We start from the raw sequence: 118,882 nt of genomic DNA on the forward strand, positions 1-118,882 counted from the left end.
CCCAGCTGTGCCCACAGTTAAAATGCCAGGGCGCCGCCGAACGGAGGGGGGGGGGGGATGAGCGGGGCTTCCATCCCCCGCATCACTGGACCCTGGGACAGGTAAGTGTCCGATTATTAAAAGTCGGTAGCTGCAGACTTTTAATTTTTAATTTTATTTTTTTAAGCGGAACTCCGCTTTAATTTAAAGTGGATCTTAGGTCATGTTTTCATCTTTCCCTTCTATTAAAAGGGTTGTAAAGGTTTTCATTTTTTTTTTTTAAATGACAAACATGTCACACTTACCTCCACTTCGCAGTTCGTTTTGCACAGAGTGGCCCCCGATCCTCGTCTTCTGGGGTCCCTCGGTGGTTGTCTCGGCTCCTCCCCTGCAAGAGCTGACCCCCCCCCCCCCTCTCCCAAGGGGGTTAGCTTGCAGGCGCGCTCCCGTGTGATACAGTCGGTGGTCGTAGCCACCGATTGTATAACTCGGCCCCGCCCCTCCCGCCGGCGTGCCGCGTCATTGATTTGAGTGCCAGCAGCGGGAGCCAATGGCTGCGTTGCTATCAATCATCCAATGAAGAGCCCACAGGAGCTGGGGGGGGGGGGGGGGGAAAGCAACGCGGGCTCGCGCCCACGGAGATTCGGGGGTCAGGTAAGTAAAGCGGGGGGCTCTGGGGGGGGGCCGGAGAGTGCAAGGTGATTTTTTTCACCTTAATGCATAGGATGCATTAAAGCGGAGCGCCACCTTAAAAAAAAAAAAAAATTGTAAAAAACCAGCAGCTACAAATACTGCAGCTGCTGACTTTTAATAAATGGACACTCACCTGTCCCAGGGTCCAGCGATGTCGGCGGCAGAAGACGAGCAACCGCTTGTCTCTCTGCTGCCCCCCGCCGCCATCCTCTGTGAGGGACTCAGGAAGTGAAGCGTTGCGGCTTCACTGCCCCGGTTCCCTACTGCGCATGCGCGAGTCGCGCCGCGCATCTTCACTGGTCCCCGTTGTGTTCTGGGAACTGTGAGTTTCCCAGAACACAACAGGGTGGGGGGGTGGATGTATCTGCGGATATTCTGCGGCTATCTATGCCCGGAAGTGGGTGCTGATACCTGTATTATATAGGTATCTGCACCCCCCTCTCCCCTGAAAGGGGAAAATTGTGGCACCAAAGGGAGGGGGGGGGAATCCGATGAGCGGAATTTCCACTTTAGGGTGGAGCTCCGCTTTAAAGCGGAGCTCCACCCTAAAATGGACCTTCCGCTCATTGGAATCCCCCCCCCCTCCGGCGCCACAATTGGCACCTTTCAGGGGGGAGGGGGGTGCAGGTACCTGTACAGTACAGGTATCTGCACCCACTTCCGGCGTAGATTCTGCAGAAGGTACGCCCCTTTCCGCAGAATCCACGCCCCTTTTCGAAAGTCCCCCGCTGCCTGCTGGGAAACGCACGGATCCCAGAGACAGCGGGGACCATCCTTATTGCGCAGCGCAACTCGCGCATGCGCAGTAGGGAACCGGGAAATGAAGCCGAAAGGCTCCACTTCCTGATTCCCATACCTAAGATGGCGGCGGCAGCACCCGAGAGACGATCGAGAGATCGGCTTCGGGTGCCGACATCGCGGGCGCGCTGGGCGGGTAAGTGTCACTATTTTAAAAGTCAGCAGCTGCAGTATTTGTAGCTGCTGGCTTTTAAAAAAAAAAAAAAAACGGCGGACTCCCGCTTTAAGGTGAAAAAAACATGACAACCCCTAAAAAAAAAAAAAAAAAAAAAATAAAATGTTTTACTATCCAAATCCCTTATACAGCCCACTTCCTGTTTCTTGTCTGGTAAAAAGCCTAGGCTTATGACATCACGCACAGCTCTCTCTCACTCTCTCTCTCTCTCTCACTTCTGTGAGAGTTTTCCCCAGGAAGGGATGAGTCATAAGAGGGCCAATGAGAGCTGCAGGGCTGGAGATGTGTGTCTGCGTAAATCCAGGAAGCGAACAGGGCAGCAGCTTTAGCTGCCCACAGTTAAAATGGCTGCAGCCAGACTCAGCGGATGGGAGATTGCTGCAGCACATTTGGCAAGTACAGAATCGCAGTGTATATAAAATAATATGCAAAGTGGTTGGGGGGGGGGGGGGGGGGAAGCTTCAGAATGGCAAAGAAGTTTTTTTTTTTTTTTATTGCAAATTATGTCAGTAGATTGCAGTTCCTCTTTAAAAATTTACAAGGGTGGAGTTGTGGAGGGCACGTGTTTCCTCCAGCTGCAGAGATTTACAATAAAGTTCAGTAAAAAAAAAAAAAAAAAGTGGAGTGGAGGTCACATGCTTGCTGTCATCGCACTCTGCAGCCACACCCCCCCTTGTTATTTATGGGTGATACGATACACTGTTGCAACACACAAACATTTCCTTTTTTTTTTTTTTTTTCAACTTTATTAAAATGTCTTTTAGCTCTACGCACAACAATGTGTTGTAATGCGGTGTAATGTGTCACAATCACTTGGTAAAAACACAACCTGCTTTTTTTGTTTGTTTTTCGTTCGTTGCTCACCAACGTGCTCACTTGGAGTGTGAACAGAAATAATAGGACAAATGTGTCGGAACTGGGCTGGAAAATGATGTCCATCATAGCTAAATAGGGCTGGTGTGAACGAGCCATAAGGCAAGACTGAAAGCTAAATATATGTATATTTACACATATATATAATATACAGCTATAACAGCTTCAACTCTTCTGGGAAGGCCGTCCACAAGGTTTAGGAGATGTGTCTATGGGAATGTTTGACCATTCTTCCAGAAGCGCACTTGTGAGGTCAGGCACTGATGTTGGACGAGAAGTCCTGGCTCGCAGTCTCCGCTCTAATTTATGCCAAAGGTGTTCTATAGAGGTTGAGGTCAGGACTCTGTGCAGGCCAGTCAAGTTCCTCCACCCCAAACTCGCTCATCCATGTCTTTATGGACCTTGGTTTGTGCACTGGTGCGCAGTCATGTTGGAACAGGTCCCCCGTCCCCAAACTGTTCCCACAAAGTTGGGATCATGAAATTGTCTGAAATGTCTTGGTATGCTGACGCCTTAAGAGGTCCCTTCACTGGAACTAAGAGGGCCAAGCCCAACTCCCGAAAAACAACCCCACACCATAATTCCCCCTCCACCAAATGATTTGACTCCAGGCCAGACATTCTCATCCAACATCAGTGCCTGACCTCACAAATGTGCTTCTGGAAGAATGGTCAAACATTCCCATAGACCAGTGTTTCTCAAATCCAGTCCTCAGCCCCCCCAACAGGTCATGTTTTCAGGTTTTCCATTATTTTGCACAGGTGATTTGATCAGTTTCACTGCCTTAGCAATTACCACAGCCGTTTCATCTGAGGGAAATCCTGAAAACATGACCTGTTGGGGGGCCTGAGGACTGGATTTGAGAAACACTGCCATAGACACATCTCCTAAACCTTGTGGACGGCCTTCCCAGAAGAGTTGAAGCTGTTATAGCTGCAAAGGGTGGGCCAACTCAATATTGAACCCTACGGACTAAGACTGGGATGCCATTAAAGTTCATGTGCGTGTAAAGGCAGGTGTCCCAATACTTTTGGTAATATAGTGTGTATGTATGTATGTGTGTGTGTATATGTTTATATATATATATATACACTGAGCAAAATTATAAATGCAGCACTTTTGTGTTTGCCCCCATTAATCATGAGCTGAACTCAAAGATCTATGACTTTTTCTATGTATACAACAGGCCGATTTCTCTCAAATATTGTTCACAAGTCTGTCTAAATCTATGTTGGTGAGCACTCCTCCTTTGCCGAGATAATCCATCCACCTCACAGGTGTAGCATATCAAGATGCTGATTAGACAGCATGATTATTGCACAGGTGTGCCTTAGGCTGGCCACAATAAAAGGCCGCTCTAAAGCCTCGTACACACGATCGAACATTCCGCAGGCAAAACGTCAGACTTTTGTCCGACGGTCGTTGGCCAGGAACTTGTCTTGCATACAAACGGCAAGGAATTGTCGGCCAACAAACACGAGCCGATAAAGAGGAAGTTCAATTGTCAGGCTCTACCCTTTGGGCTGCTTCTGCTAATCTCGTGTTAGTAGAAGTTTGGCGAGTGTTGAGTCGCGCTTTTCATTTTGCGCTTTTCGTTTAGTTTCTGAACGGCCGTTCGTCAACCAGACATGTTGCGGAATCGGAGGAGATAACGGTGTTATTTATTATTGGCCTTGGAGTTATTGCTTTGACCCAAATCCAGTCCAGGAACAGGAGGAGGAGGATTTCTTGGACCAAAAATTGGTTGCTTTATTCGTGGTTGCTATATTATTTATTATTTTTAATCGTGACCAATTATGTCATATGCCTTTGCTGCGGGAGCTCCAGGAGAATAATCCAGAAGATTTTTGGAATTATCTCCGGATGACGGACCCCCTGCTTTCACTAACTCTTGGCATTGCTGACCCCCTATATTAAGAAGCAGGACACATGCATATGAGGCTTTTATTTTATTTTTTGGTTGAATAATAATGATTTGATTTGGTATATTTTCTATATTTTTGGATGCATTGAATGCACTTTTTGGTTCAGTTCTATTGTCTATTTTTTTTTATTTTTTTTTGTAATGCACAATAAAAAAAATTGTGGAGAATAATACTCGGCTATGTGTTTTACCTCAAATGACAGTTTGGGAGTCGGCAGTTACATTTTAAAAAATACAACGTAAAATTAACAGGGGACACCGACATAGTTGTATCTTTTGATCTTAAAAACTACAGGATAATGGCGATTTGGTAACTTACCCAAATAAAAAAAAAAGCATAATAATATTATTCTTGATATCACTAGAAAAAAAAAGCCTTTGAAAATTAGATTGCAATAACTCCATCAGTATCAGCCAATCAGCTTCATTATTATCCCATTAACCACTTCCCGCCCACGGCCGTCATATGACGTCCTGGACTTTCAGTGGGAATATCTGAATGATGCCAGCAGCCACAGGCATCATTCAGATATCATTGTTTTTAGCCGGCGATTCTGTGCACCATAAGAATGATCATAGCGGCAGTTCCACCGCATGATCGTTCTTACAGGCGAGGGGAGGGGACAACCCCCCCTTCCGCCGCCATCCAGTGCTTCTCCGGGCTCTCCCGTGCCATTGGGGACTTGGAGAAAGAATCGTCCGGTGCCAGATGATGGCGATAGAGATTTCCGGTAACCGGATGGTCACCAGTCATCTCTATGACCGTCGGAGGCCCGGGTGCGACGTTATGCCGTCACGCCCGGGTTCCCGGAAGTAAACAAAGCCGCGATGGGTCGGTGAATTTTTTTTTTCACGATCTCATGCTTTCCAGCCTGGAGGAGAGATGTGGGGTCTTATTGACCTCCCATCTCTCCATAAAGAGGACCTGTAATGAATGATTCCTATTACAAGAGATGTTTACATTCCTTGTAATAGGAATAAAAGTGAATAATAAAAAAAAAAAAAGTTGTAAAAATAAAGTAAAATGTAAAATAAAATAAAAAATTTTAGTTTTTTAAAATGTCCCTCCCCCCGGTAGCTCGCGCTCAGAAGCGAACGCACACGTTAGTCCCGCCCACATATGTAAACGCCATTCAAACTACACATGTGAGGTAATCGCCACGTGCGCTAGAGCGCGTGCAACAATTCTAGCTCTAGACCTCCTCTGTAACTCTCAATATGTAGCCTGTAAAAAAATTTAAAGCGTCGCCTATGGAGATTTTTAAGTACTGAAGTTTGGCGTCATTCCACGAGTGTGCGCAATTTTAAAGCGTGACATCTATTTACTCGGCGTAACATCATCTTTCACATTATAGAAAAAAATTGGTCTAACTTTACTGTTTTGTTATTTTTTAAATCATGAAACGTTTTTTTTTTTTGTTTTTTTAAATGCGTTTGAAAAATTGTTTCGCAAATACTGTGCGAGATAAAAAGTTGCAATGGCCGCCATTTTATTCCCTAGGGCAGTGATGGCGAACCTTGGCACCCCAGATGTTTTAGAACTACATTTCCCATGATGCTCATGCACTCTGCATTGTAGCTGAGCATCATGGGAAATGTAGTTCCAAAACATCTGGGGTGCCAAGGTTCGCCATCACTGGCCTAGGGTGTCTTCTAAAATATATATATATATTATATATATAAAACGTTTGGGGGTTGTGAGTTATTTTCTAGCAAACAAATTATGATTTTTACGTTCAGGAGAGGAGTGCCAGAATAGGGCCGGTATTGAAGTGGTTAAAGAAGAAGAGAATTGTGCGCTGCATTTCCAGATTTCATAATTTGCAGCGCCACGAATGTTACTCCTCCATTACGAGCGCTAGTTGACAAGACCGACCGCTTCCGGCTCGTCCTTGATTCCGAGCAATGCGTGTTTTGTACTTTGGACTTTTGTCCGACGGACTTGTGCACACACACGCTGGGAAAATCCGACAACAGACATTTGTCCGTGGAAAATTTTAAAGCCTGCCGTCCAACATTTGTCCGCGGAAAATCCCACAATTGTCCAATGGAGCGTACAAACGGTGGGATTTTCCAACAACAGCCTGTCATCACACAATTCCCATCGGAAAATCCGATCGTGTGTATGCGGCTTAAGACCCCTTTCACACTGGGGCGCTTTACAGATGTTATAGCACTAAAAATAGCCCCTGTAAAGCGACTCTCCTCTCACTCCAGTGTGAAAGCCGGAGGTCGCCACCTGACAGCAGTTCATCTTCGTAACCGACTCGATTGGGCAAACGCTCACATTTGATGGCATCTGGCACGTTGGAGAGGTGTTTTCTTCACGGATGAATCACGTTTTTTACTGTACAGGGCCGATGGCAGACAGCGCATATGGCGTCGTGTGTGTGAGAGGTTTGCTGATGTCAACTAGACATGTGCAATTCGTTTAGTTCCCAATTCGTTTTTAGTTTTTTACGAAATTTGACAAATTCGTTCATTACGAAATTTCTGAAATTTTGAATTTTAGGAAATTGGGAAAATTCGAAATTTCGGAAATTGGAAATTCGAATTCTAAAGTTTGGAAATTCGACGTTTTCGGAAACTCGAAAATTAAAAATCAGGAATATTCGAAAATTTCATAAATTTGTAAAATCCAAAAATAAGAATGAAAATTCAAAAGAAATGAAAATTCGAAAAAACTAAAATCTGAAATAATAACTAACTAATAATAAATATTATATATTATAGGGGATTGGAATTTCCTTTCAGATTTGGCTGTTAGTGAATGTAACGAGTACGAATTTATCCGAAGTTACGAATTATCTGAAATAACGAATGCCGTATCTAAACGAATTAGAACGTAATGATCTAATAATAATAAATAATAATAATAATAAAACCTTTTTATTATTATTTATTATTAGCATTAATTTGTTCAGCTGCGGCATTAATTATTTCGGATAATTTGTAACTTCAGATAAATTTGTATTCGTTACTTTCACAAACAGCCAAATTTGAAAGGAAATTCCAGTACCTATAATTTAATAGTTAGTTATTATTTCGAATTTTACTGATTTTCTTTCTTTCGGATGTTAGAATTTTTTAAATTTCCGATTTTTTTAATTCTTAAATTTGAAATCCGAATTTTCGGATTTCCAAAAAAAAAAAAAAAAGCAAAAACAAGAATGAAACGAAAACAAACACATTTTTTTTTTTTCAGTGCACATGTCTAATGTCAACGTTGTGGATGGAGTGGCCTATGGTGGCGGAGAGGGGAGGGGTTATGGTATGGGCAGGCGTATGCTATGGACAACGAACACAGGCGCATTTTACTGATGGCATTTTGAATGCACGGAGATACTGTGACGAGATCCTGAGGCCCATTGTTGTGCCATTCCTCCACCACCGTCCCCTCATGTTGCAGCATGATAATGCACGGCCCCGTGGTGCAAGGATCTGTACACAATTCCTGGAAGCGGAAAACATCCCAGTTCTTGCATGGCCAGCATGCTCCCCCGGACATGTCACCCACTGAGCATGTTTGGGACGCTTAGGATCGGCGTATACGATCGGCGTGTTCCAGTTCCTGCTAATATCCAGCAACCTCGAACAGCCATTGGGGAGGAATGGACCAACATTCCACAATCAACAACCTGATCAACTCTATGTGAATTAGATGTGCTGCACTGCATGGGGCAAATATGGTGGTCACACCACCAGATATTGACTGGTTTTCGGACCCCCCAAACCCCCCCAATACAGTAAAACTGCACATTTTAGATTGGCCTTTTATTGAAGCACATCTGTGCAATAATCATCCTGTCTAATCAGCATCTGGATGTGCCACACCTGTGAGGTGGATGGATTATCTCGACAAACGAGAAGTGCTCACCAACACAGATTTAGACAGATTAGTGAAGAATGTTTTAGAGAAATCGGCCTTTGTGTAAATAGAAAAACTTTGAGTTTAGCTCATGATAAATGGGGGCAAACACAAAAGTGTTGCGTTTATAATTTTGCTCAGGACATTTCCACTTGTGGATTGGAGATGTATCGAGTACAGCAGGTGGATTCCCGTCTGCCCATCTTTTGATCGCGTGGACTGGGACCCCGTTTCGTGAGGCTGCTGATGCTGCTCCAATGCGAAAGAATGTCCAAGAAAATGACCAAGGTCCTGGCCTAATTTGCTCAAAAGGAACCTGACGTGACTAATGAACTGGTTGCTGCCTGGGGTACTAATCGGGAACGGTAGTAATGGGCTGTCCTGCGAGGGATCAAACATATGGGCCAAAAATTGATCTAGGATGGACACGGGGCACCAGGCTTTGAGAGTTTGGAAAGGTTTGATGTCAACCCCTGGACCGGACTATTGTGTTTTGGACACCCTGAGGAGCAAGATGAAGTAAGTCTGATGGCGTGTGAGGTGGCGTCTACGTAACACTTTACAACTGGGATGGTGACAGTATTCACTGGGGTGTAAGAAGCTGTAGAAAGCCAGGTAGATGGCTGCTTGAACTACCAGGCTGAATTTAGCCAAAGGGGAATGTGACAGGATGAAAGACACGTCTCGGAATATGGCGCTGGTGACGGGTAGCCGTTTGATACTGATTTGGGGTCATTGCCTGTGAATACCACACAACATGGTCTTGACCATATGGGCGGCAAACAAGACGGTTTGTTAGGATCTCATAAGGGGATGAAATACTGGATGTCAGCTGAGTAGAGTCTAAGGTATTGTGTGACAATGCCAACTGTGTGTGGTGGCATAATATGAAGACCAGGATGTGATGGAGAACTCTTGGTATTGCTCTGGGGTTTGAGGCTAGTAACCTGACATAGAACCTCTAGGCTGCCCGGTAGGCCTTCAGGGTGTTGTGAGATAGTGAAAGATTAATAAGGCAGGTAGCGTCGTGAAAGTGTTGTTTGAATCCGATGTTAGCTACGACCAGTGTGGGATAAGAGACATGGTCAGGTCGGTTCCAGGTTCCTGCAAAATAACGAAGCAAAGTTAACGGGTAGTGCGTCGGCCAGATTATTGCGTTTGTCTGGGATGTGGACGCATAGGACGTTAGATTGGTGCTGTTGGGATAGTGGCACCAGCCTGCGCAGGAAGGCCACGGTGGCAGGCTACTAGGACCTCCTTTATTCATAATACTGGCTGTGGCTTGGTTGTCTGTGGCGAACGTCACTGTTTGTCCTGCCCAGTTGTTGCACCAGACTTGAGCTGCTGCGACAATGGGGTAGAGGTCGAACAAAGAGGAGGACTAACTGAACCCAGGAATCAAGAGGATTTCTGACGGCCATGGCCCTATAAACCCAATTTGGCCAAAAATTGAGGCGAGGACCTGTGGAGGCTGTGGTGACCATGACTACCTGAGATGAAGAGAGAGATGCTGAGGAAATACACATTGGCATGCCATTCCAATTTGTGAGAAATTTGACTCCCATGGGCAGATCTGCTATAGCTGGCACATCTTAATTTAAGGATTTAGTCAGGGTCTTTACCTGGAAGAGAAACACTAAAAGATGGGAGGTAAAAGATCCCCATGAGTCTGGCTGCTGCCTTGACTGAAAATGAGCGGTGATAGTCAAAGGATGGGCACCCTGCGTACTTGTGACCTAGATCCAATGCTGCATGCAGATACGGGTCCAATTCTACCCTCCTGTTGGGGTTGCTCTGCCTAGCATGTCTGACTGTCCCCAAGGCCCGCACAAACTCTGTGACAGTGAGCTTGCGATTAAGTAAAGGGTCTCTGGCCTTCAGGATGACGGAGACATCTCCCCGCGAATATGACTTGTTCTAGGCCAAGTTGTGTACTGCTATGAGGAGGGATGCTAAGTTAACGTTGTTGTCATCCAAGATGTCCTCCTAGATGCCCTGCTAGGACAAGGTGTGCAGGGAAGACGATGGTGCAGAAGTTGGGTGTATCTGTAAGTGAAGGTACAGGAATGACGGTGGTGACTGGAGCTGGTAGGGGCACGGCTGGGCGTACCTCCAGGGCTGTCACTCTGCTTGGACTTCGGCGACTGCTGTTGACAGTGTGGTTACCCAGGAGTGCAGCTGAGTAGTCGCAAAGAAGATAGACTGAAGTGGTGCCTGGAAGGGCTGCCACTGGCGGTGGGAACAGTAGCCTAAAGGCTTGGTTTCCTGGCTGCGGCAGGGTAGGATTTACTCCTGCGACACCGTTCTGCTATGAGTTTTTTTTTTTTTAATTGGTCCAAGCTCTTGTGAGACTGTAAACCGCCGCTTGCTGAGCCTGTAAAGGGTGATGGCAGGGCTGAGGCAAAGTCCTCACTGTCTGCCTGCGACATGGCGTCAACTAAAAGCAAGTGGGGGGTGCGTATGTTTGAGGTAAGTTGCAAAGGTAGGAGGGGATAGTTGCGGTGGGTAGATACGATAAAAGGTAGAAGGAAACAAGAAGAATAGGACAAGGAACGACAGCCATAGTGACAGTTGGTTTGTGCTCGAGCGCTGTTGACTTTAGAAAACTCAAAAGAATGCGTGACAACCGAGGTGAGCCAGGAGGTGACTGGCTAGGTAACCGATAGCTCGGGTGTCAGTCTGTGCTCGGCACAGACTAATGAACCAGAGCGCCCCAGGGCGGACTGGGGTGGGTAGCTGAAGTCTGGTATACTTAGTAGGAATGTTGCGATCTGTAGTTAATTGACGTGGGTTCGGTCTACTAATGCTTGCACTGCCAGCAAGTATGGAGATTAGGCGACCTTGTCTGCGTATTGAAGGCTTGTGCTTCGAAAACAGGGTGAAGTGCACAGAAGTATGTGACGCCTCAGGAGCAGGTCAAATTCTGTATGTGAAGTAAAAATATGTAGTGAAAGAGTGTTTAAGAGAAAGGGGGAATCCCATTGAACTAAACACCTGACTTTATGCACTAGTTGTGAAGTCGACTGGTTGGGGTCGAGAACTGAGTTGACCGAGAGCCTGTAGTAAGGTGACATGAGAATTTCGTTTTGACAAGGGGGATTGCGAAGAGCTCTTTGGGGCAAAGCTGGCCCCCTGGTGAAGATGCAAGCCCTCGACAATGGTTTTTTTTTTTTTTTTTTGGGAGATACTGTCCAAACCTGGTGCAGGGTGGACTAACTGGTGTTCTAACTGGCCTAAAAAGGGGAAAGCGACAGAGAAAATGATGAGCAGCCGTGTTGCTACTGGAGACGATGAGTGGCAGTTTGAGCCACTTGCTGAAATGCTTGCAGCGATTGCAAGGAAGCGGCCTTATTTGAATTATGAGGTGAGAATGAATGAATGAATGAATGAATGGATGAATGAAGTGAGCAGCTGTGTTGCTACTGGAGATGAGTGGCCGTATTAAGCTATAGCAGAGATGCTTGCAGCGATTGCAAGAAAGCAGCTTTATTTGAATCTATAAATTAAATTATAATTGTGTAGGAATGAGGAGGGCAGCCGTGTTGCTACTGGAGATGAGTGGCCGTATTTGAGCCATTGCATTGATGCTTTCAGCGATTGCAAGGAGCTTTGTTGAAAGGCGAAAGAAAAGGTTATAGAGGAAATGTGATTATGTAGGAATGACCGTGCGCAACACTGAGCAAATTGGTGGAGAGAATTGTGTATGATCATGTATGGATAGACTGAGAAAGTCAAACGTAAGTACTGCTGAATTCGTACAGTCGATGTGACTAGTTTGAACTGGGTTATAGCTATGGAATAGTCTGCGAAAGATTTGACTCATTTGAGTCGGAGATGCAACAGGATTCGGCTTGGTTGTTAGAGTTGCGTTTGGCAAGGACTGGAATCGTTGCGCCGATGCTGCGACTTAGACTCAAATCCTCCGTAGATGCGACTGAAAGGCTCATATATGGGATCCGACCGTATCGCTGAGGATATGGCTGGGTTCGGATTGATTGAATTGGGATGGTGGTTGAAGGGGCTGGTGATTGCCAATGATCCGAAACATAAAAGCGAAGTTGCGACTAGATTCGAATCGGCCGTAGATGCGAAGCGACTACAGGGCTCGTATGACAGATCTGCCCGTATTGCCGATGATATGGCCGGGTTTGAATCGACTAAATGGTGATGGTGGTTTGAAGGGGCTTGTGATTGCCGAGGATCCGAAACATAGAAGCGAAGTTGCGACTAGATTCGAATCGGCCGTAGATGCGAAGCGACTACAGGGCTCGTATGACAGATCTGCCCGTATTGCCGATGATATGGCCGGGTTTGAATCGACTAAATGGTGATGGTGGTTTGAAGGGGCTTGTGATTGCCAAGGATCCGAAACATAGAAGCGAAGTTGCGACTAGATTCGAATCGGCCATAGATGTGAGGTGACTACGGGGCTCGTATGACAGATCTGACCGTATTGCAGATGATATGGCTGGGTTCGAATCAACTAAATGGTGATGGCGGTTGAAGGGGCTTTGTGATTGTCAAGGATCCGAAAACATAGAAGCGAAGTTGCGACTAGATTCGAATCGGCCGTAGACGCGAGGTGAGTAAGGGGCTTGAATGTCGGATTTGACCGCATCGCCGTGAAGTGAACGGCTCGAGTAAACCCGCGTTGGGTAGAAAGCATGAAATACATGAAAGATGACATAGAAAGACTTACGGTGGCGTAAGTGCGACTTTTTGCAAAACGAACATGATAACGAACATGATAACGTAAATACTAGAGTTTAGAGGAGCGGTAACAACAAAGTCCTACCTGCAACAGCGAGTGTGTAGCGGTCCGAGCGTGGGACAATCGATGAAGATATACGACCGATCTCAAAGGTACAACTGCGTGGACACGCAGTGAGTTGGCAGAGTCAGCCTGCGCAATGCATTTGACACGAATCAGCTTAAAAAATGTATGAGATGAATCTGATATAAATTGGCAAGTAAGGAGAATCTGATACGAATTGGCTGTAGAGTGTATGCCATTCCTTACTGTGAAACCGAACACACATCAACCACCCATCCCCCCAGGCTAGTTAAGTGCAGGAAAGACATCAGGTGGGTTTAATTACACCCCAATCAGCCACAGAAACCCATACAAACAATACCTGTTTATCTCAAAAAAGGATGAGAACAGTGAATCTTATAACTAGTGAAGCCTATGGCGAGTGATATTGGAGAACGACCGACAGCGACTCGGAGGCTTGGATCTATGAATGAATCGTATGTTTGGTAGAAGGAATTTATGAATGTACTATGCCTGTGCCGAAAGATGTCGGGACATAAGTGTCAATAACTCAGAGGTAGGTTTTGCGAAAGGGGTGCAGGATAGTAAGCATGATAAGCCGCAATTTTGCACATGATATGAAAAGATTCGGATACTACTATCTGCGACCATGAGCGGGAACCGCCGACGAAGACCACGAATGAAGAAGCTGAAGTGCACCTGCGATTGGACGCACAGATAGTCGACCGTGCGGGAGCTGAGGAGAGTCGGCCCCTTGATGTGCAGTACCTTGCACTGGAACCGACACAGACCTTTGTGGGTGGTCTGATTATATACCCTCCGGGCTCCTCCCATAATTATGGGCCACTATACTGGCCCTCTTATATATATAGAATTTTGATTGATCAAAAAAAATGTATCGATTAATCGAGGAATTAATCTTTAATTTCCACAGCCCTAATATATATATATGTGTGTGTATGTATGTATGTGTATATCTATATCTATATATATATATATATATATATATATATATATATATATATCTATATCTATATCTATATCTATATATATATATATATCTATATATATATATATATTAGGGCTGTAGAAATTAAAGATTAATTCCTTGATTAATCGATACATTTTTTCGATCAATCAAAATTATAATATATATATATATATATATCTATATATATTCTCTCTCTCTATCTATATATCTATATATATCTATCTCACTATATTGACAAAAGTATTGGGACGCCTGCCTTTACACACACATGAACTTTAAGGCCCGGTTCACACTTGTGCGATACCAGACATCGCATGTAATTCGCAGCGCCACTGCTGTTCACATTACATGCGATGTCTGTGCGGGTGCCATATCAGCCATACAGATAGCATAGCTGATATCGCACCGCATTCGGTCCAAACACGCAGTGGACCCTTTTTTCTGTTCGGACCAGAATTGGATCGCATGTGTGTTCACACACATGCGATACGATTCATGTCCGAACTGTCAGTTCGCAGTGCGATACACAAGCTGAAATGGGGGTGTCGTTAACATATAGTAAGATTCGCAGGGTTCTCACATCGCACAAGTGTGAACCGGGCCTAACTATGTTTTGTTTTTTGTTTTTTTATGTTCATGTTTAAACAGAAGGCCTAATAATAAATATTAACAATATTTATATAATATAATGATAATAACAATATTTATATAATATAGTGATAATAAATAATAACAATATTTATATAATATAATGATAATAAATAATAACAATATTTATATAATATAATGATAATAAATAATAATAACAGCCATGCCTATTGGTTTTAAGATTTTATTTGGTTGTTGTAGAATAAAAAAAAAAATGACAAATATAAAAAACAAATATGGGGTGACTTATATGCTAAAAAATGAAAAACAACAAAAAAAGAGTAAACAGCGTCTGGAGCATGGAGCTTTGGCAGTTCTCGGAGCAGAGGCATTGCAAAGAGTAATACTGAGTATCATCGATATCGGCGTATTGCTTCTAGACATCTTGTGGGGGGGGGGCCTCGGCGTGACATGTGCTCATTGGATGTGATTTATGAAGAAGGATTCAAGCACCAACCAATCAGATGTTTTTAAATAACCAGTGATAGGGAAAAAAAAAAACAGCGGTGCCACTACTCAACAACCAATCAGAGCCCTCATCCATTTTCAGCGGCAGCTGGAATCTGATTGGTTGCGATGATGCCCGGGGGTCTCTGTCTACTCAAGTGTTACCAACAAAATGAAAAGATGTTACAGCTGCTTTTTAAATGATACAAATCTGTGTTATAGTAATATAAACTGTATCTAGGAAAGAAAAAATGTAGGATTTTAAAATTGGGGGGAGTTCATTGATTTTTTTGGGTGGGCACAGGATTCCTAAAAAGGGGGCAGTGCTATCACACCCCACCTGCTCCACAGGGCAAATTATACTCTATATAAACATCGCCTTCTTATCAATCACAATGTACAGAGGTATTATCAGACGTTGTTTCTGTAATTCCTTCCTCTAGGACGGGGGTCTCCAAACTTTTCATTACAAGAGCCCTAGTATATATTTTACTAATATTTGTGGTCCTGCAAAAAACAAAAATTCCACATCTTCCCAACAGAGCCTTCCTTATATTCAGGGCCTATCGGAGCCCCCCCTTACATCAGGGTCACTATTAGAGCTCCCCTGTACATTGTGGTCCCCTGCTAGGTCCCCCCCTTAAATTAGGGCCTTTATCAGAGTCCCTCCCCATACATCATAGACCCCTTACATCAGGGTCCCTATTAGAGCCCCCCTTACATCAGGGTCCCCATCAGAGCCCTCCTTACATCAGTGTCCCTATTAGAGCTCCCCTGTACATTGTGGTCCCCTGCAAGCCCCCCCCCCTTAAATTAGAGCCCTTATCAGAATCCCTCTTACATAGGAGTACCCCCCCGTACATCATAAACCCCTTACATCAGGGTCCCCTTACATCATGGTCCCCTGCAGAGCCTCCCCCCTCACATTAGGGTCTCAATCAGAGTCCCCCTTGCACAAAAGTCCCCCCCATACATCAGGGACCCCTTACTTTAGAGTCCCCATCAAGGTATCACATACACCAGGGTCCCTATCAGAGCCCCCTTACATGATGTTCCGTTGCAGAGCATCTCCTCACATTAGGGTCCCCATTAGAGTCCCCCTTACATAAGAGCCCCCCCCATACATCACAGTCCCCTGTTACATATGGGGGGGGGGTTAAAAGCGAACACCATAGGCAACCTCTACTGGCCTCAATCATCAATGCGCACATTAAGGACACACTACTTGCCAGATAAAATCTTGTAATGGGCCAGGTGGGGCCGTAGTTCGGAGACCCCTGCTCTAGAACAACCCCCCCCCCCCCTATTTTTAAATTCTGAAAATCTATTTTCATGGACCCGATCCTTTCCCAGCCTCCCACCGCTGGAATCGATACATTTTGGGTCACATTCACCAAAATAGAACGATCCTTTATTTCCCATCAGAGCCAATATTTATTTTTATTTTTTTGCCACGAGAGCCGGAAAATAAAGACCACCGTGGAAAATGCGCTGCAGCTTTGTGAACCGACCCCCCTAATTTCAATTTTACGGGTGATGTAAATTTCGGACAAAATTTAAAATGAAAACAAGGAAATTTTTTCTTTTTTTAATTTGACAAAATCTGTGCAGAGCAGCTCCATAGACACACCAAATCCTTCGGAATCAGTAAACTAGCTAAAGAACAACTTTCGACCTTTGATACCGCCCAGTAGCGCTGCCCTGTCTCCTCCCGCCAAGGGTCTCTGAGGGCCGCTCTGTTGGGTTCTGCGTATGTCCCATGTCCTGACACCAGGGGGAGCGTATAGCAAATAAGACACTAAAACTACAATATCACACCTAAATACTAATAACAGACAATACAGAAGGAACCAACTAGGACTTTGTTTTTTTTGGGTCCCAGAAATCATAGCACCTTAATTAGGGATCAATAATGGTGGGACGGGACCAGGTCAATGAACCTTTCAGGGGGCTTCTTGTTAAATCACTTCTGGCCTTTGGTATAATGAACGTGCTCTTCTTTGAGATAATGGGGATCACTCTGAAACAAAGTAGCACACTGGAAATTCAACCAATCGGATGACAGCAATTTTTCTTGAGCGGGCTACAATAGGAAAGCTCCAATTGGGCCATTGTGGGCAACTCACTGCTCCATTGTGCTACTCTTAATAGGTCTCCCCACTGTCTCGAAGGGCACCCCAACACCATCAAATATTTTGTAAAACCCGAACAGGGCAGGATCAGGATGACTCGGGGTACATCCTAAAAAAAAAAAAAAAAAAATATGCCCATTGGGGAGACCTACCAGACCCTCCCAGACCCTTGCTTGCGTGGCACCTCTCTTGGTAACCACCACACCTGTAGACTTTCTCACTTGCTTTTACCGTGACACCCCTTTCACCGGGACGAAATGTACCCAGATTAAGGCTGGAGGGGGGGGGGGGCACAGAATCTTCTTGTAGTGAGATAATACAGTAAGGAAAATAAAAGGTGGAACGCAATAAGGCACTCGGCAATGGCAGAAGAAAAAGATGGATTGTGCCCCCTGCAAGCAACGCGTAGGCAACGGCCACCATGCTGCTGGTTTAATGGATGAGGGCCCATGTTCACCCTCCGCTGGGTAATGGCATAGTTTTAGGCCGAGTGCCTTATTGCCTCCCAGATCAAGGGGGTGGGGTGGGGGGCGGGAAGCGTGGGTAAGCGATCTCGGAAAGCCGTGGAATGGTAAAGTGATTGGATAGTTTTTTTTTGGTGGGGGCACTTACTCAGAAGCCCACTCCCCTTCGTTATTTGCACCTATGCCCTACAAAGATTGATTTGTCATCGACAGCTAAAATCAGATTCTCCTGCCCGTCCCTATAGACTAAGTAATGGAGAGGTGGGCGCGGCACGGAGCCCTGCCAGCTGGCAGGGGATCTGCAGTCTCTTCAGATGTCTTTGCTGCCGGCCTGCTTGGATTTCTCAATCGTCTCCTGCGAAGGCAAAGAAACAAAATCGGTCGGTATAAAAAAAATATATTTTTCAAGCAGCGTAAGGCTGGATTCACACCTATGGCATTTTGCAGATTTGCACTACAGTCCATCTAACATGGTTTCCTAGGGAACACGTTCTGTAGTGCAAATCTGCAAAATGCAAAAAAGCACTAAAAACGCCATAGGTGTCCAGCCTAAGAGCCCGAGTCCATTTTTTACATTTTTTTTATTTGTGTCATGGACTTGTGCATTCTTATACAAGTCCATGCTTTGTAGCAAGTCAAAAGGAGGTCAACTGCAGGTCATATGCACCTTGTCAATGAAATCTGATTGATCGCAGAAGTGTGCCAAACTGATATCGTGGATGCAAACCCAAAGCTCATCTACACAGGGCCTAAAACATATTACCCGCAGATTTATTGCACTCCATGAAACAATACAACGGTCCAAATGTAATACCTGGCTGCAGGTACACAGTTAGAGTGCTAAATTGATAATTAAAGTGTAACAATCATCTCTCCAGGAATCCAGCTCTGGATCTCTGGCACTGCGAGCATTCAGGAGACTGCTTTCCTGATTGGCGCCGTCTTAAATTATGAAGCAATGCACGGCTTAGCAGTCAAGTAATGCATTGCTATGCTATAGCTAGGCTCCCCCTGCTGCAGTACCTTACTTATATCACTATGCCTCCCGTGTCCTCCGTGCCATCCTCTGGGTAATCAGTGTCTTCAAGTGTGCCCCTGTAACTCCAGTGCAACCCCATGACTCCAGTGTAACCTGTGTTTCTAAGTGCACCCCTGCGTCTCTGAGTGAGCCCCTGTACACCCCATGCCATCTATTGACTGTGCTCCTATGCACCCCCCATGACTCCAGTGTGCCCCTGTGTTTTCAAATGTGCTCCTGTGCGTCCCATGTTATCTAGAGGCTCTCACTGTGCTCCTGTGCACCCCCCATGACTCCAATGGGCCCCTGTGTTTTCAAGTGTGCTCCTGTGCGTCCCATGTTATCTAGAGGCTCTCACTGTGCTCCTGTGCCCCCCCCCCCCATGACTCCAATGGGCCCCTGTGTTTTCAAGTGTGCTCCTGTGCTTACCATGTTATCTAAAGACTCTCACTGTGCTCCTGTGCACCCCCATGACTCCAGTGCACCCCTGTGTTTTTAAGTGTGCTCCTGTGTGTACCATGTTATCTAGAGGATCTCACTGTGCTCCTGTGCACCCCCCATGACTCCAGTGCACCCCTGTGTTTTCAAGTGTGTTCCTGTGCGTACCATGTTATCTAGAGGCTCTCACTGTGCTCCTGTGCACCCCCCCATGACTCCAGTGCACCCCTGTATTTTCAAATGTGCTCCTGTGCGTCCCATGTTATCTAGAGACTCTCGCTGTGCTCCTATGCACCCCCCATGACTCCAGTGCGCCCCTGTGTTTTCAAATGTGCTCCTGTGCGTCCCATGTTATCTAGAGACTCTCATTGTGCTCCTATGCACCCCACATGACTCCAGCGCACCCCTGTGTTTTCAAATGTGCTCCTGTGTGTACCATGTTATCTAGAGGCTCTCACTGTGCTCCTGTGCACCCCCCATGACTGCAGTGTGCCCCTGTGTTTTCAACTGAAGCAACGCATGAATGGCTCAGTGCTCAAGTAACACAATGGTACGCTTTAACTGGACCCCGCACTGCCCTATAGACTCCAAGTGCATCTTCATGTCTCCAAGCATGCTCCTGTGCAACCCATGCCATCTACTGACTCTCATCTACCCCCCTCCCCCCCCCGCACCCTCCATGACTCCAGTGTGCCCATGTGCCTCTAAGTGAGCCCCTGTGCACCCCACATCATCTACAGACTCACTGTGCTCCTATGCACCCACCATGATTCCAGTGCGCCCCTGTGTTTTCAAGTGAAGCAACTCACAAATGGCTCAGTGTTCAAGTAACACAATGGTACACTTTAGCTGTGCCTCTGTGCACCCTTTAGACTCCTGAATGCCCGTGACTCCAGTGGACCCCTGTGTCTCTAAGTTCACCCGTGTCGGTGAGTGAGCCCCTGTACACCCCATGTCATCTACTGACTCTCATTGTGCCCCTGTGTACCCACCCCTCCCCCATGACTCCAGTAGTAACCTGTGTTTTCAAGTGATGCAATGTATGAATGGCTCTGCCCTGCAGTGGCATATCTGTATCCCCATGCCTCCTGTGTCCTCCATGTCTGCCTCCATCATCTGGGTAATCAGTGTTATCAAGTGTGTCCCTGTGACTCCAGTGTACCCCATGACTGCAGTGTGCCCCCTGTATATCTGAGATTACTCACTCTAAACTCCAAGTGTATCCCCAGTATATCCAAGTGAGCCCCTGTGCACCCCATGTCATCTACTGACTATAATGGCTTAGCGTTCAAGTAACAAAATGGTACACTTTAGCTTGGCCCCATGCTACAGTGCCTGATCTGTATCCCTTTGCCTCCTGTGTCCTCCATGCCTGCCTCCATCCCCTGGGTACTCAGTGTCATCAAGTGTGCCCCTGTGACCCCAGTTCACCCCAATTACTCCAATGTGCCCCTGTGCACCCCCTAGACTCCAAGTGTACCCTGTGTCCCCAAGTTTGCCCTATAGACTCCAAGTGCATCTTCATGTCTCCAAGCATGCTTCTGTGCAACCCATGTCATCTACTGACTCTCATCTACCCCCCGCCCCCCCCTGCACCCTCCATGACTCCAGTGTGCCCATGTGCCTCTAAGTGAGCCCCTGTGCACCCCACGTCATCTACCGACTCACTGTGCTCCTATGCACCCACCATGATTCCAGTGCGCCCCTGTGTTTTCCAGTGAAGCAACTCACAAATGGCTCAGTGTTCAAGTAACACAATGGTTCACTTTAGCTGGGCCCCACGTCACAGTGCCTTATCTGTATCCCCTTGCCTCCTGTGTCCTCCATGCCTGTGTCCATCCCCTGCGTACTCAGTAGACATGTGCAGAGTAAAATATTTCGTTTCGGAATTTCGTTTTCGTCTGAAAACTTAATTTATTTAGTTACTCCCGAAATTCGTTTTTATTTATTTCGTTTTTCGTTCAAAAATTGCATTCGTCCGAAAATCCACATGAATTACGGTCGAATCTGTCTTGGAAGGCTTATGGTGTCTGTCGAATGTATAAAGAAGATTCGACGGAGCTAACTATATAGCATACTTTAGAACCCTATTAAAGTCTATGGGACTCCAACGTTCAAAATCTAAAGTGCTAATTTTAAAGGCTAATTTGCAAGTTACTGTCCTAAAAAGTGTTTGGGGACCCGGGTCCTGCCCCAGGGGACATGTATCAATGCAAAAAAAAGTTTTAAAAACGGCCGTTTTTTCGGGAGCAGTGATTTTAATAATGATTAAAGTGAAACAATAAAAGTGTAATATTCCTTTAAATTTCGTAGGGGGGGGGTTGTCTATAGTATGCCTGTGAAGGGGCGCATGTTTCCCGTGCTTAGAATTGTCCCTGCACAAAGTGTCATTTATGCAGGAAAAAAAGTCCTTTAAAATCACTCGCAGCTATAATGAATTGTCGGCTCCGTAATACAGAGAACACTCATTGAAAGTCATTGATAAAAAAATAAATAAATAAATAAATAAAAAAAAAAAAGCGTGGGGGTCCCCCAAATTCAATTACCAGGCCCTTCAGGTCTGGTATGGATATTAAGGAGAACCCTGCCTCAAATTTAAGAAAAAATTTGACGTGGGGTTCCCCCTAAATATCCATAACCAGACCCTTCAGGTCTGGTATGGATATTAAGGGGAACCCCGCGTCAAATTAAAAAAAAAATTGACGTGGGGTTCCCCCTAAAAATCCATACCAGACCCTTTATCCGAGCACGCAACCTGGCAGGCCGCAGGAAAAGAGGGGGGGACGAGAGAGCGGCCCCCCCTCCCTCCTGAACCGTACCAGGCCACATGCCCTCAACATTGGGAGGATGCTTTGGGGGTCCGTGACCCCTCAAAGCACCTTGTCCCCATGTTGATGAGGACAAGGGCCTCATCCCCACAACCCTGGCCGGTGGTTGTGGAGGTCTGCGGGCGGGGGGCTTATCAGAATCTGGAAGCCCCCTTTAACAAGGGGACCCCCAGATCCCGGCCCCCCCCCTGTTTGAAATGGTAAGGGGGTACAAAAGTACCCCTACCATTTCACAAAGAAAGTGTAAAAAATGTTTAAATAAAACAAACACACTTTTTAAAAATTCCTTTATTAAAAATAAAAAAAAGATTCCAGCGGCGGTAATCCACTCTTGCTATCCAGCGACGGACGGTCAGCTCTCCATCGATGTCTAATGTCATCCAGCGCAGCGCAGCGAATCCTTCGTCCTTCTTCTGTCTCCTCCACGGAGACACTGGAGGCATTCCGGCGCTGACGTTTCTTATATACGGAGGGCGGGGCCACCCGTCACCTGACCCCGCCCCCCTCTGACGCAAGGGGAAACCCGGGGTTCCCCGTGACGTATGGGTGACCCCGCCCCCCTCTGATGTAACGGAAACCTGCCTGTGTTACATCAGAGGGGTGCGGGTCACCCCTACGTCACAGGGAACCCCGGGTTTCCCCTTGCGTCAGAGGGGGGCGGGGTCAGGTGACGGGTGGCCCCGCCTACCCTATATAAGAAACGTCAAGCCGCCGGAATGTCTGTAGTGTCTCCTCCACGGAGACAGAAGAAGGATGCTGCGCTGCGCTGGATGACATTAGACATCGATGGAGAGCTGACCGTCCGTCGCTGGATAGCAAGAGTGGATTACCGCCGCTGGAATCTTTTTTTTATTTTTAATAAAGGAATTTTTAAAAAGTGTGTTTGTTTTATTTAAACATTTTTTACACTTTCTTTGTGAAATGGTAGGGGTACTTTTGTACCCCCTTACCATTTCAAACAGGGGGGGGCCGGGATCTGGGGGTCCCCTTGTTAAAGGGGGCTTCCAGATTCTGATAAGCCCCCCGCCCGCAGACCTCCACAACCACCGGCCAGGGTTGTGGGGATGAGGCCCTTGTCCTCATCAACATGGGGACAAGGTGCTTTGAGGGGTCACGGACCCCCAAAGCATCCTCCCAATGTTGAGGGCATGTGGCCTGGTACGGTTCAGGAGGGAGGGGGGGCCGCTCTCTCGTCCCCCCCTCTTTTCCTGTGGCCTGCCAGGTTGCGTGCTCGGATAAAGGGTCTGGTATGGATTTTTAGGGGGAACCCCATGTCAAATTTTTTTTAAATTTGATGCGGGGTTCCCCTTAATATCCATACCAGACCTGAAGGGTCTGGTTATGGATATTTAGGGGGAACCCCACGTCAAATTTTTTCTTAAATTTGAGGCAGGGTTCCCCTTAATATCCATACCAGACCTGAAGGGCCTGGAAATTGAATTTGGGGGACCCCCACGCTTTTTTATTTATTTATTTATTTTTTTATCAATGACTTTCAATGAGTGTTCTCTGTATTACGGGAGCCGACAATTCATAATAGCTGCGAGTGATTTTAAAGGACTTTTTTTCCTGCATAAATGACACTTTGTGCAGGGACAATTCTAAGCATGGGAAACATGCGCCCCTTCACAGGCATACTATAGACAACCCCCCCCCTACGAAATTTAAAGGAATATTACACTTTTATTGTTTCACTTTAATCATTATTAAAATCACTGCTCCCGAAAAAACGGCCGTTTTTAAAACTTTTTTTTGCATTGATACATGTCCCCTGGGGCAGGACCCGGGTCCCCAAACACTTTTTAGGACAGTAACTTGCAGAATCTTTTCTCTCTGTCAAATCTTTTTTCTCTGTCGAATATTTTCTCTATATAATCTTGGACTAATAGAGGTAAGGTTAAGCACATTCGACCACAGGTTCTATAGACAGATTGTTATCGTCAGAGTCATGTCGAATCTCCTATTCTATATCGAACTGTTGTAACAATGAAAACGAAAATAAAGCATTTATTTATGTCGGATCTTTCGTTTTTCGGATTTTGTGCTTTCGTTATCGTTTGTCAAAACGAAAACGAAAATAGCTGAAATTCGGACGAAAATGCATTCGGACGAAAACGAATGCACATGTCTAGTACTCAGTGTCATCAAGTGTGCTGCTGTGACTCCAGTGCACCCCCATGACTCAAGTGTGCCTCTGTGCAATCTTCAAGTGAGCCCCTGTGCGCCCCATGTCATCTAGTGACTCTCATTGTACCCCTGTGCACTCCCCATGACTGCAGTGCTGCCCTGTGTTTACAAATGTGCCCCTGTGTGCCGTTTAGACTCCAAGCGCACCCCCATGTCTCCAAGTGTGCTGCTGTGCGCCCCAAGTCATTAATGACTCATATTGTGCCCCCTGTGCACCCCCTATGACTTCAGTGTGCCTCTTTGTCTCCAAGAGTGCCCCTGTACTGAAGCAGTGGTCTCTCTGCAGAGATCAGACACACACCCTGCTGAGTCAGAGCTAGAGCTCTCCAATCAGCAGGGAGTATGAGTTTTGCTGATTGTAGAGCTATATCACTCCTAACTGTAAGAAATGGCAACAATTGAGCTTAGTTATCCCATGCATGACTGCATTGTAGCGATGCTGAAATTGGTTGCACCGTCTGCTGGCTGAATAGAGGATTGTGAGAACTGAAGTGCCTTACTCACCTGGTGCTTTCTGAGTTCATCCACATATCGGCTCATATCTCCCTCTGGGTGGCCGTCTTTGTCTGGAAGGAAGATAACGTTTAATTAATGACAGAATATGGTGTGCAATGTACCTGCAATTCATGAATGACCTTCCACCTGCTGAAAGTAAAAGTTTACAGCTGACCTTCAGCCTTCCCTCCAGTCTTGCACAGGTGCACCTCGCTCCTCTCCTGGACCGAAATGGCTTCCTCTGATTTCACTGCACACTGTGAGCTTCTCACAATGTGTGTTAGAAGCTGTAGAACAGGGATATGCAATTAGCGGACCTCCAGCTGTTGCAAGACTCTGAGAGCCGCAAGCGTGACACCCAGAGGCAGATGCATGATGGGACATATAGTTTTGCAACAGCTGGAGGTCCGCTAATTGCATATCCCTGCTGTAGAAATTCAGATAGCGCCCACCTCATTTCTTGGTTGGAGGACATCTATCATTGTCTAACCCTTTCCTCCCCAGCTTGACTCTCCCTGGCCCGCCCCTTTCATTCATTGGATTTCAGTTCTTTCAATCACGGAGGCTCAGCATCACACCTGGGCTTACGTAGATTGGCCTGCATGCAAATGATAAGTTGCCTAGGAGCCTGGCTCAGTGTTCAGGTAAGGCTCCATGCACACTGAAGCTCAAAAAAGCTTTTTCTGGACGCCAGATTGCTGGCAGAAAACGCTGGTTGAAAAACATGCTTTTAACAGCGTTTTGTACTAGCGTTTATGAGCATTTATTAGCGTTAGCGTTTATGGGCGTTTTCAATAAAAAATACACAGAGGACACTCCAAAAATCCCACAGTGCATTCCAAACTCCCACAATGCATTGAAAAAATAGAATGCCGAACATTAATTAATGTGTGTTTATGAGCGTTTATAAGCGTTTATCTGCGTTTGTCGTTTTTTGCCGGTGAAAAACTGCCCTTTGAACGCAAATTTCTGGCGCTCAGAAAAAAGCCCATAAACTCCACTGCTCATTAAAGCTAAAAAAATGTCCATGTGTGCATGGACACATAGGCTAACATAGAGTGGAGATTATGGGGCTTTTAAAAAAAAAAACGCCCAAACTCCAATAAACTGCAGTTTATGAGCTCCAGTGTGCATGGAGCCTAATGCCGCGTACACACGATCGAATTGTCCGGCGTACTTAGTCCGGCAAACAACCTGGCGGACTTTCTATCGAACGGACTTGGCCACACACGGACACACGGAAAGTCCGGCGATTGCTAGCGCGATGACGTACAGCACGTACGGCAGGACTAGAAAAAGGAATAGCCAGTAGCCAATAGCTTCCTTTTCGTACTTGCTTCTGAGCATGCGTCATTCTTAGTCCGCCGTACTAGCATACTCACGAACGTATTGTCCGCTGAAACCCAAGTCCTTTCTAAGTCCGCCGGACTTTACGCTGAAAAAGTCCGCTGAAGCCCACACACGATCGAATTGTCTGGTGAAATGCGGTCCGGCGGACTAAGTACGCCGGACAATTTGATCGTGTGGCTGCAAGCTAGCCCAGGTAAATTTAGTTCTTTAAAGCCCCGTACACACTATCAGATTGTCTGCTGAGTTTTTCCTTCAGATTTACCAAAACCATGTAGTAGAAGGGCCTGCCTGATTGCATACACATTGAAACTCCTAAGGTTTGACCTCATATTATATGGTTTTGGTAAATCTGAAGGAAAAACTCAGCAGACAATCTGATAGTGTGTACGGGGCTTTAGCGGCACTGTAATTAGTTAAGCGGCTTGTGATTACTTTGGGCTGTTCTATTATTATGGGAAACTGTTTGAATTCGAAAAAACTATTCAAATTCGAAAACTTTTCAAATTCGAAAAGCCATTCGAAAAGAACCATTCGAATTCGAATTTCGTACACATTTTTTTTTGTTATTTCGGATGAGTTTAAATTCAGTACTATTGTAATTCGTCCGAATTTCAGTTCGGGAACGAAACTAACCACACATGTCTAACGCCTAGACTAATCAATGACCCAGGAACACAGTGACTGAGACCGTGTGCCTGGTTGCTAGTACACTAACTGGGGAAAGAGAGACCTAGGTGAGTAAAAGATTCTGGACAGACGCACTCCAAATTAAATTTCTCGTGCCTTTATTAGAACATCAAGATGTTACATGTTACAGCAAAGTAATACAGAACCAAAAACAGCTGACGCGTTTCACACTAAACGTAGCGCTTACTCGTATCTCATGAGCTATGATTAAGCGCTACGTTAAGTGTGAAACACGACAGCTGTTTTTGCTTCTGTATTACTTTGCTGCAACATGTACGGTGTGATCTTGATGTTCTAATAAAGGCACGAGAAATTTCATTTGGAGTAAAGCCGTGCAGAATTTTCTACTCACGTTGATTTGCTATATGCATTAGCCGTCACCTGGGGCTCTTTGTTTCCTGGAGGAAAAACCTTTTTCTTTCAGCAGACCTACCTGGAGCGGTGGTAACCCAGTCTCTTTATAGGGAAAGAAACCTGGGACCAAATCAGCGGGCCCTTTCGGGGGTAAGCACTGCACATTCCTATGCATTTTGGCTGAACCCCGGTTTCAATAAACTTTTCTTGCACAGTCTAATGCCCCGTACACACGAGCGGAATTTCAAAAGATCCATGCAAGATTTTTCAGACGGAATTCAGCTCAAGCTCGGCTTGCATACACACGGTCACACAAAAGTTCTCTGAACTTTCGACCGCCAAGAACGCGGTGACGTACAACACTACGATGAGCCGAGAAAATGAAGTTCAATGCTTCTGAGCATGCGTCTAATTGTTTCCAAGCATGTGTAGGAACTTAGAGAACCTGCTCTCAATCTCTTGCTTGGCGGAAACTCCGCCAGCAAAAGTCAGATGGAGCCTACACATGGTCGTAAATTTCCGACCAAAAGCTCACATCGGACTTTTGCTTTGTAGGCAGAATTTCCGTTCGTGTGTACGGGGCTTAAGATTTCCATTGGTTTTCTATTCTGCTGTCATTGGGGTTGGTTTACTAAAGACAAAAAAAAAAAAAAAAAAAAAGACGGTGCACTTTGCAAAGTGCAGTTGCTCCAGAGCTTAGTAAATGAGCAGAAGCTCTGCTGACTTCCATCATCCAATCACGTGCGAGCAAAAATGCTGTTTTTATCTTCTTATTTTCCTTGCACGTGATTGGGTGCTCTTTGCAAAGTGAAGCTTTACCTCATTTACTAAGCTCTGGAGCAACCGCACTTGCAGAGGGTCAACTACACTTTGCAAAGTGCACAGTCTATTTGGCTTTAATAAATCAACCCCCATTGTACATTTTTTGATTATGAAAGCCAATACAAATATTCACTCTCCACCAGGGCTCAAGTCCTGCGGGAACGCATGGGAACGGAGTTCCTGTACTTTTTCCACAACAGGAACTCAGTTCCCGTTAGCAGCCTCATCCTGCAAGACTTTGAATTATGCGAGCTGTGTGGCAGGTGCAACACCAGCAACTGCTGACATAGCTCGCAATAGTAAGTGCCGCACACCTGACCATTCAGGCATTGCCAGTAGGGGGCCCCATGACAGCTTTCGCTTCAATCAACCTGTCAATCACAGCTAGCTGATGGGTAGATCAGCTATTCTGCTCACAGGACATGCAGGGAGAGAGGTGAGCTGAGGGAGGAACATCAGTTTGGGATGGTAAGCTGAGCACAATACCCGGCAAAGTTTAATGCCAGGAGGGAAGTTTATGTGGAAATATGTGAAGGGTTGGAATAGCAGCGAGTGTGTGTTGGAGCCCTGCAGAGTTTGCAGCCCCCCAAGCTAACATACATCTCCTAAGTAGGAACACATCACTATCTCCCCAAGCATTCTGTACAGATAATATGCAGTTAATTTATGACCTTTCCGTTTAACCCTGTGTTATCCAAACTCTGTTCAATGAAAAGTGTAAACTCACCACATAAACACTCTATATACAAAATAACATTCCCCAGTAAAGATCAGAACACGATGTTCACATTTGCATGGAAGCACAATTGAATGAATGCTGATTATTCAGACAATTATCGTATTTATGTTTATTGAGGATTGTGTTTTTTTTATGTACTAACAGTTAAGCTTCATACACACAATACAAAAATTGGATGAAAAATACCACTTTTGAAGCGTTCGTGCATATGAGCGTATCATTTTTATTTTTTTTGGTGGACGAGTGGATCTTGGGTAGGAGTTCCCACACTTTTTTCCCCGGGACTTGACCCCTGCTCTCCACTACTGTTCCTGAAACACATATGTGAATACAGTGGAACCTTGGTTTATGAGTAACACGGTTAACGAGCGCTTTGAAAGACAAGCAACTTTTTTTTTTTTTTTTAAATCCTGACTCGGTTTGCGAGTGTTGTCTTGCAAAACGAGCAGAATTTAAGCTAATGGGGTGAGCAGTACCGCATTTGGCCAGAGGTGCGGGGGAGCCGGTGACACTCGGAACAGTTCGGAGCTGTTTGTAAATACTCAGAAATTCTCCGTCCCCATGTGTTTCCGAACCTTTCCGAGTTCAGCCGAGCTGTCCCCGAGTATTTCCAAGGCTCTCCGGTGCCCCCCCGCCTCTGGCCACATGCGGTATTGCATGCAATAGAAGTCAATGCGAAACAAATTATCTTTGTTTCTATTGACTTCTATAGGGAAACTCGCTTTGATATGCAAGTGCTTTGGATTACAGACATTCTCCTGGAATGGATTATGCTCATAATCCAAGGTTCCACTGTATACAGGAAGCTACACAGCTGTGATATTTACTAAAAAAAACAAGTTCTATACAGATTTTATCATATAAATCAGCCTCTCAACATTTTTACCCCAGAGGAACCATTGAAATCATTTTCAGGTCTCGAGGAACCCTTACTAAAACCAATTAATTGGTAGGCAGTGAAAAAAAAAAGGCCCTTACATTTGTGGTCATGAGGAATAAGGCAGCCCTTACAGTGGCGGTAAAAATACAATCCCTATGGACGACTTAAAAGATTGTTGGCTTCATGCAACTGGCTTTACCAACAGAACTATGCAGACACCTTAAGATAGGAGGTCAATCAGCCACAGCTTGAGGAACCCCCATCAACCTTTGGAGGAGCCCTAGGGTTCCGCGGAACCCTGGTTGAAAATGGCCGCTATAGATGACAGGTTCTCATTGAGTGTAGACAGGCTGATTGTGCAGGCAGTTTGGGCTCACTTACCTTCACAGGACATGGCGGTGCACACCCAGTTCCCACAGGCACATACACAGCGGTTACACTGCACCTGGGTCTCTGCTCCATCTTCGTAGGTTTCATCCTCCAGGGCGCATTCTGTAAGACAACACCAGACATTGACCTACAAAGCCTGATTTCCACAGTCCCCTCTTAGATTAGGAGTCCTCCTTTAGGTCAAAGTTGATCAGAATCTCCCCTTAGGTCAGTGACCCCCTTATCCCCTTAGACCAGACATTGACCTACAAAGCCTGATTTCCACAGTCCCCTCTTAGATCAGGAGTCCTCCTTTAGGTCAAAGTAGATCAGAATTCCTCTTAGATCAGAATCTCCCGTTAGATCAGTGACCCCCTTATCTCTTAGATCAGACAATGACCTACAAAGCCTGATTTTCACAGTCCCCTATTAGATCAGGAGTCCTCCTTTAGGTCAAAGTTGATCAGAATCTCTCTTAGATCCGAATCTCCCCTTAGATCAGTGACCCCCTTATCCTCTTAGATCAGACTTCCCTTATAGATCAGAGTCAACTCTTAGATCAGGAGTCCCCCTTTAGATCAGAGTTTCCCCCTTAGATTTGAGGTCCTCCTTTAGATCAGGAGCCCCCCCCAGATCAAAGTTCCTCTTTAGATCAGAGTCTCCCCTTAGACCTGGAGTCCCCCTTTAGATCAGAGTCTGCCTTACCTTACAGGGTGGGAGATAGGAAGCAGGAGCCGGAAAGGCAGAGTCGGGGGGGGGGGGGGGTCAAAGCAGTTTTGCACAGAGGAGTTTCCTTCCTGCTGTGCCTGCTGGGAAAGCATGTCATTGGATCAGGGCTGTCTTTAACACAGGGCAAAAAAGGGCAGCTGCCCCGAGCCCAGTCATTGTTGTGGGGCCCAAGGCAGCTTCCCTTTGAACCGGACTGCCCACAAATAGTTGATAAGTGGATTAGGAAGGGCCCAAGAAAAAAATGTGTCCAGGGTCCAATCAATATTAAAGACTGCCCTGGATTGTTGCTAGGGCACCGACAGTCCTAGCAACCATTGATGGCAAAAATGATTGTTGCTGGTGGAACTTGTAAAGGAGACTGCAGGGGAGAAGTGGATAAGGCAGGCAGCCAATGCTAACAGGAACCTCCAATGAGTGCAATGTGCGAGAACACAGTGGGCCCCATCCTGCTCGGGGCCCGTGGGCCTGGCACACACTATACATATTGACGATATGCCGTTGATAGGTACCAACCCAGAAGCCCCCACATTTGCATCATTGGTATTGGGATGGCCCCATCAGGCCAAGTTAATCCACCATTGGCAGGTGCACAGCTTTGACCATCTGGTCTATCCTCCTCATTTACTGTAGGAGCATGAAGACTGTAGCTGGGCCCCCTTTAACACCCCCATCAGGTCCTAGTTACCAGCCCAGTTTGCTTAATGGATGATCTGGCTCTGGTCCATCATACTCCTGGTTATGGAGGAGAGGTAGGAAGTCTAGTAACATTATTACATAAAATACCCCAGCTACGTACTTTTCTCTGGAGGGTTGAAGCCAGGGTTCAGGCACTTCAGGAACTCGTTAAAGCTCAATTTCCAGTCTGCATTCTCATCCGACAGTTCAATGAGAGCCTCCACGCACAGACCCCTGAGAGACAACCAAATGGATTAGAACCGGTCCAGTAGCTAGATTACTGCTCAATAATACAACTCTAAGAAACATTTTTTTTGCTTTCCAAAAAAATGCTTCTAAACTCAACTGCCTAGAAACGACTATAAATGACACTGTGTACATGTACTGATAAGATAACATACAGGAGACATCGGGGATCCTGTGTACATGTACTGATAAGATAACATAGAGGAGAGATTGGGGATCCTGTGTACATGTACTGATAAGATAACAGAGGAGAGATCGGGGATCCTGTGTACATGTACTGATAAGATAACATAGAGGAGAGATCGGGATCCTGTGTACATGTACTGATAAGATAACACAGAGAGATCGGAGATCCCGTGTACATGTACTGATAAGATAACATAGAGGAGAGATCGGGGATCCCATGTACATGTACTGATAAGAAAACACAGAGAGATCGGAGATCCTGTGTACATGTACTGATAAGATAACACAGAGGAGAGATCGGGGATCCTGTGTACATGTACTGATAAGATAACATAGAGGAGAGATCGGAGATCCTGTGTACATGTACTGATAAGATAACATAGAGGAGAGATCGGGGATCCTGTGTACATGTACTGATAAGATAACATAGAGGAGAGATCGGGGATCCTGTGTACATGTACTGATAAGATAACATAGAGGAGAGATCGGGGATCCCGTGTACATGTACTGATAAGATAACATAGAGGAGAGATCGGGGATCCCGTGTACATGTACTGATAAGATAACAGAGGAGAGATCGGGGATCCCGTGTAAATGTACTGATAAGATAACATAGAGGAGAGATCGGGATCCTGTGTACATGTACTGATAAGATAACATAGAGGAGAGATCGGGGATCCTGTGTACATGTACTGATAAGATAACATAGAGGAGAGATCGGGGATCCTGTGTACGTGTACTGATAAGATAACATAGAGGAGTGATTGGGGATCCTGTGTACATGTACTGATAAGATAACACAGAGAGATCGGAGATGCCGTGTACATGTACTGATAAGATAACACAGAGGAGAGATCGGGGATCCCGTGTACATGTACTGATAAGATAACACAGAGGAGAGATCGGGGATCCCGTGTACATGTACTGATAAGATAACACAGAGGAGAGATCGGGGATCCCGTGTACATGTACTGATAAGATAACACAGAGGAGAGATCGGGGATCCCGTGTACATGTACTGATAAGATAACACAGAGGAGAGTTCAGGGGCAGCTGAAAAAAAACTGCACAACTGCTCCTAAACGACCGTTTAGCAGCAACAGTGTACATGAAGCCTAAATCGCATTTGTATCATGCAGGTGTGATTTTGATGGGTTTACATTGAGGTCTATGGACCTCAAGTCACATGCAAGTCGGGAACCAAACTAGTGCAGGAACTACTTTGAAGTTGCTATGACTTGAAGTCGCACAAATATGAACGGTCATCACTGGGAAACATGGGGTGCGGCTCGTCATGTGACTTTGGGGTCCAAAGGCTCATGACAAGTCGCACAAGTGTGAATGGGGCCTTACTCTATTGTTAGGATCTGTGTGCAGGTCTGTGACCTATTGTGCCTATTATGAGGGGCTCGGGGCTTGGCCCCCCCCTCCCCATCACTACTGTATTTTTATGTATTTTATAGCATGGAGAATGTAATAGGAAGAGGAGGAACAAGCAATCACGGGCAGAAAAAACAATAAAGGCTGCAATCTCTTAGATCTAACAAGCAGGGCCCTCCGATTACTCTTATACCAAATTGTTTTCTATCTGTACTGTCTGCCTTCATTTTGTATAGCACTGCGCAAACTGGTGGCGCTATATATATATATATATATATATATATATATATATATATATATATATATATATATATATATATATATATATATATATATAATATTAGACATGTGCACTACTGAAAATTTTCTTAATTTTCATTGCATTTGATTTTTGTTTTCTTTGGAAATTTGAAAAAAAAATTGAAAATTTGGGAATTCGAAAATTTGGAATTCGTCAATTCAAAAATTCGGAATTCGTCAATTCGGGAATTTGAAAATTTGGAAATTCAAAAATAAGAAAGAAAAATCTGAAATAACTAACCAACAATAACTAACTATTAAATTATAGGTATTGGAATTTCCTTTCAAATTTGGCTGTTAGTGAATGTAATGAACACAAATTTATCTGAAGTTACAAATTATCTGAAATAACGAATGCCGCATCTAAATAAATGGAACGGAACAAATTAATAATAATAAAAAGTTATTTGTTCAGTTCCATTTGTTTAGATGCAGCATTCGTTATTTTGGATAATTTATAACTTTGGATAAATTCATATTCTTTACGTTCACTAACAGCTACATTTGAAAGGAAATTCCAATACCTATAATTGAATAGTTTAGCAATAGTTATGTATTTATTAGTTAGTTATTATTTCAGATTTTCGGGTTTTCAAATTTTCGTTCTTTTGAATTTTCAGATTTTCATTCTTATTTTCTAATTTCTGGATTTTCGAATTTCGTATTTCAAAATTCTCGAATTTCTGAATATTTGGAAAAATTTAAAACGGGTTTTCGTTAATTTCGTTAAGTTTCCAAATGAACTAATTTGTCGAAATTCGTTAAAAAAACGAATTCACAACAAAACTAATTGCACATGTCTAATAAAAATGATATGGTACCATGCAGTCACTGCCATTTTGCTTCTAATATATTGCAATCATTTTCTATTGGTATCAGATTCTCACTTCAGAATCTTGTTGGTCTCCTGGTCCTGGTAGGTGGTGATGTTAATAGCGGTCTGGTTCAGTTCCAGGAACTTCAGGAATTCGGCAGAGTCCAGGCGGGAGTCACCATCGTCGTAGCTCTGTAATATCAGAGAAATTTAGTGTTATTCCAAGGTTCTCTCAGAAAAAATATCAGCCTTACGTTCACATAGATCGCAGTATACAAATACTCTCTGTGTCTTGCTGGGGAGATTTCCCCTGACTTCCTGTTCAAGAGATACAATGAGAAGTTAGAGGAAATCTGTCTGACGTTAGCGCTGAACTCACCCCAGACATACCACAAGGGGTTAATGCTTGTTTTTCTCGAGGGGTAACATAAATAGCAGTTTTACTTATTTTAGCCTCTAGCTGCATGACTTGTCCCTTGAAGTAGGGCTGGCCCAAGACAGGTCCAAGAATGAAATTCTGTCCCCCCCCCCAAAAAAAAAATCATGCCCACCAAAAGGCCCCACATCCATTATTTTATATCATGATAATTAAAACAAAAATTTAATTTATCAGGTAGTCAGATTGACATGCAACAGCACCTTGTCTATATGCAAAATTATATGACATACAATTATTATGTTCAATGGTATGTGGGCTAGGGTAGAATATAGACAGGCTAGGGTGGTATATAGATAGGCTAGGGTAGTATATTGACAGGCTGAGGTAGTAAATGGGCACGCTAGGGTAGTAAATGGGCACACTAAGGTAGTATATGGACAGGCTAAGGCAGTATAGGGGCAGGCTAGGGTAGTATATAATCAGGCAAGGGTAGTATATGGACAGGCTAAGGCAGTATAGGGGCAGGCTAGGGTAGTCTATAATCAGGCTAGGGTAGTATATGGACAGGTTAGGTCAGTATATAGACAGGCTAGGGTAGTATATGGAGAGGCTAGGCTAGTATATAGACAGGCTAGGGCAGTAAAGGGGTAGGCTAGGGTAGTATAGGGGCAGGCTAGGGTAGTATATAATCAGGCTAGGGTAGTATATGGACAGGCTAGGTCAGTATATAGACAGGCTAGGGTAGTATATGGAGAGGCTAGGCTAGTATATAGACAGGCTAGGGCAGTATAGGGGTGGGCTAGGGTAGTATAGGGGCAGGCTAGGGTAGTATATAATCAGGCAAGGGTAGTATATGGACAGGCTAAGGCAGTATAGGGGCAGGCTAAGGCAGTATAGGGGCAGGCTAAGGCAGTATATAATCAGGCTAGGGTAGTATATAATCAGGCTAGGGTAGTATATAGACAGGCTAGGTCAGTATATAGACAGGCTAGGTCAGTATATAGACAGGCTAGGGTAGTATATGGAGTGACTATGCTAGTATATAGACAGGCTAGGGCAGTATAGGGGTGGGCTAGGGTAGTATAGGGGCAGGCAGAGCGGCACAGGGGGCAGTTGTCATCATGACACACAAAACTGCTGGAAAAAAAAAATCTTAGTCGTCAATTTGATGGGTAAACAGAAGAATAGGAGAGGCGGCCATGTTTCAATTTGCTGCCCCTCTCAAAGTGCTGCCTGGGTTCACATGGACCCACTGGGACCCATGGTAGGGCCGGCCAACCCTTGAAGCCACTTTCCACCGGTTGCAGGCATGCTGGTGTCATCACCTACCATAAAGGACCAGTAGCCTTGCATTTTGTAAGTGAGGACAGCTATTGCCTGTCCACAAACTCGAGCATCGGAGGGTAAAGGAGAGAGGCTGTCAGGTGTCCCCTTAGGAAAATTTCCAATCACTTCCTGTCTAGGAGACACAATAGGAACTGAAAAGGAATCTCTCCAAAGTGAGCTGATATCCAGTCCAGTTGTTATCAGAACAGGTGTCCCCAGTAGAAGATTACCTTCTATTTCTGTTTTGGTGAAAACTGTTAAATGTTGGATCTCCCATCATTTTTTGGCAGTGGTAATCAGGAAAAACAGGTCGCCCAGCGTGAGGGGGGAAGCAAAGACAACAATAAGAACCTCACAGGGATCCTAACTCTTCTCCACTCCTATCTCCAAAACAAAATGAACAGTTTTAGATATGCGGGTTTGCTTCCAGAAGACGATAAAAAAAAATCTAGTTTTCAAAATAATGCAAACACAATTTTTGGGAATATTTGGTACAGAAAGTGAATAGTTCTAACTTGTCCGGTAGTCTAGTAGTTACAGACTCATTCGGAATTCTCACAGGCCCCAAGGACTACACATATCTCTGGGCAGACACATCCTGCTCTGTTCCCAAGCGCTGGTTGTCATGGTGATGGAATGTGATCTCCAGCACCACAAATAAAAAGGCTTTATCTACCGCTAGGCCTCAGCCTGTAACCCTTTCACACCCAGGAGGCCTGATATAAGAGCAACGGCCCAATAAACAGGAATAGGCTTGAAATAAATAAGAATTGACTTCAAGTAAGAGCATGGGCCAAAAAAACAGGAATAGGCCTCAAATGAGGGCCTGTGCCCAATAACTGGAATAGGCCTCAAATAAGAGATGAGGCCCAATAACAGAAATAGGCCTCATATAGGAGCCCAGGACCAATAAACAGGAATAGACTTCAAATAAGAGCCTGGGCCAAAAAAACAGGAATAGGCCTCAAATGAGGGCCTGTGCCCAATAACTGGAATAGGCCTCAAATAAGAGATGAAGCCTGAAAAAAAGGAATAGGCCTCAAATAAAAGCTTGGGCCCAGTAACAGGAATAGGCCTCATATAAGAGCCCAGGAACAATAAACAGGAACAGACTTCATATAAGAGCCTGGGGAAAAAAAACACAGGATTAGGCCTCAAATGAGAGCCTGTGCCCAATATCTGGAATAGGCCTTAAATAGGAGATGATGCCCAATAACAGGAATAGGCTTCAAATAAAAGCCTGAGCCCAGTAACAGGAATAGGTCTCATATGAGCCCAGGACGACTAGACAGGAATAGACTTTATATAAGAGCCCAGGACCAATAAACAGGAATAGACATCATATAAGAGCCTGGGCAAAAAAAAAAACAGGAATAGGCCTCAAATGAGGGCCCATGCCTAATAACAGGAATAGGCCTCAAATAAAAGCCTGGGCCTAGTAACAGGAATAGGCCTCATATAAGAGCCCGGGACCAATAAAGATTTATGGGACTCAAATAAAAGATTGAGTCCAATAAACAGGAATAGGCTTCATATACGAGCCCAGGACCATCCAACAGGAATAAGTCTCAAATGAAAGCCAGGGCCCAATAACAGGAATAGGCCCAAAAATAAGAGCCCATGCCCAATAACAAGAATGGGCCTCAAATAAGAACCAAGGCCCAATAACAAGAATGGGCCTCAAATAAGAACCAAGGCCCATTAAACAGGTATAAGCTGGACTGTAGGTGATAACTGCAGTGGACTTCTTCGTGTGTTGCTACTATAATATCTTTCTGAAACGTGGACAGGATTAAACTGAATATTTATTAATGCAGAAGTGTAGCAGCCATCTTTAAGGATACCACTTTGTAACACTCGTCTGTGGAGTGTCTACAGTACAGGGAGCAGCAACAATCTTTATATTGAGCTATTGTTATCATCATGTGTATGGCCACTATTAATGCACCAAATTCAATCATAATTACCTCCAGTTTGTAGATAACAAAACTGGAGGTGATTAAGACCTATAGTAAGTTGGCGTACAGAGACAGGCCATAGTTCCTATCTCTGTACGCTGCGTAGCAGAGTGACACAATGTCCACTGCCTCCTTCCCATCTGTCATTGGTTGTTAAAGAGGAAGTAAACCCCTTCAAACCACTTTGACCTACAGGTAAGCCTAGATTAAGGCTTACCTGTAGGTCCAAGCAATATCTCCTAAACCTATATTGTTTTGGGAGATATTTGCCCGAAAATGGGCACCGCTGTCTACGGCGCATGCGCCGTAGACAGCGGCGCGCAGGCGCATGAAATGCGGCAAGTCCAAGAATGGATTTGCCTAATTTGTCGACTCCCGTGCGCATGCGCGGGAGTGACGTCATCGCGGCTTCGCCGCTGTCATTGGTCGGAGCTGCGAGACGCCACCAGCAAGATGGACGCGGCGGACTACAGGGATCAGCGGCGACTTCGCTGGCTCCTGTGTCAGGTAAGTGACACATAATGGGCTACTATGCGATGCATAGTAGTCCATTATGCTTTACCTTTGCAGGGAAAAAAAGAGGAAGTAAACCCATCAGGGTTTACTTCCTCTTTAAGGACAGACAGTCCCCTAGCAAACAGTGATGCTGACAGTGGGTGAAGCCTGATGGAGAAGCTGAGACACTAGTTCCCCATTAGATCTGCTTTCTCGTGGTTGGCATCACACAGTGGGCGGATTCTATAACCAATAGCAAGCTGCCTATTGCCTGCGGATCCACCCACTGCCTGCTGTCAACCACAAGGGAAGCGGACCAGATGGGGAACTAGCGTCTCAGCTTCCCCATCAGACGCTGCCCGCCCAGCTACAAAAACTCTCTGCCGCTGTGCCGTCTGTGTCGCATCGGTGGGAAGGGTGCCCAGCTGCGCCGAGGACTCCATCCTGCACACAGTACTTGCTGCAAACTCATTTATGGGTTTTCAACAAGTACATTAATCTGTCCCCTGCACCGTGCAGAGGCACAACGTAATTCTAAAGATTGACACCCTTTATGAATTCTCCAAGCACCGCATCCAGCAAGCTGGTAAATGATTGTAACCGATTAATACATTTTCTGGCATTGGCACTTTTTCTCAGCATTTTACAGAGAATCTGCATAGGGCCCATCGACACAAGAATGCGACACAGGCGCCTTTATGCGCTGTAGCGTTTTATGTTAGCCAGCTGAATAGTCTGTGACAACCTCAACATTAAGAAAAATTGGTTTGGATGCCATTCAAATTGGCTAATGCGTTGTGCATGATGTGCTACCACGCGCTTTGATGACGAATTTGTTGCCACAATGCCAATGTGTGAACAACCCTTAGCCCCTGTACACACGGTCGGACATTCCAAAGGAAAATGTCCAATCGGACCGTGTTGTCAGATAATCTGACCATGTGTGGGCTTCAACTGACTTTTTCCGTCGGAATGTCTGATGAACAAAGTTTGAGAGCTGGATATAAAAATTCTCCAACAACATGATCCGATTGGACAAAGTCCGATCGTTTGTAGAGAATTCCGATCGGACAAAGTGCCACGCATGCTCAGATCAAATTCCTAGACCAAAGCTATTCGCTACTAGCCTGAACGTAGTCCCGTCGTAACTAAATAACGTCATCACGTTACGAACTATTGGATTTTCCGACAACTTTGTCCGACCGTGTGTATGCAACACCAGTTTCAGACAAAATCCGTCGGAAAAAATCAGACGGATTTTGTTGTCGAAATGTCCGACCGTGTGTACAAGGGCTTACACTGCAATGTAAGCTAATTACCTCTCCACTGCATTCTATTGGCTGCTGAGATCACCCCCCCCCCCCCCCCCCACTGTACTTGAACTTGAATTCCCATTTATAGAGGCACCATGGTTATCACCCCCCCCCCCCTTTTTTTTTTTAGAACAACCATTGTACAGCATTGCACATATCAGAATTGTAGAATTGTATATGCTGGATGTTCACTTGCCCGACGGCTGTAAATGGCCTTGACTATGTAACATAAACTTACCAGTTACCATGACAATGCCGAGTGCAGCCGCTGGAATTTTTTCCCTCACTACAGAAAAAAAACGCCAATCCTGCGGCGACCGCGATAAATCAATTTTCAAGAGTTACATAATAAATCCGCTGATGTGTAACTAATTAGACTTCCCTCGTACAGAGGGGCTGAGAACGAGAGTCTATGATCACTATTAATCATGTCATTACGGCCCCCTTCACACTTGTCCATCTCCCCGCAGCATACGTTTTACTACAGAAAAAAAAACCGCATATCAAGCAGAAATCCTGGTCACTCCTTTGAGCTGAGATGATAGAAATTAGGATAGGAAGCATTCTTCTCTATTAAGGGGCGTGAAACGTACACATCAATGGTCGACGTCTCAACACATCCTCATAATGGAAATATCCATCCTGGATGTTTCCCCCTCGCTTTGTATAATGAATGAACAAAACAAAGCACAGTGTAAAAATCACACAACTATGAATTATACAACTTTTTTTAAATTCTTTCTCTGCTGCTGTTAGGGAGATTTCCCCTCACTTCCTGTCCTGGGGACAACCTTTTCATCAGACAGGAAGTGAAGGAATCTTTCCAATGAAGCCTCCCATGGCAGACAAACTTGGCGGCAGTTCTCATCCTCCCCACTCTCCTCCGCTATGTGTCTTTCATGTTCTATCTTGGCCATCCTTATTGCACCCTTACATTTCTTGGTGCATTCTTTATTAAGTCTGAATGCTGATGATGATCCCTCAACCTTGTATTTTTTGAAGGCCTTCTCCTTTGCTTTTATATGCATTTTTACATTGGAGTTAAAGAGGAAGTAAAGGCAAAAAATAAATAAAATAAAAACACACCCTGTAAGGCAAAGGCATAATGAGCTAGTATGCATAGCATAGCATAGCATAGCGATCTGCGGCCTGTCCAGTGCGCTGCTATCTACGGCGCATGCGCCGTAGAAAGCGGTGGCTGTCTTCGGGTAAGTATCTCCTAAACCGTATAGGTTTAGGAGATATTTCTTGGACCTACAGGTAAGCCTTAATCTAGGCTTACCTGTAGGTCAAAGTTGGTTGTAAGGGTTTACAACCACTTTAAGCCATCCAGGACTTTTGTTTGCTCTTTTAAATTTATTACCCAATGGAATGCATTGGCTAATACCCTTATTTAAAGCGGAGGTCCACCCTAAAATGGACCTCCGCTCATCGGAATCCCCCCCCCCTCCGGCGCCACAATCGGCACCTTTCAGGGGGGAGGGGGGTGCAGTTACCTGGATAATCCAGGTAACTGCACCCACTTCCGGGCTAGCTCTCTGCGGAAAGGGGCGTACGTTACGCCCCTTTCCGCAAGCGCCCGCCCCCTTCAGCAAGTGCCCCGCTGCCTGCTGGGAAACACACAGCTCCCAGAGGCAGCGGGGACCGTCCGGATTGCGCCGCGCGGCTCGCGCATGCGCAGTAGGGAACCGGGAAATGAAGCCGAAAGGCTCCATTTCCTGATTCCCATACCCAAGATGGCGGCGGCAGGACCTGATAGACGAGCGAGCGATCGGCTTCGGGTGCCGACATCGCGGGCGCGCTGGACAGGTAAGTGTCACTATTTAAAAGTCAGCAGCTGCAGTATTTGTAGCTGCTGGCTTTTAAAAAAAAAAAAAAAAAACGCGGAGTCCCGGTGGACTCCCGCTTTAATATGCTCTTAAAGCAAACCCATCTCTCCTCCATGTTCTTTGTTCCTAAGATTGTATCCCAATTTATATCTTCTAGCAAGGTTTGTAGTTTAGGGAAGTTGGCTCTTTTGAAATTCAGTGTCTTTGTATTCCCCTTATGTTTTCTATTTGTGTGATTTATACTGAAGCCAATTGACCTGTGATCGCTGTTACCTAAATTGGCCCGTATTTCCACATCCGTGATCAGGTCTGTATTGTTGGTAATCAGTAGATCCAGTAACGTTTTATTTCTAGTTGGTACGTCTACCATCTGACCCATGAAATTGTCCTGCAAGACATTTAGGAACTGGCAAGCCTTAGATGAATGCGCAGTTCCCTCCTCCCAGTCTATGTCTGGATAATTAAATTCATCCATTATAACACTTCCCATCCTTGCTGCTAATCCAAATTGTGATAGCAGATCTGTCTCCCCTTCCTCCCGCGGTTTAGGGGGCCTATAGCATACTCCCAGTATTATTTTCCCCTTAGCTTCATCCCTTTGGAGCTCTACCCATAAGAAATCCACCTCCTCCCTAGCTCCCTTAGTGATGTCATCTCTCACATTCACTTGTACATTATTCTTGATATATAGGCATGCCCTTCCCCCTTTTTTACCCTCTCTATCCCTGCAATAAAGGGTATACCCATGAATGGTTGCCAGCCATTGCAGCCAATCATGAGAGCTGTTGAACCAAGTCTCTGAAATTCCCACAAAATCCAAATCCTCCTCGTACAACAGTATCTCTAGTTCACCCATCTTGTCCGCCAGGCTCCTGGCATTGGTGAACATGCCACATAGTTTAGACCGGTCGCATTTTATCCTCTTATTGGGTGTTCCAAGATTGCAAGTAGGACTTGTTACTACACTTACCTTGGGTTTATGTGCTTTGGTCAACCTACCACTAATGCCCCCAATACTACCCTCTGGAATATGTCCCTCACTGAAAGATAATGTATCAAAAAAATACAAACTATATTTAAAAACACACAGACACGCAATGTGCGCCACTGATCTGGAGCCAGCGAAACCTCTGGCATTTCTTTTTTCTTTTTTGATTTTCACTGACCCTGGAAGCTAACACTCTAAATCACGAAGCGCGAGTGACTTGCCTTGAAGTATCTGTTGAGGATTTCGCTGTAGTTGCTGCCCTTGGAGAACCAGCCGTCTGGGATGATCTCGGCCTCCAGCCATTGGATGATGCGTCGGCGCAGCTCATCGCGATCGGTCTGGTAACACACAACTGTGCAGAGATAGAGAATAAAGAGTTGATTATAAGTGATTATCATCAACATTCTTTATATATGTGGGGTATGGATTCATATCATTGTGATGTTCTCTAGAATAATACAATGATGGTTACCTGGGGTGGCAGCTGGGACCTCTGATGTCTTCTCTGAAAGAAACAGACGAAATAAATGTTAATAAACAGAAGGATGAGCTCATCAGCTTGCTGCTTCTCCTTCACTGACCAATCACAGGCTGGTGGAGGGGCAGGACCTGTGCCGAGTGTGTGCAAATCTCAGACACAACGGTTCCCATAGATATGCATTCATCCCTCACCTTTGCAGTGACCGTCATGGTCCACCTGGATCTTGGAGCCGGTGAGGCAGGCGTCTCGGTGGAGCTCGCAGTGGTTCAGGTAAGTTTTGCCGTTGCTGCCGCAGACGGGTCTTTTGTGAGACTTACATTTCTGGAGGAAGGCGAGAAGAAAGCAAGAACTGCAATCAGAGGGACATCTACCAAATCCATACACCCCACCCACCGGGAGCCAAGAATGATTTCCAGAACTACCCTCCCCAATGATCAGCCTTATTCAATAAGCCTTACAGGAGACCTAAAACCCAATACAAAATGTTAGTTATTAAAAAATCAGCCAACAATGGGTTCCGATAAATCTGTCATGAAAATTTTCACCCCCCTGCTCCGGTTGGCTGGCTCGCTGGCTCCCTCTGGAGTCTACAACAGAGCCCCGAAGGGCAATGAGCTTTTTATTTTCTGGATGCGGAGTTCCTCAACACAGCTCTGACTGATGGAGTCATTATGGTGCAGTCAGAACAGCCCCCACTCCACATAACCACTTCCGGACCGCCACACGCCGATATACATCCTGACTTTGAAGAGGGATATCTTTGTTTTGGCAGCAGCTAGCTACCATAACCCCGGTATACTTTTCTTTGGTGGGAAGTCGAGTTTCCGATAATAGTGGTCTCTGCGGCAGATTCGCCGCAAGATCACTTTTATCGTGGTGGGTCCCCCCCCTCCTCCTGCCGCTCTCTGGTGCCCTCCGTCGCTTACCGGAGCCGTCGGTAGCGGCGGAGGCTGTCGGATCCTTGTCCTTCCCGGGTATGGAGACAAGTGAGGGGAAGGTGGCCCCCCACCCATCTCCATAAAAAAACGTCACTTCCGCCCACAGCTCTTAAAGGGCCATTTTTTTTTTGTATTTTTTTAAATGACAAATTTTTTATTTTTTTTATTTTTTACTGCATTTTAGTATAATTATGAGATGTAAGGTCTTTTTGACCCCCCAGATCTCATATTTACGAGGTCCTGTCATGCTTTTTTTTCTGTTACAAGGGATGTTTACATTCCTTGTAACAGGAATAAAAGGGACACATTTTTTTTTTTTTTTTAAAGAACAGCGTAAAAATATTTAAAAAAATAAAATAAATAAAAAAAAATATATTTAAACACGCGCCTGTCCCGACAAGCTCATGTGCAGGAGCGAACGCATACGTGAGTAGCGCCCGCATATGAAACCGGTGTTCTAACCACACATGTGAGGTATCCCCGCGATCGGTAAAGCGAGAGCAATAATTCTAGCCCTGGACCTCCTCTGTAATTCAAAACATGCAACCTGTAAAATTTTATTAAAAGTCGCCTATGGAGATTTGTAAGGGTAAAAATTTGTCGCCATTCCACGAGCGGGCGCAATTTTGAAGCGTGACATGTTGCGTATTGATCTACTCGGCGTAACATTATCTTTCACAATATAAAAACAAAATTGGGCTAACTTTACTGATGTCTTATTTTTTCATTTAAAAAAGTAAATTTTTTTCCAAAAAAAGTGCGCTTGTAAGACCGCTGCGCAAATACGGATGTGACACAAAGTACTGCAACGACCGCCATTTTATTCTCTAGGGTGTTAGAAAAAAAAGTATAATGTTTCGGAGTTCTAAGTCATTTTCTAGCAAAAAAAAAAACCTTGTAAACAACAAATCTCAGAAAGAGTCTCGGTCCTTAAGTGGATAACGGAAGCATGAGAGCACCTCCATTGAAGTATGCTAAAAGCCTTGCAATGTATCCGCTTGAGCTACTGAGCATCGTTTTGTTTCTTTATGTGACAGAAGTGGACTTTAACATCTCACTCACACTTGAGCTTTTTTGTGGCTTCAAGCTCCAAAACGCAGAAGAAAAAAAATTCAATTATCCTCTATGGCGATTGGTTCACATCTCCAATCCAAGTCGCCCGAAGCCAAATGTCTGAAGCTCAAAAAAGTTTTCAGGCTAATTTTGTAGCTGGATTTGGGAAGATTGGTGCGTTTGTGGAGCGTTTTTTGTTTTTTTTTTTTGCTCCACAGAATTGCACGATTTGTACGTTTTTTTTTTTTTTAGCATTTTTATACCCGTTTTGTCGTACATTTTCAAAGCCTTTTTCTGTAAAAATCAATTATTAAATAAAATGAATGATAGCAATAATATTAATAAAATACTTACCTGAGCCCATCTCGATACAGAGATGTTGCAGGAGAGTTTTGGCTGCCCGGGACTGTCCCTCCTTATTGGCTGAGACAGCAGCGCGGTGCCATTGGCTCCCGCTGCTGTTAATCAAAGTCAGTGAGCCAATGAGCAGAGACAGGGGGTGGTGCTGGACCGCGGCTCCGTGTCTTATTGTACATGCAGAGCAGTGGCTCAGCTCGGGGGGGGGACACGACAGGAGCAATGGCGGGGGACCCGAGAAGAGGAGGCTCTGAGCTGCTCTGTGCAAAACCACTGCACAGAGCAGGTAAGTGTAACATGTTTGTTATTTTTAAATGAAAATAAAATAAAAACGGAGACTTTAGTATCGTCTTAAGTGGCCCTCTCTCTTCAAAAGGTTGGGCACCCCTGCTCTACAGCAAGACCAGAAACTAAGAAATCTGTGATAGCCACCATGTTGCTGGTTCTGGAATTGCCGGTGGACTGCTGTCTATGTGATGTCCTCTGCTAAACATACACTACATCTACCAACAGCTACAGTATGTAATGTACAGGTAGCGTTATAGTGCCTGTACAGCGCCTCAGTGTGATAGTAGCCTAACAGGTTTTCTTCTAAGATTGTCCTGTATTTGGCTCCATCCATCTTCCCATCAACTCTGACCAGCTTCCCTGTCCCTGCTGAAGAAAAGCACCCCCACCACATGATGCTGCCACCACCATGTCTCACGGTGGGGATGGTGTGTTCAGGGTGATGTGCAGTGTTAGTTTCCCCCACACATAGCGTTTTGCTTTAAGCCCAAAAAGTAGAATTTTGGTGTCATCTGACCAGAGCACCTTCTTCCACATGTTTGCTGTGTCCCCCACATGGCTTCTCACAAACTACAAACAGGACTTCTTATGACTTTCTTCCACCAATGTCTTTCTTCTTGTCACTCTTCCATAAAGGGCAGATTTGTGGAGAGACGACTAATAGTTGTCCTGTGGACAGATTCTCCCCCCTGAGCTGTGGATCTCTGCAGCTCCTCCAGAGTTACCATGGACCTCTTGGCTTTTCTCTTATGAATGCTCTCCTTGCCCGGCCCGGTCAGTTTAGGTGGACGGCCATGTCTTGGTAGGTTTGCGGTTGTGCCATACTCTTCCCATTTTCGGATGATGGATTGAACAGAGCTCCGTGAGATGTTCAAAGCTTGGGAGATTTATTTATAACCGAACCCTGCTTTATACTTCTCCACAACTTTATCCCTGACCTGTCTGGTGTGTTCCTTGGCCTTCATGATGCTGTTTGGGCACTAAGGTTCTCTAACAAACATCTGAAGGCTCCACAGAACAGCTATATTTATACAGAGATTACCTTACACACAGGTGGACTCTATTTGCTAATTAGGTGACTTCTGAAGGCAATTAGTTCCACTAGATTTTAGTTAGGGGCATCAGAGTAAAGGGAGCTGAATACAAATTCCCCCCCCCCCCCCCCACACACTTTTCACATATTTATTTGTAAAAAAAATTGAAAAACCTTTATTATTTTCCTTCCACTTCACAATTATGTGCCACTTTGTGTTGGTCCATCACATAAAATCCCAATAAAATGCATTTACGTTTTTGGGTGTAACATGACAAAATGTGAAAAATGTCAAGGGGTATGAATACTTTTTTCAATGCGCTGTAAGTGCCCGGTGCAATTGGATAGAAATCGATTTGAATTGATTTTCGTTCATCTCACCTCAATACACAGACAGGTGGGGTCTCCCTTCTCCGTCACGGCGCACTCCCGGCCGGCTCCGCAGAACACGTTGGCGCAAACCTTTGATTTGCTCTTCGGCTCTTCCTGGTGGCAGAAGAAAAAACACAGGCGGTGAGACTGCGGTATATGTCAGAGCTACAGTATATAAAAGTATAATAATAGTGTGTGACTGTGGGGGGACATTAGAGTGTAAGCTCCTCTGGTTCAGAGACGGATGTGACCGGCTCAGTGTTCTTTGTACAGCACTGCTGTATATGTCAGAGCTATATAAATGTATAATAATAATAATAACAGTGTGTGACTGTGGGGGAGGGGACATTAGAGTGTAAGCTCCTCTGGTACAGAGACTGATGTGTCCGGCGCAGTGTTCTCTGCACAGCCACCCCAGACAGGTCCTCTTATTCCTAATATGAAGAAATCTTGCCTCCAGGTTGAGTCATTCTGCGGGACTCGCAGTGATAAGTTATCTGCAGGTTTATATCTCTGTAATTAACACACGCTGATATATTTGGCTGTATAGACAGTACACGGTGTTCTGTGATCCGTGTCAGTTCTCGGAATTCCTGCGGATACCATATCAGTCTGATGGAACACTTTCCCAGGTAACGGGCAATGTTTGAGATATCAGACTTCTGCAAGCAGAACAGAGACAGCGGTGTGATACTGACGGTGGCCAGCATGTGGCAGCACTGAGCTACTAAGAAAGAAAACATCTGCCTGTAAAGGGAGGGGATGTGTGACCTCATCGAAATTTAGGAAAATAATTTTTTTTGAAGCTCTGGGAAAAGAAATGTAAGATATTTTAGCTGCGCTCTCACTGACATAATATATACTATATATAAAAAATAAAAATAAAAACATTAAAATTCAGCAGGGATGGTGGGAACCCCTCATAATGGGCACAGCGGGTGTACAGACCCGGGAAGTCAGCACAGGGATGGTGGGAACCCCTCATAATGGGCACAGCGGGTGTACAGACCCGGGAACTCAGCAGAGGGATGATGGGAACCCCTCATGATGGGCATAGCAGGTGTACAGACCCGGGAACTCAGCACAGGGATGGTGGTAACTCCTCATAATGGGCACAGCGGGTGTACAGACCCGGGAACTCAGCAGAGGGATGGGCGGGACCCCTCATAATGGGAACAGCGGGTGTACAGACCTGGGAACTCAGCACAGGGATGGTGGGAACCCCTCATGATGGGCACAGCAGGTGCACAGACCCGGGAACTCAGCACAGGGATAGTGGGGACTCCTCATAATGGGCACAGCGGGTGTACAGACCCGGGAAGTCAGCACAGGGATTGTGGGAACCCCTCATAATGGGCACAGCGGGTGTACAGACCCGGGAAGTCAGCACAGGGATGGTGGGAACCCCTCATGATGGGCATAGCAGGTGTACAAACCCGGGAACTCAGCACAGGGATGGTGGTAACTCCTCATAATGGGCACAGCGGGTGTACAGACCCGGGAACTCAGCAGAGGGATGGGCGGGACCCCTCATAATGGGCACAGCGGGTGTACAGACCTGGGAACTCAGCACAGGGATGGTGGGAACCCCTCATGATGGGCACAGCAGGTGTACAGACCCGGGAACTCAGCACAGGGATAGTGGGGACTCCTCATAATGGGCACAGCGGGTGTACAGACCTGGGAACTAAGTACAGGGATGGTGGGAACCCCTCATAATGGGCACAGCGGGTGTACAGACCCGGGAACTCTGCACAGGGATGGTGGGAACCCCTCATAACTCCATCCAAAATGGGAAACAAATATAAAAATACTCCACTCCTGGTCAGGATATTATGGGATGAGGATGATGGAGGAATTAGTTTATGAACAGTACGAAACTTTGTAGAATTCTTATTATTTTCACTATTTATTTCCTTAACTCTACAGGCCATCTTTATGTCATAGTTACATCGTTTGGTTGAAAAAGACACATATCCATCTAGAAAAAAAAAAATCCTAAAAAAATAATTCATACAATCCTATACCCACACTTGATCCAGGGGAAGGCAATACAACCAGCAAAGCTCCATTTATCTTTTAAGTTTGGGAACATGTTGAGGGGCCCTCCCTCCCTTCCTCCCTGTATATGAGCGGAGGACCATGTAAGGAATACAAGCATGCAGCTGGAATGTATGGAAGTGAGAGAATTGGGCGCCCTCTAGGGGGCCGGCCGGTGACACGGCTCCAGAAATCCCCTCCACACTATAATAGTTTCCAGCTGCAACTTCACCTCTGGAGCAGAGAGATGTGGACCAATCACAAAGCTCCACCACTCTTTAACAGGCCAACCACAGGCTGCCAGGTACAGCTGCTGCAGTGGGGAAGGGGGGCCTAGAGTGGGGGGGGGGAGGGGGTGGTTAACCCTTTTTCTGCCATCACTGAGTCTGGGGCCCGCCAGGACTGGGTGTAACATGTGCACAAAGGACAATGTAACAGCACAAAGTACTAAAAGTAACTTTCAACCAGAGATTGGAAAACTTTTTTCCAGTACAGATTTGTTTAAATGCAGACAAAACACGTCGCCAAGATACATTAAACAGCATAAAAGTTCAATTCAGACAGTATTTTTGGAGCTACCGAGGATTGTTGAAAACTAGACTGTTTCGGTCAGACGGGACTGAGTTGGGCGCAAGGGCCCATATCGGTGAAAATGGGAGAATCACAAATCAGCAAACGATTTCTGAACAATGCAATTCTTCTGTTGTAACAATCTCTATATCAAATGAACAAACCACAGTGTGGGCATGACCAACCTTAGATCGATCACCAATGTAAGGAGCATTCTTCTCACTGATCACCAATGTAAGGAGCATTCTTCTCACTGATCACCAATGTAAGGAACATTCTTCCCACTGACCACCAATGTAAGGAACATTCTTCCCACTGATCACCAATGTAAGGAACATTCTTCCCACTGATCACCAATGTAAGGGACATTCTTCCCACTGATCACCAATGTAAGGAACATTCTTCCCACTGATCACCAATGTAAGGGACATTCTTCTCACTGATCACCAATGTAAGGAACATTCTTCCCACTGATCACCAATGTAAGGAACATTCTTCCCACTGACCACCAATGTAAGGAACATTCTTCCCACTGATCACCAATGTAAGGAACATTCTTCTCACTGACCACCAATGTAAGGAACATTCTTCCCACTGATCACCAATGTAAGGAACATTCTTCTCACTGATCACCAATGTAAGGAACATTCTTCCCACTGACCACCAATGTAAGGAACATTCTTCTCACTGATCACCAATGTAAGGAACATTCTTCCCACTGATCACCAATGTAAGGAACATTCTTCTCACTGATCACCAATGTAAGGAACATTCTTCCCACTGATCACCAATGTAAGGAACATTCTTCCCACTGACCACCAATGTAAGGAACATTCTTCCCACTGACCACCAATGTAAGGAACATTCTTCTCACTGATCACCAATGTAAGGGACATTCTTCTCACTGATCACCAATGTAAGGAACATTCTTCCCACTGATCACCAATGTAAGGAGCATTCTTCTCACTGATCACCAATGTAAGGAACATTCTTCTCACTGATCACCAATGTAAGGAACATTCTTCTCACTGATCACCAATGTAAGGAACATTCTTCTCACTGATCACCAATGTAAGGAAGATTCTTCTCACTGATCACCAATGTAAGGAACATTCTTCTTACTGATCACCAATGTAAGGAACATTCTTCTCACTGATCACCAATGTAAGGAACATTCTTCTCACTGATCACCAATGTAAGGAACATTCTTCTTACTGATCACCAATGTAAGGAAGATTCTTCTCACTGATCACCAATGTAAGGAACATTCTTCTTACTGATCACCAATGTAAGGAACATTCTTCTCACTGATCACCAATGTAAGGAACATTCTTCTCACTGATCACCAATGTAAGGAACATTCTTCTCACTGATCACCAATGTAAGGAAGATTCTTCTTACTGATCACCAATGTAAGGAACATTCTTCCCACTGACCACCAATGTAAGGAACATTCTTCTCACTGATCACCAATGTAAGGAGCATTCTTCTCACTGATCACCAATGTAAGGAACATTCTTCCCACTGACCACCAATGTAAGGAACATTCTTCCCACTGATCACCAATGTAAGGAACATTCTTCCCACTGATCACCAATGTAAGGGACATTCTTCCCACTGATCACCAATGTAAGGAACATTCTTCCCACTGATCACCAATGTAAGGGACATTCTTCTCACTGATCACCAATGTAAGGAACATTCTTCCCACTGATCACCAATGTAAGGAACATTCTTCCCACTGACCACCAATGTAAGGAACATTCTTCCCACTGATCACCAATGTAAGGAACATTCTTCTCACTGACCACCAATGTAAGGAACATTCTTCCCACTGATCACCAATGTAAGGAACATTCTTCTCACTGATCACCAATGTAAGGAACATTCTTCCCACTGACCACCAATGTAAGGAACATTCTTCTCACTGATCACCAATGTAAGGAACATTCTTCCCACTGATCACCAATGTAAGGAACATTCTTCTCACTGATCACCAATGTAAGGAACATTCTTCCCACTGATCACCAATGTAAGGAACATTCTTCCCACTGACCACCAATGTAAGGAACATTCTTCCCACTGACCACCAATGTAAGGAACATTCTTCTCACTGATCACCAATGTAAGGGACATTCTTCTCACTGATCACCAATGTAAGGAACATTCTTCCCACTGATCACCAATGTAAGGAGCATTCTTCTCACTGATCACCAATGTAAGGAACATTCTTCTCACTGATCACCAATGTAAGGAACATTCTTCTCACTGATCACCAATGTAAGGAACATTCTTCTCACTGATCACCAATGTAAGGAACATTCTTCTCACTGATCACCAATGTAAGGAACATTCTTCTTACTGATCACCAATGTAAGGAACATTCTTCTCACTGATCACCAATGTAAGGAACATTCTTCTCACTGATCACCAATGTAAGGAACATTCTTCTTACTGATCACCAATGTAAGGAAGATTCTTCCCACTGATCACCAATGTAAGGAACATTCTTCTCACTGATCACCAATGTAAGGAAGATTCTTCTTACTGATCACCAATGTAAGGAACATTCTTCCCACTGACCACCAATGTAAGGAACATTCTTCCCACTGATCACCAATGTAAGGAACATTCTTCCCACTGATCACCAATGTAAGGAACATTCTTCTCACTGATCACCAATGTAAGGAACATTCTTCTCACTGATCACCAATGTAAGGAACATTCTTCTTACTGATCACCAATGTAAGGAACATTCTTCTCACTGATCACCAATGTAAGGAACATTCTTCCCACTGATCACCAATGTAAGGAACATTCTTCTCACTGATCACCAATGTAAGGAACATTCTTCCCACTGACCACCAATGTAAGGAACATTCTTCCCACTGATCACCAATGTAAGGAACATTCTTCCCACTGATCACCAATGTAAGGAACATTCTTCTTACTGATCACCAATGTAAGGAACATTCTTCTCACTGATCACCAATGTAAGGAACATTCTTCTCACTGATCACCAATGTAAGGAACATTCTTCTCACTGATCACCAATGTAAGGAACATTCTTCCCACTGATCACCAATGTAAGGAACATTCTTCTCACTGATCACCAATGTAAGGAACATTCTTCTCACTGATCACCAATGTAAGGAACATTCTTCCCACTAATGACCAATGTAAGGAACATTCTTCTCACTGATCACCAATGTAAGGAACATTCTTCTCACTGATCACCAATGTAAGGGACATTCTTCTCACTGATCACCAATGTAAGGAACATTCTTCTCACTGATCACCAATGTAAGGGACATTCTTCTCACTGATCACCAATGTAAGGAACATTCTTCTCACTGATCACCAATGTAAGGGACATTCTTCTCACTGATCACCAATGTAAGGAACATTCTTCTCACTGATCACCAATGTAAGGAACATTCTTCTCACTGATGACCAATGTAAGGAACATTCTTCTCACTGATCACCAATGTAAGGAACATTCTTCCCACTGATCACCAATGTAAGGAACATTCTTCCCCCTAATGACCAATGTAAGGAACATTCTTCTCACTGATCACCAATGTAAGGGACATTCTTCCCACTGATCACCAATGTAAGGAACATTCTTCTCACTGATCACCAATGTAAGGAACATTCTTCCCACTGATCACCAATGTAAGGAACATTCTTCCCCCTAATGACCAATGTAAGGAACATTCTTCCCACTGATCACCAATGTAAGGGACATTCTTCCCACTGATCACCAATGTAAGGGACATTCTTCCCACTGATCACCAATGTAAGGAACATTCTTCTCACTGATCACCAATGTAAGGGACATTCTTCTCACTGATCACCAATGTAAGGAACATTCTTCTCACTGATCACCAATGTAAGGAACATTCTTCTCACTGATCACCAATGTAAGGAACATTCTTCTCACTGATCACCAATGTAAGGAACATTCTTCCCACTGATCACCAATGTAAGGAACATTCTTCTCACTGATCACCAATGTAAGGAACATTCTTCCCACTGATCACCAATGTAAGGAACATTCTTCTCACTGATCACCAATGTAAGGAACATTCTTCCCACTGATCACCAATGTAAGGAACATTCTTCTCACTGATCACCAATGTAAGGAACATTCTTCTCACTGATCACCAATGTAAGGAACATTCTTCCCCCTGATGACCAATGTAAGGAACATTCTTCTCACTGATCACCAATGTAAGGAACATTCTTCTCACTGATGACCAATGTAAGGAACATTCTTCTCACTGATGACCAATGTAAGGAACATTCTTCCCACTGATCACCAATGTAAGGAACATTCTTCCCCCTAATGACCAATGTAAGGAACATTGTTCTCACTGATCACCAATGTAAGGAACATTCTTCTCACTGATCACCAATGTAAGGGACATTCTTCTCACTGATCACCAATGTAAGGAACATTCTTCCCACTGATCACCAATGTAAGGGACATTCTTCCCACTGATCACCAATGTAAGGAACATTCTTCCCACTGATCACCAATGTAAGGGACATTCTTCCCACTGATCACCAATGTAAGGGACATTCTTCTCACTGATCACCAATGTAAGGAACATTCTTCCCCCTGATGACCAATGTAAGGGACATTCTTCTCACTGATCACCAATGTAAGGAACATTCTTCTCACTGATCACCAATGTAAGGAACATTCTTCTCACTGATCACCAATGTAAGGAACATTCTTCTCACTGATCACCAATGTAAGGAACATTCTTCTCACTGACCACCAATGTAAGGAACATTCTTCCCACTGATCACCAATGTAAGGAACATTCTTCTCACTGATCACCAATGTAAGGAACATTCTTCCCACTGATCACCAATGTAAGGAACATTCTTCTCACTGATCCCCAATGTAAGGAACATTCTTCTCACTGATCACCAATGTAAGGAACATTCTTCCCCCTGATGACCAATGTAAGGAACATTCTTCCCACTGATCACCAATGTAAGGAACATTCTTCTCACTGATCACCAATGTAAGGAACATTCTTCCCACTGATCACCAATGTAAGGAACATTCTTCTCACTGATCACCAATGTAAGGAACATTCTTCTCACTGATCACCAATGTAAGGAACATTCTTCCCCCTGATGACCAATGTAAGGAACATTCTTCTCACTGATCACCAATGTAAGGAACATTCTTCTCACTGATCACCAATGTAAGGAACATTCTTCTCACTGATGACCAATGTAAGGAACATTCTTCTCACTGATGACCAATGTAAGGAACATTCTTCTCACTGATCACCAATGTAAGGAACATTCTTCCCACTGATCACCAATGTAAGGAACATTCTTCCCCCTAATGACCAATGTAAGGAACATTGTTCTCACTGATCACCAATGTAAGGAACATTCTTCTCACTGATGACCAATGTAAGGAACATTCTTCTCACTGATCACCAATGTAAGGGACATTCTTCTCACTGATCACCAATGTAAGGAACATTCTTCCCACTGATCACCAATGTAAGGAACATTCTTCTCACTGATCACCAATGTAAGGAGCATTCTTCTCACTGATCACCAATGTAAGGAACATTCTTCCCCCTGATGACCAATGTAAGGAACATTCTTCCCCCTGATGACCAATGTAAGGAACATTCTTCCCACTGATCACCAATGTAAGGAACATTCTTCACACTGATCACCAATGTAAGGAACATTCTTCCCACTGATCACCAATGTTAGGAACATTCTTCTCACTGATCACCAATGTAAGGAACATTCTTCCCACTGATCACCAATGTAAGGAACATTCTTCTCACTGATCACCAATGTAAGGAACATTCTTCTCACTGATCACCAATGTAAGGAACATTCTTCTCACTGATCACCAATGTAAGGAACATTCTTCTCACTGATCACCAATGTAAGGGACATTCTTCTCACTGATCACCAATGTAAGGAACATTCTTCCCACTGATCACCAATGTAAGGAACATTCTTCTCACTGACCACCAATTTAAGGAACATTCTTCTCCACTGACCAGCACACTAATGTACTATGAGCTGTATAGATTCGCAGGGGTTCCTAGATCCTGGAGAGTTATTTAAAGGGTTCCTCTCTGTTAAAAAGTTCAAGAAAGGCAGCTCTAAATTTAGAGTCCAACTGACTAATTTTTCAAGAAAGGCAGCTCTAAATTTAGAGTCCAACTGACTAATTTCACGAAAAAGATATTACCTGAAAGGATAATTCATAACTACAAAATTTGAACGTTTTATGGCACCTCCAACCACTGAAATCTCTGCTGCAGACCTGACAATGTGATATACAATTTGCATGTTCTGTTCTTTGTCCTACTGCTCTATTTGTGTAATAACTGCTGCAATAAAGGACATTTTGGAAAACTCAATAAAACGTATGTAAAAGAGGCTAAAAAGCAAGTAATTGGGGGGTGGCAGTCTTTTGGTACTTTATAAATTTGCCCCCATATAAGTTAACTGTTTCGAATTTTCTCCTACGTGTCACCGTGCTGATTATGACCCCCCACCCAGGGAGGCAGGTATCAGGGTCTGGGCTCCGCATGACAGACTCCAGGTCCTGGATGTCCCCCGTCAGCAGACAATAGGGCTCAGTTGCTGTTTAGGGAAAAGAACAGGCCCCAGTCTCTGTGCAGCGGAACACAGCGCCAGACATGAGCTCACGGAAAACTCGCAGAATCCAGCCAGGCCCACCTTTGAAGAAGAAGGGGCTTAACTGTTTACTGGCTAGACATCCTTTGGTGCTCAGTGCTGAGTAATTTTCAGAGATGAAATGAGTCAGTTTAGCCCTAAAGCCCCCTGAAATGTTACCCTCCCCAAATCTCAGTACCCAACCTCACCCCCCGAACTATATTCCCAATACTAACAACTGACTAACTCAATACAACTGACTACTAAAAAGAAAAAAATTTACTTTTGAGGCACCATAACTAACCACAGGCAACAATATCCAAGCCATATTTAAACGAGAAAAGAGAAGATCACAGATTGGTCATCATTTTGATATTCCTCTCATAACACAGCCTAGTAATAATCATCATCAGATAACTTCCTAAATCATCTTCTCAAACTTTGAATAAATGATATAGTGTACAAAGACGGATCAGTTTGTCATTATAAAATGTAAATCAATGAATTAAGTATGGTCAAATGGCAGAAGGACATAAACATGAAACTCTACGAGTTACTTGGACCAAGGGTCCACTTCTTTAGGAGACCAACCAGGCTGATAGCCAAAAAAATATAACAATACAACATATTAGTGTATGAAAAACACAGCAAAGGTACGTTCTATGTCAAATATGAAGGTTCAATCCATAATTAAAAACATTGGTCGCTGGCAAGAAAGGAACTCTGTCTGCTGAGGAGGACTGTAGGGAAATAAATCTACAATCCCCCCTAGACCTGGTGTATGTTTCCCTCAAGATTCCCTACAGCCTTCCTGGACCTGATGTATGTTTCCCTCAAGATTCCCTACAACCTTCCTGGACCTGATGTATGTTTCTCTCGAGATTCCCTACAGTCTTCCTGGACCTGATGTATGTTTCTCTCGAGATTCCCTACAGCCTTCCTGGACCTGATGTATGTTTCCCTCAAGATTCCCTACAGCCTTCCTGGACCTGATGTATGTTTCTTTCGAGATTCCCTACAGCCTTCCTGGACCTGATGTATGTTTCCCTCAAGATTCCCTACAGCCTTCCGGGACCTGATGTATGTTTCTCTCGAGATTCCCTACAGCCTTCCTGGACCTGATGTATGTTTCTCTCGAGATTCCCTACAGCCTTCCGGGACCTGATGTATGTTTCTCTCGAGATTCCCTACAGCCTTCCTGGACCTGATGTATGTTTCCCTCAAGATTCCCTACAGCCTTCCGGGACCTGATCTATGTTTCTCTCGAGATTCCCTACAGCCTTCCTGGACCTGATGTATGTTTCTCTCGAGATTCCCTACAGCCTTCCGGGACCTGATGTATGTTTCTCTCGAGATTCCCTACAGCCTTCCGGGACCTGATGTATGTTTCTCTCGAGATTCCATACAGCCTTCCTGGACCTGATGTATGTTTCTCTCATCAAGATTCCCTACAGCCTTCCGGGACCTGATGTATGTTTCTCTCGAGATTCCCTACAGCCTTCCTGGACCTGATATATGTTTCTCTCATCAAGATTCCCTACAGCCTTCCGGGACCTGATGTATGTTTCTCTCGAGATTCCCTACAGCCTCTCGGGACCTGATGTATGTTTCTCTCGAGATTCTCTACAGCCTTCCTGGACCTGATGTATGTTTCTCTCGAGATTCCCTACAGCCTTCCGGGACCTGATGTATGTTTCTCTCATCAAGATTCCCTACAGCCTTCTGGGACCTGATGTATGTTTCTCTCATCAAGATTCCCTACAGCCTTCCGGGACCTGATGTATGTTTCTCTCATCGAGATTCCCTACAGCCTTCCTGGACCTGATGTATGTTTCTCTTGAGATTCCCTACAGCCTTCCTGGACCTGATGTATGTTTCTCTCGAGATTCCCTACAGCCTTCCTGGACCTGATGTATGTTTCTCTCATCAAGATTCCCTACAGCCTTCCGGGACCTGATGTATGTTTCTCTCATCAAGATTCCCTACAGCCTTCCGAGACCTGATGTATGTTTCTCTCGAGATTCCCTACAGCCTTCCTGGACCTGATGTATGTTTCTCTTGAGATTCCCTACAGCCTTCCTGGACCTGATGTATGTTTCTCTCGAGATTCCCTACAGCCTTCCTGGACCTGATGTATGTTTCTCTCATCAAGATTCCCTACAGCCTTCCGGGACCTGATTTATGTTTCTCTCGAGATTCCCTACAGCCTTCCGTGACCTGATGTATGTTTCTCTCATCAAGATTCCCTACAGCCTTCCGGGACCTGATGTATGTTTCTCTCGAGATTCCCTACAGCCTTCCGTGACCTGATGTATGTTTCTCTCATCAAGATTCCCTACAGCCTTCCGTGACCTGATGTATGTTTCTCTCATCAAGATTCCCTACAGCCTTCCGGGACCTGATGTATGTTTCTCTCGAGATTCCCTACAGCCTTCTGGGACCTGATGTATGTTTCTCTCAAGATTCCCTACAGCCTTCCTGGACCTGATGTATGTTTCTCTCAAGATTCCCTACTGCCCTGCTGTATCTGATTTCTGTTTCCCTCAAGATTCCTTAATGTTCCCCTGAACCTGGTGTATGTTTCCTTCAAGATTCCCAACAGCCCTCTTTAGTAGACTAGACAGAGATCCTTCCACACCAGTGGCCATTATTTTTTTTAAAATCTTCTAGGGTGGGTGGATTCATTAAGCCCTCCCCAGCAGATAGAGGTCCTTCCACAGCAGTGGCCAATGTTTTTTATTACCTGGGGGGGGGGGGGGGGCAGTAGGGAATCGTGAGTGAAACATACAATACAGCTATTCCAGGAGGGCTGCAGGAGATCTCAAGGAACATATACGTCAGATGCCAGAGGGCAGTTGGGAATCTTGAGGGAAACATACATCAGGTCCATAGGGGTAGTAAGGGAATCTTGAGGGAAATGCAGGGGGGGGGGTTGTGGATTTCCCTCAAGGTCCAGTAAGCTCTCCTCAGCAGATAGATATTGGCTATGGGTTTGGAAGAACCTCTTTTTATCCTCTGCGGGGCACAGTAGGGAATCTTGAGGGAAACACATCAGGTCCAGGAGGGCTGTAGGAAATCTCGGGGGAACTATACACCAGATCCATGGGGCGGTAGGAAATCTTGAGGGAATTAAGCATCAGATCCATGGGGGCAATAGGGAATCTTGAAGGAAGCATAGACCAGATCCATAGGTGCAATAGGGAATCTTGAAGGAAACATAGACCAGATCCATGGGGGCAATAGGGAATCTTGAAGGAAACATACACCAGATCCATGGGGGCAATAGGGAATCTTGAAGGAAACATACACCAGATCCATGGGGGCAATAGGGCATCTTGAAGGAAACATACATCAGATCCATGGGGGCAGTAGTGAATCTGGAAGGAAATATAGGGCATTGAGGGGCTTGTGGGTTTTTCGCTCAAAATTCTGCAAAGCCCTCCTCAGCAGAGTGAGGTCATTGCTCACTTGCGGCCAATATGTTTTAATTACCACCGATTGAATCTTCATAGTTGACATCGAATATAAGTTTGTTGTGTTTTTTATGTCATGTTCACACAAGTGGTATGGTATATGTAAAAAATGAATTGGTATTGTTATATTTTTATATTATCGGCCTTCTTTGATCTCCTGAAAAAGTAAACCCTTGCTCCAAGAAACGCGTACAGTTTGATGTTTATTACGTCCCACCATTTGACCTCATTTGATACATTGATGATTTACATTCTATAATGACAAACTGCTTTGATGTTTGTACAATACAGAGTTTGGTTGACAGAAGGAGGTTTCTGAGGATTATTAGGAAACAATATGGGAAGAAGGTCAAAATGATGACCAGCCTGTGAACTTGACTTTGTTACAATAAAAGGTCCGTATTATAAACATGAACTAGATATTGTTGAAATTGGCTATGGTACTTTCAACTGCATGCTATTAACTTGGGGTATGTTGGTACATTGAGAACACGTTTATGCTGTATGAATGATCTAACCAGGCATGTACTGGCCATTGGGACTACCGGGAGTTTCCCGGTGGGCTGATGGCTCAGTGGGCCACTCTGATGTAAGGGGGCTGCTGATGGGGCACTCTGATGTAAGGGGGTGCTGATGGGGCACTCTGATGTAAGGGGGTGCTGATGGGACACTCTGATGTAAGGGGGTGCTGATGGGACACTCTGTTATAAGGGGGCTGGTGATGGGACACTCTGATGTAAGGGGGCTGGTAATGGGACACTCTAATGTAAGGGAGTGCTGATGGGGTGCTCTGATGTAGGGGGGCTGCTGATGGGGCACTCTGATGTAAGGGGGTGCTGATGGGACACTCTGATGTAAGGGGGCTGCTGATGGGACACTCTGATGTAAGGGGGTGCCGATAGGACACTCTGATGTAAGGGGGTGCTGATGGGACACTCTGATGTAAGGGGGCTGGTGATGGGACACTCTGATGTAAGGGGGCTGGTGATGGGACACTCTGATGTAAGGGGGCTGGTGATGGGACACTCAAAATGTAAGTGGTCCGGTCTGGAGGAATTCCAGGGCCACATTTCTGTCCCAGTCCAGCCCTGGATCTAACCATAATGGCCCCCATCTTCTGGCTGAGCTTCATGACCTGTGGCGGGAGCCTTTGCAGCAATATCGCACGGCACCAAGGTGGCATCAGTGTAGGCATAACGTCATTGGTTCCCAGTACAGGCTCACTCTGCCGGGGTCACTGATCGCATAGAACATTTTCTTGTTTGATTAGTCTTGAACGAACATCGTAACAGTGTGTCAACAGGGGCGGACTGACCATTTGGCCACTCGGGCACTGCCCGAGGGCCCCGGGCCACTAGGGGGCCCCCATCAGGGTTGCCAGCCTCAGTAAAACCAGGGACAGTATGTAAAAATCTGTGTTTTTTTTTTTTTACATCTGTCTCCGAAATGTCCCTTACCGACATCCTTTTAGTCTACAAATCCTGAGATTATAGCTGCCCCACCTCTCCAGTACCTTCTCAGCCAATAGAAACATGTCTGTGTATACTGTGTGGCCCCACAATCTCTGATTGCCCGGGGGCCCCATAATCTATTATTGCCGGGGGGGCCCCATGAGTTGTCAGTCCGCCCCTGTGTGTCAATAAGATTATATGAGATTATGGTATTTGTGGCCATACCAGTGGCCGATAAGTTACCTCTTTTCATCGGCAGCCTATAGACACAAGCTTATGGTGCCTAAAAGGTCAACTCAGCCAGAAAATATCCTGAATGGGAAGAATGAAAGAATGAGGGAACATTCTGTCTCCATTTATCTGCTGCTTTCCCACAAACAGCAACACACAAAATCATCGCAGCAACCAAAATTACTTTTATCTCTAGCGCAAAACCGAATGGACCATCAGAGCCGACCATTACTGAACCCCAGATAGATCCTCCAGGAAGTCAAACTAAGATTAATGGGAGATCATGGCCTACTCTACATGGAGTCTGGTATACTGGGGGGTGGGGTTGTGATTGCGCAGATGAAAATTAAATTTGTTTTAAAAAAATTGAAAATTTAAAAAATGTAAAAACAAGTAGCTGGGAATTACACAACAGAACGAATTGTGTCAAAATACAAATAAATATAATAAATGAATACAAATAAAACAATTGCTGCACCAAAAATATATAATTGGTTATATAACGTGAAATGAAATAAAGTGACAGTAAAATCAGTCCTTAGGATTTCCATATAAGTCCATACAGAAATAAAGTGATATACTGTTGCAACACGTGTCCAAGTGATAGTGAGCGACCGTTCACCCAAGTGTCGCCTTCCACCATATAGATACAAGATGTGCCCTTAGCAGATAGCTAGACTCCACATTATAGGAGTCTAACCACGCATCATGAAGGATCCATCCACTGGAGGTAGAGAAGGGTAGCGTCACAGCCGCTGGTGAATCACTCTTTCTCATGGAGGTTTATGCAAAAAAAGACAAAAAGTCGCCACGTAGTGTAAAACCAGGGTGGTATTATTGAAAAAAAATGCCATTAAAAGCGACCACGGGTCCAATACAATATAACAAGTGAATAAAAGGTTCTCACATAACAAAATCTGCAGATCGGAGTGGCGTGGTATCGCTGGACGTAGACTCCGCCCTACTGGTTTCGTCATACACGACGTCGTGTCGTGTATGACAAAACTATATGGTGGAAGACGCGCTTGGGTGAAACGGTCGCTCACTATCATAATGACAAACTGCTTTGATTGTTTGTTTGGTTTGTACAGTACAGAGTTTGGTTGACAGAAGGAGGTTTCTGAGGAATTATTAGGAAATGATATGGGAAGAAGATCAAAAATGATGACACGTGTTGCAACAATATACAGTGCCTTTGCGAAAGTATTTGGCCCCCTTGAACTTTTCAACCTTTTGCCACATTTCCGGCTTCAAACAAAGATATAAAATTTTAATTTTTTGTGAAGAATCACCAACAAGTGGGACACAATTGTGAAGTGGAACGAAATCTATTGGATTTTTGAAACTTTTTTAACGAATAAAAAAATGAAAAGTGGGCCGAGCAAAATGATTCGGCCCCCTTGCGTTAATACTTTGTAGAGCCACCTTTTGCTGCGATTACAGCTGCAAGTCGCTTGGGGTATGTCTCTATCAGTTTTGCACATCGAGAGACTGAAATTCTTGCCCATTTTTCCTTGCAAAACAGCTGGAGCTCAGTGAGGTTGGATGGAGAGCGTTTGTGAACAGCAGTTTTCAGCTCTTTCCACAGATTCTCGATTGGATTAAGGTCTGGACTTTGACTTGGCCATTCTAACACCTGGATAAGTTTATTTGTGAACCATTCCTTTGTAGATTTTGCTGTATGTTTGGGATCATTGTCTTGTTGGAAGATAAATCTCTGTCCCAGTTTCAGGTCTTTTGCAGACTCCAACAGGTTTTCATCCAGAATGGTCCTGTATTTGGCTGCATCCATCTTCCCCTCAATTTTAACCATCTTCCCTGTCCCTGCTGAAGAAAAGCAGGCCCAAACCATGATGCTGCCACCACCATGTGTGACAGTGGGGATGGTGTGTTGAGGGTGATGAGCTGTGTTGCTTTTACGCCAAACATATCGTTTTGCATTGTGGGCAAAAAGTTGGATTTTGGTTTCATCTGACCAGAGCACCTTCTTCCACATGTTTGGTGTGTCTCCCAGGTGGCTTGTGGCAAACTTTAGACGAGACTTTTTATGGATATCTTTGAGAAATGGCTTTCTTCTTGCCACTCTTCCATAAAGGCCACATTTGTGCAGTGTACGACTGATTGTTGTCCTATGGACAGACTCTCCCACCTCAGCTGTAGTACTCTGCAGTTCATCCAGAGTGATCATGGGCCTCTTGGCTGCATCTCTGATCAGTCTTCTCCTTGTCTGAGCTGAAAGTTTAGAGGGACGGCCAGGTCTTGGCAGATTTGCAGTGGTCTGATACTCCTTCCATTTCAAAATGATCACTTGCACAGTGCTCCTTGGGATGTTTAAAGCTTGGGAAATCTTTTTGTATCCAAATCTGGCTTTAAACTTCTACATACTACAACAGTATTATGGACCTGCCTGGTGTGTTCCTTGGTCTTCATGATGCTCTCTGCGCTTTCAACAGAACCCTGAGACTATCACAGAGCAGGTGCATTTATACAGAGACTTGATTACACACAGGTGGATTCTACTTATCACCATCAGTCATTTAGGACAACATTGGATCATTCAGAGATCCTCGCTGAACTTCTGGAGTGAGTTTGCTGCGCTGAAAGTAAAGGGGCCGAATAATTTTGCACGCACCACTTTTCATTTTTTTATTAGTTAAAAAAGTTTCAAAAATCCAATAGATTTCGTTCCACTTCACAATTGTGTCCCACTTGTTGGTGATTCTTCACAAAAAATTCAAATTTTATATCTCTATGTTTAAAGCCTGAAATGTGGCAAAAGGTTGAAAAGTTCAAGGGGGCCGAATACTTTCGCAAGGCACTGTATCACTTAATTTCTGTATGGACTTATATGGAAATCCTATGGATTGATTATTGTCACTTTATTTAATTTCACATGTTATATCACCATTTATTTATTTAGCGCGGCAATTGTTGTTTTATATGTCTTGGATGATTGCCATTTTGTCCATCGCTCCTTATGAGTCATAAAGTAAGATGCACTATTTACTAATATTTACCACCCACCATCCTTCTTCCTCTAAATACTGATCTGCGTGGTCATGGAATGTTTAGGAGCGTTGGAATCGATCTCTGGACGCTCTATAGACAGTCTTCGCCAAATGCCTAGAAGACGCTCTACGTATCTGCCAGCTCACTGCACCCTCACAAACCCCCCCATAGACTTGCACAGACTCTTTGGGCTCCTGAATGTCTGAGCTGCATTTACTTTTTCTCCATTCTGTGACACTTTGTCACAATGAGCAGAAAATAGCCCCTAAGTGCCCCATTTGTGAGGATAAACGCACAGGTACCATTAGGCTAAGTGGTCCTTCAGAGAGGGGGCTCTGCCTTATCTATAAGTGTGCCATTATCTACATTCCACACTGACCCCCCGGGACGGTGACAATCTGACTGCACTGCAGGAACCACCGCTGGTGGCTGAGGCTGGGTTCACACCTGAGCTTTTATTTTTTTTTACACCTGCACTCTTTTATACTTTTTTTTGCCCGTTTTGGAGCATTTCCGTCTACTGCGTATAGGGCAGGCCATTCACTTCAATGTGCGACTAACACCTAAAACCTTTTCTGCAGCAGAGTGTGGCGCGGGTTTTTCACGTTTTGGGATGTTTGTAGCGCATTTGCTGCGTGCTACAAAATGCTCAGCAGGCACACGCCCCCAGGGTGCCCTTAACAACGCCACTGCAAGCGCAACGTGCGTTTTCCAAAACGCACAGCAAAATACAAATATTCTGTGCACTTTGGCGCACGTTACAGAAAGACCAAGTGAATGCAGGCTGACTCGTGCTGCACCAAACTGCATAGGGCTATTGCGCGCACACAAATATGTGCTTTTGAAGATGCGTGGGGGTGCCATTAACAATTAGCCTTGGTACACACCTACAGCTATGGGTGCAACCAAACGCTGGCGTGTTTACCTGCATTTTTTTGCGCATTCCTGCGTGTTGTCTGTAGGGCAGCTCATTCATGTCAATGGGCTGCACTACACGTGAGAAACGCAGGAAAAGAAATCCCTGACTCTTTTTCCAAAAATTTGCCGCACCGAACCACGTGGTGCTGCGGCACCATGCAGTTTGCCAGGTGCAAAAATACACGCATTTTGCAGATACATGGGGTGCCATTAGCGATTAACGGCAGCACGTTTTTTTTTGCTTCGGAAAAGCGCGCAATTTTGTGCATGTTCCCACCATGCAGAGATGGTGAACGACAGTGGCAGCTGGTGCTCAAATTGTTTGGGGGGGGGGCACAAACAAACTGAAAAATTCTGGAAAAAAAACGCAACCACTGTGCCCATCAAACACAGCCACTGTGCCATCAAATGCTGCCACTGTGCCACATCAAACTGAGCTACTGTGCCATCAAACACAGCCACTGTGCCCAACAAACGCAGCCACTGTGCAATCAAACACAGCCACTGTGCCCAACAAATGCAGCCACTGTGCCATCAAATCCTGCCACTGTGCCCCATCAAATACAGCTACTGTGCCCATCTTATGCAGCCACTGTGCCCATCCCATGCAGCCACTGTGCCCATCTTATACAGCCACTGTGCTCATCTCATGCAGCCACTGTGTCCATCTCATGCAGCCACTGTGCCCATCTTATGTAGCCACAGTGCCACATAAAATGCAGCCACTGTGCCCCATCAAATGCAGCCACTGTGCCCATCTTATGCAGCCACTGTGCCCATCCCATGCAGCCACTGTGCCCATCTTATACAGCCACTGTGCCCATCTCATGCAGCCACTGTGTCCATCTCATGCAGCCACTGTGCCCATCTTATGTAGCCACAGTGCCACATAAAATGCAGCCACTGTGCCCCATCAAATGCAGCCACTGTGCCCATCAAATGCAGCCTCACTGTGCCCATCTCATGCAGCCACCCTGCCCATCTCATGCAGCCACTGTGCCCATCTTATGTAGCCACGGTGCCCCATCAAATGCAGCCAATGTGCCCCATCAAACGCAGCCACTGTGCCATCAAATGCTGCCACTGTGCCCCATCAAACGGAGCCACTGTGCCATGAAACACAGCCACTGTGCCCAACAACCGCAGCCACTGTACCATCAAATCCTGCCACTGTGCCCCATCAAATACAGCTACTGTGCCCATCTCATGCAGATACTGTGTCCATCTCATGCTGCCACTGTGCCCATCTTATGCAGCCACTGTGCCCATCTCATGCAGCCACTGTGCCCATCTTATGTAGCCACAGTGCCCCATCAAATGCAGCCACTGTGCCCATCAAATGCAGCCTCACTGTGCCCATCAAATGCAGCCTCACTGTGCCCATCTCATGCAGCCACTGTGCCCATCTAATGCAGTCACTGTGCCCCATTGAATGCAGCACCTGTGCCCATCAAATGCAGCCTCACTGTGGCCCAAACGCAGCCACTGTGCCATATCAAATGCTGCCAGAGTGCCCCCCCCCCCCCCGCCTTCTGTGGGACAGCTCCTCGATGTCTTCTCCCGTCCTCTCTTCCCATCCTCTGCTATGATTTCCTCTCTTCCGGTCGTCTGCTATGATTTCCTCTCTTCCCATGTTTCTGCTATGATTTCCTCTCTTCCCGTCCTCTGCTATGATTGGACGCCTGATAGGCGCCTGTCATTTCAGCCAATCAGGTGACGGGTAACAGATCCGAGCACCTGATTGGCGGAGAGGTGGTTTCGTGTTAGGAAAATGAATATGCATTCGCTTTTCTAACACAGCTGAGTAGCTCAGCTCGCAGGTCACCTTTTTTGACGCCTATTAGAGCCTATGGCTGTAATCAGGTGCTTCCAAAAAGAAAAAAAAACCTGCCACTGTAATTCATGTGCCCGAAAAGGGGCCGGGTGGCCATAGATAGATTTGTACAATGCAATAAGGTTTGCAAAAATACTTATAGGAGAGATCTTTTGCCTGACAAAGTGGACCTTCACCCTGAAACACAATGTGGGTATACCCCTTTCTTGCTCCCGTCCCCTCCCTCTACTACGACTGAATATTTTTATTCTTTTGGCAAATACTCTCCTATTTTTTATGTGAGAATGACATGTGCTGCTAGGTATATTCGGGGCTTCAGGACCTGCACACATCTGCGCATGCGTGGGTTTCCTTGCGCGATAGCGTGAGAATGGCGCGGTGGGAGAGGCCTGGAACTCTTCTCTTGTGCATGAATGTGCAGGTCCCGAAGGCCGGGTGGAATCTTTTGGCACATCTGCGCACCTGACTGTAGAAAAATGTTCCTCTTTAAAAATGCCAAAAGACATGGGATGACCAGTGGCGACCGGGCCATAAAGGGGAGCAGGGGCGCCGCCCCCCCCCCTCAATATCTATGCGCCGGCCCCTCTTCTCCATGCGGGGCACCGGACGCATAGAATTATACAAAAGCCTGAGGCTCTAATTGGCTTCAAAAAGGTTGGGCCCTCTATGCCCCGAGCCCATCCACTTGTGACATTAGCGAATCAACATTTGCCATTGTCTTTCTGCTTCTCCTCCCGGGCCAATCAAAACAGAAAAGGGGTCCTATGACCGGATTGGCCAGGAGAAGAAGCTACCGGATTGGCTGAAAGGAGAAGCTGGGATAAGTTGGGGTAGGTGCAGGCTGCCGAAGCCGCTCGCTACCTGGATGGGGTAAGTGCAGGGCTGGCGGGTGGGTGGGGGTTTGTTTGCTGCCCCCAAAAAAAAAAAAATTGGAGCACCAGCCCCCACTGGGGATAACTGTTGTCATAGGACAGCTGAACGAGTGACAATCTCATGCAGTGCCAGGACAAGGTCATCCAGAACTCAGGGCAAAAAAGCCAAATGCCCCCCCCCCCCTTATTATGTTTGAGCTTAGGGGATGCTACCCCTAGCAGTCATCTGCTTGTCAAAATGCCTTGTACCAGAATGAGCTCACTGGCGCCCCCATCCATATTGTAAATCGCTGCGCCCAGGGCATCCAACCCTCCTGCCCACCCCTTATCCTGGCCCTGATTTCCTGTCTTTGGGGCCCCTGTGGACACTGACTGGAGGATTTCGGGGACCTAGGGGGTGTCCGCTGCCTCTCCCCCTATGGCAAACACAAACACATGCTCAGGTGGACGAGACGAAGGCCGATGGTGGCTGGTGCTCCATTTTTTTTTGGAAGGGGGGGGGGGCGGCAAACAAACCCCAGCCCCCACCAGGTCCGCACTTACCCCATCCAGGTCACAGGTGGCTTCCCGTGCTTCTCCTCCTGGCCAATCTGGTCTTAACCCCGCTAATGTCACAAGTGGGTGGGCTCAAGGCGCAGTGCTCTGTGCCCCCCCCGAGCCCACCCTTTTTGAAGCCAGAGTCTCAGGCTCCGATCATGTGCTTAAAAAAACCCTGAAAAAACTCTATGCGGCTCTATGGAGATTAGGAACCTGGTACCCCTGCGCCCCTTATGGACTGGCCGCCATTGACCAACCCCCCTCCCCGAGCTGACACAGGGAGAATATACAAACTCCATACAGAAAAAGGGAACTGATCCTGGAGCCCCAGGCGCCGCAGAGGTAAAAGCGCAAACCCACAAGGAAACTGGAAGTTCTTTCCTGTAGCAGCCAATCAGGCATCAGATTTTATCCCATAGCAGCTGCAAAGTGCGACGGCCAGCAAATTCATATACTATACAATGGGTTATGTGTATAGAAGGCATCTGGGTGGTGATGTCACCACCCGATGAATACAGGACACACCCAAATAAACCTTGGATGCCTTTCACGGTAAACTTACAACAATGCCGGCTGCGGCTTAACCACAAAAATGGGGGGTGGGGTCCTCACCACAGATCAGTCGGGTTCGCACAGGCACGTTGGTGTTTTTTCTGGCACCGATTGATTGGTTAGGAATTTTATGGCAATGTACGGCAATTCTAAGGTGGAATCGGCTTATATTTTACCTTCCCTGGTTCCTCCCTTCCATCATATGCGCTATTCTATATGTCGGCGACATACCGGCGGTCGCATTATGGAACTCTCTTCCATTAAAAAAACGACTGCGCCATTCTCCACGGCGGCGGAGACATTTTTATTTCTCATTTTTGTTATTCAATTCATTCCTAAACGGAACCAAACCAGAAAAAAAAAAAATGCGCCGCAGCGAGATTCTACGCCATCTCCAACCCAAGACAACCGATAAGGACTGTAGAGGGTTACTCATCTCTATACTTCCAGATCAGAAGCCGCAGGATGGACATGGGCAGGAAACCGAGGAGTGCCATGCGGCAGATCCCCGCACCCGCTACTCCTGCTCGCCCGCAGGAAAACGCGTTTTGGTTACACTGTGTCTGATGGCCCGGGATGCCGGCGTCTACGCTTCCTGCGGTTTCAGCCGCATTCCATTCTCCCAGACATTTGGTTGTCGTTAAAATGCCTCAATAATGCCGAATTAACCCGTTCCCTCCCGGGGCAGAAAAGCACCCCGCTGCGTTTTACACGGGGGGACAATCGGGGAAAGTAAACCGCGCCTGTGACTAATAAAATTGGACCGCGCTGACATTATATAACCTCGGTGGAAAATACGGCCTGCGCTCAATTTAAGGCTCCGATCACACCAATGCGTTTTTCTCATGATTTTTTGCAGGAAAGCAAGACTTTGTTTTTTTTTAACATGGGTTCCTATGGAACACGTTCACATCGATGCATTTTGTGCCTCTCCGTTTTTTTGGAAAGGGTCGGGGGCTTTTTTTTTATGCAAAACTGTGCTTTTTTTGCTTCAATGGAGAAGCTGCAGAAAAGCATGTAGTGCGTTTATTATTTTTTTTTATGTATTTGCCGAAGTCGCACAGACAGGAACAGTATTCATTGGCAATCATGGGGGGTACGACTTGTCATGCGACTTTGCAGGCCCAAGTCGCAACAGTGTGAAAGGGGCCTAAAAAAATGTAAAAAAAATGCAAAACGCGAATGATGGCAAAATCGCGATACAAAACACTCAAAAGCAACATGCATAGATGTGAATGGAGCCCAAATACCCATCTACTAAAAAAGAAATAAGCCCAATATATATATATATATATATATACACAGACTCTATCTATATAGACATAAATAGATTATTATAATATATGTATATATATATATATATATATATATATATATATATATATACACTCTGTCTATTTATCTACATATACAGTATATATATATATATATATATATATATATATATATATATATATATATATATATATATATATTGGGCTTATTTTTCTTTTATATTTTATTATATATGTCTATTTATCTACATATACAGTATATATATATATATATATATATATATATATATATATTGGGCTTATTTTTCTTTTATATTTTATTATATATATATATATATATATATAAATATATATATATATATATATATATATATATATATATATATATAATAATTTATTTTATATTTCCCAGTGTTAAACACAGTTTGGAATGCAAATCTTCACTTTAAAACTTAAAAAAAAAAAAAAAAAAAAAAAAGCAATAAGCATGTGAAAATAAATACAAATTAAATAGAATAAAATAAAAAATAAATGAATAAACATAGTGGGGAACTCATAGGACCCCTGTCAGGTTTTCCTCAATGTCTGACTGGGGAGATCTCCCTTCACTTCCTGTCTTGCAGATCCCACAGGAAGTAAAAAGGAATTGGAGGATCTCCCCTCCATTCCAGTGGCAACATTTAGAATTTTTTATTTTTTTCTCCCTTTGTGATCAATTTATTTAAAAAATAATAATAATAAATTATGGGTGAATGTCACAAGCACTTGTACAGCCATTACCAATCAATCCTTTATTTAGTCTAATATGTTTATTTGCTATGATCATCAGCTCCATCTACTGGATATAATGTGCTATTTTCCTGAAATATATAATATATGAGAAATACCATCATATGGCCACTAGATGGAGCTGATGATCCTAGAAAATAAACAGACTAAATACTGGGATTACTCAAACTTTCTATAGATAGACCCACGTGATGTAGGTGGTCACCAGGGCGAATAGAGAGAGTAAATCTCCCCAGAGGGGACACAAATATCTTTCGCACTCCATACAAACTAAAAAATGTTGGCTATAAGTAGATAATAAATCTGACCTCCGGCCTTCCCTTCAGCCTTACACAGTTGTAGCGGCTCCTCTTCTGGACTGAAACGGCTTCCTCTGATATCTCTGCACACTGTGAGCTTCTCACAATGTGCATTAGAAGCTGCAGCAAGTCATATAGAGCCCTGCCTCCTTTCCTGGCTGGAGGACGACCAGCGTTATCTAGTCCTTTCCTCCCCAGCTTGACTGTTCCTGGCCAGGACAGGACAGGAAGTGAGAGGTAATCTCTCCAATGAGACACATGGGGGCAATAAAGAGCTGACAGAGATTCTAACCCTTCTCTGTGTTATCCAATGCTAAAAAAAAGAAAGGAAAAAAAAAAAAAGAAAGATCCTATAGCCATTATTGATCTTCCTATTGATTTTATCTTGGCGCAGCCCCCTCTCTCCAGCCACCACCTCTATCACCAATAGAAATATCTATGGCCACCGCTGCCACCCCCTAGTCAGGTGCCCGGCCCCTTTTCAGGCACTGGGTGCCTGAATTACAGCGGCAGGGTTCTTTTTTGAAGCACCTGATTAGAGCCACAGGCTCTAATAGGTGTCAAAAAAGGTTAACAGCAGAAGATGGGAAGAGAGGATGGGAGAAGACATCGAGGAGCTGTCCCACCACCACCGAGACAGGGTAAATACAGACGGTGGGTGGGGGGCACACTGGCAGCATTTGATATGGCACAGTGGGATCATTTGATGGGCACAGTGAGGCTGCATATGATGGGCACAGTGGCTGCATTCTCTGTGGCACAGTGGCTGCATTTGATGTGCACAGTGGCTGCATAAGATGGGCCCAGTGGCAGCATTTGATGGCACAGTGGCTGCGTTTGATGGCACAGTGGCAGCATTTGATGATACAGTGGCTGAATTTGATGACACAGTGGCAGCATTTGATGGGCACAGTGGCTGTGTTTGATGGCACAGTGGCAGCATTTGATGGGCACAGTGGCTGCATTCTCTGTGGCACAGTGGCTGCATTTGATGTGCACAGTGGCTGCATAAGATGGGCCCAGTGGCAGCATTTGATGGCACAGTGGCTGCGTTTGATGGCACAGTGGCAGCATTTGATGATACAGTGGCTGAATTTGATGACACAGTGGCAGCATTTGATGGGCACAGTGGCTGTGTTTGATGGCACAGTGGCAGCATTTGATGGGCACAGTGGCTGTGTTTGATGGCACAGTGGCAGCATTTGATGGGCACAGTGGCTGTGTTTGATGGCACAGTGGCGGCAATTGATGGGCACAGTGGCAGCATTTGATGGCACAGTGGGAGCATTTGATGGCACAGAGAGAGCATTTGATGGCACAGAGAGAGCATTTGATGGCACAGAGGGAGCATTTGATGGACACAGTGGGAGCATTTGATGGCACAGTAGTGGCAATTGATGGCACAGTGGGAGCATTTGATGGCACAGTAGTGGCATTTGATGGCACAGTGGGAGCATTTGATGGCACAGAGGGAGCATTTGATGGACACAGTGGGAGCATTTGATGGCACAGTAGTGGCAATTGATGGCACAGTGGGAGCATTTGATGGCACAGTAGTGGCAATTGATGGCACAGTGGGAGCATTTGATGGCACAGTAGTGGCAATTGATGGCACAGTGGGAGCATTTGATGGCACAGTAGTGGCAATTGATGGCACAGTGGGAGCATTTGATGGCACAGAGGGAGCATTTGATGGCACAGTGGGAGCATTTGATGGCACAGTAGTGGCAATTGATGGCACAGTGGGAGGATTTGATGGACACAGTGGCAGCATTTGATGGCACAGTGGGAGCATTTTATGGCACAGTGGGAGCATTTGATGGCACAGTAGTGGCAATTGATGGCACAGTGGGAGCATTTGATGGACACAGTGGGAGAATTTGATGGCACAGTGGGAGTATTTGATGGGCACAGTGTGAACATTTTATGGCACAGTGGCTGCGTTTGATGGCACAGTGGTGGCAATCGATGGGCACAGTGGCTGCGTTTGATGGCACAGTGGGAGTATTTGATGGGCACAGTGGGAGCATTTTATGGCATAGTGGTGGCAATTGATGGGCACAATGGCTGTCATTGATGGTACAGTGAGGCTGCAATTGAGGTTTTTTTTTCAGAATTTTTCAGTTTGGGGCCCCCCAAAAATTTTGAGCACCAGTCGCCACTGCTCTGTTCAGTAGTCAGGGGGTGGGTGGGGGGGGGGGGGGTTATCTCCTGATCTGTATATGAGGATTTCATCGATCGCCTCCAGCAGAAATGTGTGATTTGCTGCGAATTGAATTTCCTTTTTTGAGTCTTAAAATGATCCCATGAAAGGGTTAACTGGAGTGCGTGACGGAGCAGGGATAATTCCAGGAATGGAGGGGCCTGTCCCAACACGCTCCTGGGGGGGGGGGAGAATAAAGGAAATCTATGGCCTCCGCCCGGCTCACCCACATCTGTAATGTGATTCAGTCTCTCCGAGGAGATCAGATCACATTCCAGGCTGTACGGGACGGAGGAACTACAAGCCCCAGCAGGTCCGACTTCACTGGCCGCATGCTTGTTCTGGGTCAGTGACTATGGAAGTACTGATACCAGAGGCGGCATTTTCAGAGGGAGGTCGGTCCGTAGTAGGTTGTCACACAGCCCTCCCCTTTTGTATGGTTGCCGGATTCATCACAGACAGTCCTTATTTCAGACGGTGTGACGTCACCATTGATGTGCCCCGGAGGTCACAGCTGGCTTCACCCTGTAATTTGGAGGTTTTGTTCAGACACCGATCGGCATGCCGGCCCTTTAATCTACCAATATTGCCCCCCCCTCCCCACCCCCATTGGGGTCAGGAATACCAGCAAAGGTTTAGAGCGACCATTAATAGCGGTTTTCCTTCTCAGTAATTTGTTAATTTTTACAGAAAGACCTGTAAAAAAATGGCTTGAGGGAAAATTTAAAGTAGTACTCTAGTAAAAACAGTTTTTATTTTTTCACAAAACATGCAGTCCACTGCGTTTTTTTTTTCCTGCATCAAAAACGCATGGAAAGTAGGTAATACGGTATTCAATGGCATAGTTCACACCAGTGCGTTCCAGTTCAAGGAAAAAAAAAATAAAGTAGAACATCCTTCCTTTTTTTTCTGCACTGGACTGTACTGGAAACGCTGTAAAACGCATCAAAAACGCACCTGAACACAGCAAAAAAAACCCCCACTGCAACGCACATGTCCTTATTTAGGTTTAGTTCACACCATAGAAACGCAGTCCAGGTGCTTTTCTGCACACGTGTTTTTTTTTTACGTGTTTTTGGTGTGTTTTTTAATGCGTTTTACAGCATAACACACACAAAAAAAAAAAAACCCCACTGGAACGCACATGTCCTTATTTACGGCCATTTCACACCATAGAAACGCAGATGCTTTTCTGCACACTTTTTTTTTACGTGTTTTTTGTGCGTTTTTGATGCAGTCCAGTGCATTTCCCCCCCTTTTTTTTTTCTTAGGGCCAGTTCACACCACATGCAGTCCAGTGCGATTTTTTTTTTCCTGCATCAAAAACACATGGAAAGTAGGTTATATGGTTTCCAATGGCATAGTTCACACCAGTGCCTGCCGTTCCAGTTCTAGAAAAAAAGGACTGTACTGGAAACGCTGTAAAACGCATCAAAAACACACTGGAAAGCACCAAAAATAAAAACCCCACTGGAACGCACGTGTCCTTATTTAGGGCCACTTCACACCATAGAAACGCAGTTTCCAGATGCTTTTCTGCACACGTGTTTTTTCTTTTTTACGTGTTTTTGGTGCGTTTTTTTTTTCTTAGGGACAGTTCACACCACATGCAGTCCAGTGCGTTTTTTTTTTCTGCATCAAAAACACATGGAAAGTAGGTTATATGGTTTCCAATGGCATAGTTCACACCAGTGCCTGCCGTTCCAGTTCTTGAAAAAAAAAAAAAAAAAAAGTAGAACATGTTGCATTTTTCCTGCACTGGAAACGCTGTAAAACGCATCAAAAACGCACCTAAACACAGCAAAAAATAAAAAAAAAACCCCACTGGAAAGCACGTGCCCTTATTTAGGTTTAGTTCCCACCATAGAAACGCAGTCCAGGTTCTTTTCTGCACACGTGTTTTTTTTACGTGTTTTTGGTTCGTTTTTGATGCGTTTTACAGCATTTCCAATACAATCCAGTGTAGTAAAAATGCAACATGTTCTACTTTTTTTTTTTCTAGAACTGGAACAGCAAGCACTGGTGTGAACTATGCCATTGGAAACCATATAACCTACTTTCCATGCGTTTTGGATGCAGAAAAAAAAACGCACTGGACTGCATGTGGTGTGAACAGGCCCTAAGAAAAAAAAAAGGAGGAAAAAATGCACTGGACTGCATCAAAAACGCACCAAAAACACATAAAAAAAAAAACAAGTGTTCAGAAAAGCATCTGGAAACTGTGTTTCTATGGTGTGAACTGGCCCTAAAACCATATAACCTACTTTCCATGCGTTTTTGATGCAGAAAAAAAAAAGCACCTGCACTGTTCACAGTTCACACCATAGAAACGCAGTCCAGATGCTTTTCCGCACGCATGTTTTTTTTTAAATGTGTTTTTGGTGCGTTTTTGATGCAGTCCAGTGCATTTTTTTCCCACTTTTTTTTCTTAGGGCCTGTTCACACCACATGCAGTCCAGTGCGGGTGATTTTATATCTGCCTCAAAAACGCATGGAAAGTAGGTTATATGGTTTCCAATGGCATAGTTCACACCAGTCCTTGCCGTTACAGTTGTAGAAAAAAAGAAGTAGAACATGTTGCATTTTTCCTGCATTGCAAACACTGTAAAACGCATCAAAAACACACTGTAACGCACCAAAAATAAAAACCCCACTGGAACGCACGTGTCCTTATTTAGGTCCACTTCACACCATAGAAACGCAGTTTCCAGATGCTTTTCTGCACACGTGTTTTTTATTTTTTATTTTTTTTTTTACGTGTTTTTGGTGTGTTTTTGATGCAGTTCGGTGCCTTTTTTTACCCTTTTTTTTTTCTTAGGGCCAGTTCACACCACATGCAGTCCAGTGCGTTTTTTTTTGTACATCAAAAACGCATGGAAAGTAGGTTATATGGTTTCAAATGACATAATTTACACCAGTGCTTGCCGTCCAGTTCTACAAAGTAGAACATGTTGCATTTTTCCTACACTGGATTGTACCAAAACGCACCAAAAACGCACTGGAACACACATGTCCTTAATTAAGGTTAAGAAAACAGAGGGGGGAAAATGCACTGGACTGCATAAAAAACACAGTGGAATGCATCAATAACATATTAAAAAACGCGCTGGCAGAAAAGCATCTGGAACACGCCTGGACTGCGTTTCTATGGCGTGAACTGGACCTAAATAAGGACATGTGCGTTCCAGTTTATTTAGGTGTGTTTTTATGCTTTTTACAGTGTTTCCAGTACAGTCCAGTGTAGGAAAAATGCAGCATGTTCTACTTTTTTTCTGGAACTGGAACACACTGGAACTGACCACACTGGTGTGAACTAGGCCATTGAAAACCATATAACCTACTTTCCATGCGTTTTTGATGCAGAAAAAAAAGGCACTGGACTGCATGTGGTGTAAATTGACCGTGATTCTGCATCAAAAACGCATGGGAATTAGGTTACATGGTTTTCAATGGCATAGTTCACACCAGTGCCTGCAGTTCCTGTGCGTTCCAGAAAAAAAAAATTATTCCTGCACTGGACTGTACTGGAATGCTGTAAAACGCACAAAAATCACACTGGAACACACATTTGCTTATTTAAGGTTAAGGAAAAAAAGAGGGAAAAAAAATCAAACACGCATGCAGAAAAGAATCTGGAGCGCATCCAGACTGCATTTTTATGGTGTAAACTGGCCCGGGGTGTGTTAGAACCCCTGTTAAGTTTGCACTGCTGTCTGTATCTAATTCTTTCACACTCCATCAAAAAAATTTATAAATTAAGGCTGGAGTCCTGCTGGCAAAGTTATGTGGGGGTACAGTGGCCAAGAGATAGTGGTACAGGGACAGGGGTGCACTATGCTGGCAAATTTATATGGGGGTACAGTGGCCCAGAGATAGGGTTACAGGGACAAGGGTGCACTATGCTTGCAAAGTTATGTGGGGGTACAATGGCCCAGAGATAGGAGTAAGGTATAGGGTTGCACTATACTGGCAAGGTTATGTGGGGGTAGAGTGGTCCAGAGATAGGGGTACAGCACAGCAGTACAGGAACAGGGGGTGCATTATGCTGGAACAGTGATATGGGGGGTACAGCACAGTTGCACTATGCTGGCACAGTTGTGTGGCAGCTCATTGGTAAAGAGATGGGGGTGCCACACTGGGAGACATGGGGTTCACTATGCTTGAAAAGTTATGTGGCTGCACGATGGCTCAGAGATGGGGGAACCACACAGTGACACAATGCTGTAATAGTTATATGGGGTTACAATAGCCAGATATGGGGGTACAGTACAAGGACAGGAGCTGTAATATGCTGGAACAAATATGTGGGGGTACAGTGGTCTAGAGATGGGGGTACAGAGACATATCGGGTACATCGTGCTGTAAAAGTTATATGGGGTTCCATGACCCAGATATGGGGATACAGCACAGGGGCAAGGGGTGCAATATGTTAGAACAGTTATGTTGGGGTACAATGGCCCAGAGATGAGAGTACAGAGACAGGAGGTGCACTATACTGCAACAGATATGTGGGGGTACAATGGCCCAGAGATGGAGGTACAGTACAGTGGTATAAGGACAGGGGATGCACCATGCTGTAACAGTTATATGGGGGTACCATGGCCCAGATATGGGGGTACAGTACAGGGACATGGGGTACAACATGCTAGAACAGTTGTGTGGGGATATAATGGCCCAGAGATGGGGGTACAGTACAGTGGTATAGGGACAAGGGGAGCACTATGCTGTAACAGTTGTATGGGGGTACCATGGTCCGGATACAGGGATATAGTACTAGGAACAGGGGGTACAATTTCCTAGAACAGTTATGTGGGGGTACAATGGCCCAGAGATGGGGTATAGTACAGTACAGGGACAGGGGGTACAATGGCCCAGAGATGGGGGTACAGCACAGTGGTATAGGGACAGGGGATGCACCATGCTGTAACAGTTATATGGGGTACCATGGCCCAGATATTGGGGTACAGTATAGGGGAAACAATATGCTAGAACAGTTGTGTGGGGGCACAATGGCCCAGAAATGGGGGTACAGTACAGTAGTATAGGGGAAAGGGGTGCACCATGCTGTAACAGTTATATGGGGGTACCATGGCCCAGATACAGGGATATAGTACTAGGAACAGGGGGTACAATTTCCTAGAACAGTTATCTGGGGGTACAATAGCCCAGAGATGGGGGTACAGTACAATGGTATAGGGACAGGGGGCGCACCATGCTGTAACAGTTATATGGGGGTACCATGGCCCAGACATGGGGATATAGTACTAGAAACACGGGGTGCAATATACTAGAACAGTTATCTGGGGTGAACAACGGCCCAGAAATAAGGGTACAGAGACAGGGGGTGCACTATGCTGGAATAATCATATTGATTACTTTGTTACAAAGGCATATGGATAGTAATGTATGGAACCCTGCAATCTGTATACTGTATATGCCCCAGTTATTTCCTATGAATGAAGTGATATATACATTTTCCAGTCCTGCCTGACCTTATCCTATGAGGACTTTGGTGTCTGTACAGGAATTGCTCTCCCGGAATTCCCCCCCCCCAGAGGACGGATTATTCTCTGTAGCCAAAACATTCCCCAGCTGCTGCGGGTGGGTGGAGGGGCCCGCAGAGGGAGAGTCAGGGGCCCGCCATGTCTAAGGCCTGGCACACAGCTCTCCATCCTGGGTAGGACAAGAATCAGAGCAGACTATAAAGGAGCCTTGCCATGGCTGATACCCCCCCCCCTCCCCCCCATATTAGAAATGGCGTACAAATCCGCGCCATGTTCCAGCTGGATCGCCCCCGTCCCCGCTCCTCTCCATCTGCTTCGGATAAATCACAAATCATTTTCTTACTAATCAGGAGCAAATTAAAGGCAATTAGTGCGAGCCTAATGATGCCAGACAGGGAGATCAATATGCGTTTACGAGCCAATCGGAGGTTGCGCATCAATTGGCGAGAAGCGACCGCTGACGACGCACAGGGGCCCTCGCTGAGATTCCAAAATCTCCCCCCCCTTACTATTTCTACAGTTTCTAAGAGCCCATTCACACAGGGGCAACACGACTTGTAGGCGACTTGAGTCAGGCAACTTGGACACGACTTGAGTTAAGATCACAGCGCGACTTGGGACGACTTCAAAACGACTTGTGATGACTTCAAGCCTGACTTGGGACGACTTACAAGTCGCCCCAGGCCAGGCGACTTTTGCCGAGGCCAAGCAGAGAATGAGCTCAAGGGGGAACTCCACGGCAAATTTCTGAAAAAAATTTGGCGTGGGTTCCCCCTCCGAGAGCATACCAGGCCCTTAGGTCTGGTATGGATTCCAAGGGGAACCCCCTACGCCGAAAAAACGGCGTGGGGGTCCCCCCCAGATCCACACCAGACCCTTATCCGAGCACGCTACCCGGCCGGCCAGGAAAGGGGATGGGGACGAGCGGGCGGCCCCCCCCCTCCTGAGCCGTACCAGGCCGTGTGCCCTCAACATGGGGGGGGGTGCCTTGGGGGAGGGGGGGCGTGCGGCCCCCCCACCCCAAAGCACCTTGTCCCCATGTCGATGAGGACAAGGGCCTCTTCCCGACAACCCTGGCCGTTGGTTGTCGGGGTCTGCGGGCGGGGGGCTTACCGGCCCCCCACCCTATGTGAATGAGTATGGGGTACAATGTACCCCTACCCATTCACCTGTGGAAAAAAAGTACAAAAAAAAAACACAACACAGGGAAAAAATATTTTATTGCACAGCTCCGGGGGTCTTCCGTCTTCGGGGGTCTTCTCGCCGGACTCCTCCGCTATCTTCTTGTAGCTCTTTTGCTAGCGGAGGAGTCCGGCTTTCTTCCTCCCCGCCGCCGGCCTCTTCTTCCGACTTCGGGGGTCTTGTCCCCCTCTTCGGTTCTTCTGCCGGGCCACCGCGCCTTCTTATAGCTCTTTTGCAGGCGGTGGCCCGGTCTTCTGTCGCCGCCGCCGCCTTCCGTTCTTCTTCTTCTTCTTCTTCTTCTTCTTCTCCAGGAGATGTTGACACGACGCTCTCTCCGGCCACAATGCCAGGGACGCGCTCCGCTGCCACTTATATAGGGACAATGGGGCGGTGTCACATGGGTTGATGTCACATGGGTTGGTCACATGGGTTGATGTCACATGGTAAGGGGGCGGGGTCACCATGTGACATCAACCCATGTGACCAACCCATGTGACACCGCCCCATTGTCCCTATATAAGTGGCAGCGGAGCGCGTCCCTGGCATTGTGGCCGGAGAGAGCGTCGTGTCAACATCTCCTGGAGAAGAAGAAGAAGAAGAAGAAGAAGAAGAAGAACGGAAGGCGGCAGCGGCGGCGGCGACAGAAGACCGGGCCACCGCCTGCAAAAGAGCTATAAGAAGGCGCGGTGGCCCGGCAGAAGAACCGAAGAGGGGGACAAGACCCCCGAAGTCGGGAGAAGAGGCCGGCGGAGGAAGAAAGCCGGACTCCTCCGCTAGCAAAAGAGCTACAAGAAGATAGCGGAGGAGTCCGGCGAGAAGACCCCCGAAGACGGAAGACCCCCGGAGCTGTGCAATAAAATATTTTTTCCCTGTGTTGTGTTTTTTTTTGTACTTTTTTTCCACAGGTGAATGGGTAGGGGTACATTGTACCCCATACTCATTCACATAGGGTGGGGGGCCGGTATCCGGGGGCCCCCTTATTAAAGGGGGCTCCCGGATTCCGATAAGCCCCCCGCCCGCAGACCCCGACAACCAACGGCCAGGGTTGTCGGGAAGAGGCCCTTGTCCTCATCGACATGGGGACAAGGTGCTTTGGGGTGGGGGGGCCACACGCCCCCCCTCCCCCAAGGCACCCCCCCATGTTGAGGGCACGCGGCCTGGTACGGCTCAGGAGGGGGGGGGGCGCCCGCTCGTCCCCACCCCCTTTCCTGGCCGGCCGGGTAGCGTGCTCGGATAAGGGTCTGGTGTGGATCTGGGGGGGACCCCCACGCCGTTTTTTCGGCGTAGGGGGTTCCCCTTGGAATCCATACCAGACCCAAGGGCCTGGTATGCTCTCGGAGGGGGAACCCACGTCAAATTTTTTTCAGAAATTTGCTGTGGAGTTCCCCCTTCAGAGCTAATAATTCTGTCAAAGTCGCCTCCGTATAGACGGAGATCCGACTTGGAGGCGATCTCCATTGAAATCAATGGGTACAAGTCGCCTACAAGTCGGATAGAAGTAGTACAGGAACCTTTTCTGAAGTCGGAGCGACTTCAGTAGTGTGCATTAAGACGGCTCCATTCACTTACATTGCTTTTTAAATGTTGTCCGACCTGAGGCGACCTGAGGCGACTTGGGGCGACCTGAAGTCGGATCAGGAGTTGCCCCTGTGTGAATGGGCTCTAAAAGGCTTAGAGATAGAGATATTGTATCATCAAAATGAAAGAAATGATACAAAGTAGACAGATTGATGAAAAAAAAGAAACAACAAAAAATAAATAAATAAATAAAAAGAAACAAAAATAAAAAGAAACAAAGTTACTAAAGGAAAGTTCCCTCTGCTCAGTACAAGAGATTACATTCAGGTCACCATACACCAGAGCTGACATCTTTAAGGATAAATGGTGGGAAAATTGTTAGCAGGACTTCAGGCAAAGAGCTGCGATCCAGGCACCCCTGACAGACAGCGCAGCTGGGTCCCCGAACCTCACTTTTCATTACTGTACACCCAGGATCTTCCCCTAGACCAGGGATATGCAATTAGTGGACCTCCAGCTGTTGCAGAACTACAAGTCCCATGAGGCACAGCGAGACTCTGCCAGCCACAAGCATGACACCCAGAGGCAGAGGCATGATGGGACTTGTAGTTTTGCAACAGCTGGAGGTCCACTAATTGCATATGCCTGCCCTAGACTGTGATTGGACGATGAAGGAGTAGCAGCACACTGAGGAGGGCATCCTTCTGCTCTTTCCTCCTGAAAACATGGCCAAGATGTTGACCGACACTGTTTTATATCTGACACTTATCACTGATGATCTTTTATGGGGTTACAGATAGGAAAAGACACAATGAAAGTTCTCAACTCAACTTTATAAATAGGTGACTTTGTATGACAAAAGACAAAAAAATTACTATTTTAGCCCCCACCACCACCACCACCACCACCACCATGATTCGCCTCCCAGCTGGGGAATCTCTCGTTAGATGTATCTAAACCCAATAACAAGGGGCTTTCCAGTCCTTAGATGTGATGTGTAATGTAGGACACCGCTCAGACCGATCCAGTGCCGTTGACGTTTATTAAATGATGTGGCCTTGGCCAGTGCTGCTCCGGCCATGCCACTGACGCATTTTGATGCTCACCAGTGCTTGGTCAAAGAGGTTGTGAGTGGGGCGAAATGCATCAGTTACCGTGGCTGGTTAAGGCCACATAATTGAATAAAATGATCCAGCCATGCTAACTGATGCGTTTCGCCCCACCCACCAGCGCTTGAATGGATGACTTGTATAGCATTACCTATGCAAACTGAATCTCCTCCAGGTGCTTTTGCCACTGGTGTCCATCTGCGGTATAGAGCAGTTCTTGCCCCATGGGGTCCCGACATGCTTACAAACACATACACATATTTGGCCAATTTTTCAACAGGATTTAATTAACCTACCAGCATGTCTTTGGAGTGTGGGAGGAACCCGGAGTAAACCCACACAGGCACAGGGAGAACATGCAAACTCCAGGCAGATGGTGTCGTGGTTGGGATTTGAACCAGCAATCAGCAATTGCTGCTAGGTGAGAGTGCTAACCACTACACCACTGCGCTGCACCTCTGTGACCAAGTGACGGTGGCCAGGTGAAACGCGTCAGTAGCATGGCCGGAGCAGCACTGGCTGAGGCCACCTAATTCAATACACTTCGTTGGCACTGGATAGACCTGAGCGGTGTCCTACATTACCCACCTTGAAACATATGGATGGGTGAGCTCTGATGCTTGCTCCCATTTCCTGAATACCGGTAGGGAGACCATTCAGCCTCAGCTTGGTGGGGCGCTTCATGACCTTGGGTGTGGTGGTTGCATTGGTTTCAGGTTTTTTTTTTTCCCTGCCAATAACACACTTCCTGTCCTAGGGTGACAACACTCACTGGTACCATTTAAGGAGGAACAGTGTTGTCACCCTAAGAGAAGACTTTAGACTAACTACCCCTCTCTTTATCACCATGATATAGGCTGGAGGTGCTCTGTAGTCCACAGAAATAGCTGGAAGCAATGAAAAGAGTGAAGCATAAGCAGGAAGCACAGGAAGATATCATTTCTGGCAGGATCAATGTATGTATATATATATATATATATATATATATATATATATATATTTATATATATATATATATATATATATATATATATTTATATATTTATATATATATATATATATATATATATATATATATATATATATATATATATTTATATATATATATATATATATATATATATATATATATATAAATAGCTGGAAATAGAAATAGCTGGAAGCAATGAAAAGAGTGACGCATAAGCAGGAAGCACAGGAAAATATAATTTCTGTCAGGATCAACATATATATATATATATATATATATATGTATATATTATATATATATATATATATATGTATATATATATATATATATACACACACATATATATATATATATATATATATATATATATATATATATATATATATATATATCTTTGCACCTTTTGAACAGATATAATGAAACATTTCCATTGGTTTGCAGGATGGATACCTCCCCCTGTCCAGTGCAACAATTAAAGGGGGCAAAAGGGGCACCCTGCCCCCCCCCCCCTAACCTGTCTCCTAATATAAAACAATATTAAAAATGATATAAAATATTACAAAATAAACAATAATAAAATAATATAAAATATATAATAATAAATAAATGCCGGCCATTATCTGTAAAAGTTTTTACTCTGGGATGGTATATCGTATCATTTTTTAAAAACACATTTTGGCAGCTCAAGCAGACCACACATAGAGCGCTAGGACTGAGTGTGTAGTGTGTAGTGTGTGTGTGTATGCACGCATGACCTCAGAATGAAGTTGTGTCATGCATTTTAAAAATGTGCGACTGCCATTGAGAATGTAAACCATCTCTGTGTATGAGTGGCCCCCAGAACCTGAAGTGCTCCGGGCCCCCTCCCCCCCCCCCCCCCCCGGTCTAAATCTGGCCCTACCCTTGTCTTTCTCAAAGAGAAAAATGCCCAAATGTCTATGGCCAACTTTGGAACAAAAACGGTTTGAGGGATCTGTCTTGCCGGTGTTCTGGCATTAAGTATCCTGCCATCATATACTGTCCGCCCCATACTGCGCATGCGCAGCACTTGCGCAGTACGGAGCAGAAGAAGCTTCGGAAAATCTCTGAAGATGAACGGCGCCTGCGCCGTGAGTGGAGGTGGTAGCCCCACCATCCAAGCGGACATAGGGCTGCCAAAATTTGAGGGGCCCCTCGCGGGCTCACTTCGCTCACCACGCTTCGGGCTCGGCCTCGCTGCACTTGGCTCTTTTTATTCCAACTCTATGTTCACTTGGATGGTGGGGCTAGAACCTGGACTCACGGCGCAGGCGCCGTTCATCTTTGGGTATTTTCGGAATCTGTTTGTGATGTGTACTGCGCATGCGCAGTACACAGCGGACACGATCTGATGGGGGACTGTATATGACAGGACACCGGCAGGAACCAGATTCTCCTATCTGCTTATGAATGAATGAAAGTGACAACCTGATTGGATGTGAGGAGCAACACTGACAGTTGTTGTTTCAGACACTTTCGATAAAAGAGGATTGCTGTAAGTCACATGCAGGCTTCCGTCTCTGGTGCTGGCTATAACCTCTGAGCAGCAATGCCTTTCCTTCCAATAATGGAGCACACATGGGACACGGCTATTCCCACAACATGTTTCCTCACTGAACTTTGTGCTGCTTCAAGTTCTCTTATGTAAATACATCTTGAAATCAGTTTTCAAGCTCTGAGTTGAAAGGAATTTACACTCCATTTAAAGCTGAACTCCGGATGTAAATATTTTGTTCATCTAAATATGTTCCCTCAACAGCCATAAAGGATATAAATCCATTTTATGTGCACCAAAAGCCTTTGCAAAGCCAGATGTTACCTTGACCTCCACCCTACTGAACAGCTATGGGGGATGAATTGGATGAAGCCGGGTCTTGACCAATATCTCCAGGACCGTTTTTAAGGCAGGGCAAAAGGGGCGGCTGCCCTGGGCCCTGTCATTATTATGGGGCCCAAAGCAGCTGCCTCATACTTGCCAACTATCCTGGTTTAAATTCCCTCATCCCTTGAGGTTTTAGTCCTGTACTGTGTCCCAATATCTCAGTGTGAAGTGCTGCTACTAATGCTGCCCAGCTCTGCCCTATTGTTGTCTACAGATGACTCACCTGCAGACCCTGTGTTTACACGTAAATTGCCGGCATTCATATGTAAATAGTGGTGGCATTCATATGTAAAGGTTGCATTGATATGTCAATAGCGGCCGCCAGTGGCATTGATATGTATATCATGCCCCCTGAGGTCATATCCACCATAATCTCTAGCAACCAGTCAACAAGCAGAAATCATGTGTTGTGACCTCTAGCAACTAATCAGTGAGCTGTAATGTGTGCTGTAACCTCTAACAACCAGTCAGTGAGCGATAATGATACACTGTAACCTCTGGCAACCAATTGCAATAGCTGCCTGATCTGATTCAGTAAACCGATTTTGAGTCTAGCTGCTATTTATTGTATGTCTCAGAGCAGGTGGAGAGCAAAACTGCATGGGAGGGCCCCAAGAAAAGTTTTGCCCAGGGTCCAATCAATATTAAAGACGGCCCTGAATATCTCCATAAATACGTGGTTTGATTTGTCTAGTGTGGAGAAACTCAAGCACAGAGCACTGACCTCAACCCTACTAAACAACTTTGGGATGAACTGGACCGCCAATGGTGAACCAGGTCTTCTCATCCTACATCATACCTGACCTCACAAACAGGTACATGTTACTACAAGCACCCTCTAAACTCTTTATACCCTCCAAACACTTTTGAGAAGACCCTTTTCTGTCCCAGAATGACGGCGTCTCTGTGTACAAAGCCGGCTCCATAAAGACATGATGTGACCAGTTTGGTCTGGAGTGTCCTACACAGAGTCCTGACCTCAACCCTACTGAACAGTACACCTTGGAATAAACTGGAATGCCAATGGCGAGTCATGTCTACCCATCCAAAATTAGTATCTGACCTCAAAATGGACATAAATTCCCACAGGGACCCTCCAAAATCTATTGAGAAGACCCTTTTCTGTTCCAGCATGACTGTGACCCTGCGTAGAAAGTCAGCTTCATAAAGACATGGTGTGTCAACTTTGATGTGGAGGAACTGGAATGTCCTACACAGAGCCCCGACCTTGACACCCCCCCCCCCCCCCCGAACACCTTTGGGATGAACTGGAATGCCAATGGTGAGTTAAGGTTTCTCATCCAACATCATACCAGACCTCATAATAGATATCAATTACCGCAGGCACAATCTAAAATGTTGTGGTAACAGTTTCGTGAAGACCCTTTTCTGTTCCAGCATGACTGTAACCCCTGTGTACACAGCCATCTCCATAAAGACATGACTGACCAGTTTGGTGTGGAGGAACTAATGTGTCCTGTACAGAGCCAGGACCTCAACCCTACTAAACACCTTTGGGATGAGTTGTAATGAACCAGGTCTTCTCATCCAACGTCTCCATGAAGACATGGTTTGACCAGTTTGGTGTGGAGGAACTAAAGTGTCCTGTACAGAGCCCGGACCTCAACCCTACTAAACGTCTTTGGGATGATTTGGATCATGCCAAGCCTTCTCAACCAACATTTCTATGAAGATATGGTTTGATGAGTATCCAGAGGAGGAACTGGAGTGTCCTACACAGAGCCCTGACCTCGGCCTTACTCAACATCTTTGGGATGAATTGGAAAGCTGATGGTGAGCCAGGTCAGATATTGGCCAAGACCCGGCTTCATCCAATTCATCCCCATAGCCGTTCAGTAGAGTTGAGGTCAAGGTAACATCTGGCATTTGTGAGGTCAGGTATGATCTTGGATGAGAAGACCTGGTTCACCATTGGCATTCCAGGGGCAGGACACTCGAGTTCCTCCACACCAAACTGGTCACCCCATGTCTTCCCATCCAACATCAGTGCCCGACCTCACAAATGGGCACAATTTCCTACAGACACTCCAAAATCTTGTGGAAAGCCTTCCCAGAAGAGTGGAGGATGGTATAGAGGGGGTTCTCTATATGTATGGCCATGGTTTTAGAATAGGATGTCCAAGATAGGTTTGATGGAAGGTGCATTGAAAGTTGCCCGTAATGTCCTTCAATGGCATTATTGCACACGAGTCACATTTTTTGGTGTTTTTTTTGCCCCAGGAACAGAACTTTTTCCAAAATTATCTTCTGCTGCAATATCGACTCCCGGAGTTATTTCCATATCACCAGTGGCATTCCAGGGGCAGGACACTCGAGTTCCTCCACACCAAACTGGTCAACCCATGTCTTCCCATCCAACATCAGTGCCCGACCTCACAAATGGGCACAATTTCCTACAGACACTCGAAAATCTTGTGAAAAGCCTTCCCAGAAGAGTGGAGGATGGTATAGAGGGGGTTCTCTATACGTATGGCCATGGTTTTAGAATAGGATTTCCAAGATTGGTGTGATGGAAGGTGCATTGAAAGTTGCCCGTAATGTCCTTCAATGGCATTATTGTACACGAATCACGTTTTTTGTTTTGTTTTTTTGCCCCAGAAACAGAACTTTTTCCAAAACCATGTTCTACAGTAATATCAACTCCTGGAGTTATTTCCATATTACCATTGGCATTCCAGGGGCAGGACACTCGAGTTCCTCCACACCAAACTGGTCACCCCATGTCTTCCCATCCAACATCAGTGCCCGACCTCACAAATGGGCACAATTTCCTACAGACACTCCAAAATCTTGTGGAAAGCCTTCCCAGAAGAGTGGAGGATGGTATAGAGGGGGTTCTCTATATTTATGGGCATGGTTTTGGAATAGGATGTCCAAGATAGGTGTGATGGAAGGTGCATTGAAAGTTGCCCGTAATGACCTACAATGGCATTATTGCACACAAGTCACATTTTTTGGTGTTTTTTTTTTGCCCCAGGAACAGAACTTTTTCCAAAATTATCTTCTGCTGCAATATCGACTCCTGGAGTTATTTCCATATCACCAGTGGCATTCCAGGGGCAGGACACTCGAGTTCCTCCACACCAAACTGGTCACCCCATGTCTTCCCATCCAACATCAGTGCCCGACCTCACAAATGGGCACAATTTCCTACAGACACTCCAAAATCTTGTGGAAAGCCTTCCCAGAAGAGTGGAGGATGGTATAGAGGGGGTTCTCTATATTTATGTGCATGGTTTTAGAATAGGATGTCCAAGATAGGTGTGATGGAAGGTGCATTGAAAGTTGCCCGTAATGACCTACAATGGCATTATTGCACACAAGTCCCATTTTTTGGTGTTTTTTTGCCCCAGGAACAGAACTTTTTCCAAAACCATGTTCTACAGTAATATCAACTCCTGGGTTTATTTCCATATCACCAGTGGCATTCCAGGGGCAGGACACTCAAGTTCCTCCACACCAAACTGGTCACCCCATGTCTTCCCATCCAACATCAGTGCCCGACCTCACAAATGGGCACAATTTCCTACAGACACTCCAAAATCTTGTGCAAAGCCTTCCCAGAAGAGTGGAGGATGGTATAGAGGGGGTTCTCTATATTTATGGGCATGGTTTTAGAATAGTATGTCCAAGATAGGTGTGATGGAAGGCGCATTGAAAGTTGCCCGTAATGTCCTTCAATGGCATTATTGCATGTTTTTTGTTTTTTTTTGCCCCAGGAACAGAACTTTTTCCACAATTATTTTCTGCTGTAATATCGACTGGAGTTATTTCCATATCTAAAAATGACTCTTCCATATAAGTCGACTTTCCCTGGCAGAGGAGGACTCAAAACGTTCAGCAGGTGCTCATGACAATGCTGACGGGTGCAAATGGCCTGGTGAAAGGACAGGCTGCAGGGTGTGTGACCCATATCCGATGGCGGCAAGAATATGGATGCGTCAACAGAAGAAACTGGAATAGCTTGGGTGACAATAAAGGTGTGATGATTGTCAGCTCTGCAGCCCACCGTGACATCACAGATCACATACTGTGGCCACACACAGCGGGACAGTACACAGTGACTATATGGTAAAACAAAGAGAAGACTCACATAATGACAGCTGTGTTTGCGGGGGAGGGGGATGGGGATGGGGGGGTCGCCATTCCTCACACCTGCATTGCCTGCTATTTCACACAATTACACGTTCCACAGACTGCCACCTCGGGGGGTTTACACAGTAAACAGGTGTGGGACTCTGGAATTCCCCAACGCACGCGTAGACCCCCCGGGTGAAAACCCCCCATTAGGACTGGTCATCCATGGGCGGATATTCTCCGACCATAGAACATACTTTCTTAGTGCTTTTACACTAGCGGCAAGGACTGCCGCACCTCTAAAAAGTGATCCTCGCTCGGGTCACTTTTCAGAGACATTTGAAAGTACATTCTCCGGACCAAAGTCGTATCAAAAGTGGGACCAAAGTTAAAAAAACTTTGGGTTGAAGGTGTCCACAGACTTTGTATGACAGTCAATGATATCAGTGGGCTCGGGGGGACAATTGGAATGTGTGTGGATACATTGTAACAATTCCCATGTAGACAAGACAGAATTGTCACAATTTATACAATCTTCTGCATATTGGGAGCACAGACCCGAGAGCACAGAGATCTCATCATTGGAACAATGTACTGTAGGCGATCGAATTCTCCACCAATTCTGGGTGGAATGTCTACTGATCGGTGGAGATAATATGAAGATTTTCCATGTACTGTGCATGTAATGCCTCAATGTCCAAATTCTTCATCCACATCTGGGCTGAGCCTGCGGCCGCACCCTCCTGCGATCCCACCAGCTGTACATAGAGCCGGCCAGGGGCTTAGTCATTGGGAGAGACCCAGAACAATTCCCTCTTACAACATGGCGTACCGCGCCCGCCCAGGCGCTCTGGGTGTTCGCTATGATCATGTAACGCTTCTACACAAACATCTCACTTATGGTCGCATAAAACAAGGAGACAGCTACAGCGCTACCTGCACAGGAGCCACTGCTGGTCTGAAGAGCTAACAATCTATCTGCATACAATCTGCCAGGGGGGCGATAATACATGTTCCATTAAAGGTGGTGGGGAAGTATGGAGGTTGTCATAGCCTCTCCTAGAAAGTCCACCAGGCCTGTCATGGTGGTCCAGTGGCTTCAGGACTAAATCACGAACCAGGATGCAGATTAGAACCTTCACTCTTTTTTTTGTCAGTGGGAGGAACAGTGTGCCCCATCACTGGTATCAGTGGGAGGAATAGTGCCCCATCGCTGGTATCAGGGGGAGGAATAGTGCCCCATCACTGGTATCAGTGGGAGGAATAGTGTCCCATCACTGGTATCAGGGGGAGGAATAGTGCCCCATCATTGGTGTCAGTGGGAGGAATAGTGCCCCATCACTGGTATCAGTGGGAGGAATAGTGCCCCATCATTGGTGTCAGTGGGAGGAATAGTGCCCCATCACTGGTATCAGTGGGAGGAATAGTGCCCCATCATTGGTATCAGTGGGAGGAATAGTGCCCCATCATTGGTATCACTGGGAGGAATAGTGTCCCATCACTGGTATCAGTGGGAGGAATAGTGGCCCATCACTGGTATCAGTGGGAGGAATAGTGCCCCATCGCTGGTATCAGGGGGAGGAATAGTGCCCCATCATTGGTGTCAGTGGGAGGAATAGTGTCCCATCACTGGTATCAGTGGGAGGAATAGTGCCCCATCATTGGTATCACTGGGAGGAATAGTGTCCCATCACTGGTATCAGTGGGAGGAATAGTGCCCCATCATTGGTATCAGTGGGAGGAATAGTGCCCCATCATTGGTATCAGTGGAAGGAATAGTGCCCCATCATTGGTATCAGTGGGAGGAATAGTGCCCCATCATTGGTATCAGTGGGAGGAATAGTGCCCCATCATTGGTGTCAGTGGGAGGAATAGTGCCCCATCATTGGTATCAGTGGAAGGAATTGTGCCCAATTGTTGGTATTAGTGGGAGGAATAGTGCCCCATCATTGGTATCAGTGGGAGGAATAGTGCCCCATCATTGGTATCAGTGGAAGGAATTGTGCCCAATTGTTGGTATTAGTGGGAGGAATAGTGCCCCATCATTGGTATCAGTGGGAGGAATAGTGCCCCATCATTGGTATCAGTGGGAGGAATAGTGCCCAATTGTTGGTATTAGTGGGAGGAATAATGCCTCAAGGGCCATATACAGACAAGCAAAGGGCCGTATCCGGCCCCCAGGGCCGCATTTTGGAGAGCACTGCTGTAAAGTATTGAAGATGTAAGATATCATTTGAAAATCTTGATACATAAATAACATGAAGACGAATCCCCTTCACTCCACACACAGCGATGGACGTGTCTCTTCGTATCTGAGAACCATTTTCGGGGACATGTTATCCGATCTCAGGATAACCGCCAAGGACCGCAAACCCCTAAAGTACTTTTTGAAATTATACTAAAACATTACTTTTTTTTTAAATATAACGATAGAACTAAATAAAACTTTCTCCAGCTTTGAAGAAGTTGGGACTTTCCTGGAGGTGACATTTCCAGGGACAAAAGCTGCAAAGCTGGAATCATCTGGTAATGGGAGAAGGATTGGGGGGGGGGGGGAGCTGTGTGACGTCTCTCCCCCCCCCCCCCTCAGGCCCAGCTGTGTAATCAGTGCACAGATGTGGTGAGGAATGGGGGCAGACGGGGGTCCCCAGGCGGAGGGGGGGGAGGGGCCCAGTTTACTAACCCACCTATATCATGTCCTCTGCTCCCTGTGCTGACTTATGTTACAGCTCCCCCCCCCCCCCCCCCCCCCCCCCCGAGTCACATTTCATGGATCTTGCGTTACGCTGCGCACAATATGGCGAGCGCTCCCAGTAACCCTCACACAGCCATGCTGGAGTACGATGCAGGAACTGCAATTGTTTTGTTTTTGCTACATTATAACTTTTTTTGTGTGAGCCTTTGTTCCATCTTTTTTTTACAAAATTTTTTATTTTTTTTTTGCAAACTTTAAAGGCCAAAACATTATTTTCCATTGTGGTAACGGGGGCGTTACACATGTTACATGCATTAATGCATTGCATTGCCATTTATTTTGAATGGCACCCCAATGCACTACGACGGGGGTCTCCAAACTTTCTAAGCAAAGGGCCTGTTTACTGTTCTGAAGGCTTTAGGGGGCCGCCGGACTGTGGCCACAGGGAGTAAACAATGCATCTTTGGTATTAGGGGGAGGAATAGTGCCCCATTATTGGTGTCTGTGAGAGGAATAGTGCCCCATCATTGGTGCCAGTGGGTGGAATAGTGCCCCATTATTGGTGTCAGTGGGGGAGGGGGAATAGTGCACCATCATTGGTATCAGTGGGAGGAATAGTGTCCCATCATTGGTGTCAGTGGGGGGAATAGTGCGCCATCCTTGGTATCAGTGGGTGGAATAGTGCCCCCCTCCTTGGTGTCAGTGGGTGGAATAGTGCCCCATCATTGTCAATGGTGTCAGTGGGGGGAATAGTGCCCCATCCTTGGTATCAGTGGGTGGAATAGTGCCCCCTCTTTGGTGTCAGTGGGTGTAATAGTACCCCATTATTGGTGTCATTGGGTGTAATAGTGCCGCATTATTGGTGTCAGTGGGTGGAATAGTGCCCCGTCATTGGTGTCAGTGGGTGGAATAGTGCCCCATCATTGGTGTCAGTGGGTGGAATAGTGCCCCCTCATTGCTGTCAGTGGGTGGAATAGTGCCCCATCATTGGTGTCAGTGGGAGGAATAGTGCCCCATCATTGGTGTCAGTGGGAGGAATAGTGCCCCATCATTGGTGTCAGTGGGAGGAATAGTTCCCCATCATTGGTGTCAGTGGGAGGAATAGTGTCCCATCATTGGTGTCAGTGGGGGGAATATTGTCCCATCATTGGTATCAGTGGGTGGAATAGTGCCCCCTCCTTGATGTCAGTGGGTGGAATAGTGCCCCATCATTGCTGTCAGTGGGTGGAATAGTGCCCCATCATTGCTGTCAGTGGGTGGAATAGTGCCCCATCATTGCTGTCAGTTGGAGGAATAGTGCCCCATCATTGGTATCAGTGGGAGGAATAGTGCCCCATCATTGGTATCGGTGGGAGGAAAAGTGCCCCACCATTGGTGTCAGTGAGCGGAATAGTGCCTCATCATTGGTATCAGTTTGAGGAATAATGCCCCATTGTTGGTGTCAATGGGAGGAATAGTGCCTCATTGCTGATGTCACCAACTTCAGTGGAAGGAATAGTGTCTTGTATCAGTGGGAGGAAAAGTACTCCAAGGACCAGATAAAGACAAGCAAAGGGCCACATCTGGCCCCCGGGCCGCATTTTGGAGACCACTGCACTAAGACAACGCTTTAAGAAACGCCCATGCGCTGCAGCACATCGCAATGCCAGGGAAAGCACTATTGAGCATTGTGGTGCGCCTGCCAAAAATAGTGCCTGTCCCTTTTTTTTGGACGTTTTGCTGCCTTGCCGGCCCAGTCATTTAAATGTGCTGCCGTAATGCAACGCATGTTAACGCAAGAAAAAAAAAACACACATTGAAGTACATGCATTGACGCAATGCACCCCGGAACGTCAAGGTCTAAATGGGCCCCTTAAAGCACAGAGATGTTGTGGCGAAACAGGGAAAAAGAGCTGCAAAAACAAAAGTAATTACTTGGCCAATCATTACAGACAGGCCCCATAAAACCGCCAAGCTTTCACGCTGAGTAATGTCGGCGCTCTCAGGAGACGAGGCCAGGGAACATTCTCATAAACACAGGAAGAGGCTAATGCATGAAGCGGGGGCTCGCTGACTCAGGCTCAGGGCCCTTCCTTTGCTGGCTGGCATTTAAAGGGCCAGGCATGGCAGAGGAGAAGATGAAGACTAGAGCCGTTGGGTTCGGATGATGATGATCTTACCAGGAAGCCCAGTTCAGATCAGGAGACCATATAAAATTCTCCTGAGTGGGAACTGAAGTCAAGACCACAGTGCTGCAAGGCACCTCTCAGCCACCATGCGGCCCCCCGGACTGCGATCCATAAAGGCATCACCCACCCTTATGGTTGAAGTGAGAAGGGAAGAGGGGGATGACCAGAGTACAATGACTTCAAGAAGAGGTCACATTAGGTCCACTGAAGGTTATGAATACAACACGAGCTTCTATACTTAGCCAACTCCCTCCCACACCACAGGGAAAAGGAACACCAAAAAGGGCCAATCAACAGGGGGCTAAGCTGCCAATAACTCTTTTTTATTATTAATTTAAAGTCAACATGTTCCAGGGGCAACAGAGTCGGCTTTCTTTGGGTCCTGAAAGCAACACGTTCCAGGGCAACAGAGTCCCCCTTCTTCAGGGCTTGGATGCAACGTGTTCCTGGGTAACAGAGTCCCCCTTCTTCAGGGCTTGGATGCAACGTGTTCCTGGATAACAGACTCCCCCTTCCTCAGGTCTTGGATGCAACACATTCCTGGGTAACAGAGTCCCCCTTTTTCAGGGATTGGATGGAACACATTGTGGGGGTAACAGAGTCTCCCTTCTTCAGGGCTTGGTCACAACGTGTTTCTGGGTAAGAGTCCCCCTTCTTCAGGGCTTGGATGCAATATGTTCCGGGGTAACAAAGTCTCCCTTCTTCAGGGCTTGGTCGTAACGTGTTCCTGGGTAACACAGTCCCCTTTCTTCAGGGCTTGGATTCAATGCGTTCTAAGATAACAGAGTCCCCTTTCTTTATGACTTGGATGCAACCCATTCTAGGGTAACAGAGTCCCCTTTCTTCAGGACTTGGATATAACATGTTCTGAGGTAAGATTCCCTTTTCTTCCTAGCTTGGATGCAACACGTACTGGGGTAACAGAGCCCCCTTCTTCAGGGCTTGCTCACAACCTGCTCCTGAGTAACAGAGTCCCCCTTCCTCAGGGCTTGGTCGCAACCTGTTCCAAGCCCCTTCTGCAGGGCTTGGATTCAATGGGTTCTGAGATAACCCCTTTCTTTATGACTTGAATGCAACACATTCTGGGGGTAGCAGATTCCCCTTTCTTCCTGGCTTGGATGCAACACGTTCTGGGGAAACAGAGCCCTCTTCTTCAGGACTTGGACTTGCAACACATTCTAGAGCAGGGATATACAATTAGCGGACCTCCAGCTGTTGCAAAACTACAAGTCCCATCATGCCTCTACCTCTGGGTGTCATGCTCGTGGCTGTTAAGAGTCTTGCTATGCCTCATGGGACTTGTAGTTCTGCAACAGCTGGAGGTCCGCTAATTGCATATCCCTGTTCTAGGGTAGCAGAGACCCATTTCTTCAGGGCTTGGATGTGCAGGAGACCAATTGATAATTGTTTGCACCTAACCACCTCACTAATTTGTCTTTTTGGAGCTCCTGGTTTTCTTGACCTCAAGTTTTCACTCAAGGTCCCTTAGTGGATAGAGGGGGAGCCTGGTTGAAGAGCTGCCAAACTGCTATATTGAAACTACCAAACCTGAAGTTCTTCATCATCAGGACCTAAGAAGCTCCTCAGACCCATCACCACCCATAACCAAACCATTCTGCGCACCACACTTTTGGTTAATTATGACACCCATCAAATGAATTAACCAATGCTAAAGCTTTGGAGACAAGATTGGACAGGTGAAAGCCCTGACTTCCAAAATGAAGTTAGCCTTTGCCCTTGTACACACGGTCGGAGAATCCGTCGGAATGTGTCCTATCGGACCGCGTCGTCGGATAATCCGACTGTGTGTGGTATGCATCGGACTGATTCCGTCGGAATATCCGTCGGACCCAATTTTCCAACATGTTGGAAATATTTCCCGACCAACTGGGCCGGTCGGACATACTCCGATCATGTGTAGTGAATTTTGATCGGACCAAGTGCCACGCATGCTCAGATCAAATTCCTACATCAAAGCTATTGGTTACTAGCCTGAATGTAGTCCCATCGTAAAGAAATTACGTCATCACGTTCTGAAAGATCTGATTTTTCGACAACTTAGTCCGACCGTGTGTATGCAACAGTTTCGGACAAGATCCGACGGACAAAATCCGACGGAGAAAATCCGACAGATTTGGTTGTCAAAATCTCCGACCGTGTGTACAAGGGCTTTGACTAACAGAAGAAGCACTAGAAGCCTACTAGCCTATCCAGGTACCCAGTAGCATCCAACTACTAGTTTACTGTGTTAGACTGCAGTACACTTAAAGTGGTTGTAAACCTTTACAAACCATTTTGACCTACAGGTAAGCCTAGATTAAGGCTTACCTGTAGGTCCAAGAAATATCTCCTAAACCTATACGGTTTAGGAGATATTTGCCCGAAGACAGGCACCGCTGTCTACGGCGCATGCGCCGTAGACAGCGGCGCGCAGGCGCACTGAGCGCGGCATTTCCAATAATGGAGCTGCCGCGCGTGTCGGCTCCCATGCGCATGCGCGGGAGTGGCGTCATCGCGGCTCCGCCGAATGACAGCAGCGGAGCTGCGAGACCCCACCGAAAAGATGGATGCGGCGGACTACAGGGGACAGCGGTGACATCACTGGCTCCTGTGTCAGGTAAGTGACACATAATGGGCTACTATGCGAAGCGATGCGATGCGATGCACAGTAGTCCATTATGCTTTGCCTTTGCAGGGAATGAAAGAGGAAGTAAACCCATCAGGGTTTACTTCCTCTTTAAAGCGGAACTAAACCCATCAAGTTAATGTTTCAAAAAACAGTTACATTTCCAGCATACTTGTGCTCTCAACCAAACCGCCAAACCATCAAATGGATGGTCTCATAATTGAGCAGCACTATGGCAGTTGCAGATCAAACAGAGGCTAAGATGGCAGCTTCCTTGGCTGAAAAGGATAGGAGAGTTTAGTTCCACTTTAATCCTAAAAAAAAAAAATGACATTGCTTTTGTATTCATAGTAGAACTCCAGACAAAACCGTCAGTTTTAAATAGAGTGGGGGAAGGGTTAGAACCTCTGTCAGGGTTTTACTGCTGTCTGTGTCCCAGCTAGCGAGATTTTCCAGCCCTCGTTTTTTTTTTGTGTGGTCACTTGGACAGGAAGTGAAGGGAAACCCCATCAATGGGGGACACAGGCAGCTCTACCCAAAGCTAGATAGATTTATAATGGATTCCCGGCCTTAGAATAACAAAGATGGCTGCAACATCTAATATTGTATCTCTAAGAAAAGGAAGAGATTTTTTTATTTTTTTTATTCAACTGCCAAAAGAATGTAAGCTAGTGCAGCCTTTCAGGAACTATAGTTTGGCCCATTCCTATGAGGTCCTGAAACTGGTTGAGGACCACAAAAAGGGATTACAGTGTCTCACTGTATACAGTTTATTAAGCTGATTGTTCCTGGGGCTCTTTTGCAGTTTGCTAGTACTGCACTTCCTGCTGCAGGCTGACCACGCTAAGCTACAGCCCAGCCGTTATCAGCAGCGTTGTCAGCCTGCCATACATGGTCCTTAAAAGTGGAGTTCCACTCCTAAATTTATTTTTGCATTATTCAGCTGCATTAAAAACAATTAATAACATTTGGAATTTTTTTTTTTTTTTTTTTTACTCACCTTTTCATGACTGTTGCTAGGGGGTCCCTCGTAATCTGCCTCTTCCTCTCCCTGGTGCCTGACGTAATTTCCCTCGGCGCCTGTGCTAGTGCTCCTGGGAGATGCTTGCCATCATTACCCAGAAGTCAGTGGGCAGCGTTGCCATCACAATGGGTGGGCGGGCACTTCAGACGACGACGCCCGTTGTTCAACGTTGGAAGTGTGCAGCGCTGCGCCATACATACGGCGCATGCGCGAGAACGGTGCGGCGCATGTTGGTCATTCAGCTGCAACAGGGCCCGGTAGATAGTGCTTCACATGCCCACAAGCACTGCGGAAACTGCCAGCAAAGAGGAATATAAGATATATTTCTCGATGAAAATCGGTAAGCGAGCGCCGATTCCGCTCAGAAAAGTGAGTGCTATAAATAATCGTTAGAAAGAAAACATATTCCTCCTTAAAAAATAAAAAATTGTTAACAGTGGGAACTCCGCTTTAAGTTGGCTGTTGGGCTGCCTATCTGACACATCTGGGAGGTAGCCCAACAGCGCCAACTGATGGAGAGCACATGGCAGGCTGACAACGCTGCTGCGAATTGCGAGGCAGTGGCTTAGCGTTGTCAGCCTGCAACAGGAAGTGGCTGTTATTGGCAGGATCTCCCGGTAAGAAACAAGGCAAAATAATAACCAAAGACAATTTGCTTAAGAAATGGAAATACCGGGAGACCGGCTGAAAAATTAGATTTAGGGTAGGTGACTATGTGCAGCTCCAAAATCACCCTCCGGCCCTGCCCCTTCTACAGAGGGAGGTGCCTCTAATGGGCACAACCATCAGTATAGCGTACATGGCTCATATGACTTTTGCGTGTTTTCTTTGCGTGTCAGCATGCCACCCCCCCCCCCCTTAAAACCCAGCCCCCCCTTAAAATAATTACCTCTGTGTTTACTGTATGACATCACCCACCGCTTCCTCTGGGGGGGAGGGGCAGGAGGTCTGTTTCCAATTACTAGGCAGAGGAGCGCAAGCCCCCTGGGCAAGGAACAGGTTAAAATTCTTTTTGATTTTCCCCAGACATAGAAAGCTCTCAGCAGACAATTACTGTAACATTCCTGGAGTAGAGGCCGTGTTATACGCCGTAACGCGTCCGGTCGGCCAACTGCCAATAACCCTTTCGCTGCCGGCAAAGAGGACCAGACTACGCAGCTGCCCCATACAGAAAAGAGAATTAAGGGCTTGACTTTATATATGGTCTATAAACATACGGTGCACTCGCCGACCAATCATGTACAAGCAAATTGCTGTTTTTTTTTTTTATCTTCTTTGCGTGTGATTGGTTATTCTTTGCAAAGTGAAGTTTTACCTCATTTACTAAGCTCTGGCACAGCCTTTAGTAAATCAACACTAATGCATCTATATACTGCAATGGGGGGGGGGGGGGCGAGATTTACTAAAACTGGAGTACACAGAATCTGGGGCTGCTGTGCACAGTAACCAATCAGCTTCTAGGTTTTATTGTCAAAATTGAATTGAGCAAGTTGAAGTTAGAAGCTGATTGGCTGCCATGCACGGCTGCACCAGATTCTGCACTCTCTCTAGTTTTAGTAAATCAGCCCCACTGTGCGTTGTGCTGCACTGCATTGCTATGAAAGGACAGTCTTAATTCAGTGCACTTTAGTGCATGTTCATGAATGCAGCACAATGGAACACCTACGTGTAAATGGGCCCCAACCCTTCCACCTAAGACAACCAACAAAAAGTTTTGACTTTACAAAAACTTTAATAATTTGAACTCCTGATTCAATAAGACCAATGTACTTATTTCATCTGGCATGTCATATAGAGAAAGCCGGCAATACTCTGATACACTCCAATGCTTTCTATTCTGCCCATTATACTCAGGTTTGGATTTACATTGTGTCTACAGGCAGCAGAATAAAGGGGCAGCTTTTCCCTGTATATAGTGACTGCTCATTTTTTTTTTTTTTTAGAATCATCTGTAAGTTTCTAAAGGTGATTTCCCACCTCCTATAACTCAGGGGTCTCCAAATTTTCTAAACAAAGGGCTAGATTACTATCCTTCAGATTTTGGGAGGAGGGGGGCGGTACTGTGGCCAGAGGGAAAGGAAAATGCCCCAGTGGGTGGAATAGTGCCCCATCTTTGGTATCAATGGGTGAAATAGTGCCCCTTCATTGGTATCAGTGGGAGGAATAGTGCTCCATCATTGGTATCAGTGTGAGGAATAGTGCCTCATCATCGGTATCAGTGGGTGGAATAGTGCCCCTTTATTGGTATCAGTGGGAGGAATAGTGCCCCATCATTGATATAAGTGGGAGGAATAGTGCCCCATCATGGGTGCCAGTGGGAGGAATAGTGTCCCATCATTGGAAGGAATAGTGCCCTATCATTGGTATCAGTGGGAGGAATAGTGCCCCATTATTGGTTTCAGTGGGAGGAATAGTGCCCCATCATTGATATAAGTGGAAGGAATAGTGTCCCATTATTGGTATCAGTGGGAGGAATAGTGCCCCATCATTGATATAAGTGGAAGGAATAGTGTCCCATTATTGGTATCAGTGGGAGGAATAGTGCCCCATCATGGGTGCCAGTGGCAGGAATAGTGTCCCATCATTGGAAGGAATAGTGCCCTATCATTGGTATCAGTGGGAGAAATAGTGCCCCATCATTGATATCAGTGGGAGGAATAGTGCCCCATCATTGGTATCAGTGGCAGGAATAGTGCCCCTTCATTGGTATCAGTGGGAGGAATAGTGTCCCATCATCAGTATCAGTGGGAGAAATAGTTCCCCATCATTGACATCAGTGGGAGAAATAGTGCCCCATCATTGGTGTCAGTGGGAGGAATAGTGCCCCATCATTGGTATCAGTGGGAGGAATAGTGCCCCATCATCAGTGTCAATGGGAGGAATAGTGCCCCATCATTGGTATCAGTGGGAGGAATAGTGTCCCATCATTGGTGTCAGTGGGAGGAATAGTGTCCCATCATTGGTGTCAGTGGGAGGAATAGTGCCCCATCATTGGTGTCAGTGGGAGGAATAGTGCCCCATCATTGGTGTCAGTTGTGGATGGAATAGTGCCCCCAAGGGCCATATAGAGGCACGCAAAGGGCCACAATTTGGAGAGCACAGTTCTATAATATCCTACAAGCTCTTTGTGAAGAGGTCGTCCCAGTAGAGAGAGGTGCCCACATAATCTAGTGAGGATCAAGCTCTGTATATACATTACTATATAACATAAGTACATAGAGGTAGACTGGTCCCCTCCACTGAGATTCATTATTTGTGAATGAAGAGTTGAGTGATAAATCCCCACATATAACATTCTCAGGATTGGAGTACAGGGATATATGTGCTGGGTGGGGGGCGGACAGACATATAGGGTTTGATTTACTAAAGGCAATCAGACTGTGCACTTTGCAAAGTGTAGTTGCTCCAGAGCTTAGTAAATGAGATAAAGTTTCATTTTGCAAAGAGCACCCAATCATATGCAAGGAAAAAAACAAACAAAAAAAAAACGCATTTTTGCTTGCATGTGATTGGATGATTGAAGCCAGCAGAGCTTCTGCTCGTTTACGAAGCTCTGGGGTAACTGCAAAGTGCACCGTCTTCTTGCCTTTAGTAAATCAACCCCATAGAATTGCTTTAACATTCCTTATTCTGGGGTACAGAGCCAGATGGCGGCATGATGTAAAGATACGCATCATTTCCATGATAAGGTGTCAGATATTCTATATATAAATCATTGGAATTGCACAGATCATAATCTACCCACCAAAACCCCATACAAAGTGTCAGAAATTATATAGAGAATTGTAATGCGAATTACACAGAGTACAAAGTATCTGCACCCTGCCGTACTCCGTGTCCCATATATAATCCATAGATAACCCGTATAGAATCCATATATAATCCATAGATAACCCATATATAATCCATAGATAACCCATATAGAATCCATGGATAACCCATATATGACCCATAGATAACCCATAAATAACCCATATAGAATCCATAGATAATCCATAGATAACCCATATATAACCCATATATAATCCAGAGCACATTATACAGTACAGAGTGCTGGAAGTAATTCAGGAATGAGAATAGATGACACAGAACACAAGGAATCCATATATATATATATATATATATATATATATATATATATATACATACATATACATATATACACAGACACACACATTATACAGAGTTCTGGCTGTTCAATAATAATCTACTGAGAACTCATTATATCTCAGGTCATTACATAAATCATACATGGTGCAGGGTGTCCTGTATACTGCAGATGATACAGAATATATATATTTATATCTCGGATATCCCCAATACACAGTGCTTGGAGTTCTATAGATATAAAGGGGAAATCACAGAGACACAAAAGAGTTTTATCTACAATGTATCCATACAAATCACACAGGATACAATGTTTGTAAACAGGGAAAGAATTGGGTATTCTGTATGAAATATACAGATTGGGATCCAAACACCCTATATACAGACAGGGGGACACCCAGCACCCTATGTACAGACAGGGGGACACCCAGCACCCTATATACAGACAGGGGGACACCCAGCACCCTATATACAGACAGGGGGACACCCAGCACCCTATATACAGACAGGGGGACACCCAGCACCCTATGTACAGACAGGGGGACACCCAGCACCCTATGTACAGACAGGGGGACACCCAGCACCCTATATACAGACAGGGGGACACCCAGCACCCTATGTACAGACAGGGGGACACCAAGCACCCTATATACAGACAGGGGGACACCCAGCACCCTATGTACAGACAGGGGGACACCCAGCACCCTATGTACAGACAGGGGGACACCCAGCACCCTATGTACAGACAGGGGGACACCCAGCACCCTATGTACAGACAGGGGGACACCCAGCACCCTATATACAGACAGGGGGACACCCAGCACCCTATGTACAGACAGGGGGACACCCAGCACCCTATGTACAGACAGGGGGACACCCAGCACCCTATATACAGACAGGGGGACGCCCAGAACCCTATATACAGACAGGGGGACACCCAGCACCCTATATACAGACAGGGGGACACCCAGCACCCTATGTACAGACAGGGGGACACCCAGCACCCTATATACAGACAGGGGGACACCCAGCACCCTATATATAGACAGGGGGACACCCAGCACCATATATACAGACAGGGGGACACCCAGCACCCTATATACAGACAGGGGGACACCCAGCACCCTATGTACAGACAGGGGGACACCCAGCACCCTATATACAGACAGGGGGACACCCAGCACCCTATATACAGACAGGGGGACACCCAGCACCCTATATACAGACAGGGGACACCCAGCACCATATATACAGACAGGGGGACACCCAGCACCCTATATACAGACAGGGGGACACCCAGCGCATTATATACAGACAGGGGACACCCAGCACCATATATACAGACAGGGGGACACCCAGCACCCTATATACAGACAGGGGGACACCCAGCACCCTATATACAGACAGGGGGCCACCCAGCACCCTATATACAGACAGGGGGACACCCAGCACCCTATATACAGACAGGGGGACACCCAGCACCCTATATACAGACAGGGGGACACCCAGCACCCTATATACAGACAGAGAGACACCCAGCACACTATATACAGACAGAGGACACCCAGCACCCTATATACAGACAGGGGGACACCGTATATGGGGGGGGGGGAGAACACATACCTGAGCCCGGCAGAGGGAGGCGGCGAGGAGCAGCAGCAGGGGGGAGCACCGGAGAATCTAGGAGAAGAGATCACATTAGAGGGGATGAGGATGGGGGGAGGAGGGGAGGATGATGATGGGGGTCTCGGGACCTCTTACCATGTTGGATGAGGAGAGGATCGATCCGTACAGAAGAATGATTGTCCGGAGGAGATTGCTGCAACTGTATCCCAAATCTGTATCCCCTCCCCCTCCCCGGGCTCCTCCCACTGTATACCACCCAAATCTACACCACCCCTCCCCCTCCGTGCCCCCCTCTGTCTGCACCATCCTACTATTTCCATCTTCTGTATACTACATTCCTTCTATATACCCCATCCTCCTCTTATATACCCCACCCTCCTCCTATATACCCCATCCATCTACTATATACCCCATCCCCCTCCTATATACCCCACCTTCCTTCTATATACCCCATCCATCTACAATATACCCCATCCCCCTCCTATATACCCCACCTTCCTTGTATATACCCCATCCATCTACAATATACCCCATCCCCCTCCTATATGCCCCATCCCTCAACTATATACCCCATCTCCCTCCTATATACCCCATCCCTCAACTATATACCCCATCCTCCTCCTATATACCCCATCCCCCTCCTATATACCCCATCCCTCAACTATATACCCCACCCCCATCCCCATCCTATATACCCCATCCCGCTCCTATATACCCCATTCCTCAACTATATACCCCATCCTCCTCCTATATACCCCATCCCCTATATACCCCATCCTCCTACTCTATACCCCATCCTCCTCCTATATACCCCATCCCCCTCCTATATACCCCATCCCTCAACTATATACCCCATCCCTCAACTATATACCCCATCCTCCTCCTATATACCCCACCCCCCCATATACCCCATCCTCTTACTATATACCCCATCCCCCTCCTATATACCCCATCTCCCTCCTATATATCCCATCCCACAACTATATACCCCATCCCCCTATATACCCCATCCTCCTACTATATACCCCCCTTCCTATATACCCCACCCTCCTGCTATATACCCCATCCCCCTCCTATATACCCCATCCCTCCTATATACCCCATCCGCCTCCTATATACCCCACCCTCCTGCTATATACCCCACCCCCCTTCTATATACCCAATCCTCCTCCTATATACCCCACCCCCTCCTATATACCCCATCCCTCAACTATATGCCCCATCCTCCTACTATATACCCCCCTATATATCCCACCCTCCTGCTTCTCTCCTCATTACTATATCCCCCTCCTCTCCCATCACTATATCCCCCTCCTCTCCTCATTACTATATCCCCATCCTCATTACTATATCCCCCTCCTCTCCTCATTACTATATCCCCCTCCTCTCCTCATCACTATATCCCCATCCTCTCCTCATCACTATATCCCCCTCCTCTCATCATTACTATATCCCCTCCTCTCCTCATCTCTATATCCCCCTCCTCTCCTCATCTCTATATCCCCCTCCTCTCCTCATTACTATATCCCCCTCCTCTCCTCATTACTATATCCCCCTCCTCTCCTCATTACTATATCCCCCTCCTCTCCTCATTACTATATCCCCCTCCTCTCCTCATTACTATATCCCCCTCCTCTCCCATCACTATATCCCCCTCCTCTCCTCATTACTATATCCCCATCCTCATTACTATATCCCCCTCCTCTCCTCATTACTATATCCCCATCCTCTCCTCATCACTATATCCCCATCCTCTCCTCATCACTATATCCCCCTCCTCTCATCATTACTATATCCCCTCCTCATCTCTATATCCCCCTCCTCTCCTCATCTCTATATCCCCCTCCTCTCCTCATTACTATATCCCCCTCCTCTCCTCATTACTATATCCCCCTCCTCTCCTCATTACTATATCCCCCTCCTCTCCTCATTACTATATCCCCCTCCTCTCCTCATTACTATATCACCCTCCTCTCCCATCACTATATCCTCCTCCTCTCACATCACTATATCCCCCTTCTCTCCCATCACTATACCCCCCTTCTCTCCCATCACTATACCCCCCTCCTCTCCTATCACTATATTCTCCTCCTCTCCTCATTACTATAGCCCCCTCCTCTCCCATCACTATATCCTACCCTCCCCCTATTGTTATATCTCCTTATCTTCCATCACTACATAACCATCCTCTCTAGAGTAATGAACAGAGGTCAGTAGTATATAACAGTAAGTGCAGAGGTCAGGAGTATATAACAGTAAGCGCAGGGGTCAGGAGTATATAACAGTAAGCGCAGGGGTCAGGAGTATATAACAGTAAGTGCAGAAGTCAGGATTAAGTAACACAGAATGTAGGGGTCAGTGAGGAGGAACACACAGTGTAGGAATCATCAGTAAGAAACACAAGGGGTCAGGAGTATGTAATGCAGAGTGTAGGGATCAACAATCATGCAGGGTTTGGGGATCAGTAGTATGTAATGCAGAGTTTCAGGGGTCAGGAGAATGTAACATGGAATGTAGAGGTCATTATTATGTAATGCAGAGTAAAGGGTGCATGTGTAATCCACACAGAAACTCAAAGGTCAGTAATGTGAAACACAGTGCAGAAGTCAGTAGTAAGTAAGGTACAGTGCAAAGGTCAGTAGTAGCGCAGAGTGCAGGGATCAGTATTAAGTTATAAGAATGTAGAGGTCAGTAGTATGTAACATACAATGGAGAGGTCAGTAGTATGTAACATACGATGGAGAGGTCAGTAGTGCATAACACACTGTGCACAAGTCAGTAGTATGTAACACACAGTGCACAGGTCAGTAGTATGTAACACACAGTGCAGGGGTCAGTACTATGTAGCACACAGTGGAGAGGTCAGTAATATGGGGTCAGGAGAATGTAACATGGAATGTAGAGGTCATTATTATGTAATGCAGAGTAAAGGGTGCATGTGTAATCCACACAGGAACTCAAAGGTCAGTAGTGTGAAATACACAGTGCAGAAGTGTGTAGTAAATAAGGCACAGTGCGGAGGTCAATAACAGTGTCGAGTGCAGGGATCAGTAGTATGTAACACACAGTGGAGAGTTCGGAAGCATGTAATACACAGTTGAGATGTCAGTAGTATGTAACACACAATGGTGAGGTCAGTAGTATGTAACACACAGTGTAGAGGTCAAAAGTATGTAAAACAAAGAGGATAGAGGTCAGTAGTACTTAACACACAAGGGAGAGGTCAGTGGTATGTAACACATAGGGGAGAGGTCAGTAGTACATAACAGTGCACAGGTCAGAAGTATGTAATACACAGTGGAGAGGTCAGTAGTGTGTAACACACAGTGGAGAGGTCAGTGGTATGTAACACACAGTGGAGAGGTCAGTGGTATGTAACACACAGCGGAGAGGTCAGTAGTATATAACACACAGTGGAGAGGTCAGTTGCATGTAACACACAGTGGAGAGGTCAGTTGCATGTAACACACAGTGGAGAGGTCAGTAGTATCTAACACACAGTGGAGAGGTCAGTGGTATGTAACACAAATTGGATAGAAGTCAGTAGTACTTAATGCACAATGGAGAGGTCAGTGGTATGTAACACATAGGGGAGAGGTCAGTAGTACATAACAGTGCACAGGTCAGAAGTACATAACACACAGTGGAGAGGTCAGTAGTATGTAACACACAGTGGAGAGGTCAGTTGTATGTAACACACAGTGGAGAGGTCAGTTGTATGTAACACACAGTGGAGAGTTCAGTAGTATCTAACACACAGTGGAGAGGTCAGTAGTATGTAACGCACAGTGGAGAGGTCAGTTTTATCTAACACACAGTGGAGAGGTCAGTGGTATGTAACACACAGTGGAGAAGTCAGTAGTATGTAACACACAATGGAGAGGTCAGTAGTATGTAACACACAATGGAGAGGTCAGTAGTATGTGACACACAGTGGATAGGTCAGTAGTATATAACACACAGTGGAGAGGTCAGTGGTATGTAACACATAGGGGCGAGGTCAGTAGTACATAACAGTGCACAGTGCACAGGTCAGAAGTATGTAATACACAGTGGAGAGGTCTGTAGAATGTAACACAAGTAGATAGGTCAGTAGTATATAACACACAGTGAAGAGTTCAGTAGTATGTAACACACAGTGGAGAGGTCAGTTGCATGTAACACACAGTGGAGAGGTCAGTAGTATCTAACACACAGGGGAGAGGTCAGTGGTATGTAACACACATTGGAGAGGTCAGTGGTATGTAACACACAGTGGAGAGGTCAGTGGTGTGTAACACACAGTGGAGAGGTCAGTGGTATGTAACACACAGTGGAGAGTTCAGTGGTATGTAACACGCAGTGGAGAGGTCAGTGGTGTGTAACACACAGTGGAGAGGTCAGTGGTGTGTAACACACAGTGGAGAGGTCAGTGGTGTGTAACACACAGTGGAGAGGTCAGTGGTATGTAACACACAGTGGAGAGGTCAGTGGTGTGTAACACACAGTGGAGAGGTCAGTGGTATATAACACAAATTGAATAGAAGTCAGTAGTATTTAACGCACAATGGAGAGGTCAGTAATATGTAACGCACAATGGAGAGGTCAGTAGTACTAAGCGCACAATGGAGAGGTCAGTAGTATGTAAAGCACAATGGAGAGGTCAGTAGTATGTAAAGCACAATGGAGAGGTCAGTAGTATGTCTTTATGACTAAATATGAGGCAAATTTTGACTACATTTGGGCACCAGGACTGAAAGTGACTGAGAAGAGACTGGAATAGAAACCTGACAGGGGGTCTAACCCTTCTATACTCCATCCAAAACGGAAAAAAATGACACGGGTGGTTTTGGAGTGAAGCGAACGTATCTCGCTGTACAGAGTTTTTGGCTGCATTTTCTGTCTTTTTAACATCCAGGCGTTGTGGAGGAGATAAACATCATGTAATAGATAACAGCTGCTTTCCGCCATGAGAACCGGGACCCTGTGTGCAGCCCATGTAACCCCCATAGAGTACATGATTGTGTGTGAGCCATGGAATGCCACTTTGTGTACATTCCTTCCCAACTCAACCATTAGAATATTTACACAACTCACATAGGCCAGTTACTGCGATATACTGCGCCGATGCATCGACTGCTGCAGAACAAAAGTCACCCAACTGTGCAAACTGCATCACACCTACACACCCCGCTGTATACTGCAGATATATACAGGAGTGACATCACATAAGATATAGTATACCGGAGTGACATCACCGCTCTCCAGATATACGATATAATTATACGGGAGTGACATCACCGCCCTCCAGATATAAGATATATTATACAGGAGTGACATCACATAAGATATATTATACAGGAGTGACATCACCGCTCTCCAGATATACGATATAATTATACGGGAGTGACATCACCGCTCTCCAGATATACGATATATTATACAGGAGTGACATCACCAATCTCCAGACATAAGATATCTTATACAGGAGTGAGATCACCGCTCTCCAGATATAAGTTATATTATACAGGAGTGACATCACCGCCCTCCAGATATAAGATATATTATACAGGAGTGACATCACATAAGATATATTATACCGGAGTGACATCACCGCTCTCCAGATATACGATATATTATACAGGAGTGACATCACCGATCTCCAGACATAAGATATCTTATACAGGAGTGACATCACTGCTCTCCCGATATAAGATATATTATACAGGAGTGACATCATCACTCTCCACATATAAGATATATTATACGGGAGTGACATCACCGATCTCCAGATATAAGATATATTATATTATAATTCACCATCTCAAATGTATGATTAGTAATCACCGCGGGTCTCATCGCTTCCCTGGCTCCGCAGCCATCCCTCTGAAGGGTTAATCTCAGTCCAGGCGCCCCTCCTGACGTGTCCGGGCAGACTGGGAGAGGAAAGCGTTTTCTGTGTAATTGTTGGCCGGATCCCAACTCACAATCTGGCCTTCCCAGATCCCAACCCAACAAAAGAACAAAGCTGCAGAAACATGGAACACACGGCGCTGACTTCATCGCCCCCCAGACGCCGGGCGAGGGGGGGATGAGACGCAGCCCAAGTGGGCGTGGGGGGGGGGGGGAGACCGGCCTTCGGGCTCTACTCACATTCTTCACTTTATAACTCAGAACTGCTGGAGACCCAGAAAAGCCAATAGTGCTTGGGAGGGGGGGGAAGGGGTGTGAATGTGACCCGGACTGCCCGGCGCAGTGTTTATAGCCTCTAAGTGGCCCAAATTCATCAACCTGCAAAGGCTCTGAAAGTATAAAGACTATTTTTTTCATTTTAGTGATAGGTTGATACATGTCACGTATTTTTAATTTTTTTTCATTTTTTTTGCCATTTGTGTCCCCTTGGGGAGATTCCCTTCACTTCCTGTCTTGTAGACTCAACAGGAAGTGAGAGGAGTGAGGACATCTTCACAAAGTGAGGAGCAGCAAATGAAAAAAAACTTGACAGTGGTTCTAACCCATCACTACTTGATTGACTTACCCAATCTAAAGTAAAAAAGTTTTAGCGTTAAGACACACCTCCCAACTTTTTGAGATGGAAATGAGGGATGCCTTTCAGCAAAAGCAGGCAGGCATAGGACACACCCCTTGCCACGCCCCCTTAAAGAAGAATTGTAGATCCTTTCAGCATGCCATAAGTACATTTGTAGCACGGTATAGCAGTGTCAGTGACTTCTGATCGATTATTAGATGCCGGATATGCACCCCCTCCCCCCGCATAGCTGACAGATCTATAACCCTTTCATGGGCATAGTGATTTCCCACCCCCCACACAGCGAGGAGTGGAGTCTCACCACCATGAGAAGCAGGTGGGGGGGTAAAACAATCCACATACAGTAGTGGGTATTATATGCAGGATTAGGGCAAAAGGTGGGACAGTTGCCCTGGGCGCAGTGGTATCATGTGAGGTGAGGTGGGGGGGTGCCACAAGGAGATGGGGGAGGGGATTTGTGTTGGAAGGGGGAATTTGGGGTGCAATTGGGGGCATATATTGTTCTAGTAGGGGAGATTTTGTGGGGGGGGGGGGGTGCTAAGATTGGTGATTCAGGCTGGATTCACACTTGTACGATGGCAGACATCTCCTGGAAAATATTAAGAAATTTGAAAAGGATAAATGGGATTTTTAAGGTGCCAAATTAGAACAAAATCATTTTATAAAAGTAGAAATGCATTCAAACTATAAAAACAAACATATAAAAGTAAATATTAATGTTGCAGTACTAATACATGTGCTGACTGATTTCATCTCTACGTGTTTCGCCTTGATAATTGGCTTCGTCAGGAGATATAATTGGTATCAGGCACAATAAGCACTAGGATTAAACAGAATATTTTAAAAAACAGAGCAAACAACAATTACAACAATGTAATATGTGTGAACCGAGCCTTAGGGGGATCTGTGTTGGGTGGGGGGGGTGAGGGGAGATTAGGGGGGACTTTGTGCTGGGAGGGGGGATTTGTGTTGGGAGGGGGGTGAGGGGAGATTAGGGGCGACTTTGTGCTGGGAGAGGGGATTTGTGTTGGGAGGGGGGCTGAGTGGAGATTGGGGGGGACTTTGTGCTGGGAGGGGGGATTTGTGTTGGGAGGGGGGAGATTAGAGGGGACTTTGTGGTGGGAGGGGGATTTGTGTTGGGAAGGGGGGTGAGGGGAGATTTTGGGGGACTTTGTGCTGGGAGGGGGGATTTGTTTTGGGGGGGTGAGGGGAGATTAGGGGGGACTTTGTGGTGGGAGGGGGATTTGTGTAGGGAAAGGGGAGGAGGGGAGATTGGGGGGACTTTGTGCTGGGAGGGGGGATTTGTGTTGGGAGGGGGTGAGGGGAGATTAGGGGGGACTTTGTGGTGGGAAGAGGAAGAAGGGGAGATTAGGGGGGACTTTGTGCTGGGAGGGGGGATTTGTGTTGGGAAAGGGGAGGAGGGGAGATTAGGGGGGACTTTGTGCTGGGGGGATTTGTGTTGGGAGGGGGGGTGAGGGGAGATTAGGGGGGACTTTGTGGTGGGAGGGGGATTTGTGTTGGGAAAGGGGAGGGTGGGAGATTAGGGGGGACTTTGTGGTGGGAGGGGGATTTGTGTTGGGAAAGGGGAGGAGGGGAGATTAGGGGGGACTTTGTGCTGGGAGGGGGAATTTGTGTTGGGAGGGGGGATGAGGGGAGATTATGGCAGACTTTGTGCTGTGAGGGGGTATTTGAATTTGGGGTAGAGGATTTGTTCTAGGAGGGGTGGGTTTTTTTTTGGGGGGGGGGGTTTGAGCTGAGGGATTTGGGAGATGGGGGGCAAGGATTTGTGCTGAGAGGGGGGATTTCAGTGGGGAGCAGATTTGTACTGGGAGGAGGGGTGATTATGCTTAGGGGGTAAACATGCAGATTAATGCTCAGAGTTTTAGTTGGGGGGGGTTTTAGTTGACATATAACGCTCAAGCATCATGATGATGGGGGGTGGGGGGGGGGCAGTTTGCTATGTCTTCTCTGGGCTTTAAATTACCTTTATATGAGATGCATTTCTGATAATAGGGGGAAGATATTTTGCTGGACTCACCCACTTTCCTGTCCAGCAAGCAGACCCTAAAAAAAAAAGTGTGATCCTCAACTCCATCTAGTGGCCATAATGTGGCATTTTCTGTATTAAGGTATTTCAGAAAAAATACAGCATCATGGCCACTAGATGGAGCTGACGATCATCAGTTTTCCAGATTGAGTGATGCTTGGGGGCATATAAACTCCATTAGGGGAGCAGGGGCGTCACCCCCCCCAATCCATGAATCCAGCCCCTAATCTACATGCAAGGCGCCGGACACATGGATTCCAATGGGGGTTTACTCTTTTTGAAGCACATGATTAAAGCCAGAAGCTCTAATTGGCTTCAAGAAAGTGTGGGCTCGGGGCGCAGGGCACTGAGCCCTGAGCCTACCCAGTTGTGTGATAATAGCAAAATAACATTCACTATTGTCATCCTGATTCTCCTCCCGGCCAATCAGGAAGCGGGCCAAGAGGAGAAGCGACCGTATTGGCCACTGAGGAAGTAAAGCAGGGGGAAGCCGCCCAGGAGATGCAGGCAAAACGTGTTGGGGGCGTGGCCTGGATAAACTGAGCTAAGGGCTGCTTTTACCTGCCAACCACTTGGGTTGGGCGAGGTGCGCAGCAGCCGGGATATCTTTTCCTATGTCTACATTGTACCGGTCAAAATATATGGGGGCAGGGGACAGGTCCCAGATCCTGGCCCCGAAGGAGGAGAGGGGAAATGGGATGTGGACATCCCAATAATAAACAATGCTCCTGATTTCAATCATCACCTGAATACTTACCAATAATATGGTCCTGGAAGCCTTATCCAGATTTTGTCCGCTTAACTCTAACCTTATGGGTTGCCATCCACACCCCACCTCCTCTACATATGTGGGGACTGCCCACTCATAGGTCCAGTACAGTCAATGCATTGTTGAGTTACTGAGCATGTGCAGGAACCCTAATAATTTATGCTGTGATTCCAGGACATGGCCCAGGAAACAACATTGGTGGACAGATGGCTAAGATAGGTGGATTAACCGGCCAAATCTGGGACAGTTGGCATCTATGTACCTGTGATAATCGCCATATCTGATAATGGGCTTGTGATCCCAGCGGGAGGTTCTCCAGCATGTGCCATCACAGCCAATCCTCCACTTCTCTTACCATCCTGGGGACTGCGGTATTCACCGGTTCTCCCGGCTGAAACCAGGTGGACCCCTTTATTTGGAGGCCTGCCGAAACAGGCCAACCCAAGTACAAGGTGGGGCTTCCCTGAAGGCAGACACAACATTGATGGCCAAGATAGGTGGATTGACCGGCCAACTCAGGGACAGATGGCATCTGTGTCCCTGTGATGATCGCCATATCTGATAATGGGCTTGTGATCCCAGGGGGAGGTTCTCCAGCATGTGCCATTACAGCCAATCCTCCACTTCTCTTTCCATCCTGGGGACTGCGGTATTCACTGGTCCTCCCGGCTGAAAGAAGGTGGACCCCTTTCTTTGGAGGCCTGCCGAAACAGGCCAACCCAAGTACAAGGTGGGGCTTCCCTGAAGGCAGACTCACCATTGAGTCTGAAACCAGGTGGACCCCTTTCTTTGGAGGCCTGCCGAAACAGGCCAACCCAAGTATAAGGTGGGGCTTCCCTGAAGGCAAGCACAACATTGATGGCCAAGATAGGTGGATTGACCGGCCAAATCCGGGACAGTTGGCATCTATGTACCTGTGATAATCGCCATGTCTGATAATGGGCTTGTGATCCCAGCGGGAGGTTCTCCAGCATGTGCCATCACAGCCAATCCTCCACTTCTCTTACCATCCTGGGGACTGCGGTATTCACCGGTCCTCCCGGCTGAAAGAAGGTGGACCCCTTTATTTCGAGGCCTGCCGAAACAGGCCAACCCAAGTACAAGGTGGGGCTTCCCTGAAGGCAGACTCACCATTGAGTCTGAAACCAGGTGGACCCCTTTCTTTGGAGGCCTGCCGAAACAGGCCAACCCAAGTATAAGGTGGGGCTTCCCTGAAGGCAAGCACAACATTGATGGCCAAGATAGGTGGATTGACCGGCCAACTCCGGGACAGTTGCCATCTATGTACCTGTGATAATCGCCATATCTGATAATGGGCTTGTGATCCCAGGGGGAGGTTCTCCAGCATGTGCCATCACAGCCAATCCTCCACTTCTCTTACCATCCTGCGGACTACGGTATTCACTGGTCCTCCTGGCTGAAACCAGGTGGACCCCTTACTTTGGAGGCCTGCCGAAACAGGCCAACCCAAGTACAAGGTTGGGCTTCCCTGATGGCAGACACAACATTGATGGCCAAGATAGGTGGATTGACCGGCCAACTCAGGGACAGTTGGCATCTGTGTACCTGTGATAATCGCCATATCTGATAATGGGCTTGTGATCCCAGGGGGAGGTTCTCCAGCATGTGCCATCACAGCCAATCCTCCACTTCTCTTACCTTCCTGGGGACTGCAGTATTCACCGGTCCTCCTGGCTGAAACCAGGTGGACCCCTTTCTTCGGAGGCTTGCCAAAACAGGCCAACCCCAATACTAGGTGGGGCTTCCCCCGAAGGCAGACCCAATTGGAGGAGGAGGACCTGACCGAAAGGCCACCTGCCCTCCCCCCCAACCAAGACTTTCAGGGCAGGCCTTAGGGCCTACACCCTACTAATCGGGAAGTGCAACCGTGCTGTGCAAAAAAAAGTGACAAAACAACAATTAAAAAAAAGGGAAGCGGGAAGTGGGTAAGGGCTGTAGTGCCATGGCGGGAATAAGAAAACTAGCCAAAAGGCCTGTCCCTAGAGGTAGGTGCGAAAAAGCGTGTAAGGGTGCAGTGACCATGGTGCCAAAAACCCAAGGTGAGCTCCCCCAGTGTGAGAATTACGGAACCCTTGGTTTGCATATTTTTCCCTAAGTTCGCAGTGGTACAAAAACCTAAACGGAAAAAAACCCGTAAGTGAACAAAGAACGTGCATGTGAATCACACACTAAAAAGTGCACTTAAAGGGGTTGTAAAGGTTCATTTTTTATTTTCTACATAGGTTCCTTTAAGCTAGTGCATCGTTGGTTCGCTTACCTTTTCCTTAGATTTCCCTTCTAAATGTTTTTTTTTCTTTGTCTGAATTTCTCACTTCCTGTTTCTCCTCAGTAAACTTCACACCATCATCCGAGCGGTGGTTAGTCAGCCAGAACAGCTTACTGAGGAGGAACAGGAAGTGAGAAAATCAGATTTAAAAAAAACAAAGAAAAAAAAACATTTAGAAGGGAAATCAAAGGAAAAGATAAGTGAACCAACAATGCACTAGCTTAAAGAAACCTATTTAGAAAATAAAAAATGAACCTTTACAACCCCTTTAAGGGTGTGCTTTAGTCCACCTCCCCGAAAGAGTAGGGCCGCTACCCTGACAGGGACTAAGGTTTACAATGGTCTGCCTAACCAGAAGGCCTGGCGGACCTCGTTCTTCTAGGTCAGCCGAAGCCAACCGTTGAATACCCGTCCAGGGGCAGGGGAGGAAGGAACCCGAAGGCCACACATCCCTCCCCCTAGACGTCAAAGTGTGAGAAAACACACACAAAATTGAAAAAAAGTGACAAACAGTGGGAGAAAATAAATAGAAAATAAAAAAGTGGACTGGCCGGGCCATGAGGCCCGGTAGACAAAAGTTGCCCTCGGACTTAAGAGAAAAGGCCCAGCCCTAAAAGGCGCAGTGCAAAGGAAGAGCAATTTTGTGACCATGACCTTGTGTCTTTTCACACCGTGGGGTCCCACACCCAAGTGTTACTAAGAGCACTCCAAGGACGACCACGCCCAGGGGGCACAGACACCGTGGACCTTCTGCCTTCGCAGCACATGACCAGACAAGGTAGAACGTTCCAACCAGGAGGTAATGGGTTCTTCAAGATTTCCCGGGGGAATTACTCCCGTGCCCTAAACTGTCTGTGGGCAACCCGGTTTCTGTTCCAGCCGGTACTGACCTTCCAAGCCCCCCATCACTCTATCAGAGATTCAAAGCCACCACCCCAACCTTGGTCAGGTCAGAACGACAGCACAGAACCTCCACCAGATCAACGATAAGAACAGATAATACACTTGATCTTAGCCAAAAGAGAACCCTGGACTGCAACTCCAGGAGCACATAGACCCCGGGCTTCTCTCACAGCCCGGCCCTCGGCCAGACCACCGCAGCCCCATTTCTACCAGGAAGAACTCAAGGAGAGCCATCAACCAGGGACAAGCCTGTGGGCCAGATTCAAACCCGGGAGGACAAGGGCCCCTCCCACATTCCGCACCTAATTACATCAGGAGGGATACTAACCAGCCCCCCCTTCTCATAAGAGGCACCGGCCTCCCCCCCCCAAAACTGATACTACACTTGATCTTAGCTCAAAGAACAAGAAGTAGGTGTCCCCCAGTTGTCCCTGCTGGAAGATTTCTCTTTATCCCCCCAAAAACCCAACTTAACCCAAAACAGAATCACTGGGCCCTCCTGGGGCTCATTTCATTCGCTGGGAGATTTGCTGTGTTTGTAAACATCCGATGCGGGGCGCAGGGAGCGGGGGGAGGGCGTTGTGTTTGGCTCAAGATGGACGAAATAAAAATTCTTGGCGGGGACACTGGAATTCTGTCCTGGTGGAAACCGCCTCATTCTCCACCCAATCACAGCGTGACGTCTGTACGGGGCAATGTGACCGGCCTGCCTTCATATCGGGGGAGAAGAGGGTGGGGACACATGGAGAGAATGTACGATCTCATCTATAGATGATACATTGTATCCTCATAATCTATAGATTGATGGATGTTACATTGTATCCTCATAATAATCTATAGATTGCTGGATGTTACATTGTATCCTCATAATAATCTATAGATTGCTGGATGATACATTGTATCCTCATAATAATCTATAGATTGCTGGATGTTACATTGTATCCTCATAATAATCTATAGATTGCTGGATGATACATTGTATCCTCATAATAATCTATAGATTGCTGGATGATACATTGTATCCTCATAATAATCTATAGATTGATGGATGTTACATTGTATCCTCATAATAATCTATAGATTGCTGGATGTTACATTGTATCCTCATAATAATCTATAGATTGCTGGATGTTACATTGTATCCTCATAATAATCTATAGATTGCTGGATGTTACATTGTATCCTCATAATAATCTATAGATTGCTGGATGTTACATTGTATCCTCATAATAATCTATAGATTGATGGATGTTACATTGTATCCTCATAATAATCTATAGATTGCTGGATGTTACATTGTATCCTCATAATAATCTATAGATTGTTGGATGTTACATTGTATCCTCATAATAATCTATAGATTGCTGGATGATACATTGTATCCTCATAATAATCTATAGATTGATGGATGATACATTGTATCCTCATAATAATCTATAGATTGCTGGATGTTACATTGTATCTACTGAAAAAATATAGAGATTGTTGGATGTTACATTGTATCTTCATGATGATCAATAGCTTCCTGGATGTTACATTGTATCCTCATAATAATCTATAGATTGCTGGATGATACATTGTAACATGGATGTGGATTGGAGTCTACATTGCGGACTCTATTGGAATTGCTGCAGCTTCTGACGCACAGTGTGAGAAGCTCACAGTGTGCGGTAAAATCCGAGGAAGGCGTTCCAGTCCAGGGGGGAGGAGCCGGTACAACTGTGCAAGACTGAAGGGGAGGTCGGAGGTCGGGATTTGAATCTCAGGTCACAGCAGTTACAATGTTTCTGAGGACTGGGATTTGTAGTCCATTCATTACACACGGTGACACATTTGTACGGAGTCTCTCGGTGTCTCGGTTACAATGTAACAATCATGTCACCCAGCCTGCAACCATCCCATCGTCACTTTCTCTATATAGACTGATTTAATGCAAGAAACGAACTGTGTGGACTTTCCACTGCCGATTACTCAGCAATGACAACACAAGTGTAAGAATTAAAAGTCATTCTAC

General features: G+C 45.9%; 1 protein-coding gene across 1 annotated transcript; it reads right to left on the reverse strand.

The window, feature by feature from the left end:
* Window positions 1-14,893: 14,893 nt before the first annotated feature.
* Window positions 14,894-104,570, reverse strand: FSTL1 (follistatin like 1). Its single transcript, XM_077479598.1, has 11 exons — window positions 104,469-104,570; window positions 104,331-104,387; window positions 47,083-47,187; window positions 43,224-43,353; window positions 43,024-43,056; window positions 42,773-42,903; window positions 34,337-34,455; window positions 31,459-31,571; window positions 29,946-30,056; window positions 24,742-24,803; window positions 14,894-18,121 (listed from the first exon to the last, which is right to left on the reverse strand). The coding sequence occupies exons 1-11, from the start codon at window positions 104,469-104,471 to the stop codon at window positions 18,077-18,079; spliced, it is 909 nt and encodes a 302-aa protein (XP_077335724.1). The 5' UTR covers window positions 104,472-104,570; the 3' UTR covers window positions 14,894-18,076.
* Window positions 104,571-118,882: the final 14,312 nt, after the last annotated feature.

This window comes from Lithobates pipiens, unplaced genomic scaffold (assembly GCF_037356315.1).
Source record: "Lithobates pipiens isolate NorthernLeopardFrog02 unplaced genomic scaffold, aLitPip1_a1.2 Scaffold_16, whole genome shotgun sequence".
NCBI classification, from domain to species: Eukaryota; Metazoa; Chordata; class Amphibia; order Anura; family Ranidae; genus Lithobates; species Lithobates pipiens.

Bases quoted from the DNA above. Each gene is read 5' to 3' on its own strand.
- FSTL1 (XM_077479598.1), bottom strand. The intron at 43,354-47,082 runs GTGAGATGAACG...GCCTTCCTCCAG, and splicing joins CCACCTGTCTGTGTATTGAG to AAATGTAAGTCTCACAAAAG. The intron at 31,572-34,336 runs GTGAGAATCTGA...GTTGTCTCTCAG, and splicing joins GAGACCAACAAGATTCTGAA to GGGTCTGTGCGTGGAGGCTC.